Source organism: Thamnophis elegans, chromosome 12 (assembly GCF_009769535.1).
Source record: "Thamnophis elegans isolate rThaEle1 chromosome 12, rThaEle1.pri, whole genome shotgun sequence".
Taxonomy (NCBI): domain Eukaryota; kingdom Metazoa; phylum Chordata; class Lepidosauria; order Squamata; family Colubridae; genus Thamnophis; species Thamnophis elegans.
The window spans coordinates 650942-784106 of NC_045552.1; the positions used below are offsets into that span (position 1 = coordinate 650942).

At 55.9% G+C, this 133165-nt stretch overlaps 9 protein-coding genes and 1 non-coding gene across 14 annotated transcripts; 4 read left to right on the top strand and 6 right to left on the bottom strand.

Moving 5' to 3' along the window:
- Positions 1-5925: 5925 nt before the first annotated feature.
- Positions 5926-15730, bottom strand: EML2 (EMAP like 2). Of its 3 annotated transcripts, none has more exons than XM_032228171.1 (19): positions 15557-15730; positions 13335-13363; positions 12848-12977; positions 12591-12740; positions 12227-12296; positions 11701-11811; positions 11334-11429; positions 11110-11244; positions 10180-10279; positions 9727-9881; positions 9320-9445; positions 9092-9223; positions 8935-9002; positions 8464-8552; positions 8087-8184; positions 7761-7848; positions 7039-7134; positions 6734-6864; positions 5926-6120 (listed from the first exon to the last, which is right to left on the bottom strand). In XM_032228171.1, the coding sequence occupies exons 3-19, from the start codon at positions 12958-12960 to the stop codon at positions 5995-5997; spliced, it is 1884 nt and encodes a 627-aa protein (XP_032084062.1). In that variant the 5' UTR covers positions 12961-12977; positions 13335-13363; positions 15557-15730; the 3' UTR covers positions 5926-5994. The 3 variants fall into 3 exon arrangements, with proteins under 3 accessions (XP_032084062.1, XP_032084061.1, XP_032084063.1); XM_032228170.1 differs by lacking the exon at positions 15557-15730 and adding an exon at positions 14454-14849; XM_032228172.1 differs by lacking the exons at positions 13335-13363; positions 15557-15730 and adding an exon at positions 14454-14639.
- Positions 15731-22019: 6289 nt separating this feature from the next.
- LOC116515293 (kelch-like protein 41a) lies at positions 22020-25304 on the bottom strand. The gene is made up of 3 exons (XM_032227238.1): positions 24071-25304; positions 23761-23988; positions 22020-23663 (listed from the first exon to the last, which is right to left on the bottom strand). Exons 1-3 carry the CDS (start codon positions 24268-24270, stop codon positions 22121-22123), a joined length of 1971 nt encoding a protein of 656 aa, XP_032083129.1. The 5' UTR covers positions 24271-25304; the 3' UTR covers positions 22020-22120.
- A 1582-nt stretch (positions 25305-26886) lies between these two features.
- LOC116515475 (F-box only protein 27-like) lies at positions 26887-31505 on the bottom strand. Its single transcript, XM_032227542.1, has 5 exons — positions 30773-31505; positions 30405-30522; positions 29632-29727; positions 28515-28653; positions 26887-27412 (listed from the first exon to the last, which is right to left on the bottom strand). The coding sequence occupies exons 1-5, from the start codon at positions 31209-31211 to the stop codon at positions 27272-27274; spliced, it is 933 nt and encodes a 310-aa protein (XP_032083433.1). The 5' UTR covers positions 31212-31505; the 3' UTR covers positions 26887-27271.
- Positions 31506-31585: 80 nt separating this feature from the next.
- LOC116515528 (F-box only protein 27-like) lies at positions 31586-34210 on the bottom strand. Its single transcript, XM_032227639.1, has 5 exons — positions 33862-34210; positions 33489-33606; positions 33160-33255; positions 32821-32959; positions 31586-31896 (listed from the first exon to the last, which is right to left on the bottom strand). Exons 1-5 carry the CDS (start codon positions 34208-34210, stop codon positions 31669-31671), a joined length of 930 nt encoding a protein of 309 aa, XP_032083530.1. The 3' UTR covers positions 31586-31668.
- A 186-nt stretch (positions 34211-34396) lies between these two features.
- On the top strand, positions 34397-40562 carry ACP7 (acid phosphatase 7, tartrate resistant (putative)). Its single transcript, XM_032227541.1, has 13 exons — positions 34397-35154; positions 35863-36063; positions 36169-36351; positions 36445-36470; positions 36659-36756; positions 36970-37032; positions 37641-37755; positions 37839-37952; positions 38836-38893; positions 39190-39257; positions 39533-39604; positions 39836-39973; positions 40210-40562. Exons 1-13 carry the CDS (start codon positions 35043-35045, stop codon positions 40276-40278), a joined length of 1317 nt encoding a protein of 438 aa, XP_032083432.1. The 5' UTR covers positions 34397-35042; the 3' UTR covers positions 40279-40562.
- Positions 40563-41681: 1119 nt separating this feature from the next.
- PAK4 (p21 (RAC1) activated kinase 4) lies at positions 41682-79805 on the top strand. 3 transcript variants are annotated; one of them, XM_032228087.1, is made up of 9 exons: positions 41682-41907; positions 66202-66425; positions 69849-70544; positions 71898-72350; positions 73363-73496; positions 74151-74277; positions 75830-75955; positions 76486-76620; positions 77090-79805. In XM_032228087.1, the coding sequence occupies exons 2-9, from the start codon at positions 66222-66224 to the stop codon at positions 77243-77245; spliced, it is 2031 nt and encodes a 676-aa protein (XP_032083978.1). In that variant the 5' UTR covers positions 41682-41907; positions 66202-66221; the 3' UTR covers positions 77246-79805. The 3 variants fall into 3 exon arrangements, with proteins under 3 accessions (XP_032083978.1, XP_032083980.1, XP_032083979.1); XM_032228088.1 differs by lacking the exon at positions 41682-41907 and adding an exon at positions 53980-54291; XM_032228089.1 differs by lacking the exon at positions 69849-70544 and having other exon boundaries at positions 41683-41907.
- Positions 79806-82556: 2751 nt separating this feature from the next.
- Positions 82557-84008, bottom strand: SYCN (syncollin). The gene has a single exon (XM_032228136.1). The coding sequence runs from the start codon at positions 83491-83493 to the stop codon at positions 83086-83088; it is 408 nt and encodes a 135-aa protein (XP_032084027.1). The 5' UTR covers positions 83494-84008; the 3' UTR covers positions 82557-83085.
- Positions 84009-84967: 959 nt separating this feature from the next.
- LOC116516287 lies at positions 84968-85108 on the top strand. Its single transcript, XR_004256344.1, has one exon. It is a non-coding gene; the product is annotated as a U4 spliceosomal RNA (small nuclear RNA).
- Positions 85109-89533: 4425 nt separating this feature from the next.
- IFNL1 (interferon lambda 1) lies at positions 89534-92311 on the bottom strand. The gene is made up of 6 exons (XM_032227641.1): positions 92308-92311; positions 91710-91852; positions 91445-91537; positions 90648-90791; positions 90455-90544; positions 89534-89668 (listed from the first exon to the last, which is right to left on the bottom strand). The coding sequence occupies exons 1-6, from the start codon at positions 92309-92311 to the stop codon at positions 89534-89536; spliced, it is 609 nt and encodes a 202-aa protein (XP_032083532.1).
- Positions 92312-105429: 13118 nt separating this feature from the next.
- LOC116515235 (leucine-rich repeat and fibronectin type III domain-containing protein 1-like protein) lies at positions 105430-122803 on the top strand. The gene is made up of 5 exons (XM_032227153.1): positions 105430-105591; positions 115143-116550; positions 120496-121121; positions 122182-122304; positions 122723-122803. The coding sequence occupies exons 2-4, from the start codon at positions 115163-115165 to the stop codon at positions 122247-122249; spliced, it is 2082 nt and encodes a 693-aa protein (XP_032083044.1). The 5' UTR covers positions 105430-105591; positions 115143-115162; the 3' UTR covers positions 122250-122304; positions 122723-122803.
- The last annotated feature ends 10362 nt before the right edge of the window (positions 122804-133165 follow it).

Genomic DNA, 133165 nt, shown 5'->3' on the forward strand with positions numbered 1-133165 from the left:
CTCACCTGGGCGCTCCACCCCAGAGAACCTCTGCTTCCCAATGGCCTCCCTGGCCCTTGAGCCGAGGCGCCGCGGCCCCATCCTGTGGCGGGGATGATGCGCCCAGGGGAGGGTGCCAGGCTTTCGGGGCCCTCGCGCCCCTTTCCAATGCCCGGAGAGCAGCTGCTTCTCTGGGGAGCCTTTGGCCCCTCCCTCGCTTGTCCTGGGGGCTCCTGGCTAACGACCACGCCCACCGAGAGAGCAGCGGGCCTGTGGGGGCACCTCCCCAGCCCCCCCCTCCGTAGGAGCCGCCACCCCAGAGGCCGTGGCTGCCAAGAGATGCAGGAGGGAGAAGGCAGCCACGGGCCTTTGAGGGAGACCCTCTCCCCTCGGCCCCTGAACCCCCAAGAGACTCACAAGGGGCCCCGTCCTGCAGGCCAGAAATAGCCCCCCCCCCCCCCGACTCACAGCCGACAGAGGAGCAGGGCCCAGAGAGGCCAAGGGCCCAGGTGGCCAAGCAGGAGATGAGAATCTGTCATGTCTTAATAGCCGAAGGGGCCGGAAGACTCACCTGGGCCTATTTAAAGATGCTCCCGTGATTCAGCCCACTAAACCCTCGCAGGGCAGCTGAATGAAAATCCCAGGAGATCAACAAGACAAGCACACCTTTCTCCTGACACACACACACACACACACACACACACACACACAGCACTTCTGCATTTTTAGGCCAGACTTTATTGGTGTTCCAGAGTTTGGCTCCCCATCCATATAAAGGGGGGCCTCCTGCCCCTCCCCTCATTTTGAGAACCTCTTTAAGGACTTGTGAAGCGGGTGCAGCTGAGGAAAGTTTCAGCCCAGGTTTCCTTGGCGTGTATCGGGGGGGGGGGGGCTGTCTTGCCGCCATGTTCTTGGGGTTCCTTCGCCACAGATTGCAAGGGGATCCCAAGTTTTTCACTTGCACAATACACCAAATCGGGAGCAGCCACAACAGACAAGGCCCACCAGGGATGGCCTGGCGAGCTTTGTGCTTCAGGCTCTGGCAGGGGCCTTTGAGCGTCCCTTGTTCAGGGCGGTGGGTTCCCGAGTCTTCCTGGCCCACCCACATCCCACGTCCGCCCACATCCTCCTGCCATTTGCAAAAGGAGCTGCACGGGGGGAGATTCCCAGAAGCCAGGGCAGATCCCAGTTTTCTTCTTCAGTTGATCAGTAAAGCCCATCTTTATCCACCAGGTTAGGAACCCTTGCAAGGGGCTGGGGACACCCCCGAGGCCCGACTCTGCTTTGGGGTGCAGTGGCAGAATTCTGCCAGAGGCCTTCTGGGGGAGGCAGGCTGATCGTGCAAGGACCCTCTCAAGCGTAGCAGCCATGACTTTGCTGAAGCTCAGCTGATCTTCTCCAGACCTTGGGACCCGGTTCAAGAATGCCACGTACAGTTGAGTCTCTTCTTTGGAGGAGGAGGAGGAGTGAGGAACTCTGAGCATACTCAGAGAGCGGCTTCAAGGCCCTCCCACCCAGCTGGGGCCCAAGGCAAGTGGTCCCACCCCAAACCCTTCCCAGCATGATTCTGCTCCAGCCAGGGATCGTCCTGACAGCCACGCCTAAGCCAGGATTTGGGGCCGGCCTTTGTTTCCCTTCGGAGGCTTCTCCAGGCAAGCCTGACATGAGATCAGCCCAGCCGCAGGACCGGAGCCGGCTCAGCTCAGAGGCCGCCTTCACCAGCTGCTCGTCAATAAGTCAGAGGGGAGCAAACACCAGAGAGCAGGACGGCAGCCTCCAAAGCTCCCAGAGGAACCGGAGAGCAGCTTTGGCTCCCGGCTGAGCACAGAGAGCGGAGCAAACTTCAACCGCAGCAAAGAAAACTGGGGGCTCTTGGGGGGGGGGAAGAGGAGGAGACGGTGGGGCTCTCTGCCCAGAAGGCGCCCAGCAGAGGCCGCAGATGGGAGGGGGGCTCCTTCCAGGTCCTGGATTAATGGACAGGCAGGTCCATTTCTGGCTGGAAAGAGCTCTGCAAGATCTCGGTCAGAGGGGGAATCATTTCCCCCCTCTGTCCCTTGAAATCTTCACCCAGGAGTTGGTGGAAACATCAGGGCTGCAGTGCAGGCCTTCTCCTGCTGAGCTTCGGCCCCAGGAAAGTTGCCTGTAAGTCCACCAAGGGTCCCCATAAACCCCCAAGGCTCAGGGGCCAATGGCCCTCCAAGGAAGGAGGCCGAGATAAGCCCTGCAGCCCACCTGGGCCTCAAGGAGCAGATCCACCCGGCTGCTTTTCTCTGAGAAAGCCCAGGGAGGCGACTCTAAAAGGATGAGCAGGAGAGGAAGCCACGTCACCTTTGGCGCCCAGGTAAAGAGCACTAAAGGGGTGGACATTTTTCCTTGTGAGGTTCTTCTAGCAACATTGACATGTCAGAGGGGGAAATGTGGTTTTGTCTTACTGCAGAGTTTTTCCATCTAGGCAACTTCAATCCCCAGAATTCCCCAGCCAGCAAGTCAGGAGACCCCCCCCGACTCAGGAATTCTGGGAGTTGAAGTCCACGCGTCTTACAGTTGCCAAGGTTGGAGACCCCTTCTTCAGAGCATCACAACCAAAGCCGAGCCTGGAATTATGCTTAAAAGCAGCTTTCCAAGGAACCCAGCCATCCGCCTCTTCTACAGTTTTTGAAACTAAACGCTGGTCGACTCGCTTCAAAACAAGCTGCCATTTTCCCTCCGGTCCTTCCTCTGCGGTCCTTCCTCTGAAATTGCGTTAGCAGAAGGGGAGCGGAAGACGAATTTGCTCCACTTTACTTATTTTGAATGGCGATTAAATCGGTCAGCTGGTCCTACGTCACCCCGTTGCTTGAGAAAACACAACGCCAGCAGCCACCTGGGAGGGAAGGGGCAGCCTTCCCTTCTAGGGCAAACTTTTCAAAACTTTCTCTAACCCATCCCCCCCCTCCAAGCTGCTTAGCACCCTGCAAACCCAGAAGGCACTTCTGTGGTGGCAGTTATGGGCATGACTAATTCCAGGCCACAGCTGGACATCTCCCCTTCCCCGCCAAAGAGCTGGCTCCTTCCCTGCCTGCTATGGCTCGCAGTTGGTCGGAAAGAACTGGATCCAGTGTTTGGGTGAGATCCAGTTGCCTGCAGCTGATTTAGGCAGCAACCTTTGTGTCTCCTCCGAGAGTTTCCCCGTTTAATAAGAAACTAGCAGAAAGGACACGTTGTGGCATTGCCAACCGGAGAGCGTGCCCCTGCCAGGCAGTTTCAGTGCGACACGTTGGTCTACCAAAGGGAGCCTGGACTTAGGACGGCAGACCAACTCCCAGAATTCCCCAGCCAGCCTGGCAATGAAGCTGAAGATGTGCAGACTTCAGTTCCCAGAATCCCCCAAATTTCCCCGACGACTGTGGACCCTCTCCACCTATCGGGCCCTGGCATTTCGCACGTGGACTTCTAAAACCTTCCCATTTGCGCTCTCTCCATCTCACCCATTCCAAATAATAAAAATGATGGAAGGGACCTTGGAGATCATCTAGTCCACCCCGCCCCGCCCTCTTGAGCTCCAGCCAAGCAGAAGCATTAATGCCGCCAAGGCAGCAGGCACGGAGCAGGGCACGTCGCTGGCACAGGCTGCCCATCTGTTCCCGTCCCTCTTCAGGCCCGGCCGTGGGCGGAGAGACCAGCCTGCCCAGATGTCGGATTGCAACCTTCGGTCAGGCGGAGCCCGGATGAGCCTCTCGGTTCCCGGTGGAGTTTGCTCAAGGTTCAAAAGTTACCCCTGGCGATGGCATTAAGGCACCCAGAGAAGGTCTGTCCTTCTGCCTCTTTTTATTGGACTGTATTCTTATTATACAATTCCTAGCCCCCCTTCCCCCCCCCCCGTACTTTTTCTTTGGAAAATACAGAAGACAGTCATGCTGTGGTCAAGCCCCCCCACCCCCCACGTCCCACAACACATGTGCCCGCTGGCCTGCAAGCCCCCTCAGCCCCATGGCCCAAACCGGGAGGATGCCCAGGGCCAAAGACCCCCGCCCTGGGCTGAAACTGGGACTCAGCTTTCCCCCCAGTCCTGCATACTCTCAGCTTCTCCCCTCCCCTCCCATCTCTCCTGCCCAAGGGGAAGGGTCTTCGGTCCCCCTTTGGACAGAGGAGCAAATCCTGGCCCCTTCCCTCCTCCTCAGGCTTGCTGGATCCCGCCAGAGGGACCATCCCCAGGCGGCTCCGGTGAGATAAAGGCAGGACCCCCCCCCTGGAATCAGGACTGGGCCAATTGGGGGGGGCTCCTTGCATCCTGGAGGCCACAGAAGAGAGATTTAAGCAAGAGCCAGGAAGGCTTCGGAGCCCCTCCTGCTCTCTCCATCCGCCAGCATGGAAATGACAGGGGGGGCCTCGACTTACGACCACATTGGAGCCCAGACTTTCTGTTGCTGAGTGAGGCAGTTATTAAGTGAGTTTTGCCCAATTTTACAAACATTCTCGGTTGCCAAGTGAACCACTGCAATTGTTCAGTCAATCAATCTGGCTCCCCCATTGATTTTGCTGATCAGAAGGTCGCAAAAGGGGATCACGTGACCCCGGGACACCTCAGCCGTCATAGATCAGTTGCCAAGTGCCTGAATTTCGATCACATGACCACGGGGACGCTGCAATGGTTGTAAGTGTGAAAACTGGCCATAAGTGTGAAAACTGGCCATAAGTGTGAAAACTGGCCATAAGTGTGAAAACTTGTCATAAGTGTGAAAACTGGCCATAAGTCACTTTTTTCAGTGCCGTTGTAACTTTGAACAGTCACTGAACAATTCGTTGTAAGTTGAGGACTCCCCCTATGTTCCCTTGGGTTGGGGATGCTCTGGCCAAAGGGTGGGGGGATTGGGGGGGGGGTGAGGCAGGCTGAAGGGAGGAAAGGGGAGGGGGATGCCAGGAGGGGCACCTTGTCTGACCAAGCCCTTTTTCTGATTCAGAAATTGGACCCGGGCAAGCACCTGTGTGTGTGTGTGTGTGTGTGTTTGTGTGTGTGCTGCCATCACAAAAAGCGTGAGTGAAGTAGCCTGAGGATGGGAGAGAAGTGGGGGATGGGCCTCCTCGCTGTCTCTGCTCTTGGACTGCTCTCCCCCCACCTCCCCCACGGCAGATCAACACTGGGGCCAAAGCTGATCCCAGGACAAGGGCTCTCCTCCCATCTTGACAACGTTAAGACTCGTGGACTTCAGCCCCCAGAATTCCTCAGCCGGCTCTGCGCGGATTCTGGGAGCCCACCAGTCTTAAAGGCGTCACGGCTGGAGACCCCGTCCTCTCGCCCAGGGCCAAACCAGCGGCTGCTTCCCCTGTGCCACGCAGCAATGCTTTCCCTCGGGAGGAGGCGGGGTGGGGGGAGTGGGGCAGAGCCCCCATCTCTCTTTGGCCCCCCTCCAAGGATTCTGACCCAGCAGCTGGGAGGCAGAAGAGGGAGATAAACTGCTCTCGGGCCCCCTCCAACTCCCCTCCAGGGAAGGGGAGGGGCAGGACAGAGGCTGCCCAAAAACTGCCCTCCCCCCTGAGACCTGCAGGACTGCCCCCCCCCCACTTCACAGATTTACAAGGAGGAACCCGGGAACCCAACTGGCTTACATTCATAGTGCAAACGTGCCCCAAAGCATCCGAGGAGTCGGAAGGAAAGCGGAGGGGTTCAGCTGTCCCTGCCAGGGTCTCTTGAACCCGGGGCCAAGAGATCACCAAGCTGTGCCCTGGCTGGAGGGGAGCGTTGCGCCCCTCCCCTCAACCCCCTCACATTCTCAGCCTGTGCAACCTTCTGCCTTTAAATATAGATATATAGACATCCATCTAGATATATATTATCACTATTCATATAGGGATTTCTGTAAATATAGCTGCCTGCAATCTCTCTAAGTGCCTCTTTCTGCCCCCAGCCCCCCCCTCCCCTCCCCCAAAGCGCTTAACAGGATGCAACCCCCACCCCGCCCCCCCTCCCGCCTTTGCACCTCCTGCCCTCCGAGGCCCCACCACCAAGGCAGCCCCGCTGGCCGCCTCCCCCCCCCACTACACAAGGCGCCACTGGAGGACACTGGTGTCCACCCCACCGGTGGAGAGCAGCAGGCTGTCGTCATGGAGGAAGGCGATGTTGGTGACGTGGCTGCTGTGGCCGCTGTAAGTGTGGCTGGGGGCCTGGGGAAAGAGAGGGGGGGGGTCAGGCATCTTTGCTTTGTGGAAAAGAGGCAGCCGGCTGGCCTTGTGCCCCCCCACTCCCTGGACGGAGGTCCCAACAGCGCAGCCTGGCCCCCAACTCTGCCCTTCACTCGGTGGGGGGAGTCTGGGTCTTCCTCCCCAGTTGGCTGAGAAGGGTTTCAAGTCCCAGAGCATCCCAGACGCTTCCGCCTGGCACATCGGATGACAACTATTGATTTATAAGTAACTCATCCGCTTTTCCCAACAACAGCCCTGCGAGGTGGGTTGGGCCTCAAGTGGGGCCTGAACTCCCAGCCTCCTGGCGTCTGGCTCAGAGCCACCCAGGTGGCTTTCATGGCTAAGACAGAACTAGAACTCGCCAGCACCTGAACCACCACAGGGAAATCACTGGCCGTCAGGGTGCTTCTGCTGTGCCAGTGGACCCTCCCCCCCCCCCTCAAAACCATATCCTGGTTTTATACTTTGGGGAGAGGCCACGTTTAGGCTTCTGGGGCCCCCTCTGCCCCCCACATGGAGCATCAGGCAGCCAGGGGACTCTCCTAAGAGGCACCGGCAGAGGTCCGGGGGGGGGGGCCTCGGCAGAGCTGCTTACCCGCGGCTGGCAACAGGGGTAGGAGAACAAGTGCACTTTGCCAAAGTCATCGGCCGATGCCAGGAGCTTCCCCTCGTGGGAGCGGCACACAGCGTTGATGTCGGTACCATCCGCCCCCTCTGGCCAGATCCCTAGAGGGGCGAGAGGCCGGATTTCTGATGTCCAAAGTCCTTAAAAGACCCCTCCCCACCCCAAGAGACGCTGGAGCCCAGAGGACCCCAGGGGTGTTATAGTACAGTTAGGTCTGTGCTGCCCCCTGCTGGCCCAGGCACGGAAACTCTCCTGGCACCCACACCTGCACTCACCAAACACCCCGAAGCCCAGCACGCAGGTGGCGGTCGCCCACTCCTGGTTGCGCACAGCCTCGGCGCTGGTGATTTGCCGGCAGGTGGAGGGGTCCCCTGGGATGGGAAGGAAGGCGGCAGCAATCAGGCAGGGGGGCTCAGAGAGGGTCTACGGTCTCTGTTGGCTGAGGAATTCTGGGGGTTGAAGCCGCCCAGGGCGGAGACCCCTGCCCTAAGGGACCACGGCACCTCCAAGAGGAAGAAGAGCCTGGGGGTTTCGGGCAGGGGCTTCTCTTGGGCTGACGGACAGCCACGGAGATCCCCAGGCGGCTGGTACCCAGAGTACCCCTTTCACCCACAGAGGCTGCTGCCAGTTGGCTCAGGCGGGCAGGAAGGGGCCAGTAAGGGAGGGGGCCCGTTCAAGCTCCGAGATGTCCGAGGCTGCCCCACGCGGCACGAGAGCCCTTCCGCTCTCCAAAGCCAACAAGCGCAGAAGGGACAATCAGGCTGGGTCTGTTCCTGGGGTGGGCATCCTTTGAGCGCCAGGCCAGCCTCTAGACGAGGAGAGTCTGTTCTTCGGACGTTGGGTCAGGAAAGGGACAAAGGTCCCCCTCCTCTTCCAACTGACGCAGGCTGAAGGGGGGGAAGGGACCCCCATCCCCAGCCAAGAACACAGCAGTGAAGACGGGGGGGACAGTTTTCAAACACGGGGGGATTGGAGGGTCAGCCCTCCGGATACTCACAATACAAAATCTCATAATCCCCCGAATTGGTGACCAGGCAGCTGCTGTCGAGGGCCCAGTCCAGGTGGGTGATGAAGCTGGAGTGTCCCTGAGGCGAGGAAGACGCCCAAAGTCAGGATAGCCTCACCTCAGCGCTTCTCTTCTTTCAGGAGAATCTGGAACTCGCAGCCGCTCCCTGAGCATCAGGGAGTCCGCAGGAGAAGCTGCCAGTCCTGCGCCGTCCAGCTGAGCCCCGGGCACCCCGTTCGAATGAGCGCTAGCCCATCCTGGTGCCTCCCCGAAGACCCCACTCGGAAAGGCCTCCCTCCCTGGCAGCCTCCACTCACCGAGCATTTGCCAACCCGGCCGTATTTCCTGCCACCCTCAGAAACCAGGTAGATGTAGACAAAGTTATCGTGGGACCCCAAAGCCAGGTACTTCCCGTCTGGGGAAAAAGGGGGGGGAGGTGTCAGTACAGGGGGGGGGGCAACAGGGCAGAGAAAGTGTGGGGCATTTCATTCATTTCCTATTTCTAAACCACCCATCTCTCTCAAACTCAGAGCCCAAGAAATCGCCTTCAAATTTGTGTCTTTTGTGTCCCTTTTACCGAAGGACATGGAGGGGCCCGGGCTGCCTCCCCTTTTGCAAAGCCCCACCCGAGGCCACACCTGGAGTGGGCAAGTTCTTGTTCCCCCCCTGTGAAACCCCCTCCCCCCTTTCTAACCTGGGGAGAAGCTGACCACGGAGATGGGCTCTCCTCCGTCCGTGTGAATGGCCACCAGATCCCGGGTGTCTGTGTCTAGCACCAGCCACCTGGTTGAAAGCAGAATGGAGGGGGGGGAGATGTTACGGCAGGCCAGAACCCCCCCCCCCCCCCAAGGTCTGCCAATGCACACTGTCTGCCCCTCTGCATCCTCCCCATTATTAAAGGCAGAGAAAGCACACGAGAGCCGGGAGATTAAAAAGGGAGCAGACTTTCTGAAAGGAGGACGGAGGAGGAAGTCTGCCCCATGCCAGGAGCTCAAAGTTTGGGGCCAACAGCTGCACGAAATTCCTGAGACCCCCCCCCCCATTCCTCTTTTGGGCAGCCATTCAAGCCGTCCCCTCTCCCAGGGAGCAATAGATTGCCACATCATTGCAGAAAGCCCCCCCACCCGAGATTGTCTTACACCCTCTTGCCCCCTGCGCCCATTACCTGCCCGTGACGGTGCCCACCACCAGTACCGAGCCCCTGGGGTGGAAGCCAGCCGAGCGAGCCGCATCCTGGAAGAGAGAAAAGCCGTCAGACTACCCGGAGCCTTGGGGGTGGTCTTCATTGCCCCAGAAGCCCCCTCAGAAGCCCCTGGGCTCACCTCGATCCCCTTGCTCCAGAGAGGCTGGTGGGAGGCCACGCTCCACAGGTGGACCTGCTTGTCCTGGCCGCAGGTCAGGAACTGCTCCAGGGTGGGGTGGGTGGCCAGGCCCCAAAGCTCTTCCGTGTGTCCCTGGTAGGAGAGGGGGGGGGGGTCAGCTGGACCCTGAGGGCCCGGCCTTTCCACGGGGGCAGCCCGGTGCCCAGGCCCTCCCAGCAGAGACCTTACCTGCACCAGCAGAGAGAAGCCGGTCGACAAGGACCCATGCAGCACGGAGTTGCGTGTGGTGCCCACAAAGAGTGAGTCGCCCTTCCCTTCGGCAATGGTGCGCACCGGCCCAAAGCCTTCCGGGACCTGCAGAGAATAGCAGAGTCGGAAGGGGCCCTGGAGGTCTTCTAGTCCAACCCCCTGATCAGTCAGGAGACCCTATTTCTAGGAACAACAGCCGGACAGAAAAAGCCCCTCGGGACACCCGGAGGGACCCGAAGCACCTTAGCAGCCCCCAGACCCTCATGAACCTATTTGGGCTCGGAAAGGCTGTGGAGAGCGAGCACTTCCCTCCCTCGTTCCGAGGCTGAAGCCGAGCGTCTCTTGCTGTTTTGAGCCTGCTGGCCCTTCCTCTCGGTCCTTCTCACCTCGTTCTCCTGCAGCTTCTGGTAGTCTCGTCCCCAAAGCACCACCCGGCGATCCCGGCCGCCCCCCGTCAGGATGGTCCCATTCCGCAGCACACAGAGGCCGAAGATGCCCCCCTCGTGGGCGCCTGGCACCGCATGGCAGATCCGGTTGCCCCCTGCCAATGAAGGGCAACAGTGACACACGGCAGGCATTTAGGCAGGGCCCACTCGCCCACTGGAGCCCCAGCTGTGGGGCCCTCCTTCTGGCAGGAGTTTAGTCTCCATCATCCTGGCTTGCGGAGACCATGAACCCAGCAGCCTAGACTGGTTTGCATGACTTAATGGTTAATCTGCACATCGTGGCTTGCATGAGCCAAGCCAACAGGGATTTCATCAGCAAACCCTGCATAAACAAACCCTGGTTTATGCAAAGTCTGTACTTGGGGAGGAAGCCTGGCCCTCCGAGCAACAGACCTTTGCCCCAGATGTAGAGGTTGCCCCCCGAGTCACCGGTCACCGTGTCCCCGTTCTCTGTGAAGGCCACGCACAGGACATACTTGGGCTTCTCGTGTTTCTGCAGAGAAAGTGGGGGGGGGGGAAGGAATGAGCCCCCAAAGGAAAACCTCAGAGCCCCCCAGCCAAATATCCCCCTCAGGCCTTCGTGCGGGGATAACAAGCCATCGCAATCACTCACTGCTGAATTGCAGCCAGTCCTCGACTTATGACTACCATTGGGCCCAAGCTTCCTGTTGCTAAGCCAGACAGTTGTTCAATGAGTTTTGTCTCATTTTATGACCTTTCTTGCCATCACCGTTAAGTGAATCACTGTGGTTGTTAGATTAGTAGCACAGTTGTTAAGGGAACCTGGCTTCCCCGTGGATTTTGCTTGTCCGGAGGTCGTAAAAGGGGATCACCTGACTCTGGGACACTGTGACCGTCATAAATGTGAGTCAGTTGCCAAACATCTAGGTTTTGATCGCCTGATTGCGCATTGACGCTGCAACGGCCGTTAAGTATGAAAACAGCCGTAAGACACTTTTTTCAGTGCTGCTGAAAGTTTGGAAGGTCACTGAATGAAGTGTTGTAAGGACTTACATGTCATAGGTCTGAAGCAAAATGTGTAAAGCCTAAATCTCAGCTGCTTCTCCTACTTCTGATAGGAGGGAAACGGGAGGCAAGAGGGAAGCCCCCCCAGGGGTCGGAGGGGGGGGGGCAGATCAGGGCCTACATTTCCCAGAGTTCTAACTTCCAGCCTGCCGTTACTCCAGCTAAGAGAGGCTGCTTATTTCTGGGAAGCTCTGTGGCCGGAGGCCCTTGGACGCCAGTGGACACGGCACGGAGGGCAGGGGAGCCACCGCCTGCCGCCCCCCCCCCCCCCCGCCCCCCTTCTGCCCTTGCTCTCACCTCAAAGATGCCCTGCCGTTTGCTCAGGCTGCCTCCTTCCAGGCTCCAGAAGTGGATGTGGGACTTGCCGCAGGTGATGAGGAGGGTGGGCTCCGTAGGGTGGAAGGTGGCGGCCAGGACGGACTCGTTGGAACACTTGGGAGGGGAGGGAGGAAGGAAGGCGGGGGCGTCAGGCGTGAAACACGCGTGCCGGATTGCGGTGCAAGGGAGGGGGAGGAGCAAACCTTCACGTCCGCCAGCTTCTGCTCCTTCTGCCAGTCCCAGACGGAGAGAACGTGGTCGTTGGAGTCGTCCACGGCACACAGGAGGCCACCCCCGTTCTGGGCAGGGGAGAGAGAGGGCAGGTGGGCAGGGAGGCAGCTCTGCCCTTTCGCTCAGGGTCCCCACACTTGCCAACTAGGATCACTTGTAGACTTCCAATCCCAGAATCCCCCAGCCAGACGTGCCCTGGCTTGGCTGGCTGGGGGATTCTGGGAGTGGAAGTCCTCCCATCTTAAAGCTGCTCCCAACCAAGGACGGGCCGCGTTTTAATCTGGCCACATCGGGGGAGGGGGGGTCCCGGGAGGTCCCTTTGGAGGGGCTCTCACGCACAGACTTGGAGAATCCCACACAGGTGACCGCTCGGTCGAAGGGTCCAGGCCCCAGGACGTGGAGGGTGTTGAGGCTCACGGAGTCCCAGATGCGCACTTGGGGCGGCATCACCTGTGGGAGACGGGAGGGAGGGGGGGGCACCTTGAGGCCAAAGGCATTTCCTCCGAGAAGGCAAAGGCGGCTTGTGCATCTCGTTGCCAATGGATGCAGCCTTTGTCCCGGGGGGGGAAAGAGGGGACGTTCCCATAGAGCCCCACTGACTTTCCACAACAAGCAAACACAGGCCCTACGGGGCTCCGGGCTCTGCAAACGGCAGAAGAGGCTGGGGGGGGGGGGGCAGGGGGGGACTGCCAGCCCATGCCCACTTTTAAATGCTCCCATTTGGGGCCCTTCCCACCCAAAGCACCACCTGGTGCAACTCAGGTGGCAGCCGTTCAGCTCTGAAGGAGGGGGGGGGGCAGTTTTCTCCCTCGCTCTCTAGGGACCGCCCCCTCCCCTGAGCCTTTCTTTAGGCCGCCTCCCTCACCTTGCCGTCCTTTGAGGTCCCGGCCACCTGTCCGGTTGCTACGGTCACCATATCTGGATGCACAGTCAAACTGCGGGAGAGAGCGAAGGGCCCAGGTTACACCCCAAAGGGCAGCCCCTCCCCCAGTTTCCTAGGACAGCGGGGGGGGGGGGACGATGCTCCCATTGCAGAGAAATTGTGCCCCCCCACCTCCTCCACCTTTCCTTAGCCAACCACCTCTTCCCCAGTTCTGGTGCGGTGCCCGCGTCCTCCCCTAAACTGGCACTGCTTCTCCCCCCTCCCCGCCCCCGTGTGTCCTCCTCTGCCCAGCAAATGGGGTGAGGAGGAGGGGCAGGGCAGCCAGGGTCCCCAGGGCCTCTCCTACCACTTGATATCGTCGGTGTGGCCCAGGTAGTGGCGCTGCCGCTGCTCCTCCACATTGTAAAGGACGGCCACGGCGGCCACGAAGTAGACGATCTCTCCCGTGGGCAGCAGGAAAAGGTTGGCCCGGCAGTCGCGGCCCCGGTACCCGTATCTGCGGCTGGCGGTCAAGGGGAAGCACCAGGGGACTCTGCCCGGAGGAGCCAGCCTTTGGGGCCCAGCCCCCCTCCGCCCCGGGGGACCCAGCCGTCAGCAGGATACACCCAGTCCAGCTTCAGCTTCTTGTGCGGCAGCTCCAGCTTGGCGTCCAGGCTGTAAGTGGCCACCACCGCATCGGGGACAAACATGGGGATGGGGCGTCCCCGGAGGAACATTTTCACGTAACCATCCTCTGCGGGGCAGAAGGGGGGGGGGGCAGGCAAGGCCAGGTAAGACAGCTGCCCCCCCCCCTCCCCTCGCAAAAGCCAAGCAAACTCCCAGCTCTCAGGATGCCCCCCCCACCCTCCCCCAAGGGTGGCCTGCAGGGCAAGCAGGTGCCCCGTCCGCACGTGGAGTCCCAAGGGACGCCCTGCACAAGGGGAGGGGCAATGCCGGCTTTAGGGTGGGTCTGCACCCCCCTCTTTGGAAACGGTCTGACCACAGCGACAATGCAGACGTGTCCTCCTCCTGGGGGGTTTCCTCCTCCGGGCGGCCCACTTAAATAAGCCAGAGCCCCCGCCCCAAATCTACCATGGCCACATCCACTCACCAGCATTGAAGATGGCTTCCTTGGGTTTGCTAGGGGGAGGGAGAGAAAGTAGTTGGGGAAAAATAAGAAAGGGGGGGCCGGGGGAGGCGAAATAACCCCCACACACCTGATTAGCTGACCCTGGATGACCCTTCAGCCACCCACAAGCCTCCCCCAAAGGGAGACAGACCCCTTCCACTCCCCCCCCCCCAAAGACACACAGATACTCGCCTGAAAGAAGATCGCTTCGGGGTCTTCCTTTCCCCGCCAATCCTTCACTCCCGCCTTCCCGCCCCTCTTAGCCCCAAGTGCTGGACCCCTCCCCATCTGAAGGCCTCCCGGCGCCTTCCCTGCGCTGCCCCCAGCGACCCACCCGAAGACCCCCACCCCATGGCAGGGGAAGCCAGCTTGAGTCCGAGGAGGGGCGCAGTGGCGACAGGACCCCCCTCCCGCCCCCCGGGAAGAGGCCGCTGGGGCAGGAAAAGGAGCAGCGCTTCCCTGCAGCTCCAGCTCGGAGCCTTCGGGCTGCCACGGACCGCCGCGAAGGGCCGGGGGAGAAAGGACGCTCTCGTGGCGGCTCAGAGGGGGGGGGAGGCGGCTGAGCGCCCCGATAAAAGCCCGGAAGCATCGCCCAGAGCCCCCAGGGAAGAAGCCTCGCAGCCCCCTTCTCCCCCTTCCCGCCCCGCGCTCAGCCAACGAACATCTGGCAGGCCGAAGCGGTCCGGCCGCCAAGCCCGAAAGTCCCGGGGAGGCCGGGCAAAGTCCCCCCCGCCGCCTTTTGCAGAAAGTGTAGCGGGCCTCTCGCCCCCCCCTCCTCCTAGGCACCCGGGGGGCGTCTCTGTTCCTCGGGGAGGGGCGCCCGGCTCTTGCACCGATCTCCCCGGCTCCGCACCTGCACGGCCGCCCCAAGGACGCCGCGCCCCCCGCCCGGCGGTCCTTTGCAGGGATCCTGCCCGACCTCGGCGGGGCTCAGCTCTCTCCCCCCGCCGGCTCTCCCGGGCCCTCCGGCCGGCAACCCGGAAGGCGAGCGCCCCGCCGCGTCCGGCTCTCCTGGGCCGGGAGGGCAGCGCCGAGCCGTGCTGCGGGGAGGCTCTCGGGCCGCGCGGGGGGAGCGTGGCCGGCGGCTGCCCTCTGCCCTACCTGGGGCTCTCGGTCCGGGCCGCCTTCCGCATGCTGGGCGCTCCGCTCTGACTGCGGCGGGCCGGCGGCGCTCCTTCAAGGCCAGGCGCGCGCGGGGCGGCTCCGCCCGGGGGAGGAACGCGGGCTTCCGGGAAAGGACGATCCCGACGGGGCCCAGGAGCCGCCCTCCCGGGAGCTCCTCCGCCCGGCAGGCTCGTCGGGGCGCCCGAGCTGCTCAGGCCGCGGCTCCGAGGCCGACGGTGAGCTCCGCGTTGCCCGAAGAGACCCCAGGGAGCCTGGCCGGTGCCCAAGCCGGAGGTCTGCCTCGGGGCTGGACCTGAAGGGCTTTGCCAGACCCGGACGGGCGCTGCGTCCGTCCCGGCCCTAGAAAGAGCCGCCTGTAAGTGGAGGCAGGAGGGCGGGAGGGAGAGGGGGAAGCGGGGGCTGTCTTTGCCTCTAGGAATGGCCGGGGGGCTTCGAAGTCACCCGCAGGATCTCCCCAGGCTGCCCTGCTCCATTCCTGGATGGGTTTCCCTGGAGAAACGGGGTCCCTAACACAGGCGAGATTCACAGCATTGTGTGTGTGTGTGTGTGTGAATTGAGCTGCTGCTGGAGTGGGGGGGGGGGGCTGCCTCTTGCATGGAGACGGTGGACAGGAGAGAGGAACCAGCTTCTCTCTTTCTGCTGGTTTAATTTTCTGCATGCTTTCCTGGGCTGCATTGTGGATCCGGGCACATTAAATGGACCCATAAAAGAGAATATTTCTAATCCAGGTTGAAATGACGGCCCCCGGTTGCCCCCCTGAGCTCCGTTGTTTTCATGCAGACGTTTCATGACCCAACCAAATATCCTCATCAGTACTAGAAGGGGTTGGGGTTTAATTTAGCACTGATGATGTCCCCTAGTTGGGCCATGGAACGCCTGCAAGAAAACAGCCGAGCTCAGGGAGCCCCAAGGAGCCCTCAGATCAAAGGGGCCTGGCAGAGTCCAAACTGGCTTCGGAGCTCAGAAGACTCTTCCCTGCATTGCACGCTGGTCCCACCTTGGAGTGGCAGCGGGGAGGGGGCGATGGTGGCGGGCACGCGGTGTGGGTGGTGGGCTTGGCGTGGCCGGTTCAGACATACCCTTCGCGTCTGCCGCTGCAGGAGCTGGAGGAGGAAGTGGTGCGGCTCCTCTGGTCCTTGAAACTCTCGCGCTTGAGCGAGGCGGGGCGCTCCGGGGAGGGGCAGCTACTATGCCCGCTGTAGGAGAGAGAGCCTGAGCGAGAGAGCCAGACAAGGCGCGGGCGGGGAGGGCAGCAGCGGGGCGAGGGAGCCAGCTGGGGAACGGGCGATGGAGGAGGAGAAAGCCAGGCGGAAGCAGATGCAGCAGGCCAGATAATAAGGCGGAAGCGCCACACGCGAGAGATAAAACCTCCTTCGGAAGAGGGGCCGGAGCCGCAGGAGAAGCCGTGGGGGGGTCCCAGCAGCAGCCGAAGCAGCCGAAGGCAGAAGCAGCCGGGCGGGAGAGAGGGGTGGGGCCCTTCGCTTGGGGGCCCTCGGAGGGCTGGGAGAGGAAGGCTTCGCAGAGGTAGTTTGGGCTGCAAGGGTTCAAGCCACCGAGGGCCGCCCCCTTTCCTCCCCCAGGCCAGGGGGGCCCTTTGCCCCAAGCCTACTGCAGAAGAGGACTGCAGCCCCCCCCCCCGTTTCTCCTGGGGGGCTGGAAGCGGGGGGGGGGCAAGGACAATGCTGGGGGGGGGAGGGCTGATCAGTCTGGTTGACTCAGGCTGCTCAAGCAAAGCCGAAGGCCTCCCTGCCCCCCAACTTAAAGGGCGCCTTCGGGGTTCACCCGCTGCCCTTTGGGGACACAGCCTCACGTAGGCCCTGGGCGCTAATGGAGACGAGGGGAGGTTCCTCAGCACCCGGGCCCCTCTGTGGCCCCCTGGAGAAGTTAGCATCACAGCAGAAGCAGGTGGGGGGGGGGGCGGCACAGGAAGCAGAGAGCGGCGGCAGGGGGTGAAATGGGGGTCAGGAGCCATGTCATGATCCCACGGAGAGTCAAGAGGCAGCCCCTGAGCCACTGACCACCCTGGAGGGGTGATCTGCTGTTCCCCTCCCACCACCACGTGTGCTATGAAGAGGCAAAGGTATGATTTTCTACCCCCCCCCAATCATGAAAAAAATGGTTCATCCCAAGATCTAACCAGAGCCACCGGAGATGGCCAATATAAAACGTCATTCTTTAAATCCCTTGCTCTATTGCTTCTCTTGGTGCAGTTTCCTTTAAGACGGGTGGACTTCCAACTCCCAGAATTCAAAGCTGGCTGGGGAATTCTGGGAGTTGAAGTCCACCCGTCTTAAAGGGTTGGAAAGTCTGCTTTGTCCTTCCAGGAAGCAGAGCATCTCCCTCTGGGACTCAACAGGCCCCCTTCGTAGCCCCCAGGAGCCATTTCAATGAAGAAAGAACATTTGAAACAAGGCCCCTTCCAAAGAATTCTCTCTCGGGACAAGGCTTTGGGGGCCCTTGGGGAGTGTCTGGCTGAGCCCCCCCTTCCCACCATTAGGACGAAGGGCAAGGCTCTTTCACTGGCTAAATGCAAGCGGTTTCATTCAGAGGGACCTTGAGAACTAGCAACTTGAGGGTTTCCCCTGCGGTTTCTACGCTTCCCTCAGAGTGAGCCGAAGTGCAGGGCACGGGAGACACATCACTCCCTCCATGGAGTCCCAGGTTTTCAAGCAACGCCTACCTTTTCTCACCCACCGAGGGAGAAAATGCCAGAATTAAGGGACGGCTCCTGAGCAGGAAGGGTTGTTTGTGCTCTGCGCATCCCCAGAGCCAGAGTGGGAGAGCATCAGGCTGTCTCTAAGGTACAGCCAGGTTGGGCGAGACACCTGCGTGACTCGTGCAAAAGTTTCTGGCTTTTTCTGACTTCCCGGGGGGACCGTCGTCCTAGGAGGCTCCCCATAAATCTCTTCAAATCGGGAGAAGGGTTTTCCTTAGCCTTGGCTCACCTGCCTGGCAAACCTAAACTCCATTTGTGAACCACAATGCCACTTTCTCAAACTCTTTTCTTAAAAAAAAAGAATAGGGGTAAACCACAATGGTTCATTGAGTGACCTTTGAAGTGGCACTGGAAAAAAACCATTCGTGGCCATTCCCCACACTTTATGACCGCTGTAACATTCCTGTGGTCACGAGAACGAAATTCAGACGTTGGCAACTGACTCATAGTTATGACAGTCACAGTGTCCTGGATCATATGATCCCCTTTTGTGACCTTCTAACAAGCAAAGTCACTGGAGGAAGCCTGATTCACTTAACAACCAGGTGGACTAACTTAAAAACTGCGGCGATTCACTTAACAGCCGTGGTAAGAAAGGTTGTAGAAGGGGGCAAAACTCACTTAACCACTGTCTTGCTTAGCAACAGAAATACTGGGCTCAATTGTGGTCATAAATCGAGGTCTACCTGCACTGTCTGATGGGGACTCTTGAGGAATTAGAACAGTGTTTCTCAACCTTGGCCACTTGAAGATGTCCGGACTTCAACTCCCAGAATTCCCCAGCCAGCATTCGCTGGCTGGGGAATTCTGGGAGTTGAAGTCCGGACATCTTCAAGTGGCCAAGGTTGAGAAACACTGAATTAGAACATTTGTGCATATTGAGGGCAGCAATATTGCATTTGGCAACCTGCAACTCAACAACGTCGCCTTATTTTTCATCAGCAAGGAATGCAGGAAGTCCTGAGTTTGCATGGATTGTATTTCTGTGCATGTCGATTCTTGGGGGGGGGGATTTAGACCCTTCCAAATGCTTCCCCCCCCCAAAAAAAACATTGAAAGACTTTTATCAGTTCCTGCTTAGGCAGACAGCCTTAAGAGGAGCCAAGACTGCTGACATAGACCTTAAGTTTCTGCCTGATACTAGAAATCCCTTTCTGATTCAGGTGCAAAAGAGCAGGATGGATGTAGAATACAGCAGCAACCCTCATCCTGATGCGATTCCCGCTCCCTCCCTGCTTCCAAAAGGGGCAGCGCCCCCTGGTGGACCAGTGCATAATCACCTTTTTCCAGGAAGGAGTTCCCTCTTGGGGGACGAGGGGGAGGTGGCGTAGCCTCTCCTGTGTGGGACAGCCCCATTGCTCAGGGTGGGCCTGGAGGGCAGCCCCCGCAGCAGCTGGTACACTGCAGGAGAGACAGGACAGGACTGAGGGTCCGTGGGGGAGGACTGAGGCTCCGCAGCTCCTGCCTCCCTGGTCTCCTGCCCCCCATTGAGTCCCCCCAACCCTGGTTGCCCTGCACCCCTTTGGGGGCCGGACCTCTGGGCACTCCGGGACTTGCAGGGGCCCATCCCGCAGCCCCTCCCCACTCCGGATACCTTTCTCGGGTCTGCGCTTGGAGAGGCTGAGCCCGTTCTCCTCACAGGTGCTCAGGCGCCGCAGGACGTCGGCCAGGGCCGCCTTCAGCACCTGGATCTCGTCCTCCTGCAGCTGCAGGCGCTGCTCCAGGTAGGAGATGCGGTCGTCCACCTCCATGCCGCTGAGGCTGGACAGGTGGTCATCTGGGGAGGCAAAAGCCGGAAGGAGCAGGAGCCTCCGGGAGAGGCCCTCCCCCGTCCTCCACTTCCCCCTCCCCTTGAGAGCTACAGGCCCCCCTTGGGGTTGCGGTGGGGGGCAATGGGTCCTCCTCCCCAGCTCTCCTCCCAAGGGCTGGCAGGAGCCTTTCTCCTGAAAGAAGATTGACACATTTTTTGTGTCCAGCCATGTGGAAGGCCTGCCCCAGTCAGGTCCTTCACAGATCGATGGCCCTCGTGACAACAGGGGCCATGGGGTGGGAAGGGGGCTTCCCTGCCCACGTGCCTTTCGTGTCGGAAGCAGCCCCAGAGTGGCGCTTGGCCCACCTGCGCTTCCACAGCAGGGAGGAGGCCCACCTGGAGCTGCCCATGACTGGCTTCTCCACACCTGTAGATGTGCCAACTCTACCCCTGAACGGGAGCACAAATCAACGGCAGGAGGCAGCATCCTTCAGCCACAGCTCCCCTCTTCCTCCCTCTCTTCCGCAGTGGTGGGCCCCGTGCCCGTCCCGCCTGCCTGTTGCTGCCGCTCGCCTGGCACTGCCGGCCCCTCCCCCCGCCTGCTCTAGCATCCCTTCCCTGCTGCCGCCGCCTCCACATCCAATCAGAGGCTGGTCCTGCAGCCAGGCAGAGTACCAGCCCTGGGATGGACGGCGGAAGAGGCAGCTGTTGGCAAGAGATGCTGGGGGGGGGGCTCCAAGTGACGCCAGAAGGGCAGCTCTCCTGGGCTAGGATTATCCCCTGGTCTGGGCCTGCCCCCTTTGCCGGCTGGCCTACCTCCCAGGGCTGTGAGGAGGGGGCTGGAATTGTCCCCAAGTGCCCCTCCATAATCCCTGGGGACTGACGCCATCCTAAGCCTGCTTGGCACGTGCGGGAAGAGCAAACGCCCTCTGAGCATGCAGAGAAGGCAGGTGGGCACGGGGAGGGCGGGGGGGGGTGTCAGCTGGCGCTTCCTGCCCCCCCCTCCCGGCCCGCGGATCTTCCCTGGGGCAAGTGGGAATTCTGCACGGCCGTTGGGGCCGCTATGATGGGTCGACCTCCGCCCCGCCTTGCCCCTCTGGGCCTTTCCGAGAACCTGCGAGCGAGGGGATCGGAAGGAGGGGCGGCAGGGCGAGGCTCGGGCTGCTCCTTCGGGCGCCGAGCTCGGCTAGCGGGCAGGAGCGCCCCCCCCCCACCTGCCTGCGGCGGGACGGCCGACCGCGATTATCCGGGCGCTGAGCAGCCCAATTCGCCCCGGCTGCCCCCAGCCCCCTTTCCCGACCGGGCTCCGGGCGCCTGGTGGTGGGGGCTCTCCTGCCCGGGCGGGGCCTCTCCCTCCCCAGGGAAGCCGGGCGGCTGACTGCGGAATCGGGGCTGCGGCGGCGCTTCCACTCACCGTTGCAGAACTGCAGCAGCGAGGAGGTGTCGTAGAGGAGCCCGCAGGCGGGGATCCCCTCGCCCATGCCGGCCCCCCGCGCCCCGTCCACCCCGGGCTGCTCTCCCGGCGCCCGTCCGTCCTCCGCGGTCCCCTGCCCGCCCGCCCGCCTCCCGTTGCTATGGCAACCCACCTCTCTCCTGCATCCTGCTGGCCGGGGATGCCGGAGCTCCGGCCAAGACCCCCCGGCTGCGCTCCCCTCCGGGCGCGTCCCCGTCCAACCAGCCGAGCGCCCACCCGCCGACCCACAGGCGCAGGGCAGCCCTACCTTCGGCTCCTTCCGAGCCCCACCCACCAGCCGCGGAGCTCCTCCTGCTTCCCTTCCCCATCTTCAGCCCGCGAGCCTCTCGCCGCTTCCCTGCGCTCCGGCGCCCCTCCCGCCCCCGCCGAAATCTGCAGAGTCCTCGCCCCGCCAAGCCCCACCTCGGCCGCGCGAGACTGACTGGCAACTTCGGCCCTTCCAGGCTCCGGCTGGGCTCCCTCGCTCTGCGCCCCAGGCTTCCTCCTCCTCCCCTCCATCCCAGCTCCTTCCCCCTCTCTTCCCCTCCTCCTTTCCCCAAAGTTTCACTCCAGCCTTTGCTGGCTCCTGTTCTCGACCCAAACCATTTGTCTCCTTCCCTTCTTCCTTCCTTCCTTCCTTCCTTCCTTCCTTCCTTCCTTCCTTCCCTCCATTCTCAGTCTCTTCCAATTCTCTCCCTGCTCCCCAATCTGATTCCTCCCCCCTCTGAAGCCAATCCAGGGGTGCTGAAGCCTTTCCGAGCATGTGCAGAGTGCCCACCGTTGAGAACCGTTTTGCCTTACTCCAGGCAGGGGTCTGCTCGTTCCTCTGGTTTGGCCCCTGGATGCACTTCTAATATCGGCCTGCTGCACGATGCATCGAACCCTGAACCCCAAAGGGTGCCTCCAGGTTCCTGGCTGGCATCTTGGGAGCAGCGGCCGAGGGGAAGGGCAGTGAGGGCAGCCCTCATCACCAGATGCTCCTACCGAGGTCAGGGCATTTATTGGAGTGACATAAGAGGAATTGCAGGCAGGACAAACTGATCAATCGGGCAGCCCTTTTCCAAGGGGGGAGTGATGCCCTCCTGTTTTTATTTCTCTGCCCTCTGGCAACAGTTAGGCGCGGTTGGCATGACAGCGCGGAAGAGCTTCCCTTGCTCTCCGGCTGCCCCCGAAAGAGATGTGGAGGCGATCAATATTTGATGGCCATCGAAGATTGAGGAGTCCCACTCCCATTCCAGGCCGCTGCTCTTCACTTCAGCAATGGCGGCTCAGCAGACCCCTCCCCCTCCCCTGCTGCAGCAACCCAGATTCTCCCTGCTTGCAAAGCAGGCGGCTTAAACTCCAGCCGAGCCGGGATTCTCTGTTCTCTCGTCTGCTGGCTCTCCAGGGTCCCGGTGGTGCTTTGATCCTCAAGGTTGACTGCCAGAGGCTGCCTTTGTGATCCTGCCTGCCCGTGGAATGGAGAGCAGTTCTAGGTTCCTAGCAGGTCCCTCCCACCCCCCACTCCCCCCCCCTCCGGGCAGAGACAGCTTCTGCCAAGGCTGTCCTTCCCTTCCCTGGGGAGGATGCCCGGGTGCCCTGGACCTGTGCAGGAAGCTCTCCTGTCAGCCCTGGAGGCTCCCTTGTAGGCAGGAAACAGAACGGGAGGGAGGGGCCACATGGATTTTTAATGAGTTCACTTGAAAATAGCTCTTCTGGGGCGGGGGGGAGGCGGTCTTCTGCTTCTACAACTCCCCACCAGTTGAGGGTCTCCCTGGTGCCAGGTCAGGAGAAGGAGGGTGGTGCTCCTTGTCGCTCTTCTCCAGGGGGAGCGGGGGCTCAGTGACCCCCACAGCCACCGGGCCTGCCGAGGTCTCTTGCGCGAGGGCCCTCAGCTCGGCTATTGGCACCTTGAGGGTCACACACTTGAGCACCCTGCGCACAACCATTCCTTGGGCGGTGAGGTTCTCGGGGTCCTGGGTCCAGGCGGCTTCCCCGGGTTGCCAGTGGTAGATGGCGTCGTGGGTTCTGGAGGTGCAGACACCGCCAATCACATAAATCCTCCCTTGGAAGGAAGTGGCGCCAGCAAAGGCAAGGGGCACGGGCAGGGAAGGGATGGCCACCTCCCTGCTTATGATGCCCTCCTCCTGCATGAGGAAACATTTCGAGGTGCAAGGAAGAAGTTGGCTGAACCTCCGGTTGGGGTGCGGTTGGTTGGCCTTCCTGGAGAAGAAGCCCCCGATGACACAGATCCCGGCCTCCACGGTGACTGCGGCTGCCCCGTGGAGGCTAAACTCGAGTGGCACCTGCGCCCAGGTATCCAGGTGGGTGTCGTAGATGAGGAGGCCCTTGTAGACCACATCGTCGGAGTCGGCGTCGCCGCCTATTAAGTAGAGCTTGTTTTTGTACGCCGCGGAGGCGGAGAAGCGCAGGACGATGGGCAGGCTGGCGATGGAGGCCCACAGCTGCTGGGCCACATCAAAGCACTCGGCCGAGGCCAGGGGGCCGGCATCGTTCCAGCCGCTCAGGGCGAAAAGCTTCTGCTTGCAGGTTAGGAACATGTGGACAGAGCGGGGCGTTGACATGGCGGGGAGCTGGGCCCAGCGGTCAGCCAGAGAGTTGTACTCGTGCAGCGCAGAGGAATAGGAGCCATCGGCGTGTTTCCCTCCGGAGATGTAGAGCCTCTGGTCCAGCACGGAGCAGCCGGGGAGGGCCACCAGTTCCAAGGCTGGCAGCTTCGTCCTGGACCCGCTGGTCGGATTCAGGCACTCCATGTAGCAGTCCATGTCTTCGCTGACCGAGAGGATGTCCCTCAAACGGGGCACTTTGATGCAGACGATCTTCTCCTGGTACATGCCCCGGCGGAGCCCCCCGCTCACCTGCAGCCTCCCTGCTCCGTCCAGGTCCTGCCACCGGACCTCCAGCCGCTGACCCGGCAGCTCTGCCTCCGTCTGCACCTGGGCAACCTCCTCCTGGGACAGGAGCGGGAAGCGAACGCACCCGAGCAGCGTCCTCAGCACTGGGAGGCGCTTGCTGGGCTCAGCTCCCACCCACCGCTGCGCGGCCCGGAAGACCTCCATTTCTGAGGCCACCGCCAGGTGGTCCGAGGAGAGGATGCAGGTCAGGGCCCTCAGATCCAGCTGCAGGAAGTCCTGGTGTTCGAAGAGGAGGCCAAAGTGGAGACCCAGGTAGCGCAGCGCCCCCTGCAGCAGGGCGGGGTGGTTGTGGTCGTGGCCCAGCATGTAAAGGCGAAGGCAGTTCTCCGGGGAAATCTTCTCCATCAGGAATCTGTTGAGGGGAGGAATGGAAAGAAGGATCACTGGAGAACTTGGCAGGAGAAGCCCCCACCCCCAAAAACAGAGAAGCCCGGGAGGGTCTGGGCTACCTGCTGATGAGCGTCAGTGCTGGGCTGAGCTGGAGCCGGCTGGCCGCGATGAAGAGCTCCTCGGCGCTTCCGGGACTGAAAGCCAGCTCCCCCGAGTAGAGGTAGCCCAGGAGATTCTGGAGGACGGAGGGGTCCATGTCTTCCAGGAGGACCTCCCCATCCCGGGACTCCTTGAAGCCGCTTGTGAAGACGGCCTGGAAGTAGGGGCTGATGGAGGCCAAGAGGGCCCTGCGTGGGGAACAGAGACGGTGGGGTTAGCCGTTGGAATCCTGCCCCGAGCCCTGCCCAGCTGGCGGATGCCAAGACGCACCTGTTGCAAGGGAACCTCTTCCCTCCGGCGACCAAAGTGGCATCGCAGAGTTCCGGCCGGTGATGCAGATGCTTCAGACCTGGGGAGCAGGGGGGTGGGGGGAAGAAGGGAGAAGAATGTCTTTCTTCCCTGGGGGAGGAAAGAGGAGCTCTGAACCTTCGCTCCCCCTTTTCCTCTGTTGGTAGGAAATTCCTCAGCATCTCCCGCTGTTGGGGCAGGGGGCTGCTAGGCCTGGGGGTGTGGAAGGGGGGGAAGGCAGGACGAAAAGAGGAGCTCCCAGGCAGGGAGAGGGGTTACCTTCTGTCCCGCTGTTTGGGAAGTTCAAGGATGGCCTCAGGGAGAAGGGCATCGAAATGGCAACAAGGTTCACGGCTCCTCCTGGCTGTTCCGCTGGTCACTTCCTACCCCTAGGACCCACCAAAGACCCACCTTGGCTGAAACAGGCTTTGAGAGAGACAGTCGGCTCTGGCTGTTCATCGTTGGCCCCGTCGTCTTCTTCTTCTGATGGATCCATGATGGCTCAAGTTTGGAGCACGGAGGCTGCCCTTTCGCTGGGGCCCTGTTGGTTTTTGGTGGCCCCAGAGGGTCCTCCCAGCCCAGCTCCTCCTGCCCCCTCAAGATCTCCTGAGAGGCCCCTGCAGAAAAGGTCTCCAAGGCAGCCCCCACCTCACAATGGGGGCCAAAGCATCCTGAACCCCACCCTCAATCTCTGGACCCAAATGCAATGTTGGCCTCCCGATATCCAGAGCAGAATCCTGGTGGGAGTCACGAGGGGGTGGGCTCTCTCTGGCTTCTTCTTAGTTGGACACTTCTCTCCACCAATGGAGGTGCTGGAATCCCCAGACTGGCCTTCAACTTTGACCTCTGGAAAAGGGCTATTTTTGACAGTCCCTGTGATGGGCCCCCAGGGTTTTTTCTTTCCCTCTATGGACATTAAGTGCAGAGCTGGTGACAGCTGACAGTTCTTCGTGCAATTCCTTGCACAACTACATTGGGGAATGCTGTGTGTGTGTGTGTGTGTGTGTGTGTGTGTGTGAGCCCTCCTAACTTGGTCAGTTAGAAAAGAAAGACTCTCAAATCTGTTGTTAAGGAAAGTGCACTTTACTAAAGCCAAGTGGTTACAGAGAAGCAAAGCCGGATCTGAAGTTTTGCACCCAAAGCATATGGTTAATTTTCTTTTCTCCCCACCGTCTTTCTGGTTGTCTTAAACCAGTGTTTCTCAACCTTGGCCACTTGAAGATGTCCGGACTTCAACTCCCAGAATTCCCCAGCCAGCATTCGCTGGCTGGGGAATTCTGGGAGTTGAAGTCCGGACATCTTCAAGTGGCCAAGGTTGAGAAACACTGTTCTGTAAAGATGAGTCATTTCCCCCTCCGTGAACGATGCCTTCTCTGGGGGCTTTTGCTGCAGGAGACCCCACCTCCATGGTGGTCACCTGGACGACCTTTGAGCCAGCCGAGTCCCTTGTAGTCTGGGAGTTGAAGTCCGGACATCTTCAAGTTGCTAAGGTTGAGAAACACTGTCTTAAACTGTCTGATTACATCCAAACAAATTTTGATAAGAGTCCCTGAGCTTGACGGGCTGGGTGGTCTCACGCCCCCTTCCCTGACTTTGGAACGCCCAGCAGGTTTCATGGCACGGCCATTCTCCTTACCCCAGCCCCCCATCTACCTCCCATCTGCAGCTCCCCCCCCCCCCATTACTTATGGCACACTGGCATCTGGTGAAGCATGGCTGGCACAGCAGGATGGCGGTCCTGAGAGGGTGTGCGTGCGCATATGCGTGCCTGTGGGAAATCACTGGAGCTTTGAAAGCCTTTTAAGCAGGTCAACCCTTTTCTCAACATTGTTAAATAGTGCATATACCATCCATAGTTGCCGTTAAGACCAGCGCATCAGCTGACCCTCAAGAATCAAAGTAAAAAATGCCCCCATCTGCAGATAAGCTGACCCTTAAAATATTTGCACTTAATTTTCACAATTGGTGTATCCAGGGATTATCCATTTTTCATGCTATTTTGATTAAAAATCCAAGGGTCATCTTATCCACAAGTATATGTAGGATACGCAAGTATTTTTTTAAAAAAATATTACCGTATAGACTCATGGACAAGACAAAGCAATTGGGGAAGTGTATTCCAGCACTTAAAATTCTCCACTCATTGGCAAGCATATATGGTACCATTTTTCGGAATAAAAGTTTTCTCCATTTAATCCTGGATGGGGTGGAGGGAGGGGCACATTCCCCCCCTCCCCGCTGCTTGAAATAAAAACTCACTGATGTATTAGTCCTTCTTGCTTTGATAAGTATGGGCAACACCACTGAGAGGAAGTGGAACCAGGCAACGTTAAGACTTGTGGACTTCAACTCCCAGGATTCCCCAGCCAGCACAATATATAAAGCAGTGTTTCTCAACCTTGGCCACTTGAAGATGTCCGGACTTCAACTCCCAGAATTCCCCAGCCAGCATTCGCATTCGCTGGCTGGGGAATCCTGGGAGTTGAAGTCCGGACATCTTCAAGTGGCCAAGGTTGAGAAACACTGCCATAAAGTATATTGCATTCCTGACGGAAGGATTGAAACCTTTCCAAGAATGGCTTGAAGCAGGGGTGTCAAACTGCGTCACGCTCAGGCCACACCCACCCCAGTCCGCAAAGTTAAAAAAAACGTGTGGTCACTTGACACAATCAGGATTGACACCCGTGGCGTAAAGGTAGTCCCCCACTTAAGACCCCCAACTCAGCCCAAACTTTATGTTGTTAAGTGAGAATTGTGTTAAGTGAGTTTTACCCCATTATATGACGTTTCTTGGCATATTAAGTGAATCGCTCCAGTTGTTAAATGAGTAACACCGTTGTTAAGTGGATCTGGCTTTCCTATTCTCTTTGTTGGTCAGACGGTCACAAAAGATGACCACTTAATCCTGAGACAAATACGAACCATTTGCTGAGCATCGGAATTTTGATCTGTTGACCATGGGGAGCCTGCAATGGCCATAACTGTGAAGATTGGTCTGAGGTTATCTTTTTCAGTGCCGTTCAGTCACTAAACAGTTGCAACTCAAGGACTTCCTGTGTTTTAAGGTTACAGACAGGATCCTCATTTTTCGCCAGCTCAGAAATAGGATTTCGGAGGCAAAACGGGGCTGGGGAGCTGGGAAGGTGGGGGGGAAGAGAGTCCAGGCTCCGGGGATTCTGCAGACTACGAGGAAAACTGGATTACGACGGAAGAGTTTGTCACCCGGGCACCGTAATGTCCTTTCCAGAACTGTGTGTCCTTCCCTCTGTGCCGAAAGAGGATGTAGCGGACTCCAGGGCCATATTGTCTGAATGTGTGGGTTACCTGGAGAGACAGAAATGGAAGCAAGAGAGGCTCAGCCATTTTTTAAGACTCTGGAAAAGGGTTTTAAGGAACTGAAGCTTCTTCGTGCATTTATTTATGATTGATTTGTTGCCGTTATTTAGAAAATTTTACTATTTACAATTTTATTATCATGTATTCCGGGAGCTGTGGTGGCGCACTGGTTAGAATGCAGTACTGCAGGCGAACTCTGCCCACTGCTAGCGGCTTGAACTTGGCAGGGTGCAAATTTGACTCGGCCCTCCATCCTTCCGAGTTTGGTAAAATGAGGAGCCAGATTTTTGGGGGGGGCAAAGTGCTGACTCTGTAGCCAGCTTAGAGAGGGATGTAAAGCACAGAAGCAGTATATAAGTCAAAGTACTATTATTATTATTATCTATTATGTTTAGAAAAGTGTATTTCACACGATCTCATCCAGCTACTTGGACTTCTGGGTGCTGCCTGTCTGAAAATTGGGGTAGCCTGAGAACTTGAGATCCCCTTAAAACACTCCTGGCCCCCCACCCAAAAACATGGAGTTTCAAATTCTGAGCACCTTTAGAGTGTAGCTAGTCCTCAAGGTACGACCGCAACTGAGCCCCAAATTTTTCTTCCCAAGTGAGTCATGCAGTCATTAAGCAAATCCCCCACTGAGTTTGCTGGTTATTGCGTAACCCTGGACCCGGGCAAAAACTGTCAAATTACATACTAGTTACCAAATGCCTCAATGTGGATTACTTGGCTGTGAGGATGCTGCAACTATGATAAGTGTGAAAAATGGTCGTAAGTCATTTTCAGCAATGTTGTCACTTCAATTGGACTACCTGTAGTTTAATGCATTGTAATTCATTCTATGCTAATATAGCTAAAGATTTTTTAAATGAAAATTTCCAACTATTTGTGCAACCCCTAGATACAAATTCTAGATTCTTCTCTCTTGGTTATTTAATTCTTAAGGGGACTTTAATTCTCAGAATTTAGTCAAACGTGCGTAGGAGGGAAAGAGAAAGTGAAAAAGAGAAACAGAGAAAAAGAACAGGCCATCCCCCCAGGGGCAGGGAAATCCAGCAACCAGACAAGAGAGGCCTGGTGTGGCCAACAGCACCTTTTGGTACGAGGGGTCCATGCTTGGAGGTCTGGGATTTGGTTTGGCTTCAAAAACACCAATCTTCCTTTTTTTATTAGCTGCCAAGAGAGCAACATACAGCTCATATTCACAGCCACAGTCCGGACGGCCACTCCACCTGCAAGAGTCAAAGGGCAGAAGACAGTGACGTGCGGTGACTTTTATGGCTGGTGAGGCAGCAATTATTTTAGACTTGTGGACTTCAACTCCAAGAATTCCACAGCCAGGCATGCTCAATTCCGATTTAAAGTGACAGCATTTGTTCTTCTCCTTTGCTAAGTAAGTTTCCTTCTTTCTTTTTCTTTTTCTTCCCCTCCTTTCTCCCTCTCTCAAACACACACACGAACACACACACAAAGTTGCACCAGGAGGATGAAGTTTGAATTCCTCCCCCTCCCTCCGACCCACACGTACTTTTTCCAGCTGTTTCAGAGAGGATTTCAACTCTGCTCTTGCCTGTCATCATGAAAGAAAAAAATGTAAAAGGAGAAAGGCAAGAGCTGAGGTCAGGCTGAGCTAGTTGCTGCCAGAGTCACTGTGGATGACTCTGCTTAACTGTTTAAAAAAGCCTCTAAAAATACGCCCTCTACAGGAGGAGGCAGGAGAACGACGTGCCTCACCTACGTCAGGAATTTTTCGGCTTTTAACCCTTGCTTAACTCTGCTCGAGTGCTCATAAAGAGTCAGACTAGATGAGGCACATCGTTCTCCTGCCTCCTCCTGTAGAGGGCGCTTTTTAAGAAGCTTTTTTAAACAGTTAAGCACTAAGCAGAGTCATCCATTGGGGACTCTGGCAGCAACTAGCTCAGCCTGACCTCAGCTCTTGCCTTTTTCCTTTTACATTTTCCTTTTCTTTTCATGATGGCAGTGGTGAGGCTCTGCCTCCCCTGCCTCCCCTGACTGCACGTCCCTGGCAGAAGGGCTGGTCACAAGAGGAAGCTGGAAAGGCCTCTTCCTTGGAGATCCTCAAGCACCGAAACCCTCCTGTGGGTGTTCAATGTCCAGACAAGTGGCCGGCCTGTCCAGGCCTCGGACGATGCCCCAAATCGTCCACACCTACTGATGGTCACCCAAGGAACGAGGAGAGCCTCACTCACCAGTCCGAGACCACAATGTCAGGCTGGTAAGTGTCCAGCAGATCCTGCCAGAAGCCCTCCTTCAGCAAATCGATGACCTGCTCCTTCTGACACCACCTTTGGAGAGACGGATGGAGAAGACAGGCAGAGGGGAAACTCTGGGCCAGAGTTCACCCAGCAACGCAAAGCCCCGAAATACAGGCAGTCCTCGACTCACAGCAGTTCATTTAGCCCCTGGTGGTGAAGACGCTTGCCTCCCACTTGAAAAGTAAGAGTTCAATCCAGAGAGAGGCAGGAGAGAGAAATCTGCTGTGAAATTGGTGTAGGCATCAGGGAGGGAATTCGGCCAGTAAATTCCCAGCTCCATGCAGTCGCCCACCCCAATACAAGGGATTACATTACAGGGTCATAAGATGGGGAGGTTCTTTTAATGGCCCTCCAGAATTACAGTGGCACTGAAAAGAGAGACTTATGACCGGGTTTCACCCAACCATTGCAGCATCCCCATAGACAGGGGATCAAAATTCGGAGCCTCTCAGCTTCACGTGCTCATCTTTTGCAAACGCCTGAGAAGCAGAGCCAATGGGAAAGCCAGATTTGCTTAATGAATATGCGTTTCACTTAACAACTGTGTCCAGGAAGGTTATAAAAAGGAGCAAAGCTTCCTCAACAACTGTCTGGCTCAGCAACAGAAACTTTGGGCTCAATTGTGGCCGTAAGTCAAGGACTACCGGTAGCAGAGGACGGTGGGAAAACCTCCAAAGGACCCTGGGAAGGAGAAGCAGGGGACTCACTGGAAGGAGGAGGCAAAGCAGGTCTGGTCCTCAGCGCCTTCCAAGAGAGCCCGGTTCTCTTCCACCTTCCAGCCGTCACTCCACCCATCGCATTCGACGCTCCAGTGTCGGAACTCCTCTAGGGGCAGAGAGCCAGGCTTTTAGCACCGCTCGAGACCCACCAGGTCAGCGGAACTTTAGGAGCTACACGCCCTGCCCGAGCACGGGTGGGGGAGGCGCTGCCGACGAGGAGAGCCCGAAGGGACCCGAAGCGGCGACAGGCATCCCGAGAAGGCTCGACTGCCCAGCGGGGGAAGAAGCCAGGCGGGCGGCGCCGGAGACGCATCGGGAGCCGCCTTCTCGTTCCTCCCAGCGGCCGGGCTGCCTACCTCTCCCGCAGGGGTTTCGCACGAGGTTCCTGCCCAGCGGCCGCAGGACGGCCAGGCGGCTCCACTGCAGGCGGGGGCAGCGGGAGGCGGCCTGGAGGACGGCGCGCATGGCGGGCTCCCTGCGCCACTGGAGCTTCCAGACGGCGGGGCCGTCCAGCAGGTCCCTCCAGCGCCGGCAGACCAGCCGGCAGCGCGTGGCCAGCGTCTCGGGCGGCAGCCAGCTCAGGATCAGCGCCAGCACTTCGTTGGGCAGCCGCGGCCAGTCCGGCGGGGGCGCCCCGGAGAGGCTCCCACCGGCCCCGGACGCCTCCTCGCCCGCCTTCCCGGCCTTGGCGGTCGCGGCGCCCATCGCCGTCCCGCCTGCGGCTCCGGGTGCGGCTCCGGACGGGGCGCGAGGGCGGCTGCGGAGCTCCCTTCCCGAGACGCGCCGTCCGGGCATTGCGGCCAGCGCAGGTTCCCTTCCGATCCCAGCTCGGTCCGCGGCGCCCTCATTGGCGGACGGACTCGCACGACATGTGATTGAGCAGCGCCTGGCCAATAGCGTCTCCTTTCATGACAGCCGCAGCGCGGGGGCGGGGCGCGGCATTTTTTCGGATTCCGGCGGGTCCTTGTGCTCAACTGTCACTAAGCCCCCCAAAGGACTCCGCAACCCCAGAAGGAAAAACCGGAGACCCATAAAATGTAAGAGCGACAACATTCCACCTGCCTCGCCAGTCAGCTTCACACCTGGCTTTCAAAGCAGCAACGTCCGTCCTTCCTCCAGCTGTTCCTGAAGACCCCCAAGTGTTTCTGACAGCATTCAGAACAGAATGATTGACAGCTTTGCAAGAAGGGTTTATTTTAAATGATATATACAGGAATATGCCTGGGATTCCTCACACTCATTTTTCGCCAGTTCAGAAATACGATTTCGGAGGCAAAACGGGGCTGGAGAGCTGGGAAGTTGGGGCGGAAGAGAGTCCAGGCTCCAGGGATTCTGCAGACTCCGAGGAAAACTGGATTACCACGGAAGAGTTTGTCATCCGGGCACCGTCATGTCCTTTCCAGAACTCCGTGTGCTTCCCTCTGTGCCGAAAGAGGATGTAGCGGACTCCAGGGCCATATTGTCTGAATGTGTGGGTTACCTGGAGAGACAGAAATGAAGCAAGACAGACTCAGCCATTTTTTAGATTCTGCAAAAGGGTTTTAGGGAACTGAAGCTTCTTCATGCATTTATTTATAATTGATTTGTTGCCGTTATTTAGAAAATTTTACTATTTACAATTTTATTATCATTTGTAGTAGGAGTTGTGGTGGTGCACTGGTTAGAATGCAGTACTGCAGGCCAGTTCTGCTGCCTGTCGGCTGCTTGCAGTTTGACAGTTCAAATCTCACCAGGCTCCAGGTTAACTCAGCCTTCCGTCCTTCCGAGGTGGGTAAAATGAGGACCCAGATTGTTGGGGGCAAAAGGCTGTAAAACCACTTAGAGACTGCTGTAAAAGCACTGTGAGGTGGTATATAAGTCTAAGACAGGTGGCTATTTATTATAATTGTACTACCATTGTTTAGAAAAAGTGGATTTAACATGATCTTGCATGATCCCAGAACAGCATAAATATAAATATATGCTTGTCCTAAATATATGCTAGTTACCAAATGCCTGAATTTTGATCACGTGACCACTGGAATGCTGCAACAGTATGAAAACTGGTTATAAGTCAAGTTTTTCAGAGCCACTGTAGGTCCAATCAATCACTGGTTGTTACGTCTAGGACAATCTGCAACGTCATGCCTATGCACATTTTAATTCATTCTACCTAATGTTGCTACGGATCTTTTAATAAAAAATTTCCAACTATTTGTGCAACCCTAGATACAAATTCTATGTTCTTTCCTGGATATTTTCTTCTTAAGGGCACTTTAATTCTCAGAATTTAGTCAAACGTGCGTAGGAGGGAAAGAGAAAGAGAAAGTGAAAAAGAGAAACAGAGAAAAAGAACAGGCCATCCCCCCCAGGGGCAGGGAAATCCAGCAACCAGACAAGAGAGGCCTGGTGTGGCCAACAGCACCTTTTGGTATGAGGGGTCCATGCTTAGAGGTCTGGGATTTGGTTTGGCTTCAAAAACACCAATCTTCCTTTTTTTATTAGCTGCCAAGAGGGCAACATAGAGCTCATATTCATTGCCACAGTCCTGGCAGCCACCCCACCTGCAAGAATCAAACGGCAGAAGAGCTGGTCATAACAGGAAGCTGGAAAGGCCTCTTCCTTGGAGATCCTCAAGCACCGAAACCCTCCTGTGGGTGTTCAATGTCCAGACAAGTGGCCGGCCTGTCCAGGCTTCGGATGATGCCCCAAATTGTCCACACCTACTGATGGTCACTCAAGGAACGAGGAGAGCCTCACTCACCAGTCCGAGACCACAATGTCAGGCTGGTAAGTGTCCAGCAGATCCTGCCAGAAGCCCTCCTTCAGCAAATCGATGACCTGCTCCTTCTGACACCACCTTTGGAGAGACGGATGGAGAAGACAGGCAGAGGGGAAACTCTGGGCCAGAGTTCACCCAGCAACGGAAAGCCCCGAAATACAGGCAGTCCTCGACTCACAGCAGTTCATTTAGCCCCTGGTGGTGAAGACGCTTGCCCCCCACTTGAAAAGCCGTAAGTCGAGGACTACTGGTAGCAGAGGACGGTGGGAAAACCTCCAAAGGCCCCTGGGAAGGAGAAGCAGGGGACTCACTCGAAGGAGGAGGCAAAGCAGGTCTGGTCCTCAGCGCCTTCCAACGGGGCCCGGTTCTCTTCCAAGTTCCAGCCGTCATTCCAACCAGGAAACTCGCATTGGACGCTCCAGTGTCGAACTACTCTAGGGGCAGAGAGCCAGTCTTTTAGCACCGCTCGAGACCCACCAGGTCAGCGGAACTTTAGGAGCTACACGCCCTGCCCGAGCACGGGTGGGGGAGGCGCTGCCGTCGAGGAGAGCCGGAAGGGACCCGAAGCGGCGACAGGCATCCCGGGAAGGCTCGACCGCCCAGTGGGGGAAGAAGCCAGGCGGGCGGCGCCGGAGACGCATCGGGGGCCGCCTTCTCGTTCCTCCCAGCGGCCGGGCTGCCTACCTCTCCCGCAGGGGTTTCGCACGAGGTTCCTGCCCAGCGGCCGCAGGACGGCCAGGCGGCTCCACTGCAGGCGGGGGCAGCGGGAGGCGGCCTGGAGGACGGCGCGCATGGCGGGCTCCCTGCGCCACTGGAGCTTCCAGACGGCGGGGCCGTCCAGCAGGTCCCTCCAGCGCCGGCAGACCAGCCGGCAGCGCGTGGCCAGCGTCTCGGGCGGCAGCCAGCTCAGGATCAGCGCCAGCACTTCGTTGGGCAGCCGCGGCCAGTCCGGCGGGGGCGCCCCGGAGAGGCTCCCACCGGCCCCGGACGCCTCCTCGCCCGCCTTCCCGGCCTTGGCAGTCGCGGCGCTCATAGTCGTCCTGCCTGCGGCTCCGGGTGCGGCTCCTGACGGGGCGCGAGTGCAGAATTCCTTTCCCCTCCTGCCCCGTCGGGGCATTCCCGGGCGTTCCTGCAGGCGCTGATGGGCGATGGGCGGGGCGATTGTCCAGCGCTTGGCCAATGGCGTCTCCTTTCATGACAGCCACGGCGGGTGGGCGGGGTTTTTTTCCGAAGCCCTCAGGGTCCCTGTGCCCGAAGGCTCCGGGGTGACTGCTGCGGGGGTCTCTCCGCGCCCTGCGACGGCTTCGCTGCTCGGGAGCCGCCTGGGAGCCACGTCAGTCGCGCCCCGGTTTCCACTATTTTGCAGGCCCAGCACGGAGGTCCCCGAATGGGGCCAGCCGCCCCGCCCCCGACTAAGCGGCTGCTGGACGGGGAGGGCGAGCCCGGGACGGTCCGCTTCTGTCCGGAGACGCTGCGCCGTTTTCGCCCGCCGCTTCCGTGACGCTTTTCCAAAGTCCGCAACTTCCAGCTGGAGGGGCTCCAAGCCCCGGAATCCCCCCGCCCGGCAGCTGCTCTTCCAGCGCCCGCCTTGCCGCCTCCCCGCCCGCCCGGGCTTGGCAGGGAAATCGGGCGCGCCTCCCGGAAAGCGGCTGCGGGGGAGAGCTGCTCTGGGCCGCCGGCCTCTCGGCTCTTCCAGTCCGGGGAGGCGGGGCGAGGGCGGCCCCTGCAGGGAGAGGCCCGCTGGGCGGCTGGAGGCGGCGGCCGGATTGCAACACCGCGTCTTGTGACTTGCTGCAGGGCGGCCTTGGCCCGCTCGTCCCCGGAGCTGCGGGGCTTCGGCGGCTGGCGAGGAGCCCGGCGGGAGAATGAGCCGAGCGGCGAGGCTGCTGGGCTTCTTCCTCTGCCTGTGGCTGCCCCACTTGCGAGGCCAGGGCGCCCGGCCCTCCCAGCCTGAGCAGGTGCATCTGTCTTACCCAGGTGAGCTTTGGGGCGCCCGCCTCTCCCGTCTCCAGCTCTGCACCTCCAGCGGGGAGAAAGCCAGGTCGGGGGGCTGCCAGCCAGCCTGGGCCCAGCGGGGCTGAATGCCCGATGTTTCTTTTACTTTCCCTTAACTGAACCCCGGATTTGGTTGCAGCCAATCGCTTTGCATATTTATCCACCGCATTTGCTGCCCTTTCTGCTTTGCAACCTTCTGTAACAGTGTTTCTCAACCTTGGCCACTTGAAGATGTCCGGACTTCAACTCCCAGAATTCCCCAGCCAGTGAATGCTTAATCATTCCCCTGGCTCAGCTGATAAGGGAGGAGAGCTTGTGGCTTAGAGGTTAATACAACTGCATAATCCAGTGTTTCTCAACCTTGGCCACTTGAAGATGTCCGGACTTCAACTCCCAGAATTCCCCAGCCAGCGAATGCTTAATCATTCCCCTGGCTCAGCTGATAAGGGAGGAGAGCTTGTGGCTTAGAGGTTAATACAACTGCATAATCCAGTGTTTCTCAACCTTGGCCACTTGAAGATGTCCGGACTTCAACTCCCAGAATTCCCTAGCCAGCATTCGCTGGCTGGGGAATTCTGGGAGTTGAAGTCCGGACATCTTCAAGTGGCCAAGGTTGAGAAACACTGTTCTGTAAAGATGAGTCATTTCCCCCTCCGTGAACGATGCCTTCTCTGGGGGCTTTTGCTGCAGGAGACCCCACCTCCATGGTGGTCACCTGGACGACCTTTGAGCCAGCTGAGTCCCTTGTAGTCTTTGGCCAGGCTCCGGGAAAGACCCTTCCCCACAAGGCCAGCGGAAACGCTACACGCTTTGTGGATGGGGGCAGCCTGGGCCGTGTCCTCTTCATCCACCGAGTGACTCTCCGCGGCCTTCTCCCGGGACGGAGCTACGGTAAGGAATGGGGGGCCCTTGTTCTTCGCAGGGCAGGGCAAAAACCACCCCCACATAATGGCACACATAAAGACGGAGACCCCCTCCGCTTCTCTCGCCTTGCAGTCTATCGCTGTGGGAGCCCGCGGGGCTGGAGCCAGCCCTATGGCTTCCGGGCGTTACTGAAGGGCAGCGGCTGGAGCCCGCGGTTCGCCCTCTTTGGAGACCTGGGCCTGGTGAACCCCCAGTCCTTGTCCCGGCTGCAGAGGGAGACTCAGCAGGGCTGGTACGACGCAGTGCTGCACATAGGTAGGCCCAATGGCTGCCCGGCTCTTCCCTGGGGCCCTTTTCCTTTGTCCCCCTGTGATGGTGACCCTCTTCCCCCCTTCCCCCCCCCCCCAGGAGATTTTGCCTACGACCTGGACTCGGTAAGAACCTCTGGAGCATCTCTGGGCTTGGCAGGAAGACGCTTGGGGACAGCCATCGTCAGGCCAGACCCGTGAGGCTATTCCAAGAGGGCCACGTGGGTCGGCAGCCCCCCGACCTGGGCAGGGGTGGGAGATCTCTGCCCCTGGACATTGCCCCGTCCCAACCTCTCTCTGTTCCACCCCTGCAGGATAACGCCCTCGTCGGGGATGCCTTCATGCGGAAAATCGAGGCCGTGGCTGCCTTTGTGCCATATATGACTTGCCCGGGAAACCATGAGGAGAAGTAGTGAGTGGAGCTGAGCCAGATTGAAGAGATGCCCGCACCTCTTCCAGTCTGCCTGCTGGTTCTGGTGGCCTCCTTGTAACTCCCAGGGCGGCCCTCCCTCTCTGGGTGGGGTGGGGGGAATACAGCCTAGACGTCCCAGTTTTGCTGGGTGACATAACGAAGGGAAGGGCCACTGTTTTTGCATCCATCTCCTTCCCTTCCACCCTCCTGCAGCAATTTCTCCAACTACCGGTCCCGCTTCAGCATGCCCGGAGACACCGAGAGCCTCTGGTACAGGTGCGTCCCTGGGCTGCAAGGGGCACAAGGCCAAGACACCGAGACCCTCTTCCTTCCCAGGCTCTCCAGTTCCTTTCCTGGGGGGAAAGAGAGGTCCGGAGCTGCTCCTGCCTTGTATGGCTGTGGTATTAATGTCAGGCCCAAAAGGCAGTTTCCTCCACGAAGGTCCAAGTAAACTGCTTTATTGCTAAAAGCCTTTGCACAGGAATCTTCTCAACTAATATTCAGCCCCGACTTAGATACGGCTCCATGGGATTCAAGAGAGGTTGGACTTAGTTTGCTTGTGGCTATGCAAGGATGCTAGGCTGGTGCCTCTTTAGACTCTGCCCTTGCTATTCCTTCTCCTACACACACCTACCCTGTGAGGGAGGCTGAGACACAATACCTGGCCCAAAGCCCCCCAGGGAGTGTCTCTAGCCGAAGCTCTCCGTCTCCTCCGTCCATCCCCTGCCCTGCCCCACCAGACTCACTCTCTGCTTCCAATTGCTTTGGGGGCAGGTCTGGGCGGGGGGTCTGGGCTCTGGGGCCCCCATCCTCTGGGGGAGGGGGTTCCTTTCCCCCCACTTGTCCCCCTGCTCTTAGTGGTTGTCTATCTTGCCCCCTTCCAGCTGGGATGTAGGCCCTGCTCATCTCATTTCCTTCTCCACGGAGGTGTACTTCTTCCTGGGCTACGGGGAGGAGCTGGTAGCCAAGCAGTTCCAGTGGCTGGAGAGGGACCTCCAGGTAGGCGGGGTCCGGATTTGGGTGGGCGGAGCCAGTTTGCCCCAGGCAAAGACCAGCCTCTGGTTCGTTCCTCTCGGGGGCAGGAGGCGAACCGGCCTACACGGCGCGGGGAGCGCCCCTGGATCATCACCATGGGGCATCGACCCATGTACTGCTCCAACAACGACAAGGACGACTGCACCCAGCACGAGAGCATCGTAAGTAGGCCTTGGAGAAGCCGGTTTGAGCCCCCCGGGGAAATAGGGGGGGGGAGGGGCCGAAACATTTATTTTATGAAACAAAGGTATATGGTTGCCTGTCTCTGGCGGCCGACCCTCACCTGATCCTTTCAGGCAGATGTTTGCAGCCAGGAGGATCAGGCGGAAGTGAAATGACACTTAATTATAAAAGAAAAACAAGTAAATATAATGAGATAAGCTGGATGACAAGGTAGGATGGAAACTCACTGAAGAGGGATCCAATAAGGAAAAACTTCCTGGCAGTGAGAACAATCAAGCGGTGGAGCATCTCTCCTCCGGGGGCTGAGTGGGCCCCCGTCCCCGAAGGCTTTGAAGAAGAGGAGATGGACAGCCATTTATCTGAAAGAGTCCAGGTCAGTGTTTCTCAACCTTGAGGACTTTAAGTCCTGTGGACTTCAACTCCCAGAATCCCCCAGCCAGCTCTGCTGGCTGGGGGATTCTGGGAGTTGAAGTCCGCAGGACTTAAAGTCACCAAGGTTGAGAAACACTGGTCTAGGTTAAGGGTTCCAGTTTGGGACCTTTAAGATTTGTGCATTTCGACACTCTAGCTGGCCGGGGGAATTCTGGGAGTTGAAGTCTCAAGGTTGGACAGCCCTGATCTGGGATCTCCTACTTGAGCAGGGGGCCGGACTAGAAGACCTCTGGGGTCCCTCCCAAATCTGTTACTCTGTCGTTCTGAAGCGGCTTGCTTCAGCTGGAGCTGGAAGTGGGCAGGAGGCTGAGTCCCAGGCCCAGCACAGCCACAAAGGGGCTCCAGGGTTCAGCAGGGGGCACTCAGTGTTGTTTGTGGGCCTCTCAAATAAACTAAATCTAAATATTCAAATAAACTAAATCTTTCCAGGTGCGCAAAGGACTTAAGCCGAACCGTTACGGCCTGGAGGATCTTTTCTACAAATACGGTCAGTTCCCCCAGGCAGCCCCTGCTGAAGGCCCCGGGAACCCCTCCAAGGGAAGGCACACAGAGGGAGTCCTCCACTGACCCAACTCACTTAGTGGCCACTCAGAGTTACAACGGCACTGAAAAAAGTGACTTATGGCCTTTTTTCACACTTACAACCTTTGCAGCATCCCCACTGCTTCATACTTATGACCACTGCGGTGTCCGGGGGTCACGTGATCCCCTTTTGCAACCTTCTGATAAGCCATGTCAATGGGCTCCCCTTCCTCCCCCCCTCCCCACTTTCTCTTCCTCCAGGGGTCGATCTGACGCTGTGGGCTCACGAGCATTCCTACGAACGGCTCTGGCCTCTCTATGACTACAAGGTGAGTCCAGCTTTGGGGACTGGGGGGTGGGGGCGTTCAGAATGGGCTGCCTTCCTCCTTCCTAGCCAGGGGGAGCACCTGAATGGCTCCCTGGGAGGAGCAAGGGGGCTCCCTGATTTTAAAACCCACAGTGCCCAGTTCTCTGCCTGCCCCTTTTGCGTGGATGGAGAGCTGCAGAGCTGCAAGACGCAGAGAAGTGGGCAGAGCAGAGGGGCAGCTGCCCCCCCCCCAGCACCCCAGTTCATTCTTTCCCTTCCTTCTCCTCCCTCTTTCAGGTTTACAATGGGAGCACCGCAGCCCCTTACACCAATCCCAGCGCCCCCGTCCACATTATCACTGGATCAGCCGTAAGTTTGCAGATGGGCAGCGTGAACTAACCGTGACGTCTCTGTGCATATACAGAATTCTTTTCCTGGGAAGCCGCCCATTGTGGTCCTAAGTCAAGGACTGGAAGTGCTGGGTGGAGAAAGCCCAGGGTGGGGGGAGTGGGGGGCAGACTTTAGGCTCTTTGCACTTGGCCATGGGGCCTTCGGCGGCTGAGCTGCATTCCCTTTCATCTCCCCCTCTCCCCTCCCCAGGGTTGCAAGGAGCGGCTGGACCCTTTCATCCCAGACCCCCGAGAATGGAGTGCTCTGCGGGTTGAGGATTATGGGTACGCCCGCATGCAGATCGTCAACATGACCCACCTCTGGTTGGAGCAGGTCTCGGATGACCAGGTGGGAGCTTCAACAGCAGCCCCGAGTCCATGGCTCCGCTTGGCTTGTGAATTTCCCCAGCCTGGGAAATCCTGGCGGCCAAGCAGCCTTGCTCCACCTGAGCTGGCCCTGAGCTCCAGCCACTCAGCCTCCTGGGGGAGACGCTTCCTGCACTGCTCAGGGTGGCCGCCCACCCATCCCCTCCCTCCATGGCAGCCAGACTTCGCCTGATCCCCCCCTTTCCTTTTGGTTTTCAGGATGGGAAGGTGGTGGATAAGATTTGGCTGATCAAAGACCGGCATGGTGGCCCCAGGGCCTGGCAGTGACCCTCCAGGCTGGAAGACCCTCGGAGGCAGGGCAGCCAGTATCCCTCCTCCTGAGCTCCAGCGGCTTCAATTGCACTGAGCTCTCTGGCCTGAATATGAAGCGGTTTGCGTGACCCGGCCACAAAGGGGGTGAAAGAGTGAAGAAGAAGACGACCTTGACCACTGGAGGAAAAGGAGGAGGAAGTTCAGTGATGTTGCTGCAGCTGCCCTCCGGGTAGCATTGAGGACAAGTGTGATTTTAAAGCAAATAATTACTTGAAATAAAAATCAGGACTAAAGGGAGACCAGACAAAAAATGTGTTTATTTTTAAACCAGACTTCTCAGACGGTTATTTCTAATATATTTCTGCCATTCCTTGTAGGGTGGAATTTGCAATTTGGAAGACGATCGGTTGTGCTTCCTGGCCGAAGGAGCAGGGCACAACCTCAGTGAAATACACCAATGGGCGCTTCTTACAAAACTTTGCAAACCTTGGTTCGCAGTGGGGGAGGACGGCAGAATTACGCGGGGAGGAAACTGGGGGAGCTGTTTCCCCGGTGAAGGGCGGCTGCTCTCCGCATGGTCTGTTCTGATGGTCCTTCCAAAGGGCGCCAGCAGGGAGGAATCCTGGCCCTGCCCTGCCTGCGTGATGAAGCTGGGTGGGGTGTGTGGATTTTCCTACTTGGGGGTCGGACGGGAGACCACGTGGAGATCCAGAGGCCGAGAAGAGCGGGAAGGAGCCAGGCCAAACCTTCTCCGTTGTTGGCCAGCAGACCGGATGAGCCAGGCAGGAGATCCCTGTTTCACCTCCAGGAAACGCCCGGTGGGGCTCTTGTGTCCTTTGAACCCGGGACTTTCTGCGGGTTCTTGCTGCACAGAGGGCGAGGAGCAGCTCCAGGAGAGCTTGGCTCAGCAGCAGCTGCCGGCCAAGTGATGGAGCCTCCCCTCCCGCGGCAGTCTACCAGGGATCTGCAACATTGGCAACTTTTAAGACTTGTGGACTTCAACTCCCAGAATTCCTCAGCCTCCTAGCTGCCCACCTGCAACCTGGGCAGGAAAGGTTCCAGATGTGCCAGGATTCTTCAGGTAGTTGGTGGGGGTCAAAGGTTTGGGGGCACACAAGACCCCTCTGGGCAGAGGGAAGCCCCTCCCAGCCTACAGCTCAGGCGTCTCCAAATTTGGCAACTTTAAGACTTGCGGACTTCAACTCCCAGAATCCCCCGGCAGCCCCGAACGCAGCAAAGAGGCGGAAATGCCCCGAAGCGCCGCCTCCACGCCTAGCCCAGCCTCCCGTCTCTCAACGCACGCCGCCCAGCCATTCGTCCTCCCCTGCCCCGCCCCTCTCCCTCTCGGCCAATGGCAGGCGAGTGCTAGAGCGCTCCGGCCCGGCGTGGCCTAATCGGGAGCGACCCCGCCTCTCCCCGGGCGGGGCGGGGCCCTCTGTCGCCAGGCGACGGGGAGGCGCTTGTCCCCGGATGTTGCCGGCCGCGGCTTGGCCGGCTCCCAAAATGGCGTCCTCCTCCTCCTCCTCCTCCTCCTTCTCCTCCTGCTGCTGCTGGTGAACCGAACCGGGACCGGCCTGCGCGGCGGCGGCTGTTAACGGGCGAGCGGCGGCGCCAGCACCGAGGGGTCGGCGGCCTAGCTAGCGGGTGAGCGAGCGAGCGGAGCGGTGGGCGGCCGGGGGTCCTTCGGTGGGGCAGCCCGTCGCCTGAGGGGCCTCCTGAGTCTGGGCCGAAGCAGGCGCCCCTGTGGGAGGACCGAGGGCCTGGCCGTTGGCCCGCGTTGAAGGGCGGGTGGTGGTGGTGGTGGTGGTGGACGGGGGACCACGCGGAGATGCCCGGGCGGAGCCTGGAGAGTTTGGGGGAGGAGCTGCTTTATGGTGTCCTCGACTTACAACCGTTCGTTTAGTGACCATTCTGTGTTACAGCGGCCCAGGCATAAGCGACTTGGGACCGTCTTCCACAGCCTCCATTCATGTTTCCCTTGATCCAAATTCAGGCGCTGGGCCACCGACTCACACTTACGACGGCCGCAGTGTCCCACAGTCACGTGGTCCCCTTTTGCGACCTTCTGACAAGCAAAGTTAATGGGGGAAGCCGGATTCACTTAACAACCAACTGCAAGGGTTCGCTTAACCACCGTGGCAAGAAAGGTCGTAAAATGGGGCAAAAACTCGCTTAGCAGCCGAAATGTTGGGCTCGGTTGTGGTTGCGAGTCGTTGTTGCCTTTGACCAGGGGCGGCCTGTGGGGGGGAGGAGATCCGGGCAGGTGGCTGTGCCTTTTTTCCCAGGCGGATTCCTGCAGAGCCGGCTTTTCTCAGCCCCGAGCCTCAGGCGGGGTTCAAGGCTTTGCTCTCGTCGCTCCCTCTGGGCCCTGAGGAGCACCGGCGGTTGAAACCCCCAAAGTTTCCACTTTGCCTCTTTCCTTATTCTTTTAAAACAAATCGCCTGTTTGTAAAGTGCTCGGAGTTCCCTGGGAGTCCGATGGCGTATAAATTTATATTACGTAAATCTAAACAGTTAAATAGTTGCAGGACTGTCTAGCCCAGTGTTTCTCAACCTTGGTGACTTTAAGTCCCGTGGACTTCAACTCCCAGAATCCCCCAGCCAGCACAGCTGTGCTGGCTGGGGGATTCTGGGAGTTGAAGTCCACGGGACTTAAAGTCACCAAGGTTGAGAAACACTGGTCTAGCCGAAGGGAGAGAAGGACGAGGGGTGACATGATTGTCAATTATTGTCAAACAGTTATTGTCAATTCTAATTGGGTTTGTTTGGTATATTCTATTTTTTTAAAAAACTTTTGTATTATGTGTTTCTTTTAATGTTGTACGCCGCCCTGAGTCCTTGGGAGAAGGGCGGCATATAAATCTAATAAATCTAAACCTAAACATGGTGGCAGTCCTCCAATATTTGAGGGGCTGCCACAAAGAAGGGGGGGGGAGTTGAACTTATTTTCCAAAGCCCCTGAAGGCAGAACAAGAAACAAGCAAGGAGAAAAACAGCCCAGAATTAAGGAGAAATTTCCTGAAAGGGGGGAAAATTAATCAGTGGAACTGCTTGCCTCCAAAAAATCGCTTTTAAGAAGAGACTGGACAGCCATTTGTCTGAAAGGGTATCCGGCCTCCTTGTGCAGTGGGTTGGACTAGAAGACCTCCAAGGTCCTTTCCAGTTCTGTTATTCTGTATTCAGATTTTCACAGGTGGATAAGGGGTTTAATCCAATCCCTTTTATTTGGGGAAGGGGGCTGTTCCTAGGTGAGCTAAGCCTGCTCTTACAAAATGCCCTCCACAGCCCCTTTGACCTGTTTAGCTTCTCTCTGTCTTAAGCAAGCTGCCGTGAATCATTAGTCTGTAAGCCTCTTTCAAGAATTTACTCTTGGCTTACAGGTTGGAAATGAATCTCTCCATCATATTCATAAACTGCAAAGTTGGTTTCTGATTGTAAAGAAAGCAGCACTATTAACGCCTAGCAGATAATCCTGCCTGGCTGTAAATCAGAGAATTTTAAGGGCTGGAGAAGCTTCTACACTTTACAAGCCTCGGTGTCCAAAAGAATTCTACTGAAGTGGTTTATGGAATGTAGCTAGATGATAAGTTGTCCTGTATAAAAGATTTTTTTCCAGAAAAAGACTCTCCTGAATATTTGGAAGTCTATTTTATATCATTTTGTGGAAAGCTGTACTTTATATTTAAAGGCTTCTAGATTTGGTGATGTACAGGTGAAACTCGAAAAATTAGAATATCGTGCAAAAGTTCATTTATTTCAGTAATGCAACTTAAAAGGTGAAACTAATATATGAGATAAGACTCATTACATGCAAAGCAAGATAGTTCAAGCCGTGATTTGTCATAATTGTGATGGTTATGGCTTACAGCTCATGAAAACCCCAAATCCACAATCTCAGAAAATTAGAATATTACATGCAATCAATAAAAGAAGGATTGGACATAGAACAATATCGGGCCTCTGAAAAGTATAAGGATGCATATGTACTCAGTACTTGGTTTGGGCCCCTTTTGCAGCAATTACTGCCTCAATGTGGCGTGGCATGGAAGCTATCAGCCTGTGGCACTGCTGAGGGGTTATGGAAGACCAGGATGCTTCAATAGGGGCCTTCAGCTCTTCTGCATTGTTCGGTCTCATGTCTCTCACCTTTCTCTTGGCAATGCCCCATAGATTCTCTATGGGGTTCAGGTCAGGCGAGTTTGCTGGCCAATCAAGCACAGTAATCCCACGGTCATTGAACCAGGTTTTGGTGCTTTTGGCAGTGTGGGTAGGTGCCAAGTCCTGCTGGAAAATGAAGTCAGCATCCCCATAAAGCTCGTCTGCGGAAGGAAGCATGAAGTGCTCCAAAATCTCCTGGTAGACAGCTGCGTTGACCCTGGACTTAATGAAGCACAGAGGTCCAAAGTCCTGTTACTCAGTGGTCCAAAGTCCTCCTTTCTGATGAGAGCAACTTTTGCCCAAAGTACTAAAACCTGGTTCAATGACTGTGGGATTACTGTGCTTGATTGGCAAGAAAACCAAGTACTGAGTACATATGCATGCTTCTACTTTTCAGAGGTCCGATATTGTTCTATGTACAATCCTTGTTTTATTGATTGCATGTAATATTCTAATTTTCTGAGATGGTGGATTTGGGGTTTTCATGAGCTGTAAGCCATAATCATCACAATTATGACACATCACGGCTTGAACCATCTTGCTTTACATGTGATGAGTCTTATCTCATATATTAGTTTCACCTTTTAAGTTGCATTACTCAAATAAATGAACGTTTGCACAATATTCTAATTTTTCGAGTTTCACCTGTAATATAAATGTAATTTGAGAATACTCTGGCAGGTAAAAGTCTTGGGAGAAAAAGATTAGATTTAGAGCATGAATGGCGGAGGTGATCTGTTTCAGGATGAGTCCAGAGAAAGATTTTGGCACCTGTAAGTAGGACACACCCTGCTGTTTATGGTACATTGGTGAAGGCTCCATATATTGGTGTGGTATATTAGTGTAGGCTCACTTTCATAGTTAAGGGTCATTTGTCTGCTTGAGGTTGTGAGTTGCAACTACCATTTTTGCTAATAAGGAATTTTGGGATATCTTGGTTGTATACCGATGTTTGTTTGAGAAATTGTTCTGAATTTTATGCTCCAAAGAGCCCAGTGCCTTTTTTCCCCCTTATATACAAGTTGAGTCAAACATTTGTTTATAAAGATCGGTATATAGACAAGTTTTGTCTTGCCAGAAGGTTATTGTTTCTCAGCTCTTTCAGCCTCTGGTTTATCCCTTGAACATGTCGACAAAAACAACTTGAATGCAGAGCTTTGCATCCCAGAATAATCGAACATACTGATAGCTTCAGAAGCCCTTCAAAATGTTTCAAAAAACGAGCAGTCTAGCTACAAACTGGTCTCTGGTTGTTGGCCTTATTTTGATGAGATGATTTGCGTTGAGTCCCATTGCAAACTTGGAACCACTTGAAAAGGAACCAGGATCTCTCTTCCAGAAAACAAGGAAAAGAAAGCGCAGAGAAGCAGAAGATTAAACAGCTACTATATTTGGAAAGTTCTGAGAGGAGATAGGAGGTCCGGTTGGCAGCTTCTGCTTACTGCATTTATATACGGAAGGACACCCGTTTGGCACTTGGTCTGTTTCTCTCAGGACTGGAAGTTCTTTCCTGTTAAAAGTTAGAAACATGTGGCTTCGTTTTTTTACAAAAGGGTTAGAGCTCTTGGCCCAGTGGTCGAGCTTGTTTCAAAGGAGACTTTTTCTGAAATCTTCAGGTTCAAATTTAGGGAGCGTGGTGGGGAAGAGACCCCCATCTTCTCAGCCTGGAAAAACGCTTCCAGGATGAAAATGTCAATACGGGACATTCTGAAAGTCAACAAGGAGATACTTTGCTTAGTTCATCCACGCTGTGTCCTAAAAAAAAGGCTCCAGTTCTGATAAAAGAGCAAGCCTGCCCGTTGCCTAAATTTGCTGTCCTTGGAGTCTTGGATCCGTGGGTGACGATTTGAAAAACGCTCTGTAGCATAATTCAGTGGTGGGACGGAGCTTCCAACATGGGGTATGTCAAATATTACCTGACGTTTTGTCTTGGATTAGATAACAATTTCCCCCGGTGAAGTATTTCCTAAATGCCTTTGTTCTGCATTTCTCTGCAAAGCCTGGAAATTGTTTTTACAAATCTTTCGAGAGCAGATGGATCCTGGCTCTTTGATCCTTTCGGGGCCAGCCAGAAGACGGCAAGCAGGAGCTGCTTTGCTGCCTTATTCCAAATCCTGGGAAGAGTCTGATTATGTAAGGCCGTCAAAGCCATTCTCTCTGAATGGCAGAGGGGGACATGGGGGCTTTTTCAACGAAGGAAAAGAGCAAGCAAGGGGGTAGGGCAGCTTAGGTGCATGCAACTATCTGGGCCCTAAATAAAGTGGAATATTAATACCAAAAACATTCTATTCCGGTAACTGTTAGTTTTCTGTTCCAGTGTTCCACAACCAATGGCAGTGTGAAGACTTCAACTCCCAGAATTTCCCAGCCCGCAAAATTGAAGTCCAGACATCTTCAAACTGCCAAGGTTGAGAAACACTGCTCTGTTCTGTTTAAATAAATCCACCACTCCTGTTTATTTTATAACAGCAAAATTACCTAAATCAAAAACTTAAGATTTTCTTATTATAGGCTTCAGAAATAGTAGGCAGGGGCAAATAGCAAAAATTGTAGCATTGCCACCAGCTTTATTTTTATTAAATTGGAGGGGACAGGACAATTTTTGCACTTGGGTGTGTTTTGAGGTACACCGTGAGTTATTTCCACGTGTAGGATAGTAATAAGTTGGCTATAGTGATTGGCATTCTGGATTGCACAAATTGGACTGCAGGGATCTTTTTCAAAGGGATCATATAAGGCTGATCCAAGAAGGAGCATTTAATGGAACAGAACTGGAGGTAGATTGAACTTCAGCTCTGCTGATCCCCGGACTTCTGGCTAAAAGATTACAGGAATGGCGATCTAATCCATCTGGAGGCGTTCCAGGTAGGGGAAGCTTTTCTGCCCGCTGCCCTTAATTCTTCAATTGCGAAACTGCATCCGGCACCCCTCGTGTTCTCGCAGGCTCTGGGGTGACCCATAGAAGTGGAATAAGAGAAGGGGGCTTAGTTTATTGAGGAAAAATTCCCACAACAGATTTCAGAAGACAGGCAGAGGGAGAAATGTGAGGCTGCAACGTGTGTGCCAATTTTTCCTCCCTCCTATGAAAAAAAAAAAGTTAAAGCCTAAGTGGGAGAAAGAGAAACAGAAGGTATTTTAAGCCTGAACGGAGAGTCTTCCCCCTCCCACTGTTCTAAATTTGTAGAGCATGGAAGAAGGAATAAAATTGCCTGCTGTACCTGCTCCTTCTATAGAACTGTAATGATATATATGGGAACTAAGCCTCCGGCGTAAGAAAAAAGGTATTTTGTTCTAAATGCAGCAGGCTTGGTTGGGAGAATGCTGCTAGAATTTTTCTGGCATTTAAAATACTGGGCTTCCTCCTTGAAACCCCAGTTCAGAAAAAGAACTTTGATGTGAAAAAGGCTCTGGTTAGGAATCCTAGCTGCCAACCACGTTCACATGTAAGCTGACGTGCGGCTGAAGTCTCAAGTGCCTCCTGGTTATCCCATTCAGGGGGTGGGTGGCATGTTAGGCTCTTTTTGCCTACCCGTCACACACGTTGGCAGCTCCATGCCAGAGCGGCCTTTGGGGTCTCTGCCTTGCCTGGAAGGAGAGGAGAGGGCAAAACGTTTGGGAACCTCGCTGGCTCAGGAATTCTGGGAGTTGAAGTCCACAAGTCACGAAAGGGCCATCCTTCCCCAGCTCTGTTGGGAACAAGGGGAGCTGCGTCCTTGGGAGAAGTGCGGCGGAGCAGTCGGCAAGGTGGGCCCTCGGCCTCTTTGCTCCTGCTTTACCAGGGAGGGATTAGTGAAGCGGCACTTCCCAGGTGCAGGTGCCCGGTGGAGCTGGCCTGGTGCCACGGCTGCTGAGCGAAAAGTCCCTGAATAAGAGCGGGAGCTTCTCCTGGGAGGAAGGAAAGCCTGCTTAAAGAGTAGGAAGTAATGGCTCTGCTCCCTGCTAATGAAAATTAGCAGCCAGGCGGGGAGCTCTGTCCCATTTTGCTTCTCTCCCACCCACCCCATCACCCCACGTGTGTGTTTAGGGGAGAGACTGCTCTCTAATTCCAGTAATGATGCAAAGAAGTAATTAAGGGTCTTGCTCAGTTAGCTTGCAGTTTAATTACCACCAGAGTAATTATTTGGCAGAGCAGTGTTGCCACCAGCCCTCTGACAGGGTTGCTCTCTGCTGGGGAAGGAGGCGGCTGGGCCGAAAGGCCCCGCCTGGGTGCAGCTTCTGAGGGGCAGGAAGGCTCTGCTGAGCCCCCTCGGGGGCTTCAGAACCTTCCAGGGGAGACGGCAGCCGAGGGGCTTTCCGGCTGTTGAGCTGCATTGGAGGGTCCCTGTTTCCATGTGAGTTTAAGGGGCTATTTCTGAGCACCTCCCCGGTCGGATCTCGGCCGAAGCAGCTTTGGGGGAGACCGCGGTGGCCTCCTCGGGGGCAGAGAATGAAGGTTGTCGGGATCAACCTTTGGCTGTTTTGGGGAGGCCTAAAGCCTCGGCTGCTGTCGGTCAGTTGAAGCTGAGCTGGACTCAAGGGGCCTCCCGGCTCTTTCCCCGCCAGGAACCCTGGCTGGTTCTTCGGCTGTGGTTGGGCTGAGTGCCACTCACAGCTGGGGAGGCGATAAGAGAGGCCAGCGCTTTCCTCCTCCTTTTCCATTGGATGCTTTGCTTTGATTTCTGGAATGGGGGCCCTGAGGAAGAGGGGCCTGAGCTACCAGCCACAAGCTCTGCGAAATGGAGGGGGGGGTTGTATTGGGAGCGTTGAAGGAGTGTTACGCCCTCTGCCTTGCAGGCCCCCAGTTGGGGCCACGGGAGCTGCAGGTCTCGGATCCCCCTGCATTCCTGGCGTGCTTTCCTTCCGCCCGGCCTCTCCAGGGCCCTCTTCTCCAGGCACTGCCTGCAGCCACATTATCCAGGCCTGCTTGCATCTCCCGGAGCGGCTGGTTTCATGCAGCTTTGCTGGCGTGTCTGTGTGCCTGCACTGATGGTCTGTTTGGGCCTCCCGGGAAAGTGAAGGGCAGGGAGAACTGGAGCCAGGAGGCTGCCTGGCCCTGGACGTGGGAAGGGCCTGAGTGGGCACCGGGTCTCTGTGCCGTTCACACCTTCTCTGAAGTGCCTTCTCCGTTATGCTTTCTCTGGCTGCTTATTGTTTCCGAGGGGTCCGAGCTTCTTCGTCCTTCGGGGGCCCCAGAAGCTGTAGTGGAGCTGGCCTTCAGGGCCGGATGAGGAGGAAAGTGAGGGGGGATTGGGCTGGGGGCTTGGAGGAAAGCAGCCCAAGGGATTTGCTCCTGCTCAGTTCAAGAAGAAGCCTGTAGCTCTAACATTGGGAGCTCTCCCCAGGCCTGACCCCTCCTCTTCCCCCTGCCCCAGAGTATGGAAGGATGGCAGGGCAGCAGAGGTGTGAGTGAGTGAAGGCAGCTCAGATTAGCCCTTCGTGAAGGAGGGAGACCCCCTCCCGGAAGGGGCTGCGATGGTTGTGATCCTTCATCCAAGGAGCCGGTGTGACTGTCAAGGGTATCTTTGTGATAAGGAGGGAAGGTGGTAGGGAAGATGTGAGAAGCTTTGCTCCCTCTGCTCACAGGGAAGTTTTTATCTCTTATTCCCTCCCTGCCTGGGGCTGCTTTCCCCCCACCCGTATTTCAGGGAGGTTAAAAACGAGGATGCTAGAAGGAGGCTGCATACAATTAAGCACGCATGGAGGAAAGTGGAAAGTGTGTGGAAACAATCCTCCCAGGATAAATATAAAAGGGATTTCAGCCAAGGTCTTAAGGAGGACAGAATCTTTCAAAAGCTGGGAAGTAAGTAGGCTTTGCAGTTCTTGGCACCTGCCCCCCTTCCCCCCCCCTGGAGAATTATATGTATGAGAATTTTGTGTAGGTCTTGATCAGACTGAAAGGAAAGCAAAGGACTACCTTTGGTCCAATCACTTTCACTTGCATTTTGAATTTTTGGCAGGCTGGCTTTTCAGGAGGGATTGTGAGATTTTCCAAAGGAGGTTTTCAAAATGGTTAGAATCAGTGTCTTGTTTGACACACACACACTTTTTTCCCCCTTGCTTCATCTAATAGAGGAAGGGTCTCCAAACTCAGCACCTTTTAAGGCTTGTGGACTGCAACTCCCAGAATCCCTCAGCCAGCATGGGGGAAGTGACTCAAGCGATGCCTGCACATTTGCAATACAACTTGTGGAAACCGCATCTTGTGCGCAGCTATTTCCTTGACTATGTATTATTTTGATGATAGAATCAAACCTGCTGGTAGGCAGGTGTCCGTCTTGACAGCCATTGAGTCTGACTGGCTATGACCCGGTTGGCCCACTAGAAGCAATGATTGCACAGCAAAGTAGGCAGGAAAATTGCTAGAAAGTGCATCTATCATTTGGGGGAGGGGGGTGTCTGTGAATAGGGGGGGGAGAGGACCTTTTCTGAACTTTATTCCCTGCCCCTCTCTTCCTTGCAATTCCTGTATTGTCAGGTAAGATGAAATGCCATTACAGAGACACAGCTGGAGAAAAGAACTCTGCTCCCATTAAACGCTTTGAAAACCGTAGCGACCTGGCTAATATATTGGGGGGGGGGGCAGAATCTTCACTGGGAGGCGGGCAGAAGAAGTAGACCATCCTGCGCATAGTCCGATGTCCGATTTTCAAAAGACAATTAATGCTCGCAGTAAGCTCTCTGCTGCCAGGTTTCCTTACCCCGTGGTCATTACTACAAATTCCTTCTGGAGGCCACGGGATTATCGGCAGGTGAAGAGGAATTTTCAGCTGCTTTAAAACTTCGAACTCGCCGCCGTTGGGGGTGGCACTGCCAGTTGCAGGGGGCGGATGGAGGCAAACTCTTTTGTCTTCCTGACCTTGGATCCTCCTTGGATGCAAAAGTTATTCCCAAAATGCAGACTTTCCCAAGCTCGGCCCCTTTAAGAAGCCTGGACTTCAACTCCCAGGATTCCCCAGCCAGCATCAAAATAGGGAAGCTTGGCAACTGGCTCGTATTTATGACCGTTGCAGCGTCCCAGGTCATGTGATCCCCCTTTGACCCCTCCTGACAAAGTCAGTGGGGAAGTCAGATTCACTTAACAACCGTGGCCATAAAATGGAGCAAAATTCACTTAGCAGCTGTCTCACTTAGCAACAGAGATTTTGGGTTCAATTATGATTGTAAGTCAAGGCCTGCCTGTACTTTTCCTTTAGGGGACCTGATGGCCCCAATTCCTAATGCTGCTTATTTACTCTGATCCAGCTGCATTGTTAGGATTTACATATGTGCCCAGTTCCTCAGAAATTATATGGCCGACCTTGAGGTGCCTTTTCCATCACTCATCCCACGAGGGAAATAAAGTCTACATTTTGTTGAAATGTTCCCTGAAGTTAAACAGCCCATCCTTCTGTTCGGGTGGAAAAGGCTGAGTGGGGTGAGCCCAGCCTTCTGCACCCCGGAATCCCCCAGAAAGCCTAGTTAGCTCTTTAAAGAGGGTAATGGGCAGGAGTTTTTCCAACATCGTTCCTTTCTTTGGGGGCAATTATGGCTTAGCGGATGGATCTCCTTGGCTGCAGAATAGAAGCCGGGAAAGTCAACAGCTTATAATTAATCATTTCCCAGGATTTTGTTCATCTATTTTATTACATCGATTCGCCACCCATCTGCCACCAGGTGACTCTCTTTGCAAGTATTTTGTAAGTGTTTGGTCACTTCGGCTGTTTTGCAGGGCAGCCAGGAAGTGGGATCCTTTTTCTGCCTTTGCAGCTGGGGAACTAATTTAGCCATTTTCACACTGCAATGAAGAAGATTCCTAGAAAATCACAGCCCAAAGTATTTAATCTCACCTCATGATTTAAAGAGCCCAGATTTGTACAAGAATCCTCATTTCCAGCTATCTCCGGTGATTGAGTCCCCGTGTTCTGGGGTCAGGTTAGACCGAAGGGATTGGAAACATGGGAAAGAGCCCCTCTCCCCTCCCGGCTGGCCTCTTTTAAAGGTGGGGCAGGCCCTCTGAGGCTGCCTGTGCAGATGCCGGAGGCAGGAGGGGAGGGTAAATTGGCATGGGCCTTCGAGTGACCTGGCCCTCTGGACAGGCTGTTTCAGGGCGTCTGTCTCTGGAGATCCTCCGTCTTGGTTGCCCCGAAGGTGCTTCTTCCAAAGGCAACGGGACAAGGCTTCTCAGCCACGAATTGCTAAATTCCTTCCTTCTGGGACGCCCACGTATCCCCTGGGCATTTGGAAGGGCGCCTTTGGGAGGGTCCAGCTTCTGCCCATTTGCTGCCAGCTCTCCACCTTCAGGATCTGGCCGGAGTTCCTCCTTCCCCTAATCCCCCCTCCCCCTCTGGTCTTTGATGTGTAACCATCAGAGGCTGCCCATTGGCCCTTTTGGTTTCAAACGCTGCCGCCTCATTGGCTGTTGGCTGAAATCTCCCGGACCTTTTTAACCCTTTCCTCTTCTGTGGGATCACAGGCTCTTCCTACCAAAACGACCCAAGGAAATCAGATAGACTGCACCCTTGGGAGGGAGGGGCCATCCTGGGGAAGGGGCAGAGTTTCAAAACTGCTTTGGGGGGGTGACTGTCTCCTGGTCCAAGAGAAAGTACAACAAACCTTGGATGGGAGGAACAGGGAGACCCCCTGCCTCCCTTCCCCAGTCAGGCTTTGGCACAGTTTTCCTTTCCCCTTTTAAGTCTGGGGTCCATTGAATCGTGTCTGTTCTGAAAAGGCTGCCAAAATAGTATTAAACATTGAAACGTGTTTTGCTAAAGATAATTCCACCTATAATAATGCGTTGTCTTCTATCTTTAGCGTGATCTAAATACAATTAGAGTAAGACAGTTTAATTTTAAAAAATACAGATTTTTTTACGATTACACTTTCTTATTCTCTTTAGTCATATTTCAGGAATCTCCTGTCATCTTCCTCCAAAACAGAAACTGAGGTGGTTCTGAAACCTTGGTTGTGCATTAGATTAGATGCTGGATAAAAAGACAGATCCATGTTTCTGGAAGTCTGGGTCAGGATGAAGGGAGGATGAGGCTCCCCCCTTCTGAACGCTGCCTGGGGAATTCTCCCTCCCCCCCTGTTATCCTTGAATCTGGGAACCGCGCACCACTCCCTTCCGTGCCTCCTCCGACGTAGCTGAATGCTCTTTGTGCCCATGGAGTGGAAGCGGGGCCAAGTGAAACCGAGACTCGGGGGGGGGGGGGGAAGCAGGGTCCAGAGTCCGGGTTTCACCCGAGACTACGTCACAGGCAAGGAGTGTGGTGTGTGTGTGTGTGTGTGTGACTGAAACTCTCTCCGTCTATCTGCTTGTGTGTTTTCTTGGGGTGGTGGGAAGCAAAACTAGTTGGGGGCCATTCGTTTGCAGGAAACGGTGGCAGCTTTTCCCTTGCAAATAAGAGTGGGTGGGAAACGAAGCGGCTCCACACGGAAATGAGCACTTCTGCCCCAAGGAAGGGGAGTTTCTGAGCGTGTGTGGAGAGACAAACCCCTCCCCCAAGACCCCCAAAGGCATCTGGCTTCCAGAGGTTTTCTGCCCGAAGAGATTCGGTCGGAAGTCCTTGTGTGGAAACCGTCTCCCTCCGTTCACGGAGGTCAGAAGACCTTAGAGAGACCTGGCAACCTGTGGCTCCCCTCCTCTCCGTGTGTACCTGCGCCCCACCGCCACAGGGGGGCGCTCTCCTCCTCTCCCCTTGCCAAGCAGGCCGGCCATTGTGGGCCGGGCTTTGAGGTTCCACAGCAGCCAAGGAAGGAAGGAGTGTCCCTGCCTCCTGGGTTGAGGATCGGTTGTTGCTCGGCCAAGCCAGCAGACGCGGAGCTGAGAAGTTGTTTCTCTTCCCCCCACCTCACCCTACTCTGCCCCCCCCCCCGGGAGTTGGCTTTGCAGGAAGTGCAGCGATGCAAGAGGTGAGTGGATGGGTTCTCCCCCCCTCCGGTTGCTCCCTTTCCCCTTCCCCTCCATGCAGCCTGGTAGGGGGAGGTGGTTTCCCTTTGCCCCGTGTTCTCTCTCCCCCCCCCCTTCCGCCTCCAGCCATCTGCTTAAGACTAGGAGGGCCCTGCGCCCTTTGGAAGAAGGCATGGCTTTCCTTGGGCACTGAGGGCACAGGCAGCGGGCACGCCCTTCTCTCAGCTGAACTCTGTGGAATTCATGCCCCTCAATATTCTGGGGGCAAAGGACTCTCTTAAAACAGCTCTGCTTCTTATCTGGGGCTTATCTCCTTCGGCCTCTTAAAGCAGCTCCCGAAAGGGAGTTCTGAGAACGGGAGGGGACAGAAGAGCAGAACCAGCAGCTAACGTGTAATCAGGGCTTCCTTGCCTCGCAGGGTGCCAGGACAGTCCCTTCGCCCTCTGCCTTTGGGGGCCCGGGGGGGGCATCGGACAGCGACCTTCTGCCTTGACTGAACTGGCAGGAGGATGAAAGTGGGCGGGTGGGCAGCCCTGCCTGGATCTGGGGCCACCCAGACTCTCCTCCGTCTGTCACAGGGGCAAGATGGAGAGGAGGAAATTTGAGGAAGGGGCTGTGGGGCTAGGGAAGAAGGAAGCTGACCAAGAGTGGGGAGACCTGGCTGAGGAGGAAGGGCCAGAGCCTGCTCCTTCCCTCCTCCTCCTCCTCCGCAGGTCAGAAAATCTGATCCAAACCCATTTCCTAGGCCAGGGCTCTCCAGCCGCGGCAACTTTAACCCTGGCGGACTTCAACTCCCAGACTTCCCCAGCCAGAAAAGCTGGGAGTTGAAGCCCACCAGCCTTAAAAGTTGCCAAGGCCTCCGTGGGGCTATTAGTTCCTATTCGTTATTAGCTAGGAGTGGTGGTCTGTCTTGCACCTTTCACTAAGCTGCCCCCCCCCCCCCGGTTTGTTTTGTTCCTGACTTAGTTTGACATCTCAATCCATTTGTGGTGCTTATGTTCAGTGGCATCCGGGCCAGGGGGGCTTTCACGCCACTGTCTTAAACCCCCCGCTTATCATTTAAGATTTGGAAAGATTTGTGCTGCCTGAATGGCTGACGTGTTCCTGGAGTTCTGGATTTCCTTTTAAAAAAAAAAAAAATCACACCTGATCTTCCACAGCGAAGCAGCTTATAAAGCAATTACAGATAACTCCTCGGCAGCTTAAAGATCCTGTCATCATAATCCAATTTGTTTCTGAAATTCAGCCTTTATTATTATTATTATTTTTTGAAGCGGAGGAAATCTCTCTGGAAGCTAATAAGCTTTTGAAGCAGCTTCATGCCTTCCTAGTGGACCCTCCGAGATGGAGAATCGCGGGGTCTCTGCAGGATAGAGCTGAGGCCCCAGGAGGCCACGGTGGAAGGATGCGTCTCTGTGCAGAAGGCTTGGTTGGAGTTGGGAAATAGGGTCGGGTGAGTTTTGAGGAGAGGGTTAGGAGGAAGTGAGAAACCTGGGCAGGTATTATTATGTTAGGTGCTGTAGACCCAAGAGAGCGGAAGAGGCAGTGCCTAGGTGAGAGAGGGCAGGGGGCAGGGCGAGGCCCGGCTCTTCTGCTTACCCAGGAAAATGGCAAAGCCCCCCCCCCCTCCCTCCCTCCAGCCAAAGAAAACAAGGCCGTCCACAGATCCATCAATTTCATGCTAGGATTGAAAGCACAGCTAGCGAGGTAAAAATGGCTTTGCAAGATAATGATTGTTCTGGGGCCCCCGGCTATTTATAGTTAATTTGCAGGTTTCTTTCCTGCCTAGCAAGGGCTGAATCTTCCCTGGCCTCCTCCTCTCCCCCTCCCTTCCCCTTGCCGGACACCAGAGCGCAGGGGGCCCTGCCCCAGAGGAGCCCCCATGGAATTGCCCTTCTGAGAGGCCCCCCTGGCTGTGCCTCGCTTCCAGAGACCCTTTCATGTCGCCTGGAGGAGCCGGCACTCTCGGGCTCTGGGGTCAGCCCCATGTGCCGCTTTGTGCCCTGGAGCGGAGGGGAGAGGGCAGTTCGGAGGAGCAGCAGTCGGCTGAATAGAGGCCAGGCCAGCAGGACGGGCCTTTTGCCTGGAGCCAGCTCTTCTGAGGGGGGTGGGGTGGGGGGTCTCTTGAAGGCTGCAGGCCTTGTGGAGGGTCAGTCAAGTGAGCTTTGCTCAGCCGCCAAGCTCCTCCATTTCTGCTCCCAAGAGCGTTGTAGTCCCACCCAGAACAGGGATCTCCGAACTTGGCAACTTTTAAGGCTTGTGGACTTCGACTCCCAGAATTCCCCAGCCAGCATCCACATCCGTTAGCTGGGGAATTCTGGGAGTTGAGGTCCACGAGTCCTAAAAGTTGCCAAGTTTGGAGATCCCTGCTCCAGAGGAAAGGAGGGGTGGCGTTGGGATTGGGGAGGCTCCTTTTCATGCTCTCCTGTGTCTCTTGTCTTGGCCTTCATGATTGGCCCATTCTGGTAGGCAGGAGTTCCAACTTCCTCTACACACACACACACACACACACACACACACACCCTCGGCTCTTGAAACAAACATGTTTTGTCAGTCTTCTGGCTCGTTCCATTTTGGTCTCTTTCTTTCCCTTTCCTGGTAAGGTTGTACTTATCTAGTTCTACTCCCAGCCAGTGGCAAGATCTTAACTGCTGGGTGTACGCTTGGTGGCTGTGGGCGTGCTCGGCTCTCCCTCGTGTTTATCCAAGCTTGTGAAAAAGTGTTGGTTATGGCTGAGTAATCAAACAAGGCAGGCAGATAAGGGCAGTCTGACCCGGGGGGGGGGGGGGGGGGGGAAGAAAGGCTGCTGGCTTTAACCGGCCGGGGCGGGAAGGGCAGTTAGCAGACAACTAGGCTTTGCCAGCGGTTGGCTCTGCTGTAGAAAGGAGAGGTTTCCCAGCCCCGGCCTCTGCGCCTGCTTCAGGAATCTAGAACGGAGTGGAGCTGGGAGGGACCTTGGCGGTCCTCTAGTCCAACCCCCTGATCGAGCAGGAGAGCCTGGATGGTTTCCGGACTCTTCTTGAAAGCTCCGGGAAGCTGATCCACTGGTTAATTGTTCTCCTCCGTTCCAGGTTGCGTCTCTCCCTGATTAGTTTCCCCACCGTTGTTTCTTGTTTTGCCTTCTGGTGGGGTGATCTGGGGCATCCCAGAGCAGAAGGGATTTGCCAGGAGCTGCACAGTCTCTCGTCTACGGGGATTAAATATCCGCCCCTCAAGACAGACAAGAGATCCCACTGCTTGAATATGAGTTCCAGGTCTCTGGGCTGGTCGTCCCAGGCCTGGATTGCAGGCTTTCCTTTCACCTCGTCCCTGCTTTTCTGCCTTGTTGGGGTGGAAAGAGGGCCCTTCCTTCACTGCAGTCACACACAGGAGGAGGGTTTGGTCTGGTGGGGAAGGCTCCAGCTAGAGGTCAGGGGGCTGGGAGTTCTAGTCTTTCTAGTCCTGCCTCGGGCCTTAAGGCCAGCTGGTGACTCTGGCCCAGTCCTCCTCCCTCAGTCCAGCCCTCCTTACAAGAGTCTGACTTACCTATTTATTTGACTTATTGAAGCCCTGCCCATCTCCCTCACAGAGGTGGGGTCGCCGTGGGGAAAATAGGAGGACAAATTAGTATGTTTGCTGCCTTATCTATAAAAATAATCAAGGTGTGATAAAAAAAAACCTAAAAGATTTATGCCAAGAGTGTCCAACTTTTAAACTTGTGGACTTCAACTCCCAGAATTCCCAGACGGCTCAGCTGGGGAATTCTGGGAGTTGAAGTCCACAGGTCTTAAAATTGCCAAGTTTGGGAACCACTGATTTAAATGAATGGATCCCTCTTGCCCAGGCAGGCAATTTTGGAGAATGTTGTCTTTTGAATTAGGAATTCAGCATTGGCATCTGCACGGCTCCAAAGGGAAGGAAACTCTTTCCACATATTGACCTCTGCTCGTGGGGGCTTTGCTCTGGGCCCCCTTACTCAGAGCAGCCCGGCCTTTGCTGTGCCTTCCGAGGCCGACCCTAAACGGCCGCCTTCCAAGTGACACCCGGGGCTTGATCACAACAGCTCCCTTCGGAGGTTGGGTTTGGATCCCTTTCATGGCTCTCCTCCTTTTATCTTCCTTGATTGGATCCTGCTCAGAGATCCGCAGGTACAAAGCGGCCTCTGGATCCTTCCGTCCGTAAGAGGACAAGGAAGGGCCCAGATGAGGACTGTTTGTTGTTGGGCCATATGGCACTTTCACATCACCTTTCAATAAAAAAAGGTAAAGATACAAAACGTGAAGTAGGAAGTCTAAACATTATAGTCTGGATTACAGGGATTATTTTTTGCTTCATTTGTCACTGCCAGGGAATCGGCAATGTCTCCAGTCCGGTCTCTGACACTGTAACGTTGGGTAGTTTGCTTTTCGGCCCCACAGTCACAATTTGGTGAGGGCATTTTGTCCCACTTATAGAGGGCATCATCAGTAGGTCTTCCAGGACTGAGCTATACCCGTTGGATGTGAGTTCCCCAGATGGCTCAACTCAGTCCGGATAGTGAGACGGAGGGCATATAAATCTGATAAACAAATAAATAGCTTTCCCTTCAGTCAGAGGGGGGATTTCCCCCCCAAATTGTTACCCTTCTCTGCTTCTTTCTGCCTCACCCAACCTTTTTCACAAAGTGTTCCAAGAAAGAAAATTGTGCAATTCTGATTTGATGTGATGTGGACTTAGGGGTTTGTGTGTGAATTCTCTCCCCCTTGCTATTAACTCTTAATAATCTTGCTGAAGGAGAGACCCACCATCCTTGCAAACTTTGGCACAGAGGATGAAGAAAGGGAACGCAGGCAATTGGGGGCCGCCAACTGTCTCCCTGCAGGGATGAATCTGATCAGAATTGTAAGGGAGGCTCAATTGGAGGGTGGAAAGGGAGGATGAAAGGGGGAGGGTTGTTTGAGTCAGGGGAAATCCCCCCCCCCCTAGAGCTGGACCGCTCAGCGCTCACTTCAGCCACCGGTATTTCCCCTTCCTGCTTAGACGGCCCGGCAGCGTTTCCCAACCTGGGCAGTTTGAAGACGTGTGGACTTCGGCTCCCAGAATTCCCCAGTCAGCAGGCCTTAAAAATGGAATCGCTGCCTGGGGAATTCTGGGAGTTGAAGTCTTCAAACTGCGGAGTTGGGAAGCACTGCCGTATGCCTTATTCACTGGTGGTTTGCTTTACATTTTAGCAATCTTTTCCTGATTTGGAGCTGATTAACTGAACTCGAATGATCCGTGGATTTTCGAATTCCAGTGGTCTAGACTTGAAGTTTCGAGCCTCCTGCAGATCTCCCCTCTGGCTTCCTTTGCTTTGGATCTGAGTGCTCAGATTCGGGTCATTTATTCCCCCCCCCTTACGCCCAAATTGCACCTATTGGAAATGTTCTTGCTTTGGGGAGAATTCGTGTCTGCCTGCTCTTCAGAGTCATGGGAAACAAGTGGACAGGAGTTCAGACATATTCCCTTTTTTCAAAGAACAGCCCTGCAGAACGAATGGCCATAAAGTTCTCTGAGGTGTCCCAAAGGCTGCAGGGATGAGCACGGTGGGGAAACGTAGATTTCTCTTGGGTTTTTTTTTCTTTCACATTTCACATATTTCTCCTGGAAGAAGCACAGCTGGAGGCTTCCTTTCTCTTTTTGGTGCAAGTCTGTTTAGCGCAGCCTTGGCAACTTTAAGATGGGTGGGCTTCAAATCCCAGAATTCCCCAGCCAGCCATGCTAATGTCATGAGCCATGCTGTGCAGGCGACGTGAAGGGACTGACGGACTCGAGGGCAGCAGTTCTTTGGGTATCACTAAAGCCCACCCTTATGAGGCAGGCAAACTGTGGCAAGCTCTCCCAAACTCTCCCAAACTGGGTGTAAAGCTGTATGCGCCCCAGCCAAGTAGGTGTGTGCGATCAGGCGTGTGAGCTATGAGAAGCTGGGTAGAAGCCCCGGGGTCCATGCACGACCACTCCCATGAAAAGGGCTAGAGGGGGACAGGACAGCCGGGGGACGGTGTTTGAGGGGCTACCCCAAGGGAGATGCAGGACAAGAAGCAATGGACAAATGGCCTTCAGAAGGGGTGGCCACTCCATCACTGGAGCTCTTTCAGAAGAGATTGGAGAGCCACTTGTCCGAGGTGGTGGAGGGTCTCCTGCCTGAGCAGGGAGTTGGACTAGAGGACCTTCAGGGTCCCTTCCAACCCCACTATTCCGTTATTTCTGAAAGGTCACCAGGAATCGATCTGAACCCAGAGGAGTTTTTGCCTTCAGACGCTTTTGTGATCAGGTGCCGCTTGCTGTGAGGGCACATGTCAGCTCAGAAGCCAGGATTGATAACATTGTCCGTTTCTTTTGCCCCTCTTAATTCTCCCTGAGTCAAAGGGCATTCATGGGACCGCTAACTTGCGGCTCCTGAAATTGATTTTTAATTGTGGAGTGAAGCCGATTCAGCGGCTTGTTATAAAGAGGACGGGAGCCTTTGTAACGAAACCGCCCAGAGTCACTTGATTGCCAGCATCCTTTGACAGCCATGTAAATATGACGGATGGATGAATACATGAATTAGTAATGAAGATTCAGCCACTGCCTTCCCAGGGGGGGAGGGGGGTTTCCTCTCCCTGTTGCGCAATGGTGCTCAAGCGCTTTGTGGATTATCCTTTGCCAACGAGGCTGGTGCACATTTTTTACTGCTGTGCTTTTCTCAGGAAAGAGCGTGACGTTTTATGGGCTAAAGTTTAGATGCAGCGTTAACTCTGAATATTAATTCAGTGGGCCACGACAGCCACATCAGGAAGGCAGAGTCCCTTTTGCACCTAGTAGGTTGCAGGGATGTCTGAGAGAGAGGAGATGGATGTCTGCACACACACACACACACAGAGAGAGAGAGAGAGAAGACACAATGGGAAGGAGGACTGCAATTGCATTTTGGTGGTTGAAACTCAGTCTGGGAAAGTTGGGAGCGTTTGGGAGTGACCAGGAAGGAGCTTGTGCTTCAGAGCCAGAAGTGTGGAGAACCTGCCCAGTTAGGACAGTGGACTGGGGCAGAGGGAAGGAGGGATGTGCCGAAAAGCCCTAAAGAGGAGGGGAGGGCCGAGGAGCATCCTTTGAGCGGCCACAACCTGTGGACAAAGGCAGACACGAAGCCAGGCACAATGAAGCCCCCCAAGGACGAGTGCGTGTGAGTCTCCTGCCTTCACACCTTTCGGGAGCCTGGAGTGGGAGAAGCCTGTTTGCCTGGGTTTGCCAGCGTCCCGTGAAGGAGGAGGGCACCTCCTTCCTCACCCACTTGGCCCTTTCCATTCCCATTGTTATTACGGCCAGGACCAAGGGGGGCTGTTGGGGCAGGGGTTGCTTTCGGAGCTGTTACCTGCCTGGGGGGTGGGTTCATTGGATCTCTCTGCAGATTGACTGGGGTGGGGCCGCGTGCCTGAGCCGAAGGGGCTTCGTTGTCTGGAGCCCGAAAGGGGCAGCTGGGGCTCGTCCCTCCCAGCACAACTTTTGTGCCTGTGTGCCTTGTGGTCTGAATCCCCTCCGGGATCCCCTTCCTCTCTCACTCAACGGAGAGAGAAGCAGACGTGAATCTGGGGATGGTTTTGTTGCAGGGTTCTCTGTGCAACGGCCCTCCCTCCCTCCCTCCGTCTGAGTTCGGAGACGTGGCTTTTGTTCCCGTGCCTGGCGAGGGCGATGGGAAGGGCGTGGAAACGGCGGAAGGGCACGGAAGCAAGTGGGGCTCCCAAGAAGTGCAAGCTCAGAGGCCCTTGAGGATCCAGTGGGGGCTGTCTAGAGCAGTGTTTCTCAACCTTGGCAACTTGAAGATGTCCGGACTTCAACTCCCAGAATTCTGGGAATTGAAGTCCGGACATCTTCAAGTTGCCAAGGTTGAGAAACACTGCTCTAGAGAGCAGCCCCCACTTGCAAACCTTCCTTGGCTCCCCATCCGTTGTGAGGGAGCCTCTCTGGACCAGTGCGGAGCCGAGCTGGAGGAGGAGGTTCCTCGGAAGGCTTCCTGTCGCCTTCCTGGAGCGATGGACAGATTGTCGTTTTGCCTTTGACGAGATAAATGCCCAATTACTGGCAGCAAAGAAAGGGCTCTTGATCAAGCTTGTCTGCTTCCGGACGCTCTTCATCCTAGAAGCTGCCCAGGGCTGCCTTGGGGAGGGAGGGAGGGAGGGAGGGAGACGGCGGTGTCCAAATTTAATGAGCAAACGAAGGCGCTTGCGAGAGAACGGAGGCATCTGAAGGTGGCAGGATTGGAGGTTTTGTTTCTGACCTGGGAGTGGCTCCTTCCCTCCCTGTCTGAAGGGAGCAGGTGACATGGATGCCTCTTGGATTCTTCACGTGCACCCTGCTCTCCAGATGTGGAGGAGCCCAGATGTGGCTTTGCTTTGGAGGCTGGTGGAATGGTCGTTCCCAGGAGTTCTGCACGCACCTCGATCGGCCTCTCATTCATGCGGATGGGGCCTGCAGAGTGGAGCCTTTCAGGGGTCTCCATACGGCTCAGCAACCGAAGAAGGTGGGGCCGGATTTGCTCCTGGGGTCCCCAGTTGTGAGTCTGCCACAAATCAGGAACGTCGGTCATCTCGTTCCTGTATAAAAGGTTTTGGCCAAAAGAAGCCAGGAACTTGGGGAGCTTCCGTTTCTCCTCTTCCAAAATCCCCCCCCTCCCCCTTGCCGTGGAAGAGCCAGTGCTTCTCGAGTTGCCTGGAGAGTTTATGGGCAGAGTCCAAGCACACAAGCCGCCCCCCCAGCCCGCCTCACGTGCTCCTCATCACACTCCGATTACTTCCCAAAGGCAGCTGGTGGTGGAGACCAGGCAGGGGGAAGGTCTGGGCCGCCCCCCTGAGGTCGCTGGAGCCCCAGAGCAAGAGCACCGGGGCAGCGGAAATGATGGGCCTGCTACTCAAGGGCTTCCCGCTTTGGCTCAAGAGGCCCTTCGGCTGAGAACGTTTGCAGGTCATCTTCAGCTCCGTCCTTAAGCTTTGGGCAGCTGCAGAACCTGATCACAGCAGGCCTGAAGAATCCGCTCGGCCAGGCCCGAATGCTGCGCCAGCCCCCCGCTCTCAGCTGCCCCCTCGGAGAGAAGCAAAGCACCCAAGGGCCTCCGACACAGTCTGGTCGGTTGAGGGGGGCAGAGCTATGCAGGGCCTCCCTAGGCAACTCTTGCTCAGAAGAGCCGGGAGACCAGCTCGGCCCTCGTCCAGCCGGCCGAGATTCTCCGCCACCCGGATCACAGTTGTCCCAAAGGTGCTTTTTCAAGAGGTTTTCCCTGGAAGACGTCTCGCTTCTCATCCCAGGAGCTTCTTCCATTCTGAAGGATGGGACTTTAAAGCTTTTTAAACTCTTTTTTCCACTGCCCAGTTCTCAGGAGCATAGAAAGGAAGAGCGAAAGATGGCAAAAGCTGGGCAACAATTAGATAACAACGCAAAGGAATTCACACGACCCGGAAGCGGACTTCAGCCAAAGGCCTGGGCGAGAAGGTTCTGGATCTTCTTTCTAAGTGGCCCCTGTGCCCGCTTAGGGGGAGAGAGGAGGGAAGACCCCCCCTGCGGCTCTTACCAGGTGGCCTTCTTTCCCCCATCAACCTGCTCCGGGTACCATTCCTGCCTGATTTCTCTCCCCCTGCAGACTCTCTTCCTTTGAAATGGGAGCTTGAGGTCCAGCCCTTCCCAGCTGAAGTTGCTTTGATTCAAAAAGACCCCTGCAATTCCCACTTTGGGAAGGCTGCTCCTTCCTTGGGAAAGGGCGGACTGGATTTCGGCCCAGGAGCGTCAGGCTCTGCTGCGTTGCCTTGAGGGCTTCTCATCTCCTTTTGCAGTTACGCCGAGCAGAAAACTTCCTCTTCTTCACACACAGCCGTCACCAAAGAAATGGATTTGTATCTGTGCATGGAGGTGTTCTCGGTTGTGGTTGGAAGGGAAAACGTCAACCGAGGTTGTGTGTTGCTCGGTGGCTTCTCTCGGGATCCACTGTGCTGCAAAACTGACCTCCCGGGAAGCTCCTTGTGCCGGCTGCCCTTCCAGCTGTGGGCTGAGCAAGTGGAGAAGACTCGCCTCGGCCCCCAAAGCCCCGCTGGAGTACTCTAAGGGGCGGGGGAGGAACATTTGAACACCCCTCCCTTCTCTCTGCTTTAAGGGTGGGCAGCGTAGGGACAGGATTCCCCTTCCAGAACTGGGAGAGTTCTTAGAAGTCTGGTTTAGATAAAGTGCGTTGGATTTGCACACTCACAATCCAGGCTAAGAAGAGACTGGACCACCCTTTGTCTGAAAGGGTGGAGGCTCTCCTGCTTGAGCAGGGGTTGGACTAGAAGACCTCCAAGGTCCCTTCCAACTCTGTGGTTCTGTTCTGACTCCACTATATAGATGATTTAGGCATGACCACTGGGGTGGTCGGCTACAGCCCCTTTGCTACCTGTGGACTTCAGCTCCCAGAATTCCCAGCCAGCAGAGGGGGGGCTGTGGTCCCAACCCGGCTGGGGGGTGGGCAGGTTTGCTTTTTGCGGCCAAGGGAAAGGCCCTTTAGAAGAGGAGGGTCTTCGCTTGTGGCCCTCTAGACCGGGCCGAGATTTTCCTCTGGGAACGCAGGTGTGTTTGTGCCATGTGACACACCTTTAGCCTCTTGCTAAGTCCCGGAGGCTCCGGGAGGGGCATTTGACCAGCCGGAGGAAGAGGCAGGAAAGGAAGAGAGGCCCACTGAGGCAATGACGCCTGGCAGCCTTTTGGATTAGCCATCTAGATTCCTTTGGGTTCCCCTTCCACTCATAGGAAGGAGACCGACGGGAGAGAATCCTCCGTTCCTCCCTCGCGTCTTCCTTCTGAACCTTTTCCTGGTCCAAACAGTCCTGGGGCTACTTAACACGAACTCTTCGGACCCAGGTTTTGTCTCTAATGCTAATTTTACGCTTCCTGGGACACCTGATTTTCTAAATCTCCGCCTGATCTTCCTCCGCCCTGACAAAAATGGCGGCATGATTCACTGCTGCTCCTTCCTGAACGGCTGCCTCCTCTGCCTCCCCCCGTCTCGGTCAAGGGAGGCCTGCTGGCCCAGTTCGGCAAGCGGAAGGGGGTGGGGAGGCTCTGCTGACGAAAGGACCGGTCCAACCGGATTGGCGAAACACGCGGCAGAGTGCTGAGTCTCTGCAGCTGATCCCGGGAACGCCTTTGGGATCCCCAGGGCTGGGATCTGGATGAGATCAGCTCAAGGCTCCCCGAGAGGAGGAAGCCACCAGACCCCCCCCCCCCCAAAAAAAACTCTTTGTCCCCTTTGGAGCCTGGAGCATTCAGGTGGAAGCGGGTTTCCCAGGGGAGCAAGGGGGCCGAGGCAGGCTGCGGAGGGCAGAGGAGGAGGGAAACCCACGTGCTCTGAGGATGGAGGGATGGAGGTGGGTGTGGGTGAGTTGCTGGCTGTCTCTGGCGTTACTGAACTGGAAAAACAGAGTCATTAAAGTGGAGCAGCCGTCGCTCCTCCAGCCAGGAGATGTTTCTAAGAAGCAGGGCAGCGTAAGACATGCCGGCAGCCCCCCTTCCTTCGCCGTCCCCCTCACCTGCTCTGAGCTTCCCCGCTTCTCCATCCCCAACTCAGCCCAGCCACCCAGAGGAAGCTGCTGAGGCTGAGGGTCAAGCTGCACTCTTTGGAGGGAAGGCTGCTCAGCTCTGCCTTTCACGGGGGTGGGGGGGGTTGAATTTGCCCCCCGTGGGTGCTGAACCTCAGCCCTGGGCCACCCCTGGCAGCAGGGAGAGAGCATTGGCCTCCCCTCCTGAAAGGGGGTCTCCTGGGCTGCTGACACGCTCACTAGGAAGCCCTAAGCCTTGGGGTGGGGGGGATCCTTGTGGGAACACGGGGTGGGGGTGGGGGTCCCACGCTGGGCTCTCGAGCTGCTGACTTATAAGAAGATTCCCTCCACTAAGATCTTTTCCCCTCTTCCTTCCAGGTCTCCTAGCCAACCTCACCATGTTCACCAAAAGGAAGAAGCGCATCGAGATCTCGGCCCCCTCCAACTTCGAGCACCGGGTCCACACGGGCTACGACCAGCAGGAGCAGAAGTTCACGGGGCTGCCCAGGCAATGGCAGGGCATCATCGAGGAGTCGGCCAAGCGGCCAAAGCCACTGGTGGACCCCGTGTACATCACGGCCGTCCAGCCCGGCTCTCAGAAGGTTGGTGGCCCCAGTGCTGGGCTCTCGCGTGGCCCCCGATGGTGGGGAGGGAAGGCCGGGGCTCAGAGGAGAGGCGTTGGGGCTCAGAGGAGGTTTTGCAATGTCCCCAAAGTGACGACGGGGCTTTTTGTGTCTTTTTTCCTCCGGAAGTCGTTTCTCTTCCCATCCAAGAAGCTTCTTCCGTTCGGGCTGGATGGTGGGGGGACTGAAGAAGCTTCTTGGATGGGAAGAGAAATGACTTCCGGAGGAGAAACAGTCCAGGTGAGTCCCTTTGGGTGGCTGAGAATCTCCAGAGACCTTCAGGGGATGCGGCCAGTTCAAGAGACTTCATTAGCTTCACTGGGTCCTGTGGGGGGAACGAGAGGCCCATCCCTTGAGTTCCTGGCATGTCATGTGGGAACAGAGGGAGCTTGGAGGAGCTTCCTTTGTTCAGCCGAGAGTCCGACTTCAGCTTTCACAAGCAGTGAGGGAGGGGCTGCCATGCAGCAAAGGCCCCCTTCCCCAGGCCCTGCATCTTTTCAAGGCTCCGACCTGAGGCATGCCCAGCTGCCAAGGTTTGGATCTTGGCACAGCAGCTGTGCCAGGGTGCCCCCTCTTGAGCTGGCCCCGGAGACCCAGGCTGTGGCCGTGAGGCTCAGCTCATGAATGGTTGTAAGTCAAGGACCCCCTGTACCCACCCCTCTGTCCTCCCCCAGATATCTCCTCTTTGCCACCTGGATAGGCTTCCTTGAGCATAAAGAGCCTGGCAGAGCGTGGCAGAGAATGGGTGTCACTTGCTTGAGGTTCTGGCCGAATAAATTGGGGGGTGGGAGGGCAGGTGCATCTGTGAGCAGCAGGTATGTCAGTTTCCGGCTTCCAGCCACCTGTGGGACCCAAAGAGGAACAAATGTGTAATTTTGGGGAGGCAAATAGCTTCCTTGATTGAAAAACATGCATTTTGCCAAATCGTTCCCACGTTCAGATCTGAAGGAGGTCAGGCGGCCATGCCCACCTGCCAGCTGGCGCTGGGCTCTGCCAAGGAAGCGTGGCTTTAGACGGCCTCTGCAGAGGGGGAGGCACCGGTGGTGCCCCAGACCAGGCATGGAAGGCAAGGCCGGCCCTGAGAGGAGGGGTCTCAGCCTCTCTGCGGTCACTCCTTCCATGGCACCAGAGAGAGGCTCAACGGGGGACCAGGAAGAGTGGCTGTCCCGGCCTCCCCCCCTCCCCCGTGTAGTGATTCCTCCGACCCAAAAGGAAGGCTGGGATGGCAGGAAACCTCCGGGTCTTTGGGGTGGAGGAGGAATCTCTCCCCAACTACAGAAGACCCATCTGCCTTGCCCCCACCCCAGCACGGGGGCCTGCCACTTCCCTGGGCAGGGAGCGTTTGGTGGAAGGGGTCCAAAGGTCTGTTGGGGAAACAGGGTCTGCTCTTGGGGGGGGGAAGGGGGGGCTCTGGAGCATTTTGCAGGGTTGGGTTCTTTCTGTTGGAGGCAGAATGGGTGGTCCGTGAGGGAGAGGGAGGGGAGGAATGTCTTTGCAACGGGCTTTCTCAGCATTACTTACTCAGGAGACGCTTTGGAAATTCACTCGGAGCCGCAAATGGCGGGGGGGGGGGGGTCGCTGGCCGTTTCCAGGAACCCCTTGCAAAGCGGGGAATTTCTGCCCCCCTTTCCCTGTTTGCTCTCCTTGGTTCCAGGCAGGGGAGGGGCATCCTGAGGGTCTCCATCCTTGGAGGGCTCTGCACGGCTCCCTTTAGTGTCCGATGCCTCATTGCAGGGCTGGGCGGGCAAAGCCCCTCTGGGGGGGGGGAGGGCCTGTGACTCTCAGCTCCCCCCAAGGCCCGGCCCCGGCCCCCTTCCTCCCGTGACTGGCAGGGGGGGGGGCAGGAGTGCTCATTTGCCCCCCTGCTCTGTCGATTGGGGCAGTTTGTCCAGGCGCCACTTGGGGTTCCTCAGCTTAGGGCAGTCCTCGCTTAGGGACTGTTGGAAGTTACGACCGCCCTGAACAAAGGGACGTATGGCCACTTTCCACTCAGGATCCCCTCGGTCAGGGAATCAAGCGACTGGCTCATACTTACGACGGTTGCCGTCTCCCAGGGTCACTTGATCCCCTTTGCGACCTTCTCACCAGCAGGGTCAGCGGGGGAGCCTGGTTCACTTAACGACTGTGTGACTGACCTAGCAGCCGCAGTGATTCATTTAATAACTGTGGCAAGAAAGGTCGTAAAGTGGGGCAAGCCTCACGTAACCATCTCACTTAAGAAATTTGGGGCTCAGTTGTGGCCATAAGTCAAGGACTCCCTGTATCCCTATCCATCCGTCCTGGTTTCCTTTCCCTGCTGGGCTCCGCCTCCCCTTGCCGTCCACAGCCGGCCCCTCGGAGGCTTCCTTGCCCTTCCCAGCTGCCTCGTGGGCGTCTGGACGGGGCATGAGGCTTCTCGCCCTGGAAGGCTCCATTGTGGAGCTCTGCCCGGTGTGGGCCGCAGGTCAAGCGCGGCTCTCGACCGCTGGGGACTCATCCAGCCCACCCAGGCTGAAGGGGGAGGGAGGGAGGGAGGGAGGGCAGCCCTCCTGCTTACTCCACTCCTTCCGTGGGTTTATTTCTGCCTTCGGTTATTTCCCCTGGCCTCCATTTCTGTGAGGAGCAGCCCCCCCTGCCCTTCTAGAGTCGGGGGTCTCCAAACTGGGCTGCTTCCAGACTCCGGGGTTTCAACTCCCAGCTGTGCCAACTGAGGGATTCTGGGAGCTGGCCCACAAGCCGTAAAGTGGCCCAGGTCGGAGACCCCCCGTCCGAGAGCAAACGAACCTCCTGGGGATGAGACGAGGTAGAGCCTTTCTCACCCGCTGGGGCCGGGTGGTGGTGGTCTGTAACGATTTGCTTAGGGAAGCCTTTGAGGGGGCCCTGCCCCATCTGGGACGGAGAGACCGGTGGGAAGGGCTGACTTGGCAGATCCTCTCTTCTGAAACATCTCAGAGACTGCGAAGATCTGATCCGTTTGAGATCAGGAGCATCTGACTTGCTTGGGGGGCCATCGGAAGACAAAGACGACCTCCCCACTTACAGCTGTCTGGAATTAAATCGGGGAGTCCCTGGGCGACCTGGGGGGGGGCAGGGGGAGGTTGGTGTAAGGCTGCCTTTCAGTCCCTGCCTTCCGCATTCCTGTCATTCACCATCAGCAGCATTCATATATTTGGCAAAAGGTGTCATCTCAGTGTGGATGGCGAAAGCGAGCATGATGCTCTGTGATGCTCCTGTTTTTCCTTCTCCCAGTGTTCCCCTCCGCCACGCCTGCTGCCATGTGCTTCTTCTGCCAAAGCTGAAATTGTCGTCAAGCATCCATCAAGCACCTTATTTTTTTTTATGTTGCTTACTTTATTTTCTTTTCTGTTTGTGTGTCCTCTCCCCCCCCCCCGCCTGCTCCATGTTCCCTTCCATGCGCGTAAGACCATCGTGCGCGGAAACAAAGCTGCCAAGGACGGTTCCCTGGCCTGGCTGCTAGATGAGTTTGAGAACATGTCGGTGTCGCGCTCCAACTCGCTGCGCAGGGACAGCCCTCCTTTCCCGGCCCGGCACGACCAGTTTTACCAGGAGAACGGCCTGGGAGAGGCGCTGGGCAGGCCCCGCCACCACCAGCCCACCCACCACCACCACCACCCTCCCCACACGGAGGAGGACGGCGGGGGCGGCAGGAGCAGAGACCCCAAGGAGCGGAACCGCCACAGGCCCAAGAACGATGTGGAACAGGGCTGGGACGACAGAACTGCCGCACCACACTCCCGTGGACATGAGCCTCACCACAAGCCGCCCCAGCAGTCTGGCCACCCCCGGCCCCCTGAGCACCCGAAGCCCTTGCCGGAACACGGAGTACACCGGGCCCCGGAGCGGGAGAGGAAGAGGGAGCCCCCCGCCGAGCGTGTGGTCAAGAGGGAGCGGATGGAGGGGCCTGACAAGAGACCCAAGTCCACCTACACTGGCCAGCCCAGCCCACAGTCCCCCCGGGAAAAGCGGCCCCTCTCTGGGCCCAATATCCGGACCCCGAACATCCCCGTCTCGGAGGGGGTGATGAAGACCGCGCAGCAGACGGGACGGCCTTTTAACACCTACCCACGGGCAGACACCGATCTTGTCCGGGGCACTCAGGTAAACCCTCCTAGGGCATCTCGGCGCTTGGGGCCCTGGTGGGTCTGGCCAGCCTGGATCGACCCTCTGGAGATGCCGTTCTCGGGACGCCTGAGCTCTTCCGCCCTAAGAAAGTCCACGTTTCCCCTCTCTTAAGCCACCGTCTCAGCGTAGCCTAGCTGGTTGACCAGGGGGTGAGCTCCGAGCGCCTTCTCTGTGTCAGGAGAACCACCTGGTGGCCAGAGCAGAGCCCGCTCCTCCTCTATGCTCCGTCCTGCTCCTCTCCTGGGTCCTCCTCTCTCCTTCCTCTGCTTCCTCGGTGCTTCTCCCTCGCCTTCCAGCCTCCCATCAGCCGCAGCCAGGGCCTTCCTTCCTGCAGCCTCCTGCCTTTCCTGGGCGTTCTCCCTTCCTTGCTCCCACTAACCGGAGTCCCTCCTGTGTCGTCCATCTTGCCCTCTGCTCTCCGCTTGATCTCCTCTCCTGTGTGTTCATGCGAATAACCGTCTGCTGCCACTGTCAACTTCTCTGTCTGTCTTGGTGGAAACTCTGGAGCTGCGCAACGGCCTCTCGAGTTCTTGTGGAACCCATCAACCTGCTCTGCCTTCTGCCTCCAACTCTTTCCTCTGCCTTCTCTTACTACGGGACCAGAGATTAGACATAAAACTCTGTTTTCACACAAGGAGGGAACCGTCCCCGGTTGCAGCCCTTCCCGCTGATCCCCGCGGAGGAAGCCGTGCTCCCTGGCCGTCTCTCTCTCTCGCTCAGCCGGCTGTCTCAGGGAAGCAGAGAGAGAGGAGCACCGATTCGGCCCTTGCCGGGGCTCCTCCTTTGGAAGGGCCCGGCCCTCAGCGTAGCTAAATGGACTCCCCAAGTCCACTGAAAAGGAGGGTTTACAATTTTACAAGCAGGCTTTTTAGGAGACTCTGCCTGACCCCAAGGGAGGGATAAGGCTGGGTTGGGGGGGGGGGACTAAGCAGCACAGAGCTGGGCTGTCCCCAAGCTCTTTATGGCCATAAGAAGGGGCTTCGCAGGTGACGCTCTGTAGCAACCTTACGACCTGTGGACGTCAACTCCCAGAATCCCCCGGGCAGCAGAGCACAGCAGAGCTGGCTGGGGAATTCTGGGATTTGATGTCCACAAGACATGAAGTTGCCACTGTTGGAGAGCCCTGCCAGCCGGCCTGCCCAAAGACGGCCCCCGTGCTTTGCAAACGAGTGGGAGCAAACCCCCTTCACGCCAAGGGGTTTGTCCTGGGCTCCTTGTGCTGAGGGGGGGGGGGCTGGGAGGCTCAGGGGTCTTTTGCCTCTCCCCCTTCGGCCGTCCCCTGCCCAGTGGGGGCTCTGCAGTCAGGATGGCTTTCCCTTCTCTTTCCAGGCGGAGCATCGGCCCGGGAAAGGCCCGGAGGCAGCCTCCAACGGTCCCACCAGTGGGAACAGCGGCCCTTCCAGGGTCCCCCCTTCGGGCCCAGCCAGGCCCAGAAACCTGGAGCCCTCGACTCCGGGACTCTCCCAACACGCTTCGGACCCCCACCTGCCTTCTCCGCAACCCCCTCCCCAGCGGCCTCTGGCCCCCACTGCCCCGGCCCCTCAGCAGCCCTGCTCCCCCCAGCGGGAGCCCCAGCGGGTCTCCCACGAACAGTTCCGGGCTGCCTTGCAGATGGTGGTGGACCCCGGAGACCCCCGGAGCTACCTGGACAACTTCATCAAGATCGGGGAGGGCTCCACGGGCATCGTCTGCATCGCCACCGTCAAGAGCTCCGGGAAGCTGGTGGCCGTCAAGAAGATGGACCTGCGCAAGCAGCAGAGACGGGAGCTGCTCTTCAACGAGGTGAGTTGAACTGACCCGAAGGCGGCTGGGCCTTCCGCGTTTCTTCCCTTGAATGCCTTTCGCTCCTCACCCAAGAAGCTTCTTCCGTTCTGACTGAATGGCCAAAAAGGATGGGAACTCTCACATTCAGTCATAACGGAAGAAGCTTCTTGGGTGAGGAGCGAAGAAAACGCACCTTTGAGGCCACCGTGGCCTGGAGGACTCAGAACCTCCAGAGGGGGGGAATTCAAGGGGATTCAATGCTTTCTTTGGCCACGTGTGGTCAGACACACAAGGAACTGGGCTCCGCTGCCGAAGCTCTTTGGGCCTGCAAAGAGAAGGATACCAAGAGGAGGGAGGGGGGAGCAGAGAAGATGGGAAGGATAATAAGAATAATAATAATAATTATTATTATTATTATTAAATAATTATAATAATAATGCTTTTGGAATAGCACCCAGTGTGCCAATTACCAATTCCAGTGGTAATTGGCACACTGGGTGCTATTCCAAAAGCACTGGAATTACATTTAAAACAGTTAAAAATTGACAAAATCCCCATCAGTCAAATGCAAAAAGCCGCACTGCTTGGATCTGCACGCATATTACGGAAATACGTTACGACGTCCTAGGCCCCTGGGTGGGGCCCGACTAGTAACCAATGCCAAATCCGGCGAAACAACTGGCCGCTGTGATACAATTGTATAATAATAATAATAATAATAATGATAAATGTCCTTAGAGGTAAAGAGGACTGCTTGCTCAGCAGAGGGATAGAAACCCTCCCTGTGTCTCGCCCTGCAGCAGAGTCCTGAGGGAGGGGAGCAGTTGGAACCATCCAGGATGGGAGGGGTCTGCAGATACCCCCACGGCTCTGCAGTGGACAGAGGGTCTTTGTGCTCTGCCCAGGGGGAGTTTAGGTTACACCTCCCACCTGGAGCACTTTCCCATTTGAGGCACCACATCCCCTCCCCCACAGAAGGTGATGCCTTTGTCCTTCTTCCCTCCCAACCTGCCTTTCCCCCCCCCCAAAGGTGGTGATCATGAGGGACTACCAGCACGAGAACGTGGTGGAGATGTACAACAGCTACCTGGTGGGCGATGAGCTCTGGGTGGTGATGGAGTTCCTGGAGGGGGGTGCTTTGACCGACATCGTCACCCACACCAGGTAAGAGGGGGGGGTTGCTCCTGTCCCTCGGGGTAGCTGAGCCGCACCGGGACCCTCGGGGGCCGGCCGTCTCTGTGCATACGACAGACCCCGCTGGGCGGCCGTTCTGAGCATCGGCCACTTCCTTCCAGGCCAAGAACCAGGGCAGAAGGATAAGTGCCCATTAATGTTCTCCTAATTCAGGTACTCCTCGACTTGCAACAGTTCATTTAGTGACTGTCCAAAGTGACAACGGCACTGGGAAAAAGTGTATCTTTCAAAGTGACGACATTTATGATGGCCCCAGAGTCGCATGATCCCCTCTGAGACCTTTTTGGAAGCAAAGTCTGTGGGTTCACTGAACCGCTGTGGCAGGAAAGAGCGTGAAATGGGGCAAGACTCACTTAACAGCTGTCTCGCTTAGCAGCAGAAACCCTGGGCTCAGTTGTGGTCGTAAACGAAGGACTGCCTGTATATATTCATCAGTGTTCAAAAGCGAGGCAAGATGCGTTGCTGCTGTTTTAATGCGCCCCCTTTTTAATGTCTCCTTTTGTGTTTTTTCTCGGTGCCTTTAAAACACTTTTTAGCGTGTTGCATTTTAACCTCTCTGAACAATATAAGAGCAGAGGAAAGAATCCCAGAGGGATCAGGGCCCTTTTCTCTTCTTCCTTGAAGGATGAACGAAGAGCAGATTGCCGCCGTCTGCCTCTCTGTGCTGAAGGCTCTCTCCGTGCTCCACGCTCAGGGCGTCATCCACCGGGACATCAAGAGCGACTCCATCCTGCTCACCCATGACGGGCGGGTGAGTGGCCAGCAAGCCCCCCCTCCTCTTCCCCCCCCCTTCGCCCCTGGCTCCCCAAACCCCCCACGGCCTTTCAGCAGCCCAGGTTCCCTGAAATGGTACCCGCAACTCCCAGGGAGGAAATCCCGGGGCCTCACTTCAGGGGTCCTTAGAGAAGGCCCCACCCATTTTAAGACCCGTGGACTTCATCTCCCAGAATTCCCCAGCCAGAAAATCTGGGAGTTGAAGTCCAGAGGTCTTGAAAGTGCCACGGTTGGAAGCCTCTGCTGTAGAATCTCTGGCACATTCAGAGCACACAGATTGGCCTGATGGCTGAGCCGCCTAATGGTGGAAACCGAAAGCCCAAGCCGTGTGTGTGTGTGTGTGTGAGTGTGAGTGTGTGAGTGTCTACAGTGTGCAGATATTTGAGGCTCAGGAATCAAAATAAAGCTTGAGAAGCTGCCAAGGTCGAAAGGCTGAAGCTGCATCTTAAGGAGGAGGAATTCCCTCCTGAAGAAAATCCCCTCCTTTTCTCCAGCCCTGGAAAATAATCTTTCCTGCTTTCTCACAGGGGGGGGGGGGGGGGGAGGAAGTGGGGGAGATTATCCACAGTTGGCCTGTTGGGATGGAATTCACTCCATTTGTGTAGAATTTGCATACACCAAATTGCAACATATATGTGTGTGTATGTATGTATGTATATCTAGATATCGAGAGAGAGAGAGAGAGAGAGAGATGATAGCTAGATAGCTAGATAGCTAGAGATAGATAGATAGATAGATAGAGATAGATAGATAGATAGATAGATTGATAGATAGATAGCGATAGATATAGATAGATAGATAGATAGATAGATAGATAGATAGATAGATGATAGATAGATAGATAGATAGATAGATAGATAGATAGATAGATAGATAGAGATAGATAGATGAATAGGTAGATAGATAGAGATAGATAATTGATAGATGGATGGATAGATAAATAGATAGACAGACAGACAGACAGACAGATAGATAGATAGATAGATAGATAGATAGATAGATAGATAGATGATAGATAGATAGAGATAGATAGAGATAGATAGATAGAGATAGATAGATAGATGATAGATAGATAGAGATAGATAGAGATAGATAGATAGATAGATAGATAGATATAGATACATAGATAGATAGATAGATAGATGATAGATAGATAGATAGATAAAGATATAGATAGAGAGATAGAGAGAGAGAGAGAGATAGATAGATAGATAGATAGATAGATAGATAGATAATTGATAGATGGATGGATAGATAAATAGATAGACAGACAGACAGACAGATAGATAGAGATAGATAGAGATAGATAGATGGATAGATATATGGATATAGATATATAGATATGACAAGTTTCCACACTTACAAGTGGAAGACTTCCTGTATTACAGCCTTTTTTTGTTTTTCTCCTCTTGATCTTTAAATGAATTATGTAAGAAATAGAGTGGGGGGAATTAAGGGGAGGGGGGAGGTTTCTGAAGCTGGGGGGGGGGCAGCCATTCACTGCCCCCTTGCCCTGCCCCTCCCTGCAGGTCAAACTCTCCGACTTCGGATTCTGTGCGCAAGTCAACAAGGAGGTGCCCAGGCGCAAGTCGCTGGTGGGGACCCCGTACTGGATGGCCCCGGAGCTCATCTCTCGTTTGCCCTACGGGCCAGAGGTGAGTAGGGTGGGAGACCCCTCGGAGGCCCCCTCCTCCTCCTCTCTGGGAGGCTTCTGCGCCTCCTGCTCTGTCTGTCGCTCTGCCTCTCCCTCCCTCCCTCCCGCCTACAAGCTAGGTGTGGCTTGGGGGTCCATTTCTGGAGGGGAGCCCCAGCTTGAGATCCATGGAATGTTTCTGCATGGCTGCCCTCCTCCCTGCAGCTTCGGCACAGCCGGGTCCTTTGGTCAGTGGGATGTGGAGCAGAAGAGGGTCCTTGAGTGTCTCTCACACCAACAGGCTTCTAATTTCTGCCTCAGTTGCCCAGTCTGCAGGCTGTAAAATCCACCTGAAAAAGAGAATTCTTGCTGCTGCTTGGGAGAGAACAGAGCCCCCCCCCCTCCCTCCCTCCCTCCACTATGCCTGGACCATGAAGTTGATAAGACGGTCCCTAAGGCAGGCTGGGGGGCTTCAGCTGCCGGTCCTCCCTTAACAACCCCCCCTCCCCCCTGCTACTGCCCTGCCTCCCAACGGCCCTTCCATGGTTGCAGGTGGACATCTGGTCGCTGGGCGTGATGGTGATCGAGATGGTGGACGGGGAGCCTCCCTATTTCAATGAGCCCCCCCTGAAGGCCATGAAGATGATCCGAGACAACCTGCCCCCCAAGCTGAAGAACCTGCACAAGGTGAGAGTGAGAGGGTTCCCTGCCCGCCCCCCATTGCCACGTCCTGCCCTTGGTGGCATCACGCATTATCCAAGGGTGGCTTCTGCTGCCAGCTGTAGTTCGGGCCGGTGTGGTCATACAATTGCCCTCCATCATTGATGACTCTCCCCCTCTTGGCTGTGACCCTCCTGCTCACTGAGGTCAGATCCACCTTCTGGTTTGGGGGCAGGGGGGGCACCTATGGGGACTTTATGACCGAGGGGATTTAACTCCCAGAATTCCTGAGCCAGCCATAGTTGCCCAGCCCTGTGCCAGGCGGTTTCTACATCAGGACCTGGCATGAGGCCACCCAATTCGTGGCTTCTTTGGCCCAGGGTGGGCAGAGAAGGTGGGCCAGTCCGGTGTTGGGGAAGGGGCTCCCCAAGGGTCCCCCGCAGCGGCTTCCCTCTTCCAGCCGTGGCTCAGGCCTCCTTGCTGTTCCTCCCTGCAGGTCTCGCCTTCCTTGAAGGGCTTCCTGGACCGCTTGCTGGTCAGAGACCCGGCCCAAAGAGCCACGGCCAACGAGCTCCTGAAGCACCCCTTCGTGGGCAAGGCCGGCGCCCCCTCCTGCATCGTGCCCCTCATGCGCCAGAACCGGATGAGGTGAACCAGCCGGAAGCCTTCGTGGAGAGAAAGCCCGGTGGGGAAGGACCCATCATCTCCAGCCAGTCCCACCAAGCAGTGGGGACCTGCACGCGAGGAGGGGCCTTTGGGACCCCCTCCAAGCCCTGCTCCTGAGGGGGAGTCCCCCAGTGGGCGTGGGCAGGAGGCGTTCAGCCAGCAGTCGGGACCCTTCCTCAAGGACTCCTCTGGGCCCCAGAACAGACGCTTGGACCCACCTCTAGCAGGGCTGCTCTGCAGCAGCACCACATTTACTACTGAATTGAGGAGGGGCTTTGGGGGTGGGCTGGGGGTGAAGAAAGGCGGCAACGTTTCTCTTGTCGGTCTCCTAAATCCTGGCGGGGGGAGGGCAGGCAGCGGCTCTTGGGCAGTGCAGGGAGGTCTCCTTCCCTCTCAGGGGGAGGCCCAGAGAAAGTGGGGCCTGGCCAAAGGCACCCAGGGGTGGGAGAGGGGAGAGGAAAGCTGCCCCCCCTGCAGAAGCCCCCCTCCCCTCCTTCAGAGAGGGGGGAGAGCAGAGCCACCCGGCAGCCCCTGTGGGGTCACCAGAGCAGGGAGCCCCCTTGTGCCCGGATGCTCTTCCTCGCCGTGAAGGAAGGCGATGCAGTATTTTAGGGGGTCCCAAACCTCGGGTAGGGAGAGGGGGCTCCAGAGGACCTGAGGGTTGGGGGCTGCTCCTCGTGGCAGGCTGGGGTCCAGAGGGGGCCGTGCTTCAGAGCCAGCCTCGCCACGGGCACCGAGAAGCTGAGAGTGGCAGCACTCCTGGCACCGCAGAGGGGGCGTCTCTCGGGCTCAGGTGGGAGGCATTGCAACCCGGACCTGAAGGGCTGAGCTGTGGGCTTCCTGCCACCTGTTCTGCCCTGTGGGCGGAGGGGGGATGGGGGGGGCTCTTGGCACGCTTGGCTTCCCTTGCCCACTGGGAGAGGAGGAGGAGGCTCTGTGCAGAAACAGGCCCTGCTGACCAATAAGGGCGGGTGGGGGTGGCTGTCCCTTCATCCCAGAGCTGAGCAGGTGGGGAGGGCTGTGGCAAAATGCAACCCCCCCCCCCCAAGCAGCTGCCCTTGGCAGCCTGGCAAGGAGGCCTGGCTGCAGGGAAGGCCAAAGTGCCCACTCTGGGCCTGGCTGAGGGGAGGAAGGCCCAGAAGGTGGGAGGGGGGCTCTTAGGGGTCTGAGGTCTTCCTTGCTGGAAGGCGGGGGGGGGGGAGGCTGTTTCGAGGGGGGGGAGGGGTGCCGTTGCCCCTCCCACCACCGCTCTTCCTTGCATGCTTCTCTGCATGCAGACAATGCTGGGGAGGGGGTTTGCTTCTCCTTCTCCGTAGCTGCTTGGGGGGTTTCCTGCCTGCCTGGACCTAGAGTCCCCTGGGTGCCCCTCCTGCACCCCCTTTGGGGTGGGTGTCCCCAAAGGTCCTCCCTCCCTCCACTCAGGTGCCCAGCCTTTCCCCTGCTGCCCTTCAGAACCCCCCCCCAGCCCCCTCTCTCTTCCCATCTTTTTACAAAGTGGGTTCGGCTCACTGCATCCCCCCCCCCCCCCCGAGAGATTGCCAGTTGCGTCTGGTGTGTGTCTGTGTGTGCCCCACTTCTCTAGCCAGGGCATCTCTGGAGCCGGCTGGCGTGGTTAAAAAGGCTCCTCTGGGCCCAGCCAGCCCCTCCCTGCCTGCCTCCTGCCTCACCTGCTTCCTCTCTGGCCCCCATCTGGCTTTTCTGGCAGGGGGGCTCCAGTCAGCCCCCCAGGGAGTTGAAGGGAGTTAAATGGGTCTTTGGTGCTAGCATTCCTGACTTAAGGACAGTCCAGCTGCATTATCTGGGATTCCCCCTCCATCTCCAGAGGGGGGGGGGTCAGCCTGAGCCAGCCTCCCCACACCTGTCCCAGTATTCTGGCCCTGCCGGGGGTCTGCAGGGGGCTCAGCTGCCCCCTTTCACGCCAACAGCTCCCTTTCCTCCGCTTGGGAGGTCCGGTTGCTGCCTTTTCTTCAGGAACCCTTTTTTAATCTACTTTCCCGTTGAAGACCCCCAAGGATGCCTCAGTTTCCCTGCAGGGAGAAAGACTGAAGATCCCAGTGGAAGCGGCCAATCGAGGGAGGGAGGGAGGGGGGATTTCTGGGGTGACCCCCCCCCTGCTCCCCCCCCCCCGCTTCCATCCCCCTCCTTGCCACAACACTACGTTTTCCCTTCCTTTTCTGAAATAAAGGACTGGAATTTTAAAGCGGAGGCTGGGAGGGGGGGCTCCGGAGGCCCCCTCCCCACCCTCCCCGTCTCCTGGTTGCTTGAAGAATTTTATAACTGGAGACCTGGAGCAGAAACGTTTTCCCCTCTCTACAAGGATAACTACTGAATTCATTTTGTGGGGTTTTGTTACTTTTTTTAAAAAGAAATTATTTATATTTGGTTTTATTTCCTTTTTTTTCCTCCCCCTTTTGGTAACTCAACGGTATTTGTGTTGACATGATTTTTTTTAAAATTGCTTTGGGGGGGAAAACCTGCTGTGTTTCCATTCTAGTAAGTTTAGCCGTGAATGGTTCTTGTATAAAAAGTCTGGATTTTGTGTCAAAGTGTGGTGGCTGTCAGACTCCCCCCCCTCCCCTAAAATGCAGCACTAAGTTTGAGCAAGATGCTCAGCGGGGACCTTTAGCAGTTGAAGAAGAGGAGGAGGAGGAGGAGGAGGTGGCTTCATCTTTCATGCCCTCATTTTTAAAAAAAGGTCTTGCTGGCCCATTGAAGAAAAAGCTACAGAAGCAGCAAAATCCCAGCCTTTCTCTTCCTGGGGGGATTTTAAATTTCGGCCTCTGCGGAATAAACACCATAAGCGGAGAAGAGATGGGTGGAGGCACCGTCCAGTGGGCCTCTGGACCAGCCTGAGCCAGCCCCACAAGCCCAGAAGGCCCGGGCTGGCTCCTGGCTACGCATGGGGGCCGCAGAGGAGCCCGGAAGGCTCCCGTATTTGCAGCCTGTCTCCCTAATTCTCCGCTCGTTCCCATCTGAAGCTGCCGGAGAGAACCGAGGGGCTCCCGGGCCCCCGTCCGAAGGGCCACCTGTGGGCTCGGCCCCAAACTGGCCGCCCCGATCAAGCAGGGCCAGCGGCTGCTCTTACTGACCTGGGCACGGTTTACATCAGCTGGGCCTTCTCAGCCGGGAAGAGTGGCCTGCGTAAACCCTGCTTCAGTCGGCCTGCCAGGGTCTGCCAGCCTGGGAGCCCCTGTGCCATCTGCCCTCTCACCCCAGAAAACCAGGTTAACCGTAAGCCACAGTGGGATTAACCCCTTGGAAATCCTCCTTCAGCAGAAGCCCGGAAGGAGCCTGGCAACGGGCAAGGTGGCTGACGGCGTCACTCCAGCCCCGGCCAGGAGTGGGGAGGCTGGGCAAGAAACACCGGAGCCGGCTGGGCAGCATCCTCCACACCACCGGACAAAGCGGGGCTGCGGGGGTTGCCTGGCGCCCAGCTGCCAGTCTACCTGGCTGGGCTGTTGTAGCAGGGAGGAGGGGCTGCTCCTTGAGCTCTTGAACAGACAGGAAGGTAGAAAACCTGAATAAGGAACATCCGGGCTTCTAACTAAATGCAGCTCAGGGGAAAGAATCCAGTGGCTTCTTACAGGAGGGGCCCTCAAACTTTTGGAACAGGGTGGATTCACAGTCCCTCAAGGGGGGGGGGGGGTAGGTGGTCATGTGACTAGGTGGGTGTGGCCTCCCCGGGATGATCAGGTTCTTGGGCCAAGGTGCAACTGTGACCAGCTGCATTGATTTGGGGAGCCTCTTTCTGCCTGGGTGCCGTTGCCTTCCCTGAGCCTTCAGCGATCTGCATTCTGCCCTCTTTGGGTTAAAGGAACCCTCGGGTGAGCTCCTGCACGGAGCCCCTTTGGTGAAGCATCTCTGGGCCAGCCAGGAACAGAGGCACCTTCCAGGCCACGGAGATTATCTCGGCCTGCCAGGGCTGAATTCCCCCGGGGGAAGGGAGCTGCTCCGGGCCCTTCGTCTTTGCCTCTCTTGTTGGCCCTGCCGGCTCTGAGGTGGAGGAGGAGGACTGTAATTTTGCTAATTAATTGGCAATCATAATCCTTACGTGTTTGCGTTCTTTGTCTCTCAGGCCTCCCCTGTCACTACTAATTAGCCTGGCGCTTTCTTGTCGATTTCCTCCGGGACGAGGGGGAAATGGCACTGGCGCTAATCCCCCTTTTCTTTCAGAGCGAAGCCCGTGGCGGTTTTCTACGCAGAAGGAGCGCCGGTTGACTGCCGAGGGGCTTCCTCCGCTCACCAACCCACCCTTCCTCCTATTGTGTGCAGCCGGCCAGTCTAGCCAGGGGGTCATTGGGAGCTCTCCCCACACTCAAATGGGGAGGGGGGGGAGACCCTCTGACACTCCAGGGTCTGCCTTCCTCTCTGCTCCCTCTCTGCTCCCTCTCTGCTCCAGGCGTGAAGGCTCAGCAGACCCCGGCATCTGAGCCACCTGGAAAGCTGCTGGAGCTTCAGTTGTGGGCATATAATATCACCAGTGTTTTTGATAATGTTACCTTGTAGGGTAATGAAACGTCTGCAAGTAAAGAAGGGAACTTGGAGAACGTCTAAGTAGGGTTGGTTCAAGGGGGGGGGGGGCTTTTGTCTGGACTACCTGGTAAAGCTGACAGCATGGTTCCAGGTGGGTGGTTGCAAGACTGGGGGAGGGGCTCTTTGGCTGGAGGGGAGCCTAAGGGGTGGATCACCTGAACACCCCCCCCCTCCCAAGGATGAATCTTCTTTAGGCTGCAAAAGATTCTTTCATCTGCCTTGTGATCCCATTTGAAGCTCCAGGCAGAAAGAGGGCTGGGCTCCATTGGCCCAGACCCCCGGGAGACCCTCCTCCCTCTCCATCCACGCACTGCTCTCTGCGCTGCCCGCATCCCCATTAGCTGCTTGGCGAGATTGGACAGAGCTGGGGGGCTCAGCCCTTAAGCCTCACTCGGCGGTTGTGGCTACTGGTGCAGCCTGTGGTTAAAAAACAGCCGCCGTGTCCGATTCCCCCGGTTTCTACTAAATGGGTTGAGAACCTCCATCTGGAATCCCTCCCCCAAATTCATGGCTTTCCCCGTGCAAGGTTTGTGTGTTCACACCCGGTCTGTGCTCGAGGGGGCAGCTACATCCAAGGCGATGGATGCATTTGATGGCCCCCCCACTTTGGCTGAGCTGGCTGAGATTGCAGAGCAAAGAGAATCCTACCTGCCCTCCGGTCTCTATTAAAAATGCCCCCCCCCCCAAGAAAAGAAACAGAACGGCCCCCTCCCCAACATCTGCTGACCTTGAATTGCAAAAACACCCCACGCGTTTTTAAGGGTCACGTTGCTTTGCTTTTAATGAGGTTTCGGAGGCGCCACCATAAAGGCCGAGCCGGACGGGAGCGCCGCCGGCTCCGAGAGGGTCTTGGGGAGAGCGCGGCCTTTGAAGTCGGGAGGGAGGAGAACGGAGGGCCGCCCGGAGGATCTTCGGGCGGCCGCTGGAACGAAAACGAACCTTTCGCGCAAGGCGAGCAACCTGCGGCGCTCAAAGGGGAGGCGGAGAAGCTCCTTGGCCGATCAAAGGCTCTGGGCGGCGCTGTTTCGGAGGCCGCGGGAGGCAACTTCTCCTTCTGCCTCATCTGGGTGCTCCGTTCGCGGGAGGGCCGGTGCCGGGCTGCGCGTTCTTCTGCCTCTGGGGGGGCTGCCAAGTTGAGCTGCTGCTGCTACGGGAGGCGGGCAGGGGAGACGGTCTGGGGCGTCCGCACATTCGGGGCCTTGAGATGCGGGGTGGGGGGGGGGACGACTCTGGGGTGACCCGAGCGAGGATGGGCTGGGCGGCGGCGGCGGCGGCTCCCTCCGTGGCTCCGGCTCAGTTGCACTTGCAGTAGTAAGCGGAGATCGAGTCGTCCCAGTCGCCGAAGACGCCTCTCTTGAACTCCTGCAGGCGCGGGTAGGCGCCGGCCTTGAACTTCCGCGTGTTGCCCCCCTTGCCCTTCCTGTACCAGACGGTCAGCTCGCAGCGTTGGCCCACCACCAGCGAGGAGACCTTGTTGTTGAAAGCCGTGGGCATGTACGGCTGGTCTTCGCCCGCCAAGGCCATCAGGAGGCTCCCTCCGCAGCAGAGGTCGTAGTAGGGGCTGTCGTCCGTGTACATCTGGGCGCAGACCTTGGTGCCGTTGGGGTGTGGGTTCTTGAGCTCGTTGGGGGCCGGGCACTGGGCCTGGCCGGTGGCGAAGAGCAGCGGGAGGAGGAGGAGGGTGCCGAGCAAAGCCTGCATCTTGGCCGAAGTGTCCAGTCCTTGGGCCGGAGGGCGGCTTTATAGAGCTGGACCCCTCTGGGCATTTTGCCCGCACAAGGTCAGCCCAGGGAACGGGGGCCCAGCTCTGGGAAGAGGCCAGCTGGGTGCCCAGCTTCAAAAGCAGCCTCGGAGGCTCAGGGAGATATGCCAGGTGCCAAGGCATACCTCGTGCCAACTTGGCATGCTTGCTTTGCAGTCTCCCCTGGGCCCTTCGGAGAGGCCCAACAGATCTAGCGACGCTGGCTTCCCTGGTGGAGGTGGTGGGTCCGAGCGTCCCCGTGCAGCCTTTGGTGATCCGGATTGCATGAATGGCCATTGGCTGCCCTCTCCCTGCCTAGCTGGCACGAAGGAAGCACCTGGTTCTCTTCCAGTGCCCAACCTTATCTCCCCAGCTGGGAACTTCCCTCCCCTTCTCTCAGCTGCTGACTCTCCCAGGGCCCAGCTGCGGCTTTTCCCTGGCAGGCGGATGGTCCCACCACCCTCAGCATCCCCCCACATCCCATCTTGAGACTCATTGGGGGGGGGGGGCTGTCATTTGCAAGCCAGATTCTCTGGGCTCCTCCTGCAACTAGCCAAGCTCCCCTCCGCATGCTGTGGGTTGCAGAGAAGAGGGTGGGTGGGCTTGCGTGGCTAAGTCTGCAGGCTCGGCAGCCCAGTGGCCGGTCCCTTTGCTCCGCTTCCCCCCCGGAGGCACCCGAGCGGAGGGTCGCTTGGAGAAAGCAGCGCCAGCGGAGAAGCCGCGCTTTGCGTGCGTTGCCCCCCAGCCCCCTCCGTTCCCCACGCGTCTCGGGGGGGCGCTTGACTCGCCATCTGACTTGGGGTACATCCCGCGAGAGGCCGGGCTGGATTTCCACGAGTGGGCAGCGGGGAAGGGAGCCGGGTGCGCTCGGGGGCTGTGGCCAGGGAGGATGGACGGTGTAGTCCAGAAGGGAAGCCCCCCCCCCAAGACGGGAGCCACCTTCTTGGAGCAAAGCCCGGAAGGTAGGAAGCCCCGCGAGGCTGGGGAAGAAAAGCGGCGCTTCTTCGCCACGAGGAGCGGGAAAAGCCGAAGCCCCCCGCCCCAAAAAGGCCAACGAGCCAAATATTCGGAACGGTGAGTGACAAGGAGGCGTGGCCGGCCTCCCGCTTCGCCCCGCCTCTCTTCATCGGGATAGGCTTACGGCCCCTCACTGGCCGAACTTTCAACGGCGCTTGCTCCGCCTTCTTTTTTTTTTTGCCTCCCGCGCCTTTCCTAATATGCATGCGGGCCCCAGAATCCTTCGCGGCCACCGATTCGGTAAAATACCAGGAGAGAAGCGGGTAATTTCTCCCCAAATCGTCCCGGGAGGTGACGCGCATCTAAAAAGTCGTCGAGAGGCTTCTCTTGCTTCCTCAGTCCGTTGTCTGGGCAGGCTCACTCTCACGTGAAATAGCGTCCAGCAGGAGGGCCCCGGTGCCGGCGAGAAGGTTCTCTAGCTTTGCGCAGTGGCAGTATCGTAGCCAATGAGGTTTATCCGAGGCGCGATTATTGCTAATTGAAAACTTTTCCCAATACCCCGCCATGACGACTTGAAATATAGTCGGCAATGGCAATTTTTGACGGTCTCTACGGAGACTGAACATTCCCGGTGGCAAAAAATAGGAAAGATCGGCGCTTGAGGCCTACCTGCTTCCGCAGAGGGTGGCAGTCCTGCCTTTGGAACCCGGATAAGGAGCATCGAGCAGAAGCGTGAACGCTGCCCTGGAATCCCTGCTCTTCCGTCTCCAGCCTCGCACGTGGGAAGCGGCCTTGTGGGTTTCGGCTCCCGGGATTCCTCTGCTCCTTTTAGCCACCCAGCTGGAGACTCTGGAGTTCGTTTTTCCCTTGCAGACGTTTCATTATCCAACTAGGTAACACCATCAGTTAGATGGTGCCGAGGTGGCGCAGTGGTTAGGGTGCAGCACTGCAGGCCACTTCAGCTGACTGCTATCTGCAGTTCAGCGGTTCTAATCTCACCGGCTCAAGGCTGACTCAGCCTTCCATCCTTCCGAGGTGGGTGAAATTAGGACCCAGACTGTGGGGGCGATATGCTGACTCTGTAAACCGCTGAGAGAGGGCGGAAAGCCCTATGAAGCGCTATATAAGTCTAACTGCTATTGCTATTGCTATTGCTATTGCTATTGCTATTGCTATGCTTATCTATCTATCTATCTATCTCTATCTATCTCTATCTATCTATCTATCTATCTATCTATCTATCTATCTATCTATCTATCTATCTATCTAATCTATCTAATCTATCTATCTATCTATCTATCTATCTCTCTATCTCTCTATCTATCTCTCTATCTATCTCTCTATCTCTCTATCTATCTATCTATCTATCTATCTATCTAATCTATCTAATCTATCTATCTATCTGTCTATCTATCTATCTATCTATCTATCTAATCTATCTAATCTATCTAATCTATCTATCTATCTAATCTATCTATCTAATCTATCTATCTAATCTATCTATCTAATCTATCTATCTATCTATCTATCTATCTATCTATCTATCTATCTATCTATCTATCTGCAATATTGCAGGTTAACTCTGCTCACTGCCAGGAGTTCGTTCCTGGTTGACTCATCCTTCCGTCCTTCCGAGGTGGGTAAAATGAGGACCCGGATTGTTGTTGGGGGCGATATGCTGACTCTGTAAACCGCTTAGAGAGGGCTGAAAGGCCTATGAAGCGGTATATAAGTCTAACTGCTATTATTCAGCCCCCAGGGTTCCCCAGCCCACCTCCAAGTTCATTAGCCTGCTGGCTGGGGAAATCTGGCAGCTGGAGTTCCACCCATCTTCACGCTCCCATGGCTGAGAAAACGTTGGGAGAGTCTGTTTTCCTACCTTTCCTTTCATCCAAGAAGCCTCTTTGGTGCTTTCACTTCTCAGCTGGCGGTGAGGAGGAGAAGGAAGGGAAGCCTTTGAACCCAAAGCTCCTGCAGCAGCCCCAGGACTCTTGGGCCCATGTTGCCCGTCTCTCCCACCAAGTAAGCCTCCAAAGGGCAGGTGGGCCCAGGAATACGGGGCTGTTTCTTTCCCCGCTGTCCCCAGCCAAAAATACACCTCGGTGCCAATCCCAAAGCGGATTTTTGTCTGAGGTGGAAAAGGGGCTATTTTTAAAAGACCGTCTACCACATGGGAAGCCAGGTTTTTTTTTTTGAAGTATGCGCTAAAACAGATCACAGGACGGCAGGGAAAAAAAACACCCGCTCCCTTTCTCAGGATGTAAGTCCTATGGAATACAGGCAGCCATATACTGACCACTGATTCATAGTTATGACGGTCGCAGCGTCCCAGAGTCACGTGATCTGCTTCTGCTACTTCCTGACAAACTCAGCGGGGAAGCCAAATTCACTTAACGACGGTGTTACTCACTTAACAACTGCAGAGATTCACTTAACTGCGGCTGGGAAAGTCGTAAAACAGGACAAGTAAGGGAGGCACTTAACAAATTCCTCGCTTGGCAGCATAGATTTTGGGCTCAATTGGGCTCGAGAGCTGCCTGCATTTCGCATTTCTCTTTGGCTGGATCTGCAGCCGTTTCCTTTCTTGCTTCCCCTCAGGCGAGGAAGAGGGGTCTCCCCAGCTCCCAAGTGGGGCTCAGAATCCCCCCCCCACACCTTCCACTTTCCCCCCTATTCGCCTAACCCTGAGTATTTTGACAGCAGATGCGGAAGACTTAATTTATTTAAACAGAAAAAAAAGTGAAGGTGTTTAATTGAATTACATATGTGGGGGGGAGGGAGAGAAATTACTAATTCCATCAATGCATCATTAGCTCCTAGGTGATTAATGCTGGCATTAAGTGAAAATAATTCTCGACAGCCTTTCCTTGAGGGTAGAATTTGCAGCGGTTGGGCAGAAATGAAATCAGAGATGATGCCAGATGCAGAATCTTGTGGCTTGTTGGCGGAAAGGTGGCCCTTTGCCAGGAGATCCCTAGAGCAGTGTTTCTCAACCTTGGTAACTTGAAGATGTCCGGATGCTGGCTGGGGAATTCTGGGAGTTGAAGTCCGGACATCTTCAAGTTGCCAAGGTTGAGAAACACTGCCCTAGAGGGATGGAGAGCAGAGAGCGGAGGGCCACCGATGGATGCCACGCGTGGATTGAAAGCGAGCAGTTGCGGTGCAGCAGAAGGAAGAGAAAGGGAAGGAAGGAAGGAAGGAAGGAAGGAAGGAGAGGAAGGAGAGGGCTCTAGAGGGCAGTCAAAAAAGTCAAGATGTCAGCTTTGCCAGTTGAACCTAAAACACTCCCAAAGAGCTCCTTTGCCAGTGGTGGGCAGCTGCTCCAGGCCTGGTAGGTAAGATGCAGTGGTGGGTTTCAGCTGGCATGACCCTGCCTGCCAGCCAAGCCATCTGGAGCAGGGCCCTCCAACCAGTTCAAAACCTGAGGACTTCAACTCCCAGAATTCCCCAGCCAGTGTCCTCCCACTGCTTAGTGGGGCTGATGGGAGCTGTAGTGCTAAGCCAGTCAAGGAGGAGAATGAGGGAGGCTGTTTGGAGCCGGATTGTCGTAGCAGAGAGGAAGGGGCTCTCGGATCTTGGAGGGGGGCCTGGGCTGGGCCTGGCCTTGCTGGCCAGAGTTAAGACTGGGGAGGGGCCAGCCTGACCTTATAAGCTCCACATCTGGTGGACCCAGAGAGGGTTTGGCTTGGGCTTAGCAGTTTTGTGCGTTGGTATAGTTTGCAAATCCAGCTGTTGGGGGCCTGTTTAGGAAACCAGATTTTGTTCTCCTGTCTGGAGGGGCCAAGAGATCTAGTTGGAGTTGCTACTTTGGTGGGCTTCTGAAACATCTCCTGGCTCCCAATCATCTCCCCAAGGAGGAGCTGAGGGTCCCTCCCTCCCTCCCTCCCCCTATTTTCCTTCCTCCCCCCCTCCTTCCCTCCCCCCCCTCCCTCCCTCCCCGTACACCATAAAAAATGAGGTGCTAATTCTGTTGGCATGGTATAAAATTTAATAAATAGCATTGGATTGTATATAAAAATAGAAAATAAGATAAATTATCATTTCAATGGCAAAACACAATCATATTCTTTGGTCTAGCAGCCAAATTCTTGTCACTTCATAGACAATGATGGCTTCTCAAATTACAAGGACAGCAGTAACAACATTTTAAACCCTTTTGGTGCCGGAGTGGAGGGCCGTCTCCCTTTCAAGGCTGCTGGTGCCCTTCCCTTTTAAGTGGGCGTCTCAGCTGCCCCTTGGCCTGATCCTCAGAGCAGCCCCTCCGGATTCCCTGGGTGTGGAGTCTGGATGCAGCCCAGCTGCTGATTTCTCCAGAATGATTCCCTCCGCACAGCTGGTGCCTCCAACAGAGGTCAGCCTTGCTTGGGAGGCGAGCTCCCTTTTGAAATTACTTTGAAATTCTAACCTTTCTGGGCAGAAGGGCAGGCATGAATAAATAACATTCTTATTTTATGAATACGATTCACTTTAAATAATGGGTCTCCCCTCCACAAATGCGTTCATTTCAGATCCAGGAAGATTAAAATAAATAAAAATAAATATAGCATCTCTTTTACAACACTGGCTGATCACAGTTTAGCAAAGGTGCCGTTTTCCCCCCAGGTTCTTGTGCGACAGACTCTCCCGCCAGGGAAGAAGAGCCAACACGACGCCCCAGGTCGCCAGGAGCCGGTGAGCCTGGCATGCTTGGGAAAAGGCATCCGTCAGCCAAGGGGGCTCTTTGGGGCAAGGAGAAGGACATAAAGAAGAGAAGTGGCCCGTGAAAATCCTGGGTGGGAATCCAGGGCTCTGCTCCAGATCATGCTGGGGTGAAGGCTTCCTCCACCCTGGTGCCCTTCAGGCGCGTGGGACGACAGAGCCCATCATCCCCGGGGCATCTGCAGGGCACCCTGTGGAGGGAAGCGTGGGGAACTTTGCAGCTGCTGATCCTGATTGAAGTCCATTTGGGAGTAGAGAAATGTCATTTACGGAGGGGTCGTGGGGCTTTCCGGCTGCCTTTCTCATCTGGGCAGCCTTGCCCGGGCTCAGCGGCCTCTGCGGCATTCAGCCTAGGCGGGTGGTGGCACGGAGGTGGTGGCGGTGGCGGTGGTGGAAGTGGTGCCGGAGTTGGTGGATGTCCTTTTCCAGGAGGCGCACGATGTGGAGGCCGACCGCTGCCTCCAGGCACTTGTGTGATTGCTGGAAGGAAGGAAACGAGCAATGATGCCATTTCAGCCCAGGGACTGACTCAGGCGTCACATATGGATCTTAGCACAGAGGTTGGTTCCTACTGGTTCGGCTGAACTGGTCGTGGCTTGGCAGCCTGGGTCGCTGGAACCGGCAGCAACTGAGGCCTGCCACACACCCCAAACCGGTCCTCCGGGTGGGGCCATTGGCGCCTCCATCTCGTTTTTTGCTTCTGTGCACACGCATCAAGGGCGCAAAGCGTGTGCGGCGCGGCTACAAATGAACCGGCCGTCGTGACTGCCAGAGGGGAACACCCCCCCCGGGCCCTCCCCACCTCAGAATGGAAGGCGATTGAACCCCTTTGCTAGAGGGACCCATTCCGTGAGACCAAACCTGGTAACTTTTAAAACCTTTGGACTTCAACACCCAGAATTCCCCAACCAGGATGTCTGGACTTCAATTCCCACAATTCAAGCTGGCTGGGGGAATTCTGGCAGTCGAAGTCCACGAGTCTTAAAGCTGCCCCCCCCGCCCACCACGTGAGACCACCAGTTTCAAACTTGGCCACTTTTAAGATGTGTGGAATTCAAACTTGAAGTCCATCCACCCTGGCTGGGAATTCTGGGTGTTGAAGTCCACAAGTCTTAAAAGTTACCAAGTTTGGAAAACATTGGATTAGGCTCTAGGAGGCTTCCACAATCCCCCCCCCCAAAATGAAAGCAATTAAAGCCACCCAGGAGGCAGGCAGCCTGGAGGGACGGTAAAGCATAGAAGTACACTATCCATCCCATGGCTCACCTGGGTGCTTCTGGCGTTGAATTTCTGGATCTCCTCCTGGAAGTGCTGGAGGGGGCTGGACTTCTGCCCGTGGGGGGCTTTGTCCCTGATCTGAAAAAAGAGGGGAAGGGGTGAGCCAGGGCTGCCTCTCCCCCTGGGCCCCAGAGGTGGGAGGGGGGAAGGGAAGGGCCCCTCTCTGTGGGGCAGGACTTACGCAGGTGGCCAGGACCTCCTGGAGTGGATGCAGGAACTCCAAAACCTTGGAGGCGTGTTTGGAGAAGGCAGCCTCACTGACGTTCTGCAGAACAGGCACCATCAGGGCCAGCTTCACCTCCACGGCCTCCATCATCTCCCATTTCTACCAAAAAAGACAAGATATTCATTATTTTGGAATATTCCAAAAGGAATTTTTGGGGCCCAGGAAAAGGCAGGATCTCCTCTTTCTGCAGATTTCTAACGCCCACCAAGGGCTGAGGCCAGGGAGGAGTGGCTGGACACCGTCTCGTGGCCAGAGCTGGTCCAGAGCCCCCAAGTGGACATTCCGGCTAATGCTGCCCCTTTCAGATGAGCCCCCCGAGGGGTCAGTGGGCTCCAACATGCCCAAACTGCCTCAGAATCTGGCTATCCCGTCAGGCCTGGGGCTAAAGATTGTAACCCGCCCGAATGGTATGAATGTTGTGTTTTAATCATGTACTGTCTTATATGTAAAAGTTTGTCTTCCCCCCCCCCCTTGGATTGTGAGCCGCCCTGAGTCCCCCCAGGGAAAAGGGCGGCATATAAATAAACCTTCTAATCTAATCTAATTCAAAGTTAACTGGGAGACAAAAAAGTCTTGATTTTCATTGACTCTTGGGACGTGAACGGAAGAGATCCACAGAGAATCTCCCCCTCCTCCTCCCCTCCCCAAAATCCTGGGCTGCACTGATGCCATCCTTTCTTGGCCCCTGTGCCCGGGGTGCCCTCCTCTCTCCTGCCCCTTGGCTGGAGTCTGGGCTGGCAGGAGCCACTTACGTTTCTCAGGCGGTCCATCTTCACTTGGGGGAAGCGGAGGTGGGGGCTGGTGCAGTTTTTCCAGGGTTCTCCTCCTTTGAACATCTCGTCCTCCTGGAGTTGGGAAGGAAGAGGGGGGCAGCATTGAAGGACCAGGAAGAGAGAAAAGCCCCCCCCCCACCCCCAGGGCTGTCCTCAATCCCGACCTCTCCCCCTTGAGGGAAGCCCCATCCTCCCCAGCCCACAGATGGCCCTGGACTGCAGCTGCCGTCAGGCGAGGACTTACGTATTGGTTCCTGAGTTCCCTGAAGGAATTCAAATGCTCAGGTATTTGGGGGAAACGGCAGGATCGGAGGGGCAGGCTCTGCACCCAGGTGGCTTCGAGAAGGATCAGAAGGGCAAGAGGACCCAGCAGCCAATTCCTGGGACCTGAAGCAAAGGAGGTGGTTAGAGGACGGGGAGCTCACATCTCCCTTGCAAGGCATCGCTGGCCTCCTAAAGACCCGTCTGTCTGTCACCTTCAACTGGGCAAAACGGAACATTGCAGTGCATCAATTTTTGAGCCAGGATCACCCCAAAGGGCTAACCCACTGAATGCATCCAAACTCTGAGATCCACGACTCCAGCGGTATTGAAATTTGGCAAAATTGTGGCTGATTCGGTGGCAATGCACCCTAGTGGTCAGCCGTGACTATCATTTCCGATGACTTCACTGGAGGCCGGGCTGGTAAATGGCTGCTATGGGGGGGAGGGGAGGGCTGAAGGGTGTGGGAGGGGTGCATTGTCCTCCCTAGCAATTGAGACCTAGATAAGCAGGGATTAATACCAGAGAAACTATCAAGTGGAAACCAACCCAGATAAGCAGAAATTAACCCCAGACAAACCCATCTAGCGGAAAACAATTCCTTGATCAAAGCACTACCAAGAAGGAAACCACAACGCCACCAACACTGCCAGGGCCAACTACGGCATATAAACAGGTAGCAAACATCCCACTACTCATACTGGTGCTGTTACCCAGTTGGGTAATGAAACATTGGCAAGAAAACCACCAGGCTCAGGGAGCACCAAGACTCAGAGCTGCAGAGAGTCTCTTTTCTTGAAAGGTAATTGCCTCGCTCGCTCGCCCAGCCATTTGTCACCGGTTAGGGCTTCAATTGCTCCTCTGTAAGTACTTTTGCATTGGGAAGTTGAGTAATTGGACAATTAGGAGGGGGGGGGTAGCAGGGAAGGGTCCCTGGGGACCTAGCAGGAGTGGAACATCCCACCCTTTAGGGTCTGTCCTAAATCTCTCGGCTCTTTGGATCTTCCTCTACAGGATTCTCCACCTAATTTTAATTATTTATGGTGGGGGGCAATTGGTTCCTTACGTTGCTGTCCGAAGGGTTTTAACCCCAAAGTCAAGATTATGGTCACAATTCTGGGCCTGAACCTTCGACTTACAACACTTTGTTTAGTGACTCTTCCAAGTTGTAAAGCACTGAAAAAAGTGACTTATGAGCGCTATGACTATTGCGCCCTTCCATGGCCAGGTGGTCCAGATTCACCCGCTTAGTAACTGGCTCATATTTATGACGGTCGCCGTGTCCCAGGGTCACCTGATCCTTTTTTTGCACCCATCCGAAGAGCAAATTCAATGGGGCAGCCAGATTCACCTCCCAATCGTGTCACTGACGCCTGCAGTGATTCACTTAACTTATGGCCAAAAAGGTCGTAAAACGGGACAAAACTCACTTAACCAATATCGCTTAGCAACATCAGTTTTGGGCTCCATTGAAGTCTAGATTCAATTACCAAATTTCGGCCATCGCCTTCACTTTTAGACCCCCAAACACGGCTTGGCCACACGGAGACCCTTTCGAGGTGTAAAACCTCCGCTCCCACAGCCTCCGGAGTCTCCTGGAGCAGAGTTATGGGAGTTGTAGTTGGAAGACGCCAGCTGGGGAAAGGATGTTTGGTCCAAAGTAAAGGCGATTCTTGTGAAGAGCAGATACATATTCCCTAATTTAAGGAGTCCTGTACTCCTCTCGCTTCAGCCCCCGGCCTCTCCCAGGTCCTTAGATCTCTCTGTCTCCCAGCAGTTCCTCCGTCTCATTTCCTGCCTCTTCTGGGGCCCTCTGGCCAAGGACAAGACTGGCCTGGTCTGGCCACTGGAGGGCCACGTCCGATGAGGCCCTGCCTTGCTGGGCGTGCTCCAAGCACGGATGTCCGAGCCAAGGAAGGGACCTTGCAGATGACCTCGTTGGTCCCCTGCACAACGCAGAGATCTGACGTCTTCCTTGGGCCCACCTCAACCTTTCCCAGGAAACGGACTCACCTGCCGCTGTGGATGGGCTGCAGCCCCAGAGGCCAAGGGAGAAGGTTTTCGTCCTGGAGGCCATGCTTCTCTCGTCCGGTGTACCTGCTTGCTGAAATCCCAGTCAAGAGAACCTGACAATGTCCTGGGCCTTCCATCCTTCCTCTTTTTATATCGTCCGTGGCTTTTCAGTTTTTGGTTTGAACCTGAAAACAGGCAGGTGACGTTTGGAAAGCAAGCAAGAGAAAATGAAAGTGAGCCATGCTGACCGGGATCCCCAGGTGAAGTCACTGCTGGAGGAAGCCCTTTCAGGGAGGAGCCACGGGAGGTGTGCCAGGTATGCACGGCCGGCCGAGCCGCTGCCGCTCCAGCTGAGCCTCTTGGCAAGAATTTGAAACTCCCAAGGCCGATTGGAGCGAGGATGATGAAACCCCAGGCAGGCCGAGGAGGGGGGAGAAGTGGGCCTTGGCCAGCGGTGGAGGAGGACACCCAGCACAGAGACTCCTTACCTGCCCACCCTCCAGGCCAGGCTTCGGGTCCAGCTTCCAGCCCTGGTGGAGAGAGAAGCAAGAATAAATCAGACTAGAATAGCTGGAAGGGACCTTCAAAGTCATCTAGTCCAACTGCTCAAGCAAGAGACCCTCCACTGTTTCAGGCTGTCAAATCTCTTCTTTAAAACCTCCAATGTTGAAGCACCCACAACTTCTGGAGGGAAGCTGCTCCACTGTTTAATTGTTCTCGCACTTAGGAAATTTCTCCTGAATTCTAGATGGCTTCTCTCCTTGGTTAGTTTCCATCCATTGTTTCTGGTCTTCGCTTCTGGTGGGAGAAGCTCCGTGCAGGCCCCCAGGGCCCCTGCCTTCTCCTGAGGAGGCGGAGTCTTTAAACCGCCCCCTCCCCAAAACGCAAGCAGCAGAACAGAATAAGAGAGTTGGAAGGGACCTTGGCGGTCTTCTAGTCTCCTCCTATTGCTTGGGTTGGGGTGGGGACAGTTTAAAGACCCAGCCTCCTCAGGAGAACAGGGTGGGCCTTGGGGGCCTTCAGGGAACTTAGGGAGAAGCAGCCCAGCTGCTCCTGAGCTTCCCACTTGGGGGTTAGACTAGATGTCCCTCGGGTTCCCCGCAAGTGCTGCTTGGTGCACCCCTTCTTCACCCTGACCCCATTGCTCTCCTTCAGTGATTGTTTTCAGGAAAAAAAAATGGTATGGCTATAATGGGGAGGGGGAGTATTTGCTGTAGCAGGTCACCCCCGAGGGGCTGGAAGGACCACCGGCATGGCTGGTCTCTGGATGGGACCGTGCCCATCCTCTGCTGGGGAGATTCCAGCTTCCAGAGTGCCACCCCCCCTCCCCTGCAATTTGGGGAGGTGGGCTGAGAGCCAAGTGCTTGAGGGTGGGGCCAAAATGATGTCATGCAACAGGTGTCCAGCCTTGAGGGCTTCAACTCAGAATTCCCCAGCCAGCTTTGCAAAAAAGGCTGCTCGTCTCCACAGATTTCACTTCCTGTTGCGGTTTCCTCCCTCGGGTCCCGGAAGAAGGGCTCCGAAGGGCTTCCTGCCCAGAGGGGCGGGGGAGACCCAGCCCCCTGCCCACTTCCTCTGCCTTAGACCTGGCTGGCTGGCTGGCTCCTTTCCGCTTTCTCCACCTGGACCAGGAAGGGTGAAGCGAAGGGTCCGAGGCGGAATTGTGGTTGGCCCCAAAAGCGGGTTTTGTGCCTCTTCGGGAGAAGCAATTTGTGGCTGGACCTGTGCAGCTGTGGGCAGGGGGCCAGTTGCTGGATCAGCCCCCCCCCCAGGCCAATTTACACACACACACACACACACACACACCGAGAGTCTCCAGGTGCCCTTCAGCCACCATTTTGCAGGTTTACCGATGGGTGTTCCCATTTCAGTTGCTTCTCCCTCTTAATTCCAGGGCAAACCTCTTAGAGATGCCCACCACGGACTAACTCAGCCCCTCCCCAAGGTAAGCAGAGCGGTTGATCTGCCCGTGGGGCCCCTCCCTAAACAGTATTGATCCGGACGCCGTTTGCATGGGAAGTGGGCGGAAGGAGAAAGAGAAAATGCCCGGCTTCATTTCCACTGGCCAGAGGAGCCTCTCTCGGCCTCCGGCCAGCAGCTTTCGGTCACCTCAAATCTGGACATTGCTGGACATTTGAGCCCTGTTGGGAAAAGAGCGGTTGGGTCATAGAGGCAGTCCTCGACTTACGACCACGCTTGAGTCCAACATTTCTGTTGCTAAGCGAGGTAGTTGCTGAGTGAGTTTTGCCCCATTTTACGACCTTGCTTGCCACAGCTGTGAACTGAACCCCTGCCGTTGTTAGGCACAAAGTTCTTAAATGAATCCGGCTTCCCCGTTGACTTTAACAGATTAGCAGAGTTGGAAGGGACCCTGTAGGTCATCTAGTCCAAACCCCTGCCCAAGCAGGAGACCCTAGGCCCTTTCTGACCGATGGCCGTCCAGTCTCTCCCGTCCAGTCCGGGCTTTGCTTATCAGCAGGTCGCAAAAGGGGATCACGGCACCCCGGGACACTACAACCGTCATAAATAAGAGTCCATTGCCAATGTTGGTCCATGACATGCCACAACGGTCATAAGTGTGAAAAACGGTCATAAGTAACTTGTTTCAATGCTGTTGTAATTTCAAACCGTTGTTAAATGAACTGTTGTAAATTGAGGATTACCGGTACCAGTTTTTCCACCCAATGGACTATTTTTTATCCTGGTTTCTGTAATATTCTCTTCCAGGCTTCCGGTCTGCCTGCCCTCATTTCCCCTCCCTCCCTCCCTCCCTCTGGTGCCACCTCCTTGGTCTGGAGAGGGTCCAGAATCCTGCAGGCACTTTGGTCATCGGTCCCCAGTTGATGGTGGCATGATGACTCACTCGGCGGCTGACCAGTCATGTAAACAAGGGGATCTCCGCCTGGGTCCAGGGAGCTGGCTTTCCGCCTCCTCTCTCCCTCTCGCCAGTCACAAGCAGCCGTTGCCCAGGTGGGAGGGGGGGGTCTGGCTTGGCTTCAATCGACCCACTGGCTAAAGATTGCGTTGGATTGCATCATCCCCCGTGGCTGCTGGTCTTCCCTTCGGTCAGTGGGCGAGGATGGTCCCTGCCCCCACCCGCTTTCCAGCCCCAAATATGCCGAAAGTGAAAAGCAACAGAGAGCCTGGGAAAAATAACCTTGGATTTATTTTGAAAGTGTTTCATATACATTATCGCAGGAAATTCCAAGCTTGGCAACTTTTAAGACTTGTGGACTTCAACTCCCAGAATTCCCCAGCCGTCTGTGCTGGGGAATTCTAGATCAGTGTTTCTCAACCTTGGCGACTTTAAGTCCTGTGGACTTCAACTCCCAGAATCCCCCAGCCAGCACAGCTGGCTGGGGAATTCTGGGAGTTGAAGTCCACAGGACTTAAAGTCGCCAAGGTTGAGAAACACTGTTCTGGATCGTTGCCCAAAGCAGGTAACATTCTGAGTGCTCTGATAGTGTTACCTAGTTTGGTAATGAGACGTCTGGAAAATAAGAACAAGCTCAGAGGGCACCCAGGACCCCTCGGGTCAATCCTGAGCTGCAATTATTCCCCTTTATTAGATGGTCCACTGGCCCACGAAGCCTTCGGCCCTCCTGCCACCGCTGCTGAAAATCACTGGCCTCTGTTTGGCATCCGGCAGGTGGCAAAAAAAGGGGGGGGCGCAGGGCCCACGACCTGCCATGTCACCAAGCTTTGAGCCTCTCCAGGGTGGCAATTGCTGCTGACACCTCCACTGTGGCGAGACCCCCCCCCCCAGCTCTCCCAGCCTCCCCCACCGGCCTCTGCGAAGTGCAAAGCTTTTAACGCTCTTCGAATTCCCTGATGAGTCAAATGGGAGTTGAACGCTTTTCCCCTTCAAGGTCTCTGATTTATGCCCGCCGCAACGGGAGGATGTGGCAAACAGAGCCAGCGAGGGAAGGGGACAGCGGGGGGGGGGGGAAGAAGGCGGAGATGGGCCCCTTTGGCCTTGGCCGATGTTCTGGCGCTCCCAGGCAGCTGGAAAAGACGGCCTTTCGGGGGCCCGGAGAAAGGGAACCCCAAATGGCAGTTCCCAAGAGAGGTGAGACCCCGGAGAAGGCTGGCAAGGAGGGTGGCGACACCCAGCCCCATCTTGGTTGCGAAGAAGCCGAGCTCAACTGGAAAGGCAAGGGGTGGGATGTCCTGGGGGGGGGGGTCCTTCAGCCTTCCTGCCCTCTGCTCCTCCCCCTCCCCATTCCAGCCCCCCTCACGGTATGGCTGAGGGCTGCCCTCCAGTGCCAGCAGCCACTTAATCAGCATCCCCAGCCTCTGCGTGGCAGCCACGGGCCACTAATGGGTGACTAATGGGACATCGGTGACCTGGTGGCATAGATCAGTAGTTCCCAAACTTGGCAACTTTTAAGACTTGTGGACTTCAACTCCCAGAATTCTCCAGCCAGCAGAAGAGAATTCTGGGAGTTGAAGTCCACAAGTCTTAAAGTTGCCAAGTTTGGGAACCACTGGCATAGATTAATCCTGCCCGGGGAGGCTTGGCAGATGGGCCAGGCTGAGCTTTGTAGGAGGAGGGGGGGGCAAACAGGGATTCTTTATGCAAGGGGGGGGCTCTCTTGGCAGTGTGAGGAGGGGCTGCAACCCTGAGTTAAGGGATTGAAGATGGGGGGGGGGGTCTTCAGCCCAAGGAAGACGAAGGGCTCCTGGCATCTCAGATGCTCATGGATAATTCCTCCCCCCCTTTGTGCGAGGTTTTTCTCCTCTTCCCTCTTGGAGATCATAGGAACGCTGGCGAGGGTGGGCTTCGCTGGGGAAAGGCAGAGCGGGAGGCCACCATGCACACCTGTGTGCAAGCGTGTGTGTGTGTGTGTGTGTGTGTGTCTGCCCTGGGGGGGGGGTCTGTGCCTGTGCGAGCGCTATAAAAGAACTAAATTTGGCATCGGAGGGAAGCCAAGTGCTCTTCCCTCACCTGTCCTGTGCTGGGTTTGCAAGTCCGGGCAGGTCTTTGGAGGCTTCGGTGGGGGGGGTTGCCCAAGGGCCCCCCTCCCCAGACCATTCCTGGCTTCTTGACTACTCAGCAGCGCCAGGCCTTGCCAAGAGATCATTCGTTGCTTGCCAACAAGTCATAAAGACTAGCAACTTGATTTCTGGTGCAGTTGTTGAAAGCACCCCTGAACTGGGTTAGAACATAGAACCAGAGGGCTGGAAGGAGCCCTGGAGGTCTTCTAGTCCAGCCCCTGCCCAGCCAATTCCGGAAAGGGGGCTTGCACGGTGCAGCTCAGAGAGGCCCAGAGTCGTGGGGTGAGCAGCCTCTCCCCGTGGCTCTTCCGGCTGCAGCACGGAGGCAGTTTGGCAAAGCCCGTCCTTGGCAGCCGTCCCTCCAGTGCGGGCCGAGGGATTCCATCACCCAGCCGGGCCTCCGGTGAAGTCATCGAAGCCGCTTGGGAGGGTTGAAGGAAAGGGCACCAAGAGGTGCCACTTCTCGGCAGCAGAGCCGTCTCAGGGGAAAGCCAGCCAGCCCCTCCCTCCCGGAGGCCGTTTGGATCGGATCAGAGCCTTCTGGCGTTTTCTGCGGCTTGTGGTTTTATGGCGATGTTTTCATTTTATGTGGATTTTATTTCCACCGTGGAGGGTGGAGGTTTAAGCTGTTCTCCCCCCCCCCCCACAATTGAGTTAAGTGCTGAGAGCCTGATTGAAACGGGAGGGAAATGTAATAAATAAATAAACGCTACATGGGAGACCACCGGACCCCGACCGGAATTCCAGATTCTCCAGGGATTTGTTGCAAATGGTGGATGATTCTCCCAAAGGAATTTCTGGCTGCCTGCGGGACACAAAGGCCCCAATCCTGAAGTGGGCAGAGACTGGGGGGGAGGGGTTCTGTGCTTCCCTCAAGACCTTCCCAGGGATATTCCCTCCCCCCTGGTCGCTGTGCCCCCTGCCCGTCTTCAGTGAGGAAGCTACTCACAAGGCCGGCGGTGCTGCCTTCCATCACAGGAATGGCGGCATCCAGGGGCCCCCAGAGGGGGTCTCCCAGTGCCCCCCCCCCGTCAGAAGTGCAGGTCCTTGCCTTGCAACTGTAAGGGAGCTGGTCATTACGATCATGATGGTCGTTAAGCAGGTTGCAGTTGTAAAGTGAATCTGCGGTCGTTAAGTGAACCTGTTGTTTGCTATGGGGCATTTTTTCCAAAAACCATAAGCGCTGGTTTCAGGTGGCCGTGGGGCGTGGCAGAGGGCCATAAATGCACCCAGATGATGGGGGGGGAGAGGGAGGAGCTGGGTGTCATAACTTCAGAACTGTTGTAACTTTGGAAACTTTTGGGTGGGGGTCCCTTTGCCAGGCAGGTTGAGTTCACACAATCTCTGCCAGGAATTGAAGCCTGATGGGAGACCCCTGCATGCCTTTTGGCAGGTGGGGGGTCTGTAGCTCCATCTGTGCCGGGGAGGGGCAGCTGGAGGATCTGGGACCCCCCAAAGTCTCCCACGTCCCTTCTGGGGTCTGCAGAGGAGCCCCTGGAGTTGGCAGGCTGGGCTTCCATGGGGTGGGGGGAGGAGGGGTTGCAGCTCACCTGCCTGCCAGCCCCAAACACACACCCCCCATTTGGGGGCGGCTGCTGTTAACAAGGCTGCTGCCTCTTCTCTCCCATTTGACAGGCGGGGGGGGGGGGTCTGTCCACGGCTGCCGAGAGGGGGAGTTCCTGGGAGGTGCAGAATTCAATTTATATGCAAATGCGCCTGCCAAAAATTTAAAAAAATAAAGAATTAGTAGGGTTGGAATGTAAAGAGGCAGAACAGGTGTGGGCTGGGATGGGGAGGAAGGATGGGGAGGGATGGGGGGGGGGAATGGTGGCCTTCCTCAGCTGGTTGTCTGAAATCCCCCCCATGGGGGTCCTTGGAGCAGAACAAGAGAGGCTCCCACATGGGGCTGAGCAAAGCGCCGGTTTCTTCTTCTGCACTGTTACCGTCTTCGGATAAATTATGATTTGCCTAACTCTGGTTTATCGACTTTTGCCAAGCCAGAGAGGATCTGGCGGGAGAAACGCCAGTCGTGGGAACCTGGCTTCCTGAAGGCCCCGAATGGCCAGGGGCTTTTTCCACTGACCCTGGGGGGGGGGGGGCTCCTTCTGCTTGCCTCCTTTAGCGGCATCTGCCCAGCGTTGCATCTAGAGGACTCCCCCCCCCCTCAAATCGGGGAGATGCTTCTCTCCTCTTTTAAAAATCTCATGAGCCAAAATGAGCAGCTGAGCCATTTTGCAGGCTCAAAGGGGGGTCTCTCACCTGGGCATAAGGGGGTGGGATTGGTGGGGAGGGGGAGGGAGGGACACCCCCCTCTAGTGCTTTTCCTTTCAGTTTCCTTCTGTGAGTCGCTTTCACCTTCATTGATTTTTCTGCCTTTCCGTGACACTTTTGCTTTAAGCGCTGTTTTTAAAACATGGAAATGGAATGAATGAATACAAATGAGGCTGTGGCCTCCTCTGAAAAGGCGGGTGGGCGGTTAAGCTGGCCGCAGCTTCTCCTTGGTAGGAAGGCAGGGGGAAGGGGCCGCCTCTGACACACCGGCTTGGGGGGGGCAGCAGGGATGAGAAATGGCAGGGCAGCCGCACCTGTTGGGGGGCATCCAAGGCCCCTGGCACCAGCCTATCATGGGGTGGGGGGTGGGCAGACCCTTGTTTCCCCCCCTCCCCAACCTACAGCCAGGAGCTGTGCCCATAGGCGAGCCCCTGACCCCCCCCCCCCGATTCCAGTGTCAAAACCAGCCCCCCCTCCCCTGACTCCCCCCATCACTGCCAGCATCCGAAATGGTGCCCTTTGGCTGTGTTTCCGAGGAATTTGGGTGCTTATTAGTTTTCATCAGCTTCGCCGAAGTCTATTAAAATCCAATTACACAGCCAGAAGCACAAGGCTGAGGACTCCCGGTTCCCCCCCCCCCCCCCAGAAGGAAAGGCAGGTGGAGGAAGCCGCTTCGGCCCCACTGAGCCTCTCCTTGCCCTCAATCCCTCTAGGGGGCTGGAGGGAGACCAGATCTGGGGGTCCCCCCTGCATAGCGCCAGGCCCAGGAATGAGAAATCCTCGGGGAGGGGTCAGGGAGTTGCCCCACCGCCTTGAGGAGATGCAGCCAGAGGAGAGAGCCTGAGACTTGGCTGCTGTTGAGGGCACAGCTATTGGACGACAGCTGTCAGGGCTGTCGTCCAAATGCCTCCGGCATCTTCAGGTCTGTCAGCGAAGGTGGCAGGCAAGGGGGTCGCCATCTGCAAGCAGCTTCACTCCGGCTTCAGGTTTAGGGCCAAAAGGGGGGATCCCACGATGGGCACACAGTTGCCATTTCTTTCGGGATGCCTCGGACCAGGGGAAGGCAAGAAATCTTTCCCCAGGGGTCACCTGGCAAACTCTGAATGTTGTGGAGGGCCGAAACAACACACCTGTGGAGGGGTGCAGGGATGCACACACACACACACCCACATATGTAAATTGGGGGGAAATAGCAAGGTAGGTGGGGGTGAAGGGAGAAAACGCCCACCCCTCTATCCCTGCCCAAGATGTTTGCATCACGAGAAGCCCAAAGCCTGAGCCAGCAGGATTGAGGGGCTGTTTCCTCACTGCTGGCCGATGGATCTGCTTGGCCCCCTCCAATTGCACACACACCCCGGCCTCTCTCTGCCCCCAATCTGAACAACCCCCTTTTAGAAAATGGGGAGCAGAGAGAGAGAAGCTCCAGGACGCTCTTCCTGCAACGAATCCAGTTCTGCAAATAACGAATAGCCAAGAGATGCCAGGCTGAATTGGTCAGGGGGCAATGCTGTCGCCAGCCCCCTCCCCTCCTCCCTTCTGGCCAGGGAAGTAATTGCTAAGTTCTGAAGGGACCCTCCTCCTCCTCCTCCTCCTCCCAATTTAATATCAGCAGCTGCATGGGGAGAGGAGGAGGAGGAGGAGGAGGAGAAGGAGGCAGAAAGGCGATTAATAAATCAGGCTGCGGAGAGAGGCAATTTTGGGGGGCAGAGATTGGAAGCTGGCCTGGGAAATGGGATTTGCAGGGCGAGGGTCCGTCCGTCCCTCCGTGTGCGTGTGTGTGTGTGTGTGCGTGTGTGTGTTGTGTGTGCGTTTGCAAGCTGACTGGCTCTGAGGGACCCTGATAATCCTGCACGGAGCCTGTCTGATGAGGAGATGGGTAGCCAGGGGCGGGATTGCACGCTGCCTGCTATTAGGAGAATGAGGCCACATCTTCTGTGGGGGGGGGGTTCTTTTGCACCCTACACACACACACACACACACACACACACAGAGTGCTCCAATTGCAAGGAAGAACCAGCTGCAGTGGGGAAGCCAAGCCAAGGCACTTTGTACATGCTCAGAGGGACCATCCTTGACTTGGCCCCATGCCGATGCTGTGGCTAAACCCCACAGCTGTCAAACCCCACACTCTGGAGGCCTCTTGGTGGGGCTCCTGCACAGGTGGCCCTCGATTTACGACCAGAATTGAGCCCAACCCTCCTGTTGCTAAGCGAGGCAGTTCTTGAGTGAGCTTTGCCTCACCTTTCTTGCCACGGTGGTTAAAGTGAGTCACCGCGATTTTTAATAACGTGGTTGTTAAGTGAATCGGGCTTCCCCGACGCAAAAGGGGGCCGCATCATAAATATAAAGCAGTTGCCAAGCACCTGAATTTTGATCATGTGACCAGAGGGAGGCTGAAACAGTTGTGTGAAAAATGGTCATGTCAATTTTTTCAGTGCCGTTGTAACGTTGGTCACTAAACAAAGAGTTGTAAATCGAGGACTACCTGTATAAAGGCTTCTCCCCCTCCCCCCATCAGTTCCCCTTCCCCTCAAACCTCCCCAGATGTGCACTCTGCAGGGCCGCATCATCCAAAGGGAAAATGGTGAATTGTTTTTATAGGATTAATTTTGTGAAATCTTACTGGCAAGTTGGCTTTTTAATATGAGGAGGGGAGGCTGGGCAGCCCCTGGGATCCCTCCTGCAGGAAGAAACACAACGTGGGGGATCCCAGATTTGTGACCTGCCAATGTTTAATAATTTGGCTTTTGTCCCTGACCGCTCGGAGGGCTGTGGGTAAGGACACACCATTATGGATGGAGGCTGCCTGCGAAAGGGTGACGTGCGCAGGATTTCTAGGGATTTCGGTGTTGGCGAAAGCTAAACAAAGTGCTTGGGAGTTGTGTGTGTGTGTGTGTGTGTGAAAAGAGAGAGGGTGTAAAAAACGTCCCTCTCAAATCTGAGTCATATACAGGGTAATCCTAGTGTTAAATCTGCATTTTTTTCCCTATTTATTTGTCTAATCTGCAATTCACACATTTGCATGCGAATCTTCCGTCCTCTCAAACGGCCTTAATTTACAAAGCCACACAACGACAAGAAGGTGGTGTAGGGCAGTGTTTCTCGACCTTAGCGACTTGAAGTCCTGTGGACTTCAACTCCCAGAATTCCCCAGCCAGCTCTGCTGGCTGGGGGGTTCTGGGAGTTGAAGTCCACAGGACTTCAAGTCGCCAAGGTTGAGAAACCCTGGTGTAGGGAAATAAATCACATTGCAATTCCTGCCATCCCACCCAAATTAGCATCGCCTTTGCCTGCCAGCCCCGAAACCTTCAACCAGGCTGAGAATCGTTTCCCCAAATCTCCGAACATTCTATCCTGGCCGGAGCGTTTCCCCTGCAGGTCCGGGGAGCAGATTCGGGGTGGATTAAGCTCCGATCCCCCCGTTGACCCGGTCGCTGCCTTCGATCTTAGGACAGAAAGTTTCTCGGTCCCACAAAACTCTTCCCGGCCTTTCCCTGCCGCCTGAATCCGAAAATTGCCCCCCCTCTTTTTTGGGCTCCCCAACCGGGGGCGCAGAAAGGGGGGGGGAAGGCAGCCCCTTCCCCAACGAGGCACCGGCACCTCCGCTATGCCGTGCTTTGCACATGCTCAGAGAACGCCGCTGCTGGAGCGCCGGCTGGATCGTGCCACGGGCTGCATGGAAAGGTGGGGGACTGGGGAGGGGTCCCTCTGCAGCCGCGCTTCCCCTTCCAGGATGCAGGGAGCCGGGACTGCTCTCCTGGCGTGGGCGGGGGTCCCTCTGCAGTTGCCCCGTCGGGTCCCCTCCTCTGACTTGGGGGCAGCGGCTGGGGGAGGGGGCGGGGGTCGTGGGGAGCGGCCCCCTCGCCCAGGGGCATCGGGGGACGGGAGGGGCTCCTCGGGGGTCTCCCCTGAGCCAGACAGCCGCCCATCCGCAGCCGGGGCGTGGGCGTGGGGGGGGGGGCGCGGGGCTGAGCGATCGGGCGGCTCAAGCGAGCGAGCCGAGCTGCATGGAGCGAGCGGGCGGCCGCCGCCTTGCCTACCCCGGGAGCGACGCCGGCACTTCCCGGGCAAACTTTGCCTCCGCAGCGGGCGGGGGTGGGGGGCGCGCGGCCGAGGGGCGTGGCCGGGGCGGGCCTTCCAGCGGGAGGGGCCGCAGCGGAGAGAGAGAGACTCCCCCCGCCTCCCCCCCCCAGCGCCTGCCAGGCTCCCGGCCAGCTGCGCCCGCGGGCCGCTTTCCGCGCGGGGAGGTGCTGGAAGCGGCCGCCGGGCCCGGCTCCTCCGGCGAGGGAGGCTCCGTCGGCTGCCCGCCCGCCCGCCTCCGCCCTCCCTCCTCCCGGCTCGCCTCTCGCTCCGCCCGAGCCGCTTTCCCTGCGCTGCCCGCCGGCTCCCCGCGCCGCCCGGCCCGCTGCAGCTGCCGCGCCTCGCCTCGCCTCGCCTGGCTGGGCTCCATGGCCGCGCCGCCCTCCCCGCCGGGGCCGCAGGGCTGCGGGGGCCGGGCGGAGGCTGCTCCCCGGTGGGACCGGCCCGAGGGGCGGCTGGGCGGCGGCCGGGCCTGAGGACCCCGAGCGGGCTGCGGAGGCAGGTAAGCGGCGGCTGGGCCGGGGGGGCTTTGGGGAAGGGGCGCCTGGGGCAGCTGCTCGTGTGGTAGGATGGCGGGGAGGGGAGGCTTGGGAGGGAGAGGAAGGGGCTTCCGAGCACGTGCAGAGCGCTGGTCCCGCACGGGGAGCCTCTCCTGGGGGGAAATGCTGATCCCCCCCCCGCCCCGGGACCGCTTCGGTGCAAGGTGCCTTGGAGGTGTGGGACATGCCTCTGAGCATGGGCAGAGCGCCTGGCCCTGGCTGCGAACCACCTTCTGGAGCGGCCTGGCTGGACAGCTCCCGGCCGGGCTCGGCTTTTGCGGCGGCCGCTTCTCCCCGGGCGGTGGGCTTCGGGCTCCTTGGGCGGACAGGAGGGGAGGAGGAGAACCCCTCGACCCCCCCCCCGAGCCTCCCCTCCCCCCCTGGTTCGGTGGGGGTGGGGGAGGGAATGTCACGTGCTGTGGGCCAGACGGAGCGCTGCTAACGCCGCCTTCGGGGGCTTCCAGCGCTGCGCGCCTGGGGGTCTCATCCGCAGAGCCGCGAGGGTCTCCCTGGCCTTTGTTCCTGGGGAAAGGGAGGCGGGGGACGTGCCCGCAACGCCCCCTCCCCTGCTGGGCCCCGGGGCCGCCAGCTCAGGCGGAGACACCCCCTCCCCGGTCTTCCTGGCGCCGGGTCTCCCGGCCTGCGGGGCCAGCCAGGGCTGCCCTGGCCACTGGCATCGTGGCACCAGCTGGCAGCTTGGCTGGCACCCCGGAGCTCTTCAGCCAGGAGCACAAAGGCGACCAGCAAAACCGAGCCTGTCTTTCTCCATCTGTCAGGATCTGCCAGTCAGGCGGTGCCTGGATGAAGATCTGCCCCAGGAGGCCTCCGGGGAGCAGCAGCCCCCCATGATGGAGGTGGAAGACCCCCTCCCCCAACCCATTAGCAGAGCTGGCCTTTATTTTTCCTTAAAAGCAGGGGAGGGGGAGGGCCAGCTAGAGAGGGTGAAAGATGATCCGGGTAGAAGGGGGAGGGGGCTTCCAAAAACAATCACTGTACATGGAGGGAAATGAATGGGGGAGGGGGCGTCTCAGAAGGTCTGCTTGTTTGAACTCCAAACTCTCTCCATTCCTGAATGTGTTCCCCCCCCCTCCCACAGCCCTCCCCCCCCAATGGCCTGGCCTTGTTTTGCTTGGCTGGGCCCTTGGAATAAATTCCGTAACAACAAACATGCCCGGGGGCTTTGCGATCCTAATGCATCATGCAAACGATGTAAATTAGTGACAGATTGTATGCATTAATTGGGGCAATGCAAATCTGAACTTCTTTCAATGGGGAGAAGGAGAAGGAGGTTAGGTTGCTTCGGACCTCCACTTATTTTCCCCCAGGGAGATCCAAGGCTCTGGATCCTTTGGGGCAGGCGGGAGGAAGAAGGGGCTCCGAACGGTGCTTTGAGGGGTGCTTTCATCAGGGCTTCTGAGGTTAAAAGAGGATCTGGGTTTTGTTTTCCTTCTTTTTGCTCAGAAACCTTTGTAAGAAAAAAGGCTTGTTGTCTTTAAGCCTTGTGGACTTCAACTCCCAGAATTCTATGCCGGCTGGGGAATTCTGGGAGTTGAAGTCCACTTATCTTAACACCTCCAAGGTTGAGAAACTCTGCTCTAGAGCAGTGGGTCCCAAACTTGGCAGCTTTAAGACTTGTGGACTTCAACTCCCAGCTGAGCTGGCTGGAGAATTCTGGGAGTTGAAGTCCACAAGTCTTAAAGCTGCCAAGTTTGGGACCCACTGTAGGAGTTTCACCTTTGCGGAGGGGTCAGAAATATTGTGCAATTAATTCAAAGCTGGGGGTGGGGTGGGGGGTGGAATACCCCTGCCCCAGTCCCCTGCTCTTAATGCGAGTCTTCAGGTCCTGGATGCTGTCATTATTCTGAATTCATTCTGCTGGTGGATGAGGTGAGGGGGAGTCAAGAAAGGAGGCCCCTCCCCTGCCCTTGAGGGGTGGGTTCCAGTTGGATTCAGAGTAGGGAATGTCGGGGGGGGGGGCTGCACTTCATGTCCCTTTGACTCAGCTCTGCACCTGTGCAGTTTGCATCCTCAGTTGGGCAGCATCTGGTTCTCCAGCAGTTGAGCTGGCGGTTCCCTTCTTCTCCTGCTTTTAGCTGGGCCGGCCAAGGATGATGGGAGTTGGAGTTCCTCCCACCTAAAGGAGTAGCACCGTCCCCTGCTGAAAGCTGCCGGGGGTTTCCAGCTGCTGACCTTTAAATCCTCGTTTAGTTTAATAGAAGAGAAATAGAAACTAGTCGAAACAAACATTCCTCTGAATGTTTGGGGGGGCTTTGAGTTGCCAGCTTTGGAGGCCCCTGTTCTCCATCACATCATGGAGGTTGGAAGCCACTTGGCAAAGCCGGGGCAAGACTCTGGATTCAGTGGCGCATTAAGGCTCACTGGTGCCCTAAGCACTGACAAATCTTGGTGCCCCCCCTCTCCTCCTTTGCACATACTGAACAAACCTTCATTGGGTTTTTTTCTTTCACAGCTTTGTGGTGCCCCCTTTGGGCCTGGTGCCTTAAGGCCGTGCTTAGTCTGCGTCATGGTTAATACCCCTCTGCCTTGGCGAGACGGGGAAGCCCAAAGGAGGTGGCCAGCCTGCACTCAAAGCCCCCAAACACCCCCCCCCCAAGAAGAACAAAACAAAGCGATTTCCATAGTTCTCTCATAGGTTATGCAGAAGAGATCTAGAACGGAGGAGGAGGTTGTGGGGGCTCCATCGCTGGAGGTCTTAAAGAAGAGACTGGACTGCCATTGGTGCCGAATGGTATAAGGCAGTGTTTCTCAACCGCGAATGCTGGCTGGGGAATTCTGGGAGTTGAAGTCCGGACATCTTCAAGTTGCCACGGTTGAGAAACACTGGTATAAAGTCTCCTGCCTGGGCAGGGGGTTGGACTAGAAGACCTCCAAGGTCCCTTCCAACACTGGCATTCTGTACTCTGTTCCAGCCTGGGCTGCTGGGCGTTTCCCTGTCCCAGATACTTGCACGCGCTTGTGAAAAATGTTAGTTGTGAAAAAAAAACGAACAGGTCCCTGCCTTCCCAACAATTTACTATTCCTTCCCCCCCCCCCCAATTTAAGGCTTATCGGGGGGCTCCACGTCACTTTCTCTGTTAACCTGACCAATTACTACAGAGGGTTCCGCGCTGGAGCAGAGCAACTTAGTTCCAGGATTCAGTTGTGTGTAAATAAGAAGCGGGAGAAATTAATTCCGGAAGAAGGGAAGGGAGGCAAAACCCTTGGAATTCCTCCGTCCCAGAAAGTCTCTTTTTCTCTGCCTTTGACGCCTTCCTCCCTGTCTTCCTCCTTCGAGGGGCAGAAACAGCCTCTTCTGGGTCTTTCCTTGGAATCTGGTTTAGAACGGATTAGCAATTTTTGTTTTCTCCCCATAAAACGATACGGGGAGTCCTCGATTTATAACTACAACTCAGCTCAAAATTTCAGTTGCTAAGCAAGATACTTGCTATGTGAGTTTCCCCCCCCCCCATTTTACGACCTTCCTTGCTACAGTTGTTAAGTGAATCGCTGTAGTCATTGTTTTTTTTTATTTTTTATTTTTTAAAAAAGATTTTATTGGTAAAAAGAAAATACAACATCCATAACTTGTATGAAACAATACAACTACATTTCGAGATATTCCCATACTATCAAATCATTATAAACATCAAAGGTTAGGTATCTTATTCCTTCCCTCCCTCTTCTCTTCCCTCATTTCTCCTTTTCCATACCCTTTTCTTCCCTCCCCCCTTACTTCCTTCTCCCCTGCCTTCCCTCCTTTCTTTTCTCCTTTCCTCCTTTCCTTCCCCCTCCTTTCCCTCCCTCGATCCCCCCCTCCTTCTCACATACCTTCCCTCCTTCCCTTCCTCTTTCCCTCCTCCTTCCTTTTCTCTTAATCTCCCTCCTTTCCTCCCTCCTTCCTTCCTTTCAACTCTCCTTCTCTCTTTCTTTCCCTCCCTCTTTCCCTCTTTACTACCCTCTCCTCTTCCCTCCCTCCTTCCTCCCCCAGTTTCTTCTCTTTCTTCTCTCCTTCTCTCTTCCCACCTCCTTTCCCTTCTCTTCTTTCTCTTCCTCCTCTTTATCCTTCCCCCCTTCTTCTGCCTGTAGTCATTGTTAGCGTGGTCGTTAAGTGAATCTGGCTTCCCCCGTTGACTTTGCTTGTCAGAAGGTCGCAAAAAGGGATCGCGTGAGGCCGGGACGCTGCGACCGCCCTAAGTACATGCCGTTTGCCAAGTGTCTGGATCTTGATCATGTGACCATCGGGATCCTGCAACGGACATAAGTGTGAAAAACGGCCATAAGTCACTTATTTTGAACGGTCACTAAATGAACTCTTGTAAGTCGAGGACTGCCTGTAATGAGATTTTTTTGCACACCTTGCAGTGCCGAAAGAACAGGCACGTAAGGTTTGAACATTTAAAGAAATTGCTTATTGATACAGCAAGCTGAGCCCCAGCTTTTAATCATCAATTTGACCAGCCAAATTGTAAAATGATTAATCTGCCATTTCCAGCAACGAGGATGCTAATTGCTAATTTAATTTGTAGAGGGGCCTTTCTCTTTTTCTTCTGGAACTGCATATTTCAAAGCCGGCTGCAGCAGCTCAGAATTGCAAGTAAGGTTTGTAATTGAGACCATTCTCCCCATTAAGACTTTCTCTTGGATCCATATGGAGCTTTGACAATGTGCCCAAATGCCCGAAATATTTAATAATATTAATAAGAGACTGAAATCTATTGACAATAAGCCACTATAAAGGACCTGATTAGTTAATATCCTTATTGCAATTTTTCTCCTTTGCAGCCGTATCGTCAGCTAGTTGAGAAGGCTGGGGGGGGGGGGTCGCTGCCCAGCTCCTATTTAAGCCCTAAATCGGGGGGGGGGGGGGGGGCAAGCGTGGCAACTTTAAGACCGATGGACTTCAACTCCCAGAATTCCCCAGCCAGCAAAGCTGGACAGAATAACAGATGGGAAAGGACCTTGCAGGTCTTTCAGCTGGCTGGGGAATTCTGGGAGTTGAAGTGAACAAATCTTAAAAAGTGGCCAAATTTGGAGACCTCTGAGCTGGAGGAGGGTTCATGAGTCGAAACCTGGAGGGTCCTTTCTGGACTTCTGGAGGTGCCCGTGGACCAGGCCACTCCCTCCTCCCTGCCTTAGGTGTGGATGGTGGGAACCCACCGAAATCTCTTGTTGGACCCGTTGTACGCTTTCTGATGTCCAGTCAAAACTCCTTTGTTTTCAGGCCCTTTTTGGCCTTGGTGCCTTTTCTGCTGCCAGGGAATATCGCCCTGTTGCTGTGAAGGGAGGTCTTAGCTAACACTGGGGACCCCACCCCCACCCCCATGGCTTTGCCCAGAAAAGTGGCAAAAGGAAAGTCCCAACACACCCCTGGATTTCCACAAGCTGTTTTCGCTTCTCCTTGGTTTCCTTAGAGGCTCCTGACATAACGGCCATCGTCACATCTTGAGTTTTATTCGCTGGGGAGGGCTGGAGGGGCTGTTTCCCTCATTCCCCCTCCCCCCTCTCTCTTTCTGGCTCTGTTGTTGTTTGAATGGCAGGGAGAGAAAGTGGCTGGCGCCAGGCAAGAGTTTGAGAAGACCCCCCAAGGGGCTCCACCTGCTCCCCCTCCCCAGAATTCCCAATATAATATATCTAGGAGTGTGGCAGGAAAAAAAGGAATTTGGGGGGGGGGTTTACAGGTGGAAGAATCCACTAAACAGCCTTCTAATGCCGTTTCTTGGTTATGGATTTGGGGGGGGGCTTATCTTTTGGAAAAAGAGAAATCAATACTGCTTCATTTGGAGATTTAAGATTAATTAAGTTGATAAGAGATATTTACTACATTCCTCTCCCGTGTTTGCTCACTAAGTATCTGATCATGAAATATTCATCTTCTTGCTGGGTGTTTGCTGGCGTTACAGCTGTGCTGGATTTTGTCTTTATGGTAATTTATGTTCCTTCTGCCTCCCGGGGTCATTTCAGGCAACCTGAGATATTGGGGATATTTGCAAGGAGAAACGAAGCCAAGATCTGATTTACAGGGGGAATAGATATGGCACTCCAATAATAATAATAATAATAATAATAATAATAATAATAATAATAATAATAATACAGCAACAAACTGGTGGGAACATCAGCCTGAAAAAGTCACAGAAAATCAGATGGTCAAGATCTTGTGGGATTTCCGTATACAAACCGACAAAATACTGGCGCATAATACACCAGACATCACACTGGTTGAGAAAAATAAGGTCACAATCATAGACATCGCAATACCAGGTGATAGCAGGGTCGCCGAGAAGGAACATGAAAAAATCGCAAGATACCAGGACTTAAAAATCGAAATTCAACGACTATGGCACAAACCAGCAGTGGTAATTCCAGCGGTAATTGGCACACTGGGTGCTATTCCAAAAGCACTGGAATTACATTTAAAACAGTTAAAAATTGACAAAATCACCATCAGTCAAATGCAAAAAGCCGCACTGCTTGGATCTGCACGCATATTACGAAAATACGTTACGACGTCCTAGGCCCCTGGGTGGGGCCCGACTAGTAACCAATGCCAAATCCGGCGAAACAACTGGCCGTTGTGATACAATTGTACAATAATAATAATAATAATAATAATAATAATAATATTCCAAAAGCACTGGAATTACATTTAAAACAGTTAAAAATTGACAAAATCACCATCAGTCAAATGCAAAAAGCCGCACTGCTTGGATCTGCACGCATATTACGAAAATACGTTAAGACGTCCTAGGCCCCTGGGTGGGGCCCGACTAGTAACCAATGCCAAATCCGGAGAAACAACTGGCCGCTGTGATACAATTGTATAATAATAATAACAACAACAACAACAGTAGTAGTAGTAGTAATAATAATAACGCAACCCCTACCAACCATTAACACCAGTCGATGGTATTTGTGACACATCTTTAAATGTTCACTTGACTGAGTTTCATGTTTAATGAATAAAACATATAACAATAACAATAAAAATTTGAACCACGGCTTCTGCACCAAGGAATTCTAAATTTACCTGACTGGAAACGTTCTGATTCTACAAAAAATCGCCCTACTTGGAACAGCTTATATCCTCAGACGTTACCTTAACAGTCTCTAGGTCCTTGGTTAGGACTCGAGCTGTTGAGCTACCAACCAGCCCCAAAGGCTGTGAATCTCACCAAAGGTTAACCACTTAATTAATAATAATAATAATAATAATACACCAGACATCACCCTGGTTGAGAAAAATAAGGTCACAATCATAGACATCGCAATACCAGGTGATAACAGGGTCGCCGAGAAGGAACATGAAAAAATTGCAAGATACCAGGACTTAAAAATCGAAATTCAACGACTGTGGCACAAACCAGCAGTGGTAATTCCAGTGGTAATTGGCACACTGGGTGCTATTCCAAAAGCACTGGAATTACATTTAAAACAGTTAAAAATTGACAAAATCACCATCAGTCAAATGCAAAAAGCCGCACTGCTTGGATCTGCACGCATATTACGAAAATACGTTAAGACGTCCTAGGCCCCTGGGTGGGGCCCGACTAGTAACCAATGCCAAATCCAGTGAAACAACTGGCCGCTGTGATACAATTGCATAATAATAATAATAACAACAACAACAGCAGCAGCAGCAGCAGAACTGCAAAAAACTGCGCTACTTGGAACATTTTATATCTTAAGAAGGTCCTTGATTGATATCTAGGATGCTGGCAGCAACCCCTGTCAACCATTAGCGCCAATCAATGGTATTTGAGACACATCTTTAAATGTTCACTTGACTTGAGTTTCATGTTTAATGAATAAAGTATCTAACAATAACAATAAAAATCTGAACCACGGCTTCTGCCCCACGGAAGAACGGTGGGCTACTGCAGCATTCCCCTCCGTCCTCCAGGTAGGGGACTACATCCCCCATCATTCCCAAACGTGCCTGATGGAAGAGGAGGGGCTCCTTGGGCTGTTTCTTCTGAAGGGAGAGCCCCCTTCGGCTCCTTCTCTGACGGTTACGGTGGCAGGAGAGAAAGGAGGGACACGGAGATTCCTGGAGGAAAAAATCTCTTTCCGGTTTCCTCCCTGAGTCAGAGGAGCCAAAGGCGGGAAGCCCCTCAGCTGTTTGACGTTACAACGGCACTAAAAAAAATGACTTTCAATCGTGTTTCACACTTCTGACCACTGCAGGGTCCCCGTGGTCACGTGATCAGAATCCAGACACTTCGTATTTATGACGGTCGCAGACTCCCAGGGTCACATGATGCCCTTTTGCGACCTCCTGACATGCAAAGTCTGTGTGGAAGCCAGATTCATTTAACAACCCTGCCACTGACTTAAAGACTCCCTTAACGACTGTGGCAAGAAAGGTCATAAAACAGGGCAAAGCTCACTTAACAACTGCCTTGCTTAGCAACGGAATTTTTAGGCTCAATTGTAAGTGGAGTGTTCCTGTATTTCTGTATTTTTTTATTTTGATGAAATAATAATGTTAGTTATTATTATTAAAGCAACAGATGCTTTACTTCTGGATTGGGGGGGGGTCTTAGCCCACCTCGGTTGCCCCTGCCAAGAAAACCCAGAAAGGCCGGGAGACCTCAGTGAAACGCATGCCTGGATCTGTTCTGGGGCTTTCTAGCTGCTTAAAATTAAAAATTTTAAATTTAAAAATGAAAATGCCGAAAGGAGGGGCCCTGCAAATTCATTCCAGAGTCAATCCCACCATTAGACGAAATGGCCCCCCAGGTAATAAGGACCATGGAGGTGAGGAAGAGCACCCCCCCCCCCCCCCGGGAGCCTCCTGGCTCTCCTGCCACTTTCTCAAAGATGGTTTTTAATCCTTTGGCTGAAAAGCATCATTGAAACCTGCAGACTTCGGGGTTGGATGGAGAGGGGAAAATCGATGAAAAGCACCGTCAATAAATGTGAATCTTAATCCAATTTGAGATTCAGCAGGGGCGGATTCAAGCAAGGATAAGGCACCCCAAGGCTTAGAGCTCTGCGGATGGTCCGGAAAGAATGAAATCCCCCCTCCCCATAATTCAGGAACAGGGCAAGGGAGGCAGCCGTGGGGTCAGGGAAACGAAGGGAGCTGCACTTTCCCAGTTTCTGCCTGGGCAGTTTTTGGTTGTGTGAATTCGGGGAGGGGGGCAATTAGAGTCAGTTGCTGAATTGGACGCCGGCGAGGAGCAGGACTCTCCAAATTTGGCCACTTGAAGATGTGTGGACTTCAACTCCCAGAATTCCCCACTTCAAGACTGGTGGACTTCAATTCCCAGAAATCCCCAGCTAGCACAGCTTTCTGGGAATTGAAGTCCACCAGTCTTGAAGTGGGGAATTCTGGGAGTTGAAGTCCAACTCTTCAAGTGGCCATGTTTGGAGACTCCTGAGCTGGAGGCTTCATCAGTGGAGACCTGGACTTCAGCCAGCAGGCGTCACTTCCCCCCCCCCCTTTTGGGTCTTCTGGTGGTGCCCAAGGACCAGGCCACCTCCTAACCTCTGCCCATCCCTTGCCTTGCAGCCCCCTTCCTGACTAGCGCCATGGAGGGCCTCCTGCTGTGTCTTCTGGTGGTCCTGGCCCACCTGGCCCGAGCTCAGCTGTGTCCCAAGCGCTGCATGTGCCAGAACCTCTCCCCCTCGCTGGCCATCCTGTGCACCAAGACGGGCCTCCTCTTCGTGCCCACCATGATCGACCGGCGGACGGTGGAGCTGCGCCTGACAGACAACTTCATCACCGTCATCCGCCGGAAGGACTTCTCCAACATGACCAGCCTGGTGCACCTCACCCTCTCGCGCAACACCATCAGCCAGATCCTGCCTTACGCCTTCGCCGACCTGCGCAGCCTGCGGGCGCTGCACCTGGACAACAACCGGCTGCTCCTGATCGGGGCCGAGCAGCTGAAGGGCCTGCCCAACCTGCGCCATCTCATCCTCAGCAACAACCAGCTGCAGGACATCTCCCCCGTGGCCTTCGACGACTTTGCCGGCACCCTGGAGGATCTGGACCTCTCTTACAACAACCTGGCGCAGGTCCCCTGGGACACCATCCACCGCCTGCACAACGTCAACTCCCTCAGCCTGGACCACAACCTGATCGACTTCGTGCCCGAGGGCGTCTTCACTAACCTACTCAAGCTGGCCCGCCTGGACATGACCTCCAACAAGCTGAAGAAGATCCCGCCGGACCCGCTCTTCCTCCGCATCCCGGTCTACGCCAAGTCCAAGGGCTCCCCTCCCTCCTCCCTGGTGCTCAGCCTGGGGGGGAACCCCCTTCACTGCAACTGCGAGCTGCTCTGGCTGCGCCGGCTGGCCAGGGAGGACGACCTGGAGACCTGCGCCTCGCCCCCCGACCTGCTGGGCAAGTACTTCTGGACCATCCCCGAGGAGGAGTTCATCTGCGAGCCGCCGATCATCATCCGGCACACGGAGCGCTTGGCGGTCATGGAGGGCGAGGGGGCGCTCCTCCGCTGCCGCGGGGTGGGGGACCCGGAGCCCTCCATCCACTGGGTCTCCCCCGAGGGCAAAGTGGTGGCCAACACTTCGCGGACCGTCTCCTACGACAACGGCACCCTGGAGATCCTGATTGCGGCCATCCAGGACAGCGGGGCCTTCACCTGCATCGCCTCCAATGCCGCCGGAGAAGCCACCGCCTCCGTGGAGCTGCTGGTCAACTTGCTGCCTCTGCTCTCCAACAGCACCACCCCCAAGGTGCCTGAGGCTGTGGGGCCTTCGGACATCCTGACCTCGGCCATGGCCACCCTGCCTCTGGGCGCCAACGACACGGCTGCCGCTCAGGACAAGGGCGTGGTGGCCTCGGAGATCTCCTCCTCCTCCGTCCTGATCCGCTGGTACCCCCAGTGGCACATCCCTGGCATCCGCATGTTCCAGATCCAGTACAACAGCTCCTCCGATGACACCCTGGTGTACAGGTGAGTTGGGTGGGGGCGCTTGGGGCCCCCGGTTGGCGAGGGGGGGAGCGTGTGGCCAGGGGTTAGTGAGCGCCAGGGCGGGGAGTGACTTTCACACACAAATTGGGGGCAGGAGCGGCAAGGTCAGCTCCTAGTGACCGGATGGACGACATCCGGTCTCCAGAGGTTGTGTGTCCCTCCAACGCTGGAGGTTTTGGGAGAAGAGATTGGCCTGAGAAACCATCATAAAATCCCCATCATAGGTTGCCCAAGAGTTGGAGTGGGGATGGATAGGACAGCATTTCCTTACTCTGAGCGTACTGGCACCCCTTAAAAAGGAAACGAGGGCTTGCCCTCTGAGGACTGGGAGAGGATGATGGGCTTCCAGACCCCCCAGGCCAGCTTGGAGGGAGCGGTCCGCGGCACCCGAGGGCCCCAGAGAGGGTGGGCGGCTGTTGCTGGGCGCCTGGCTGAAGATTTCTCCAGCCTCTCCGATTCCGTCCTTCCCTTCTTGAAGGTCAGCCTCTTCCGTGCCTGGTTAGGAATGCAGACTTGACAGTGAAACGTTGGGAGAATCCCGGCGGGACGTCCGTGCCAACGCGCGGCTCCTTTTCAGCGCTGCTGCCCTCTTTCTCGAGCTGCAGATCCCAGGCTCCCAGCCTGCAAACGGGCTCCCCCCACCCCTTCCAAAGGCAGGGTAATGAATGCAAAAGGAAGGGAATGGATGTGCAAGGGAATTTCTATATGGATAGGAAAATCTTGGCTGTGGCTCCAGCTCCCTCTTCTCGTGGAGTGTGTATGGGGCTGGGGGGGCATAACAAGATGCAAAACCTTGTTTTCTTTCCTTTCTAAGGTGCTGAGTAAACATGGCTGGGAATCCAGCATTTTTGAGAGGGTTTCAGGCTCCCTGCCGGTTTCCCAAGCAGCCCGATCTGATTCTGCCTCCTGGCTTCAACCTGCTGCGTTGAAGGGATGAAATTCCTATGAAATTAAATTCCCAGCTGGCTTAAAGCTTTTCCCCCTGGGAAGCCCTGCCATTGGCTTCCATTGGGAAGGTTCCTGTCTCGAACCCAGAGCCAGAGGGGGCCGGAGGGAGGAGGAGCTCTCCCCAACATCCCCAGCCTTCTGCATTGCTAGTGGCCCCCTTTCCCTCTCCCCTGGGGACCCCCGAGTGTACCAGACCTTGGCTCCCACCTTCTCCGGTCCAATGTGGGTTGGGGGTCTTTTAGCCATGGGGAGCGACAGTCCCTGGTGAGGTAGGGCAAGCCAAGGCCGAGGGATGGGGCCTATGGAACTGGGAGCCCATCATCCTGTCCCGCAATTGAGCCTAGAACAGTGTTTCTCAACCTTGGCCACTTGAAGATGTCCGGACTTCAACTCCCAGAATTCCCCAGCCAGCGAATGCTGGCTGGGGAATTCTGGGAGTTGAAGTCCGGACATCTTCAAGTTGCCAAGGTTGAGAAACACTGGCCTAGAATATCCCTTGCTAAGTGAGATGTTAAGCGAGTTTTGCCCCAGTTTACAACCTTCCTCGTCAACGATTGTTAAGTGAATCACTACACTTGTTAAATTAGTAACACGGTTGCAAAAAAAGGGATCGCGTGACCCCGGGGCACGGCGACCGTCATAAATATGAATCAGTCACTAAGGTTTGGCATTCTGATCACATGATCCTGAGGGTGGGCCCAGCAGATCAAAGGGGGGCAGCAGAGGCCCTACTGGGGGGAGGGGGTTGGCATTGCAAGAATGGGGGAGGGGGGCTGGGTATGAGATCCCAGATCCCACAAGAGGGTCCTTTCTCTGCCCCCTCCCTGGGCCTTTTCACACACACACACACACACCAGCCTCTCCCCTCCCTCCCCCAAGCTGTGTTGTTCTCCCCCTTTGCAAAGAGGTGGGGAAGCTCCTTGGGAGGGTGGGGGGAAGAAGGTCTTCTGGGTGTCGCCCCCCCCCCTCCCCGTACCCTCTGGCAGCACGCCCAGCATCCACTGCCTGCTGGCCGGGAAGGAAAGAATGTGAGGTGACCTACTTAAGATGCAGAATTGGAGTGTGTGTGTGTGAGTGTGAGTGTGTGTGTTTGTGTGTGCCTCTGTGCCTGCAGGAGAGCCAGGGTGAGGGGGGGGGAATGGGGAGGGTTGTGCCTGTGGTGAGTCAGCTGGGGGCAAGGAGGGGGCAGGTGAGGGGGGGGGAACCTGGGCTCAGCATCCCTTGAGCCAAGAGGCTCAGATTTCCCACTGATGTTGGAAAGGGGGGGGGGGGCTTCAAGCTCCCTGAAATGTCACCAAGGATGGAGGGGAAGGGCCCCCCCCCCATCCAAAATGGGCAAAGGGCCGGCAGGAGAGGATCCTGGGGAGGGGAGGGTCTCTTGGGGCCCTTATGGCTGCCCATGCCATCTGCACCAGCCCCCACCTGAGGCGGAGAGGAGAGGGGGGGGGCTCAAGGACAAACGAAGGGGGGGGGATGTCATGTTAACATGCAGGGCTCATTTTCTGGAGCTGACGGGGGTGGGTGGGTGGGGAGCCAGGTGGAAGAGCTGGCATGCTGGTCAGTTAGCTCTGCGAAGCCTCCGCAAAGGCTTGGCCTGTGGGGGTGGGGGGGGGGTGCACTGCTCTGAAATGGGGGTGGGGGGGAACTTTGAACGGTCGCTGGCTGAACTGTTGTAAGTCAAGGACCATCTGAATTCCACTGGGCTGGATTGGCCCCCCGATTTTCCACCCTGTTGCAGAATGACGGCCTCTCCCCCCCCCCCGCCTGCAAGAGAGAGAGAGCGGGGCTCCCATCCTCCCCTGGGAGACCCCCGAGATGCCCTGGGACCCTTCCCTCCTTTGCAATCCTCCTGCCCACGGGGGCTCTGGCCTCAGGGGCCTTGGCGGGGGGGGGGGTTGCCCCTGAATCCCTGCCCCTCATCTTGGTCGTGTCCTTCACCCTCAGGGACCCTCCCTGCAGCCGGCCTCCCCCGCTCTGCTTTGCGCCTGACGAAGAGGGGCCGGTCGTTGGACAGGAGCCCCCTGTGGGTCTGTTGACATTTGAGCGGCTGAGCCTCAGATCCGCTTAGCCCAGATTCTCCCGGCCTTTGAAGTCCCAGACGGTGGGAATCGTGTCACAGCCACGGGAAGCCAGCCTCACAAGACGGCAGAGCTGGCCCTGTTGGGGACGTGAGCGGAATAGAGCGGCCGGATGGCCTCTGGGGAGCCCCCGGGCGGGTGGAAGCCAACACGAAAGGAGCCTCGTGGAGGATGGGCTGAGGAGGGGGCAGCTGCTTGGGTGCCTCCATCTAGGGGAGCGGAGGGGACCTGAATGCCAGGTGGGCCCTTGCCCTGAGGACCCTCCAGCCCCCAGGAGCCCAGGGGCACCCAGACCTGCCCCACCCAGGGGGCGTTCCACAGGGCTGGGGGTCTCCTGTGCAGAAGGCAGAGCTCACGGCCCCCTCTGTGGAACGCCTTCCCTCCAGAAGCTGTGGGGGCTCCATCACTGGAGCTCCCCAAGAAGAGGTTGGAGAAGCATTGGGCCTGGAAGGCACAGGGCAGGGCCCGGACGGCCTTGATTTTCGGCCGTTTTTCGCCCTCCGGACGCTTCTCTGAAGTTTGGGAATGGACTTTCCTGAAGCCTGCAGAGAGCAAAAAAATGGACCGATGCGCACACTGGAAGTCCGGAGGCTTCAGTGAGGCCTGCAGGCGTGTGCGCAGGGGGAAGGCACTGCATTATGGGTGTGGGAACGCACGCGACCCCCACCACACTCCCCCCCTTTTGGCACACCTGAACAAAACGGTTAGCCATCCCTGGGCCGGGGTTAGGGTGAGGAGTTGACAGAAGCCTCAAGGTGGCCGTGCCGGCTGAGGAATTCTGGGAGTTGAAGTTGTGACTCTCCTGCGACAGGGTCTCCTGCGTGAGCAGGGGGCTGGACTAAGTGACCCCCCGAGGGCCCTTCCAACTCTGTGCTTCTCTCTTTCTCCCCCCCCCCCGCAGAATGATCCCTCCCACCAGCAAGGGCTTCTTGATGAAGGACTTGGCCGCCGGGCGGGACTACCACCTCTGCGTCTTGGCCGTCTACAACGACGGGGTGACTTCGCTGACGGTCACCCAGAGCCTGGGCTGCCTGCAGTTCAGCACCCTGCGGGACGTCCTGCAGTGCCACTCGCTCCACACCCAGTTCCTGGGGGGCACCATGATCATCATCGTGGGGGGCATCATCGTGGCCTCGGTGCTGGTCTTCATCATCATCCTCATGATCCGCTACAAGGTCTACAGCGGCGGCCAGGAGGAGCAGAAGAAGGCCAAAGTCAGCAACGTTTACTCCCAGACCAACGGCGGCCACCCGACCCAGCCACCCGCCGGGCTGCCCTGCTTGGGCTCCAGACACGAGGGGTGGGAGGCAGACAGCAGCAGCCGGAGCAGGAGGGAGCGCAGCCTGGCGGCGCTAAGCAAGGACTGCGAGAAAGGCGGGCGGCCCCTTTCCTCTGAGAAGGGGGGGCTGGAGGAGGAGGAGGGGGAGGTCTCGTCCCCCCGGAGGAGGAGGAGGTGGTCCCGGACGAATCTCGACTGCCACCATGGTTGCCCCGCACCCCCAGAGGCCTCCAGAGCAGAAGAGGAAGGTAAAGTGAGGCAAGCTGCTCCTGAAATATGGCCAGTCCTCGACTTACGGCATGGCCATTTTAACTCACAAGGGCACTGGAAAAAAACCGACCTGCGCTGGTTTTTCTCACGACCGTTGCATCCTCCCCAGCATCACGTGGTCTGGATTCAGGCACTTGGCAACTGGTTCATACTTATGACGGTTGCAGAGTCCCCTTTTGCGACCTTCTGCCAAGCAAACTGAATGGAGAAGCCACTGAACGACTGTGTGACCAGCGGCAGGGATTCACCTAACAGCTGTGGCGAGGAAGGTCGCAAAAGGGGGCCAAAGGAGCCAGGGTCTCACCGAACAACAACTGAGTTTGGGACTCAGTGGTGGCCGTACGTTGAGGACTGCCGGCGGGGGAAGGAGGGGCCGTGGCGCCAAAGGTTGGGTGAGCAGATTAGCGCTTAGTTGCATTCAGCCCCTGGTGGAGGAATCCTTCCTCCCTGCAGCCTTTAGGTCAGCAACCAGAAGCCCCCGCCCAAATCTTGGCCCCGGGGCTTTCTGGCTCCTGTCCGGAGGCGCCAAGAGAAAAATATCTCAAGTATTGGGTGAATTGGCTCGTGAGAAGGGAGGGAGGAGCCTCCCAGAGCAGAGTTTCTCCCCCTTTAAGACCTGTGGACTTCAACTCCCAGAATTCCCCAGCCAGCTTTGCACAGGCCTTAAAGCAGTGTTTCTCAACCTTGGCCACTTGAAGATGTCCGGACTTCAACTCCCAGAATTCCCCAGCCAGCGAATGCTTAATCATTCCCCTGGCTCAGCTGATAAGGGAGGAGAGCTTGTGGCTTAGAGGTTAATACAACTGCATAATCCAGTGTTTCTCAACCTTGGCCACTTGAAGATGTCCGGACTTCAACTCCCAGAATTCCCCAGCCAGCGAATGCTGGCTGGGGAATTCTGGGAGTTGAAGTCCGGACATCTTCAAGTGGCCAAGGTTGAGAAACACTGCCTTAAAGGTCGGCAATTGAGGCAGGGGTTTTTCCTACCTTTGCTAAGCTCTTTATCTGCCTCTTTCCCCCCCCCCTTACTTTGTGCAGACCCCCCGTTAGCCCTCCCAACGGAGGAGAGAAGGAGCACCAACGAATGGACCGGCATCAAGATCTGAGCCCTGCCTGTCAGCCGTCAAAGAACGACCCCCAACCGGAGCTGAGCCCCCCCAGGTAGGAGCTCCCTCTGCACCCTCCCTCCCTCCTCCAAGCACCCAACTGCCAGGAACTAGGGGACCAAAGCAGGAGGGGGGGGTGAAGGGCAGCTGTGCTTTGCTCTGCTGCCCCCGGGGGGGTGGGGGGATTTCACCCAGGGCCCCAAAGCGCCTACTTTTACATTGGGGGGGGGCATGCATGTTTTTAGTGCCTGGGTCCTCCAAAACACTCAAAACAGGAAGACTTGGGTCACTCGGAGAGACGGCGCCTCCTTACAACGTTTTAAAGGCAGGTCGTGAATAGACACCAGTGGCGTTTAGGATGGAACAGAGCTGGGAGGGGCCTTGGAGGTCTTCTAGTCCAGCCCCTGTGATGCGGTGTGCCAGGTGAACCCAGAGCTCAGAAGGAAGTCGAACTGTGCCCGTCTTTCTTGCAGGCTGAATCCGGAGTTGGCGCCATTCCTCGGCTGGTGCCACAGCCCCCGCAGGAGACCCAGGCGCCCCCTCCTCAGCTCGCCTGCCTCTTCGGGGGGTGGGGTCTTTGGGGGGGGTCTCACCTCGGCCTTACGGGCATCTTTCTCCTGGACTCTTCTTCAGGGCCCGTTTTCTACAAAGTCCTTTCGTTTTTCTAAGCCGCACCTGGGATTTTCTAATAAACAGAGGTGAAAATCGGGGAGGAAGTTGGCGCCTGGTTTCTTTCGGGGGGGGGGGGCATCGTGGGTGGAGGGAGGGGGGGGGCAGGAAATGCAAGGAAAACCTTCTTGGGAAAACCCTGAAGCCCTGATGGTCGTTTCCCTGCTCAGCTCGGGGGCTTTTGCCCCCAAAATAAAACCAGCCCAGGGCAGGGCTGGGAATCTGGGGGGGGGGGGGGGGCAGGCGGGACTTCCTCTCAGGCCAAGAGCTGAAGCCCCCACAGTGGGCAGCGGGGACTCAGCGGGGCTGCTGGGTCAGTTTCCATGCTCCCCCCCCCCCACACACTTAATGGGGGTTTTATGAATTCATCAGCGTATGAATTTGGGCTGAGAACTCAAGGGGGCTCCTGCGGAGGGATCCCTTCTCCCAGGGCTTTGGGAAAGCAGGTCAGATCCCAGGGATCCTATTTTGTCAGCCACCCCCGGAGCTTCTTCAGCCTCAGTGAGTCCCAATAATGCCCGGCCTGCTTTTCGGTCCGGCTCCCCCATGAATACGAGCCTCTTGGCTGCTATTTGCACGTCCGGCTCTCCGAATGTCCCCCTCGAGCCGATGTTTCCCTTTTCTCTTTCGCCAGGACAACAAAGGTCAGGCTCCAACGGCGGCTTCAGAGGTTTTGCTGCCAGGGGCTGGTATGGAGGGGCTGCTGCCGTTTGCAAAGGCCAGAGTCCTCGAACAGCCTTCAAGGGCGGCCCCCGGGAGTAAACCCTGCAGCCCTGTGCTACAGGGGAGGAAGGGGCTTTAGGATAAAAGAGGGGAGGAGGAGCGTCCTTCAGATGCCAATGGATCACAGGGAATCAAGCATTCCCGGGATCCTGAGAAGCTGCTGTCTCTGCCAGGGGGGCAGTTGCCCCACATGAGCCGTCCAGGGCCCAGAACCTCTGCTGGGGTCCCCCTCTGGTCGAGCTCCCAAATCTGCCTACGGTAGGATTTGTGTTCCAGAGCTCCAGTGCCATCACCATGCAGGAAAGATGCCGAGGACCCAGAAAGTGTGCAGAGAAGAGGGTCAGGGGATGAGGGCCGGTGGGGTCCTTGGTGGTCTCTGAGCTTGGTGGTTTTCTTGCAGACATTTCACGACCGAACTAGGGAACATCATCAGCGCCCTCAGAGGGTTGGTTCTCAGTGCACTGCAGATGTCGCCACGTTTGGTCATGAAATGTAAGAAAACGACCGAGTTCATAGACCACCAAGGACCCTTCATTTCTACCCCGAGCTATAAATATTATTTTCCATTGGAACTAGGCCATGTTGAAGCTAACAAAGAGGAGATTTAGGAGAACTCCAAGAGCATCTTCCAGTCCTTGAAGGGCTGCCGCAGGGAAGACGGCATAGATTTATTCTCCATAGCACTGGAGCGCAGGGCAAGAAAAGAGTATGAAGGGACCTTGGAGGTCTTCTAGTCCAACCCCCAGTTCAAGCAGGAGACCCTCTACCACACCGGATAAATGATGATCCAGTTCGCTTAAAAGCCTCCAGTGATGGAGCAACCACAACCTCTGGTGGCAAGCTGTTCCACTGGTCAATTGTCCCCACTGTAAGGAAATCTCTCCTTAGTCCCAGGTGGCTTCCCTCCTTGATAAGTTTCCATCCATTGTTTCTTGTCCTGCAGTGATGGAAGCTCCTCAGAGGGAGACCCAACTTGGAGGCTGCATGGAGGAGCTTCCTGGTGATTAAGCAGCGGGAGTTGTGGGGCCTCCACTGCTGGAGGATTTCAGGGAAAGGTTCCGGGTGGTAGGAGGAGGACTCCTGTCTTAGGCAGGGGGTGGGACTAGAAGACCTCCAGGGACCCTTCCAGCCCTCGGAATCTATGGTTCTGCTAACCTTCGCGGCCTGCCTGCTATTCAGCCGCTCTCCACCCAGCGCTGCCCATTAGAATTCAGGTCGCTCTGCAGCAGCTGGCACAGACGGCTGGCATCTGGCCGGGAGGGCTGCTGGCCTCCTTTTGCAAATGGCATCTGGAGTTCAGCAGCCTCGGGCCCTGTTTGGGGGGGGGAGGAGCAGGGAGGGGCCGGTTTCCTGAAATGGTGGTGGGTGAGGCATGACCGCTGGATGCCACCCAGCTTTGCTGAGTAAGGAGCTACGGGGGGGGGGGGGAGGCACAGCTGTGCTGGCAGGAGGCAACGAGGGCGACACGTGGGAAATGCGGCCTTTCTCCGGGGACCCTGCTGGGGGTCTGCTGGGCGAGACCACCCGTCAACCAGCCTCCCCCGAGACTGGAGAGGAAGCGGCTGCGGGCGGCAGGGCAGGGCGTGCAAAAGGCAGGGAGGAAAGAGGCTTGTGCAGAAGGGCGAGGCCAGCCTCCAGCACCTCCTGACCCTCAAACGGGGCACAGCTGGTCCTCGACTGACGACGACAGTGGAGCCCCACATGTCTGTTGGCAAGCAAGACGGTTGCTAAGTGAGTTTCACCTCCTTTTACGACTCGTCTTGCCAAGTGGCGCAGTGGTTAGAGTGCAGCACTGCAGGCTCCTTCAGCTGACTGCAGTTCGGCTGTTCAAATCTCACCGGCTCAAAGGTTGACTCAGCCTTCCATCCTTCCGAGGTGGGCGAAATGAGGACCCGGATTGTTGTTGGGGGCGATATGCTGACTCTGTAAACCGCTTAGAGAGGGCTGAAAGCCCTATGAAGCGGTATATAAGTCTAACTGCTATTGCTACTGCTATACTTGCTAAGTGAATCACGGCAGTTGTTGAGCTATCAACACGGTGACGCGAATGTGGCTTCCTTGCTACAGGGAACCACGTGACCCCCGGACACTGCAACCGTCCCGGGTGCCGGACATCCGAATGTGGACCATGGGGAGGTGCTGCAAAGCGTGAAAAACGGTCCTAGGACACTTTTTTTCATTGTGATGTCAAATGGCCCCTTAAAAAAGAGTCGTAAGTTGAGGGCTACCTGTATGGAGGGATGGTTGGTTCTTGGTAGACCCTGGAGGGTCAGAAGGTGTGGAGAACATCAAAGGGGCACTGAGGGTCACCAGGGAGGAGATGCTGCTGTGGGCAGAGCTCCCTCCTGTACGTCTGAGTCAGAATTTCCCAGCCTCGGCTACTTTTAAGATGGGTGGACTTCAATCCCCAGGATTCCCCAGCCAGGTGGTGGAATTCTGGGAGTTGAAGTCCACCCGTCTTAAAGTTTTGGGACAGAAGAAAACCAGACGCCTCGAAAGGAAGGAACGTCTTTGAGCGCTCCCCTCTCATTCTGGAACAAATTCTAGGGACGGAACAGTCTGCAGGCTTCCCCAAGACACCCCAAAGGAAGCTGTTCTCTGGGGGAGGGGCCAGCTTCTTCCTTTACCCCCCCCTCCAGGCCAGGGATCACCCCAGAAGCTTTGAGGGGCTGGTGGGAGTCTGGAATTGGCAAGGGAATCTCTCCAGGCTGCCGGAAATGCAGACAAGATGGAGAAAAGAAGTTGCTTCCTAGCACGTGTGTGTGTGTGTGTGTGTGTGCATCAGTTTAGCTGAGCTACATGGCATTTGCTCGGTTGCATCCTCTGCAAAATTGATAACGGGTTTAAATAAATCATCAGCCCTCTTGGAGAAACGGAGGGGAGAGCGTGACAGCAGACAGCCAAATGTGGGTGGGTGGGTGGGGGGTCTTTTACGTTTTTGGCAGGGAAGCCAGCAATGTTGAAGCAGGGAGCTGTCTGTGCCCTTGGCAAAGCTGTTCAGGAGCTGGGTGGGTGAGTGGGTGGATGGGGGGGTCCCTCTCCCCACTGTGGGATGCGTTTTCCAGCAGGAAAAGGGAGCCTCCTCAGCTGCAATTATTCCTGCTGTGCTGTGGTTTCCCTCTGGCTTCAAAGCCTCTGCAAACGCAGGAGAAATTCAAATAATAGAATGGGGTCCCAGTGCCAAGGGACCCCTCCCCAAACACCCTGCAGCTGCACTAATGTGGGCCTGTTGCCCCAGAGTGATTAGATCGCCCTCCCCCCATGAGCCGATAGAAAAATAAAACGAAAAATAAAATAAACCATAATAATTAAAAATAACAAATAAAAGTGGCTCATTCCCACCCCCTATCTGACAAAAATTAAAATAAAATAAAATAAAATAAATATTTTAAAACAAATATTAACAATTGGAAGTAACAAAGAGGTGGTTGCATCCGTATCCCCCCACCCAACACAAATTAACAAATAAAAAAAATAAAGATGAATATTAATAATTAAAAGTAACAAATGAAGTGGCTGCATCTCATTTCCCCCATCTGACAAAAAATAAAAAATAAAAAAATGAAAATAAAAAATAAAAGAAGAAATAGGAACATAAAAACATTTTTTAAAAATTAAAAACAAATAAAGGGGTTGCATCGCATTTCCAACAAAAATAAAAAAGTGAAATAAATAATATTGATAAAATCAAAGTATTAAAAATAAATAATAATTAAAAATAAATAATAATTAAAAATAAATAATAATTAAAAATAAATAATAATACAAAATAAATAATAATTAAAAATAAATAATAATACAAAATAAATAATAATACAAAATAAATAATAATTAAAAATAAATAATAATTAAAAATAAATAATAATACAAAATAAATAATAATTAAAAATAAATAATAATTAAACATAACAAATACATTAATTAAAACAAAACAAGTGGAAAGGAACTCAAAGGGCAGCCTGGATGGACCCCTCTGCGTTTTTCTGCTCTCAGTGTTCTGTGTTTCTCTGTCTATGCAGCTCTTTGATGGCTGGGGAATTCTGGGAGTTGAAGTCCACCTCTCTTAAAGTGGCCAAGCTTGAGAAATGCTGCTTTGGAATTAATTGGCCTTATGGAAATGTATTTGGATTCCTTCAAAACGTATCTTTGCAAATGAAAAAAGCCACCTTACCCTGGTTTAGAACGGAGGAAGGTGACAGGATTTGAACTCAGGGCAATTGTCCCCCATGGAAAGAGATGTCCAGCCTCTGCCAGAAAGCCTGGGGCTGCAAATACGCTCTCAAAGGTCCCCCCCCCTGCTCACAAGCTCCTGGCTCCCTCCTGCTGCCCCCTCCCCCTCCCCCCTGCCATCAGCTCCTCTTCCCGAAGGGAGAGGAGGGGGGGGGAGAAGGAGCCACAGAGCTGGGTAAGATGTGGATGCGGTTACCATGGCAACCCTGATAAAAATATGGGTGGAGGCGGCCGATGGTTTGGGGCCTGGGAGGGTGAAGAGGCCCACCCGGCTGTCTGTCAGGCAGTCACAAGACCCTTTGCTGCCCCACAGCTGCGCCCCCTCCCCCCCGTGACCCAGGATGGCACAGCTGGTGGTTGGGCAATGGGGGAGGGGGGGTTGCCAGGAGGAAAGGAGGAGAGCTGGTGACCTCAAAGCATAGCTGCCCTCTGCACATGTTCCAGAGCTTTTCCTTGTCTCAAAGGCTCCTCTTGTCTTCCCTCCACGGCTTCAAATTTGGGGTTCTGCGCCCCCACAGCTAGAAGATCCGGTCCTCCCCACACATCCCCCCCCCCAACCTCTGTCAATGGGGCCACTTTTGAAGGACTTGCAAGGTGGACACGGGTCCTCCCCTCCCCCTCCTCTTCCTCCTCCTGCAGATGGGGAGGGGGAGGTCAGGGATGGGGGAGGGGCTGGTTTCCCAGAAGGTGGGGGTGGGGTCGTTATCAACCCCCCAAGGACGGGCGGGGGGGGGGGCTGCAGTCCTTCCTGGAGATGGGAAGAAGAGGGAGAGCAGGTTGCCGTTGCCTAGCAACTGGAGGATCGCTAGGCAACCATATCCGCTTCCCTTTTGCCGGGGAGGTTTTGGCCAAGGCAACCGGAAGGGATTTTGGGATGGCATGGAGTTGGGAAGGGCCTGGGGGGGGGGACCAGTGTCCACCCAGCTCCCCTGGCTTTTGCAGGCTAGGAGAGCTGCACCGGGTGAAGTTCTGCCTGCCAAATAAAATAGTTCCCCTCCTCCTCGTCTCTCACGTGGAAAGCCTGATGGGCATCTTCTGACTGGCACAACTCCTGGTTTTCAAGGGTGAAGGGGCTTCCTGGGCCACTTCAGCATCGGCAGCTCCCCCGCTGCCCTTCAGGTGCCCGCGGGGTCTCTTCGCTTCTGGCAAAGCCCAGCAGGCCGGGCAGGGTGCCAGGCCAGCGGGATCCACGCGGCTCCTCCTTTATACCAGGGGGGAGGTTGCCATGGCAGTTCTTGGGGGAACTGCAAGCACAGAGAGGGGTTGGGGGGAGCCCAGCATGGATGCCAGCGGAGCACCATTGCCAGGAAATGGAAGAGGCTGGAAATGCAGCAGGATCTTCCCTGGAGACCCCACTCGCTCGACCTTCCAAACCGAAGTTCTGGCTTTGGTTCTTGGTGGGGGGAAAGGTTGGAATCAGCTCTCTCCAAGGGAGGGAGGGAGGGGAGGAAGAGAAAGGGAGAAGGAAAGAAGGAGGAAAGGAAGGAGAGAAAGGGTGAAGGAAGGAAGGAGAAAGGGAGGAAGGAGAGAAGGGGGAAGAAAGGAAGGAAGGAAAGAAAAGCTAAGAAGAGGGAGGGAGGGAGGAAGGAAGGATCCTTCCTGGAAATATCAAATCACCTGATAGCATATACTGTAAATTCAATACATAAATACAAATTTAATAAATAAATAACGTGACACCCGTCTTAACGTCACCAAGATTAAGAAGCTGGGGAGTTAAAACAAAATTCTAGCTCAGCCTGGCCTCTTCCAGTGGGGCGTGGAAGGGGGGCACTTGCAACCCTGGGCGAAGAAGGGGGACAGGCAAGGATTCGAAGAGGCTACCAATCAAGGCTTCAGCGGAGCCCAGCCGGGCCATCACTTCCTGAAAATTAAGCCTTGATGGCCGGAAGCTGCCTGGGACCTGTGTCGGCATGTCAGCCGGCCGGCCGATGAAGATGGATGATAGGGGATCTTAATTAGGAGGCCATCGATTCCAGCAGGCATGGAGAGGTTGCACGCCAAGGATTTCCAAGCGGCTCTCCAGATTGATTGGCGGCTGTCAGAAACTCTCTGTCCCAGGGGCCCCCCGGCCTGTCGCTTTTGATTTGGATCCGGACCATCTGTGCGTTGCCTGCAGGGAGTCCAGGATGCCTGGAAGGGCGTCCTTTCCTGGTGCCCGTCTGCCTTGGCATCTTTAAGGTGGTGGGCAGATTTAAAGCACAAGAAGCCTAAAGTGTTTTAACACAGGGGTGCCCAAACGTGACCTCTTCAGGACTTAAGGACTTCAACTCCCAGAATTCCCCAGCCAGCACCATTGCCAACCAGCCAACCTTGACCTCTTGCTGAGCTCCATTGGAAACCCTCGTCCCCCTCGTGAGCCCCGGTGAGAGATCCAGGGTCCAATCTAACCAATGCTTCCCTTCCTGGCTTGAGCAGGAATAAATTCCCAGCTCAGATTTTGCAAAATAAATCTCATTTTCTCCCAGGGCCTCTATGGAAATGGGTCCCAGTGTGGGGGAGCCCTCTAGTGGTTCTGTGCAGGACTGCAACCAAGCACCAAGGGCTGTGTCCATCCCATGAAGGGAAGGAGGGCAGGTTGGGATGCCAGTTGCTGACCCTCTTCCCGTCGGTGTTTTCCAAGTGAGCGGCCTCGAGAGGTAGCGGCAGAAGCAAAGCCACCCAGGAAGCATAATAGAATCGGAATTCTTTCTTGGCCAAGTGTGACTGGACACACAAGGGATTTGTCTTTGGTGCAAAAGCTCTGTGCGCGTAAAGAAAATACATCCATCAGGAATCATGAGATGCAGCGCTTAGTGGTAGTCACAGATGCTAACTAAGCAATTAAATCATACTAGGAAACTAAATAAAGCCATATCAATTGTAAAGATAGGAGCAACAAGGTTGGAGTCCTAAGTGGGAGGAGATAGGTAGTAGGAAGGATGAGGAGGAGAATAGTAACACAGTCTTAGTAAATAGTTTGACAGTGTTGGAGGAATTAGTCAGAGCCAAGGTGGTGCAGTAGTTAGGGTGCAGTACTGCAGGCCACTTCAGCTGACTGCAGTTCTGCAGTTCGGCTGTTCAAATCTCACCGGCTCAGGGTTGACTCAGCCTTCCATCCTTCCGAGGTGGGTGAAATGAGGACCCGGATTGTTGTTGGGGGCAATATATGCTGACTCTGTAAACTGCTTAGAGAGGGCTGAAAGCCCTAGGAAGCGGTATATAAGTCTAACTGTTATTGCTATTAGTTGTGTAGCAGAGCGATGGCATTCAGGGAAAAAACTGTCCTTGTGTCTAGTTGTCTTGTTGCGCAGTGCCCGAGAGCCTCGTTTTGAGGGTAGGAGTTGAAACAATTTACGTCCAGGATGCGAGGGGTCTGTAGATATTTTCACAGCCCTCTTTTTGACTCGTGCAATGTGCAGGTCCTCAACGGAGGGCAGGTTAGTAGCCATTGTTTTTTCTGCTCTGGAGGGTAAGAGAGAACCATACCTGATTCAGAGGCTGTTGGCTTCTCAACTTCTTCCTTGTTTTGATATTTCTCATTCTGGGCGAGCCGAAGAAGTGATATCTCTATATCGCAGATGTAGGCAGGAAAAGCCAAACGCGTGTTTTGATTTTAGTTTCCCTTCCCTTCCCCTCCTCTCCCCCTTTTTTTCTCTGCTTCCCCTCCACCTTTCTGCCTTTCTCTTCCCTTCCTTCTCCGTATCGACAAGGCAGGAGAAACGTACATTTCTAAGTTACTCCTTGTTTTCCTTTAGGCACTTGCTGTGTACCAGGAAGCCCTCCTGGAATAAGTCTCCGTCCTCTGAAAAATCACACGCGACAACTCTACACATGTTTACAAGGAAGAGGCCGGCTCTTTCCGATCTTTTCAGGCTTCTCCTGAGCCGGTCCCAGGTGATCCCCCCCCACCCCCTCCGCCCTTCCTCCCTCGCACAAGGTGGGCAGGAGATGGCGGCCGATGAAGCCGGAGTTTTTCAAATCCAAAGGCAGCGGAATTGTTCCCTTCTGCCAGCCAGGCAGTTGCCACTTGATTTTTCACCCCTGCTGCCAGGCAGGAAGCCCTCTACCCTGAAACCTGCTCCTTCCCTCCCCCCTTTAGCAAAAAGCAGCCCCCCCCCTTCTGCAAGGACAGGCCTCGCTTCTTCTTAGCAGACGCATCTTGGCGGAGGCTTCTAAGCCCCGCTGTGTCCAGATGGCCAAGGAATTCGGCCGCAGGAAAGCACCATTCCGGGCTTTTATTGGGCTGTAAATTAGATTTTGGGAAAGGGGGGAGGAAGGCAAATTCTGGAATCCGGGCGGCTGAGAAGCGGCTGCTGTTGCCAGCTGGGCGTCTCCTGGAGTGGCATTTTTCAGGCTGGCCGAGGGGGCCATGAAAGCCTCCTTTGAAATAAATTAATCAGAATTAGATCTGGACTTTTGTTCCCAGAAGAGTTCGGTCTCCCTGGCGGCCTCTCCGGATTCTTTTTCTTTTTCTCCTCCCCAGAAAAGCCTCTGGGAAGGAGAGGAAAAGGGGGGGGGGGAATAAACCGCCCCCAGGGGTTGCATTGAGGGGACGGATCCTGCAGCAGCTCAGGCTTGAGGAAAGGGGCAGCTGCGGAGGGCTTACAGGGTGGAGGGCTAGGAACAAGGAAAGCTTTTCCATTTTATGGATGTTGGGAACGCTAAACACAAAATACGCCTAGTCCTCAACATACAACTGTTCATTTAGCGACCGTTCAAAGTGACAACAGCGGTGAAATGAATGACTTACGACCGCTTTTCACACTTAACGACCATTGCAGTATCCTCATGATCAAAATTCAGACACTTGGCAACTGGTTCATAGTTATGACCGTCGTAGCATCATGGGGCCATGCGATCCTCTTTTATGACAAGCAAAATCAAAGCAGGAAACCAGATTCGCTTAACGACCGTGTTACTAAAGAACTGCAATGATTCACTTAACAACTGTGGGAAGAAAGGGCATTAAAATGAGGCGAACTCGCTTAGCAAACTGCCTCACTTAGCAACATAAAATTTCGGGCTCAGTTGTGGTCATAAGTCGAGGACTACCTGTCGTTCAAAAGAACGTCTTTAAGGCTGAGTTTGCAGTTTGCAATACTTCCTTAGGATGACTTTTGTTTAAAACAATGTTTTTCAACATTTGGCCACTTTTAAGATCAGCGGACTTCAATTCAATTCAAGCAAACCTGGCTGGGGAGTTCTGGGAGTTGAAGTCCAGCCTTCTTCAGGTCACCAAATTTGAAAAAACCCTGCTTTAAAAGCTACAATAAGAGACGGAATGTTGAAGCCGCCGGGGAAGCAAAAGTCTT

Coding starts and splice junctions, on each gene's coding strand:
- PAK4 (XM_032228087.1), top strand. CDS start 66,222: ATGTTCACCAAAAGGAAGAAGCGCATCGAGATCTCGGCCCCCTCCAAC. Junction 70,545..71,897: donor ATCTTGTCCGGGGCACTCAG/GTAAACCCTCCT, acceptor TTCTCTTTCCAG/GCGGAGCATCGGCCCGGGAA. Junction 75,956..76,485: donor GTTTGCCCTACGGGCCAGAG/GTGAGTAGGGTG, acceptor CCATGGTTGCAG/GTGGACATCTGGTCGCTGGG.
- LOC116515528 (XM_032227639.1), bottom strand. CDS start 34,210: ATGAGCGCCGCGACTGCCAAGGCCGGGAAGGCGGGCGAGGAGGCGTCC. Junction 33,607..33,861: donor GCGAAACCCCTGCGGGAGAG/GTAGGCAGCCCG, acceptor CCCCTAGAGTAG/TTCGACACTGGAGCGTCCAA. Junction 33,256..33,488: donor TGCTTTGCCTCCTCCTTCGA/GTGAGTCCCCTG, acceptor GTCTCTCCAAAG/GTGGTGTCAGAAGGAGCAGG.
- ACP7 (XM_032227541.1), top strand. CDS start 35,043: ATGAGCCGAGCGGCGAGGCTGCTGGGCTTCTTCCTCTGCCTGTGGCTG. Junction 36,352..36,444: donor CGACGCAGTGCTGCACATAG/GTAGGCCCAATG, acceptor CCCCCCCCCCAG/GAGATTTTGCCTACGACCTG. Junction 38,894..39,189: donor GGATCTTTTCTACAAATACG/GTCAGTTCCCCC, acceptor CTCTTCCTCCAG/GGGTCGATCTGACGCTGTGG.
- IFNL1 (XM_032227641.1), bottom strand. Junction 90,792..91,444: donor AGATGGACCGCCTGAGAAAC/GTAAGTGGCTCC, acceptor CTTTTTTGGTAG/AAATGGGAGATGATGGAGGC. Junction 89,669..90,454: donor TCAACGCCAGAAGCACCCAG/GTGAGCCATGGG, acceptor CCTTCCTTCCAG/CAATCACACAAGTGCCTGGA.
- LOC116515293 (XM_032227238.1), bottom strand. CDS start 24,270: ATGCTGAGGAATTTCCTACCAACAGAGGAAAAGGGGGAGCGAAGGTTC. Junction 23,989..24,070: donor AAGAGGTTCCCTTGCAACAG/GTGCGTCTTGGC, acceptor TTCCCCACGCAG/GGCCCTCTTGGCCTCCATCA. Junction 23,664..23,760: donor GCACTGACGCTCATCAGCAG/GTAGCCCAGACC, acceptor TCCCCTCAACAG/ATTCCTGATGGAGAAGATTT.
- SYCN (XM_032228136.1), bottom strand. CDS start 83,493: ATGCAGGCTTTGCTCGGCACCCTCCTCCTCCTCCCGCTGCTCTTCGCC.
- LOC116515475 (XM_032227542.1), bottom strand. CDS start 31,211: ATGCCCGGACGGCGCGTCTCGGGAAGGGAGCTCCGCAGCCGCCCTCGC. Junction 30,523..30,772: donor GCGAAACCCCTGCGGGAGAG/GTAGGCAGCCCG, acceptor CTCTGCCCCTAG/AGGAGTTCCGACACTGGAGC. Junction 28,654..29,631: donor GACATTGTGGTCTCGGACTG/GTGAGTGAGGCT, acceptor TGACTCTTGCAG/GTGGAGTGGCCGTCCGGACT.
- EML2 (XM_032228170.1), bottom strand. CDS start 14,485: ATGCGGAAGGCGGCCCGGACCGAGAGCCCCAG. Junction 10,280..11,109: donor AACGGCAGGGCATCTTTGAG/GTGAGAGCAAGG, acceptor CTTTCTCTGCAG/AAACACGAGAAGCCCAAGTA. Junction 8,185..8,463: donor CGTGGTCAGCTTCTCCCCAG/GTTAGAAAGGGG, acceptor CTTTTTCCCCAG/ACGGGAAGTACCTGGCTTTG.
- LOC116515235 (XM_032227153.1), top strand. CDS start 115,163: ATGGAGGGCCTCCTGCTGTGTCTTCTGGTGGTCCTGGCCCACCTGGCC. Junction 116,551..120,495: donor GATGACACCCTGGTGTACAG/GTGAGTTGGGTG, acceptor CCCCCCCCGCAG/AATGATCCCTCCCACCAGCA. Junction 121,122..122,181: donor CTCCAGAGCAGAAGAGGAAG/GTAAAGTGAGGC, acceptor TACTTTGTGCAG/ACCCCCCGTTAGCCCTCCCA.